Genomic DNA, 144179 nt, shown 5'->3' with positions numbered 1-144179 from the left:
GAGGTTTAATGAGAAATTCTCAGTCCTAGTTCTTTTGTGAACCAGCTTCAGTTTAGTGAAAGATTAAGTATCTGACATGCTGACTGGATGTGTTCAAAACTACAATAGAAACAGGATTTTTTTCCCCGTTCCCAAAGCAATGAGTGAAATAACGAATGCAGCAGGAGTTGACAGTGCCATTTTCAAAGCATGAAGCAAGTTTTCTTTAAGTTAAGGTTTCTTTCCCCTCTGTGAAGACTGGAAGAATTGGAAGAAAGAATTCACAAACAACTGGTGCTGGTATGGCCTAGTGTAATTATGTTATATGTAATCTGACTAAACTATAAATTTTGCATAAGGGGCTCTACTGTCTCTCACTGAAAGATAGCAAAAACGTTTATGCAAAGTCCATCATTTAGAAATAAAGTTTATAACTTATAAACAGGACACTGCTTTCAACTATATGTCATAGAAATTTTCCAGAAGAGCTGTATTAGGAATAATTTCAGAGGTGTAGTTGCGTTAGGCTTTGTAGCAAAAATAAGCAGGAGCTCTGTATCCCTTTGAAGATGAAAAGCTTTAGATATCAAGTCTCAATCTCCTTTTGATTTATTGATTGCTGTTTTTGTTTGGGTTGATTGATTGAACCAAGGAATAGGAAATATTTACCAAGTTCAGTTTCTTCATTGTCAACCTTAAAAATGCAGTATTTATACAATTTTAAGACAATATCTGCAACTTTAGGCAAAATTTTTCATTTTTGCAAAATCATGCAGGTTATTTTTAATAATCTGGACAATAGTTTAACTAAGGCCGTTTTCCCACTCACGTTTTACTGGCGCCACGACCATCCTGACGCCGGCGAATCTGCCTGGATTTCGCAACAGAAGCGCCGGCGCTCCCAGAAGCGCCGGCGCTTTCCGTTGCTAAGCCAGCGCAAACGTTTTCCTGCATCTTTGCGATTTCCGTTTGCGCTGGCTTAGCGACGGAAGTAGCCGGCGCTTCTGGGAGCGCCGGAGCTTCTGATGCGAAATCCAGGCAGATTCGCTGGCGTCAGGATGGTCGTGGCGCCAGTAAAACGTGAGTGGGAAAACGGCCTAAGTGAATTATTCTCTGATCCAAATAATGTATTTAGGAATTTATATATTAAATTTGTGTTTACTTTTGTGTATAGCATCATTAATGTTCACAATGCTTTATAGACCTGTTATACATGTTTAAGCTAAGACTATGATCGATTTTGCACTCACCCTATGCTGCTCTGACATTCCTCTTTTCAGTGCCGTGTCCGGGGCTTCAGTTTGTGCAGTTTTTTTCGCTGCAAAGAGAAACTTGTTTTCATCCCATTGTCTAGACCTATTATTATTTGTATGAAGGTGGGCTGAGGCAAGCCTGGAAAGCAGTTGGTTTTACTTTCCCCCTTCTTGCCCGTTTTCTGCCCAGAGGGGAAAAAAAAACTTTTAAAATTCAGAGTGATGGTTTTGCTCATTTCAAACCTCCAAAGAAAAAAATGAATTTCTTCACACTTGTCAAAGCTCATTGACTATCTGAGGTGGCTATCAATTCACACTACTTAAAAGTAGAGTGGAGAAAATGCTGATCCCAAAATGCATTTACTTAACGAAAGCTTTGCTTCTCAACATTTTTGCAATGGTTTCTGAGCACCACTGAAGTGCTTAAAAGAGCTATTAGCTAATCCCTCTGACTGTATGTTGCCCACTTTCACCTTAAGCTACTACTATGCTTAATTGGTACTACATTATGAGTCAGCAATGAAAAGCCAAGAATTGCATGCAGAAGTTTTGTAATCAGCAAGGGGAAACCTCTGGCTGTTCTTGTGGTGCTCATTCTCTGGCCTGCAGCCATTATCTGCATTTACAGTAGCATCTAGAAACCACAGCCAAAAAGAAGTGCCTTGTTGTGAGAAGATATTTTTTAAAGTTTTGTGGCTAAAGGAAAAAAAGTACAATTTGTTAAACAAACAAAGATTATGGAATGTGATTGAAAGAAAGAGACAAATCGTAGGGTTGCCCCGTGAGTGTTTATCGTACCACTGACACATTCAATTAAAGCTTTGTCATGAAGGAAGGGTCTTATGTATTCCTTCATGCTCTTTCAATGGGTTCTTCAAAATTATGGCAATGATATCCAGATTAATTACAAATGAACAGACGGATTGTAAATATGTTGATGAGTCCATAGAAAGTCATAGGAATCCAATGGAATAAAGAGTTTAGAAGACACCCACGTAAGCACTCTCCCCAGTTTCTTAGGGTGGGCAGTAAACAATGATTTTCCATTCATATTTTTATTGTTGGTGTCCAAGGCAGGGCAGATAGGGGATTTACAGAACAGAAGTGGTGGATAGGATATGAAGTGCTTAACTCACCACTTTCTTTTTGCAGTCTCTCCCCCTCTGCTTTCTCCAACTTGCACATGATTCATGCCATAAAACTATTGTGTTGGGGAAAAGACTGCAAAGAAAAATCAAGGGAAGGGGTAAGTCTTGGCTTCTGGCCTATTTTCCCCTTGCTGACTACCCCCTTTTCCACACTGACAGCAAACTTGGGGCCACAGAATTTGATGAGATTTGATGAGATTTCCCATCAAATACTTACTTCTTCCTTTTGACATCTCTTGGTACTAAATCACAATAGTAATCCTCAGGCAATCAACATATCTAATTCTCTACATGGCACCATTTGTGGATACCTAAATCTGAGTCTGGGGGCATAACCTGTCAGATAAAGCATCTTTCTACAAGCATGGGAATAGCCCCAGGTTTACAGACAAATCTAAAATATTTTAAAAGGGGAGTTAACACCCCAAATTATAGTAGTAGTGCATGTAGCTTTAAGAAATTAATGACCTCTGTGACAACCACAACAGAAGAAGATGATGAAGAAGAAGATATTGGATTTATATCCCGTCCTCCATTCCGAAGAGTCTCAGAGCGGCTCACAATCTCCTTTACCTTCCTCCCCCACAACAGACACCCTGTGAGGTGGGTGGGGCTGGAGAGGGCTCTCACAGCAGCTGCCCTTTCAAGGACAACCTCTGCCAGAGCTATGGCTGACCCAAGGCCATTCCAGCAGGTGCAAGTGGAGGAGTGGGGAATCAAACCCGGTTCTCCCAGATAAGAGTCCGCACACTTAACCACTACACCAAACTGGCTCTCCAATACTGGCTCAGTATTGTTAGCCTTGGTTTCCATAAGCAAAAAAGCAGAGGAAGGAGGCAAAACCTTTTAGGGGCCAGGCCTGGTGGCAGATGATTGGCCACTTGCATGATTGGCTTGTATGACTAACCCTGGATACTTGCTACTGTCAACAGCCCATGAAAGCCAGTGTGGTGTAGTGGTTAGAGTTTCAGGCTAGGATCTGGGACACTGTTAAAGTATTTTACTTCACCATTAAGAATTTAGCAAAGACTTAAGAGTGGCGCAGAGTATTAAAGCTGCAGTACTGCAGTCCTAAGCTCTGCTCATGACCTGAGTTCGATTCCCGGTGGAAGCTGGGTTTTCAGGTAGCCGGCTTGAGGTTGACTCAGCCTTCCATCCTTCCGAGGTTGGTAAAATGAGTATCCAGCTTGTTGGGGGAAAAGCGTAGATGACTGGGGAAGGCAATGGCAAACCACCCTGTAAAAAGTCTGCCATGAAAATGTTGTGAAAGCAACGTCACCCCAGAGATGGAAACGACTGGTGCTTGCATAGGGGACCTTTCCTTCCTTTCCTAAGATCTTTGTAATAACTTTGATTAGTGTTATCATTATTCCAATAAAGGTTTTTGGAATTGGAATTGGAACTTTGATTAGTGAGCCTGAAGAGTGATATGTTATCTTGTGAACTGATTTGCTAAATTTAAATGATGTTATATTCATCCCTAAGCCCCACCCCCAATGTAAATCTGTTCTTTGACCCACTGATCTCTAAGCAGCCATATCTCAGTCAAGGGTTGGTTCCATTCTTATCTTTCAGGGAAAGTGAAAAGGTTTGTTTTCCTTATGTTCCACTTAGGAATGTAGAATGTACTCTAAACAAAGGGAAGTATGAAATAGTTGAACTCTTTTCCAAATGCCAGACCTTGACCTTTTGGCTATTTTATCCTACAAAGGAAGAACTTTGAATCTTGTTCAGTATGCTAGCATGATCTGTGCTTGCTCACATCAAGAAGATCATTCATAATAAAACTGCCTGCTTTGTTAGCAATAAAGATTGAACTAAGAGAAAGAAAAAGATGATGATATTGAATTTATACCTCACCCTACACTTTGAATCTTAGAGTCTCAGAGCAGCTTACAATCTCCTTTACCTTCCTCCCCCACAACAGACACCTTGTGTGAGATAGGTGGGGATGAGAGAGCTCTCATAGAAGCTGCCCTTTTCAAGGACAGCTCTGCGAGAGTTATGGCTGACCCAAGGCCATTCTAGCAGCTGCAAGTGGAGGAGTGGTGAATCAAGCCCGGTTCTACCAGATCAGAGTCCGTGCACTTCACCACTGCACCAAATTGACTCTCAGTGTGTGTGTTGTACTCAAGTTTTGAAAACTTGACTAACAGACACTTAGGTTTGAATCCCCATTCTGCCATGGAAACTTGTTGGCTGATATAGGCTTGCCAGCCCCCTGGTGGGGGATCCCCCAATTTTACAGGATCCTCATTGCCTCCGTCCAGTTGGCCAGAAGGGGGAAGCTCTGCCCCAGCAGCCATGATGTGCCTTTCCATCTTGGCAGGTTTAGAAACTTGCAAACTGCATGTGTTTTGGAAGATGTGTGTGTGCCTTTAAGTCTCAATGAGACTAAAGCTGCAGGTGGAGAGCAGGCAGAGCCATGTGGGTCTTCCCAGTGAATGTGTGAAAAAGGAAGAGAGAGAGCCCAGTTCTTCTGTTTGTTTTGCATTCCTTTCAGAAGTCATTTGCATAGTAAAAGGGATAATAAGGAGTTAACTAGAATCTGATTATTTGTTGAAGATCGAATGTTTTAGCACCATTGTAATTTGTAAATTTTAACTTGTAATTTGTCTTAACTTGGATTTTATTTGCAATTTATGTAATCTGATGTATAATGTATTTTATGTTGTAAGCCGCCCTGAGCCTGCTTTGGCGGGGAGGGCGGGATAGAAATTAAAAGTTATTATTATTATTATTATTATTATTATGAAGAAAAACTTCATCCCTTGGACTCTGCTCAGTACTTTTGTTTTCCTGTGTTAGTTGGTAGAAATTGGTTGAAATACAGCAGACTGCTACATCCAGCAACTCCCATGAGTAAATTGCCCCAGTGATATCACAGAAGTGTGGGTTTGCAAACTGTTTATTTTGACTGCTTTGTGAGTGTGTGTGTGTTCACTTTCATTTTGCCCTTTGAAGGCAAAAAAGAGGAAGAAATAAAGACTGTATTCAGGGGACCTGCACTGCTGTGTTTTTATTATTTGTTTTGAATGGAAAAGTTTCCCAGCTCCACCCTAGGGTGACTTTGAACCAGTGACACACATTCTGAGACTAATCTATTTTACAGGGTTATTGTGAGGATAAAATGGAGGACAGACGAATACTGTAAGCTGCAGTGTGTCCCATCATGCAGAAGACTGGGGAGTAAATTAAATATTAAATATAGCTGAAGATGGGGGCACAGAGAAATGGTTGGGTGGGTGGAAAGGAAAAAAGGAAGTAAGGAATAGTGAGAATATGAGGGCTGCCAGGAGGAGACAAATAGTGTGTGGAGGAAGATTAAAAGGGAAATAAGGTGTTCCCCCCAATTTATTAAAGATTGCCCACTGTGCAACTTAGACCAGCCAAGTGACTGTCCTGGCACTGTACAACTGGACCAGACTTTTCCAATGGAGAAACAGCCAGGGTGAAGAAAGGAAGGAAAACTGAAGGCAGAGGAGGGCAGATAAAGGTAGATTTGCTGGTGGGTGGGAAGGAGAGAAGGAAGCAGGAAGAGGCTGTGGGTGCTTTAGAGAGGTAGAGGGGGAGGGGAAAACAGATTCATTGTGGATCTTCTGCTTTCAAGAACCTAAAAGGCAATGACTGGAAGATCCAAATAAGCCATTCCGTTTCATTGCTATTGCATAGAGAGATTCAGGTCTTCTTTGCATATCCCTGTTGATGAAACACTCTGGAACTGCTTTCCAGGAGCAGGCTTTTACAGTACACTAACCAGATTTATAGAAAGTAGTCAAGTCCCTGTGTTTGTGTAAGAGTGGACCTTGACTATTGATAGCCCAGAAGGGAAAACTACCCAAGTGGTAAACCAGTGCTGTGTTGAATTCTAGCTTGTGAAAGGAGAGTCTGTACACCCATTTGTAAGTAAAAAACTATTGCTGTCCTGGAAGGACAATCCTAGAACTGTTGCAAGATACCTTTCAAACAATAAAGTAGGAATGTGGTGGTAGAGAAAATAGGCTAAGATCTCTGCTGACCCTTTCATGTCAGGCCTTTGACAGACTCAAGATCAACATGGCTACCCACCTGAATCTATTCAAATGAGATGAATATTCCCACCTGCATACAAATGTATGACCACATCCCATTCTTGTACAACTATTTATGCATCAACCTATTTGCCTGTGCCTATAAGTGCCATGCAACAGTTGAATGTATAGAACTCTGCAACAGGAGTGGACCAGGCCAGATTCCACTTCCCCTGGGCCGTGCATGGTTTGGCCAGATCAGGTGTCACCTTTGGATAGTGTGTAGTTTGGCTGGGCAAGGCACCAGCCTTCTCACCATTGGACTGGCCAAGCCTTGCTGAGGGAAGTAGGCCATTGGCCCACTGGGAAAACTCCCAGTCACCATAGTGGCCAGTCTGATCCTGTTCTCCAGTATTTTCAAATTTCAGAAAATTCTTCCATGTCTTCCAGTGACATCTTACACAATTCTTCTCTCATTGCTGTGGTGTAAATGAAGTTTCCCTTGACTGGCTCAAAAGCATGAGTAACCTCCTTTGAGAGATCAGCTTCCAGTTAGCAGTCGATGGTGGCACATTTTATAGCTTGTGAGTGATGTCAAGGTTGGAGAACCTTGCTTATTGAGAAAGCAGGATTCTCTCTGTTGTGATCCAAGGAACAATAAGAAGCCATTTACCTATAGATACCACTGGATGTCACTGTTGCTTTGCATACCTCTTGCAAAAACTAACAAACATTCCAGGGATATAGAACAGCTTATTTTCCACTAAGTAATTCAAATCACAGATCATATTCTCATATTCATGTACTCTGTGGCAGTATGTGCCCCTGATTTCATTGTTTACAACTGGACTGTACAGTTTTAAATCCAACTGCCAACTTTTCCAGAAGTGAAATTAGAGTCCATCAAGGCTCTATATAATCCCTTATCTAATGCTTTGTTACCAGAAAAGCAGCTTATTCTATTGTGCATGTAAAGTGCTGTTAAATTGGCTTAGAAGATTGGATTTATAACCTGCCCTTCACTACCTGAAGGAGTCTCAGAGCAATTTCTAATCTCCTTTCTCTTCTCCACAACAGACACCTTGTGAGGTAGGTGGGGCTGAGAGAGCTCTCCCAGAACTGCTCTTGAGCAGAGCAGCCTTGAAAGAACTTGTGTCTGACCCAAAGTCACATCAGCAGGTGCACATAGAGAATCAGACCCGGTTCTCCCAGATTAGAGTCCAAGCACTTCACCAATACATCAAACTGGCTCTTGCAGCAACCCCAGCAAGGGGTTTTTAAGGTGAGAAGCTGAGGTGGCTTGCCACTGCCTTCTTCTGCAGAGCATTCCTTGGTGGTCTTCCAGGTACTGGCCCCACTGAACTTCTGATATCTTATGATATTGGGCTATACCATGCCCCCTTCCCTCTCTTCTGCTATTAGATGTGAACAAATAATTTGTGGAGACTGGCATTCACACATTGTGTGTCCGTGTTTCATGTGTTAATGGAACGCTGTGTGCATTTTGATACTGTAACTCCATTTACATAAATAAATAGCCAACACTTTATTTTTTTGTGTGGCTCAGTGGCCTATGAACAGGGTACAAGATGACAGTGTGTGTGACTAAGTAGAACTGTTTGGTTAAGCATTTGAGATTTAGATGAAGATAGAGACGTTTGTGGCTGTTCAGTTTCAGTTTGTCTAGCTTTTTTTTGGGTCAGCGTGCTGGTAACCTGAGAATATAGTATAGCGTGTGGGTAGTAATGAGAAAATGTACAACAGAATATTGCAAATAGCTGAGTATGACAAAGAACTCAATTGCAAAGGACTCAATTGATTGCAAATAACTATATCACAAAGAACAAAGAACCTGGGATCTTACATGGGAAGTATATGCTGTATCATAGTACCTGCAGGACCGCCTCCACTAGTATGTTCCCTGAAGAGCTTTGCGCTCAGAAAATCAGAATCTACTGGTGATCACTGGCCCAAAAGATGTCCGGCTGTCCTCAATTAGAGGTGGAACTCTCTACCTGGTGACATCTACATTCTGCAGGAACTAGTACAATTCTGCAGGGCATGTAAGACAGATATTTTCTGCCAGGCTATGACTGAGGACAGCAACAGCCTCCATCGTATTCAGCCCATGATCCACCCCCCACCCCCATGGAGAGAAAGATATGTATACTGAACACCATTGATGGTTTAGATTGTATTTTAATAGTTTTATTCTATTAATTGATGGACTACCATTATGTTAATGTATTGTGTGTTTTAATTTTGGTGTACATTGCCCTGAGCCCTTTGAGGGGGGGCAGGCAGTGGTTTATAAATCAAATGAATGAATGAATGAATAAATAAATAAATTGATCCTGGGTTTAACACTGATTCCATTCCCAGATTAGTTGAAGTGCTACATTCATCACTTTTTGATGAGGGATGATTCAGACAGTCGTTTTATGTGACTTCTATCCCTTTTATAGATGCGCATTAAAAAGATTGTCTGAATCATCCCTCAGTTAACCCTGTTATCCCAAAACATGGTGCCTCTCCACCATGGAGCTCCAAGAGATGTACACGCCTCCCTCATTTTGTCTTCTTGAAAATTCTATGAAGTATTGACATGACTAGCCCAAGGCCATCTAGTGAATGGGAGTTTGCACCCAAGACACCTTGTTCTTAGTCCAGCATGTGAATGACTATTTAAAATATTTCTATGCAAGCTTTCCACTCAATTCAAGATGAAAAACATCACACTGGCGTTCAAGAGTGGTATCACAGTAAGAAGCCTTGTCGGTATTTTCCATGATCAGGGCTTTTTTTGTAGAAAAGGCCCAGCAGGAACTCATTTGCACATTAGGCCACACCCCCTAATGCCAAGCCATCCGGAATTGCGTTCCTGTGCATTTCTGCTAAAAAAAAAGAGAGCCCTGTCCTTGATGAGATACTTCGTGCTTTTCCCCGCAATATATTTTGTGTTGTGATTGTCAATGTGATTATATATCTCAGCATCAAAAAAGTTATCTTCTATTGAGTAAGACCTTCTGTCCTTCTAGTTCAGTTCTGCCTACCAGTAACTCTCCATAATGTCAGCCAGAGACTTCCTCCCCTCTCTTGATCTGCTCTACTTTAACAGAGACTGTGGGGATAGAATCTGGTATCTTCCATGGGAAGTATATGCTGTACCACTAGGCTTGCCAGTCCCCAGGTTCCAGTGGGGGATCCCCTGGTTTTGCAGGCTCCTCCCCACCACCAGCTACCTGGCCTGTGATGGGAAGCCCTGCCCCCAACAGCCTCCCTGCATCTTTAACTCTGGGCATGGTTAGGAGATGCTTGCAACAATTTGTATTTCTAAATGTGTGTGTGCCTTTAAATCTCAGCAGCAGCGTAACTGAATGGGGCAGGGTGAGCCAGCAAAGCCACTGAGTGTGTGAAGCTTCAGAGAAAGCCAGCACAATCCCTCTGTTTGTTTTGTATTCACTTCAGAAGCCGTTTCTATAGCAAAATGGATAGTAGAGTTAGCTAAAACCTGATTATGGGATGGAGGAAAACTCCACCACTTAGGCTGAGTGCCATTCCTGTGTTAGTCTGAAGAAGCTGGTTGAAATATAGTATTGTTATATTCAGCAACTCCCATGGTGAGTAAATTGCCTCAGTGAGATCACAAAAGGGTGGGCTTTGCAAACTCTGTTCATTTTGGCTGCTTTGTGAGTATGTGTTCATTTCCTTTAAGAAAGCCATGCTTGGAAATGCTTCCAAAGCCTGACAAGGGGACTTGTGGGGGTATGATAAATTTCACTTTCATTTAGTGGAAGTGCAGCTGCCAAGGTAGGCAAAAAAAGAGGATGAGGAAATGAAGACTGTATTCAGGAGAACTGCACTGCTGTGTTTTTATTTCTATATTTAGGGAATGGGGAAGTCTCTTGGCTCTGCCCTCAAAGTCCCCAGATATTTCCTGAGTTAGACCTGGAATCTCTATATACCAGTCCTTCCCGGATGCTGGGATTTTTGTAGTAGTACCTATTTACAAGCTTTTGTAAAGAAAAAAAAAATCAACCAGCTGGTCATGTGGCTGTTTGAAAACAATGGAGTACTTACAACTATCTGGGCACATTTGCATGAGCAAAATCTTGTTGTTTCCTGGTCATGCTAGGAACCTTTCATGTTTAAAATTCTGACAGATTACGTGTTACATTTACTGTGTGGTAAATGGCTACACCACTTCAGGCTGTAAGTGGGGGCTCATATGACTGAATACTTCATGTTACAAAAAGCTCCCTGCACATTAACTCTTCCCCCCAACCACCCCCCCCCCCAACCTGGCATACGTGGAGAAATGTATGCTAAACAATTTCTCCCTGATTTATAGTTTTCTATTCTGTAGGAATTTTTGTATGCAATATATTTCAATCATATGATTTCCCCATACAATCTGAAGTGGCATGGCCCCAGACACAGGTTTCTTGTTTACTGGCTCAAAAAGAAGTAGAGCCAAATTCACAAGTGCTGCATAAAACCTTGCACTCTTTGGAGGAAAGATGGGGTAAAAGAAACCAGATGTCAGCTCATCCCTTGTATGAAAAACAGGAAGGTGGTTGCTCATACCACGTTTCTGAATCCGTTGATGTTCATGCAGAAAGGATTTATGATCCCACTTCAGTCTTCTTGTACTTTGTAATGGATCTTGGACTGACATTTTGGAAAAGCTTTTTCAGATCATATATGGGGATGTTGATTGATTCAGTTTTGATTCAGCACAAGAAGAGTCATAACTTGAGCTGATACTGGCAAGATTCCAAAGAGAGCAGTGTAGGCTTTAAGAAAACAGAACTTGCAGAGCTAGTCAGAAGAACATGATAATTGTTTTGCTTGATCAGGCCAAAGATCATCAAGTCAACAGTGAACCTAGTGCCTCCAAGGAAGTCACTACTAGGCCTTGAAAGTGACAGTTTTGCCCTTTTGTTTTCTAAACATCTAGTAAGATAGGTTTTTAAAAAGAAAGGAAATAGTAAAATAATAGAACCAAGATACATAATGAATAATAAAAATGACTCTGAGAGGTTACATTTCATGGAAGTTTGTAGACATAATGCCATTGAGAATTTATGTATGCAGCTATTTATTTCACTTGTACCATGCTTCCTTCACAGAGCCCAATTTGTCTAACCCTATGAGACTGGTGCCTTTGTTCACAGGTAAAGGGCTTCTGTGCCTACGGGGGAGCTGTAGGAGGTTGCTGAAAAAAATGAGAGATTTCTAAGCAGAAAGAGAGAACACTGATTTCTGAAGAAAAAAGGAAGGCTGCTTAGAGGACAGTGTAGGCTGCAAGAGGATTCAAAGACAATTGTAGCCTTTTGAGATATATAGCAACACCATCAGTCAACCTATAGAGAGAACTGTGAGAAATGTTTGGATGGGGAGGAGGAGAGAGAGAATGTCTCTTGTTTTAGCGCCTCCATTGTGGTTCCCACATTTGAGTCTGTATACATGTCTTTTCTATATTGATGTTCTTTGTTAAAGAAACCCTATTTTATTTTAAGTATACTTTGTGAAAGTTAAAAGTTTATTTCAATAGTGCAGGAGTCTTCAGTTTTCCAGACCAACCAGGACATGGGGCTGCAAGGATGTAACACAAAATGATGTGACAGGAAGAGGGGGCAGTGTCATGACCTTACCAGTCTCAAGGCTAAGGCTATGAGCAGTTGAGCAAGAGAGCCAGGGACAAGAAACATGAGCTGAGCATTAGATGTACTGCAGTGAGGAATTTCTCCTGGGAGAAATGCCCTCCACCACTGAGTGGTTCAGTGACTCTGCCCAGTTGTCCTTCTGTTCCTCTCACCATGTATGCAAAGAAAGGTCAGAATAGGGTTAATAACTACAGCTGGCATCCACTGGGAGGAAGTGGGGATGGGGCAGGTGCACTGGTATTGTGCTTCCACATGATGTCACTTCTACAAATCCTAGTGTCATAGAGTTTGGGGATGAATCCTAGATTGTCACCCCAACATACTTAAGTTACTTCTGTTTTGATGTAGTGGTTAAGTATGCGTGCTGTAATCTGGGAGAACTGGGTTTGATTCCCCATTCTTCCACATGCACCTGCCGAGTGACCTTGGGTCAGTCACAGTTCTTGAAGGAGTTGTTCTCTCAAGAGCAGTTTCCGAAAGAGCTTTCTCAGCCCCACCTACCTCACAGGGGAAGGGAAAGGAGATTGTAAACCACTCTGAGACTCTGAGTGAAGGGCAAGGTATAAATCCAGTCTCTCCTCCTCCTTCTTGTTTTGTTTTTTGCTAGAAGTGACATTGTGGTGTTCTGACACTGGCCTGCCCTCCATAATACCCCTCTCCTCAGCCTGTGAGGCACCACCAGGGAAAGGGAGTATTCTTCAAGGGGTACACTGTCTATGTGCACTAGTAACAGGTTGTTCCAAAAGAGAGAGAGAATGAGACAGAGAGAGAGACACACACACACACAGAAAGAGAGGCTCTAAAGGGGCTCATAAAAATGCAGGTGATCCTGACCCAATGGGTGAAAATAAATAGAAGCCAATCGGCTGGAGGCATTCTTATTTTCTTCCCTTCTCCCTCTGTTTCAGTAACCAGCCCAGATCCCATAATTTTGTTCCTCAGCTGGAGTTGGTAGCAAAAAGTAGAGTTAAACGTGATTGCTAAGCAGTTTTACAGCCTGGGAAATTCCTGGAGATTTGCTGGCAGTAATTGTGGAGAAGAGAGTTTCGGAGGGATTTCATCATCCTAGAATCTATGGTATGTAACCCATAGATCAGAGGTGTCAAACTCAATTGTTACGAGGGTTGAATCAGACATAAATGTTACTTTGTTGGGCCAGGCCAAGTGTACCATAAAATGTAATGTGAAGTGCTGGAGATATAAACTTTGTAAATGATGCAGGCAAACCCAATTAACAATATTATCTTTTCTTCAAAATGTGAACAAAAACAATTGCTTTTTATGAGTGAAAGCATTTGATAGTCCCAATAAATGTATTTAGTCATACATAGGACTAGGTTTTTTCCAAGGAATACCATAAAAGGGGAGTATCTTACATTTCCATACAAATTAGTTACTTTTTCTTGTGTATATAACACTTTTAGGAGATGAGTAATCTTCCTTGCAAGTAAATATGGCAGTTTTCAGTATCCCTCCCACCCATATGCCCAGCCTCAGCAGCCAAGCATGGCTATGAGTCATCTCTCACTTTTTATTTCCTTTCTCCCCCATTCCACCTCTGAGGATCATAAGGAAGCACACCAGATTTCCTCCTCCACTGCCTCATCTCCACCACCAACAACCTAGTGAGGTGGGCCAGGCTGAGTGACTGGCCCCAGGGGACCCAACGACAGGTTCCTGGTTCAGGAGAAAGTGGGGTCTGACTGACTCACCCAGATCCCCCCCCCCCCCCCCCAGGTTCTCATCCCTCCTGCATTTCCCACAGAAGCAGTGGGGCTGAGGAGAAGGCCTGATGGAGAGGCTGTCTCTGAAAACTCCAAGGAGTACTTTTTGTCTGATTGAAACCATGAGGAAACAGTTCACAAGTCCTATTTCTGCCCATGTGAGAGTTTGGAAATTCTGCACCCATCCTGGGTCTAGTGAGAACTTCCTTTCCCATACTCTCAGGTAGGTAGTAGCAGAGTTTGTAAGACTTTTTTCCCACAGGCTACCTAGGCTAGAATCACACTCAGAATTTGGGAGTCTGAAAGGACAGAATAGATCTTCCTTTTGAGAACAGGAAATGATATAATGATGATGACCCCCAGGGGATGGAAGAATGGCAATTTTTTTTAAACCCCTGGACATGAGGCAGAAGCTCTCTCGGCTCTTGTTCTCTCAGAAGGTCACAGGTCATTCTCCATCTTACTGGAAGACATGCCAGTCAGGACACCATCTTCAGCACACATTGCTGAACAAAGGGGAAAAGCACCAAACACTAAGAACCCAGTTATATAATTTCTAAATGCTTGCAACTCTGAGAATAGATAGCCTGTCCTAATTTAACATCAGTTAGGCTATGTACAGAGTTAGGGTTATTACCTTTTCTTTTTATCCTCAGTCTGATGTGATTTTGAAATGCTTTGTTCATTTGTCATTTATTTATTAAATTTCTTAACAATTTGTGCATTGGTAGACTTTTCTCTGTACCCACATTAAAATCAATTCAGTCATGCTCATCACAAGGAAGTACAAGGAGGGGGCAGCCAGTTGATGGCTACCTCCTCAAAGTGCTCAAGAGCCCGTTATTACCAGCAGTAGCCATTGAGAGCAAAGCTGGAGATACAAAATTGATGCATAGCCTTTAAGTGGCACCAAAGTGCTAAACTGATAGCCCCTTAGCAAGCAAAAAAGCCAGATAAGATGTCAGACACCAGCCAACTTTCTAGGAAATCTATGGCAATACCATCCCACTTCTAGAGCACTGGTTGCTGTGCTGATGTAATGTCTGGGTTTTTGCCCCGATATGATGTCAGCATGTACCCAAAGTCATTTTTGAACCTTTCCCTGAAGCTCCTGGGGGTGCCAGGATGCTGCCTGGCATCTCTATGGCCTCTTCGGATTCAGAAGAAGTAAGTATGATACCATCAGTTTATTTTCCTCTGTCTTGCACTATAGTTATGATCAGGGCTTTTTTTTGAGCAGGAACGCATAGGAACGCAGTTCCAGCTGGCTTGGTGTCAGGGTGTGTGGCCTAATATGCAAACAAGTTTCTGCTGGGCTTTTTCTACAAAAAAGCTCTAGTTATGATCATAGAAGTCTATTATGTATGCCCTGAACTACTTTGAAACTCAATGGAATGCAACATTTACCTGATGATATAGTGCATAAAATTTCCTATGTTGCATATGACAAAGAACGAGCCAGCAGTGAAAGTGTTTTATGGGTTAGTTAATGTAACACTAAAATACTAGGTAGATGATCACATATTTTGTTTTTAAAAGGAGTGTATTGTCTACACAGAATATAGAAAGAGGTCCTAAAAACTTTTTGAAAACTGTCCTAAGTAACAGGAGCATGTAGCCTCCCAAATCCACAGTGCAAGGTCACTAAAAGATAAGACTGGTCACTTTGTCCTTAGGAGAACCCTGGCTGGAGCTGTGCCTTGTATAAAAGTTGCTATTCAAGGTTGGCAGAGAAGCACAGAGTACAGTATCTTCTTATGCGAAAAGCCATAAGCTGTGAAACCAAAGCAGTTCAGGCCTCGATAACTCTGTGACATTCTTGATCCTTAAACAAACAAACAAACAAAACTAGAACATAATCCATGCTGCTGCTTTGTACTGAATCTGTCTTTTGGTCTATCTAGTTTAGGATTGTCTGCTCTGACTGGCAGTGGCTCTCCAGGAACTCAGGTAAAAGTTTTTCACATTAGCTACTACCTGAACTTTTAAAAGGAGAAGCCAGGGATTAGCTCTGGGACCTTCCACATGCCAAGCAAATGCTTTACCATTAAACCATGACTCCACCTCAGCAGGGCCAGATCTGGGGGGGGGGGGCGGCAGAGGGGTTTCCCCCCCCCGCGTTGCCAGAGGGGGGGCACCAAATTGGGCACCTCCCCCCCCCAGGAAGGGGGGAAAAAAGATCAGCTTCTTTTGGACCCCCACCCGGCCCGCTGGAATCCCTTCCCTTCCCTCACCAGCAGAGATACAGGAATGCAGTAATCGCTCCCTCTGGGCTGCTTTTCTTCTCTCCCCCCCACTCGCCACCCCAGCCCCTTCACATTGGCACCTGGTCCTACACACCTCTCCAACAGCATAACGGGTTGTGTGTTTTGGGGTGGGAGGGACAGAGGGAAGAATCTCGCGGGCTATCTCCTCCCCCCCTTCAGAAGTGCTTTCATCTCCCCCCCTCCAAAAAAACCAGCCTCTGCTCTGCATGAAAAAGCCCTTTGCCAGCAGTTTGACAATTGCAGTTCATTCCTGCCGCTCATCAAAGTAAAGCAGGTGAGAAAAAAATCCAGGTTGACCATTTGACCAAAACAGAGAATAAAAAGAAGAGTTGCTTTCTCTATTCCACCTCTGGGATTCTTCCCTAAACAAGACCCGCTCGCTCTCTCCAAGGTCCCCGTCCCCTGTCCCTCCACCCTTTCCAGACTTGGAACCAACAAGCCCAAAGGGAAGATCACGGACATGCTGGTAGGAGAGTCTCAAAGAAGTCAGTGATTGACTTGCATTGGAGTAAGTTTTTAGGGGAAAGGAAAAAGTCGGATCTACATGGATCCTCATGAATTCATATGATTTTTACATTGACATGAAATCAAAACGCTATTATTCCGTAGATCCTGTCTTAGAGTATAGGCAGGACCACAAAAATCATGCTTCCATGGATTCGTGGCCCCTCACCAGTGCAAAAACATGTTTCCAAAGCACAGATCCTCATGGATCCTCATGATTTTTTCTTTGGGCCACCCCAAGCTCACCATCCAATCACATATCATGTCCATGGGCAGAGTTTGCATCACAGAAATGATATATCCATGGCTTTGAGGCAGCACCATGAACCAAAAACATAATTTTGAATCACAGATTCTCATGGATCCTCATTATCTTTGCTTTTGATCCCCCCAAGCTCACTATCCAATCACATATCCCGTCCAAGGGCAGAGTGTGCACCACAGAAATCATGAATCCACGGCTTCATGGCAGCACCTTGGACCAAAAACTTGGTTTTGAATCACGGATCCTCATGGATCCTCATGATTTTTGCTTTGGCCCACCCCAAATTAACCATCCAATCACATATCGTGTCCATGGGCAGTGGCTGCACCACAGAAATGATATATCCACGACTTCGTGGCAGCACCATGGACCAAAACCTTACGGATCCTCATGATTTTTGCTTTGGATCCCCCCAAACTCATTATCCAGTCACATATAATCTCCATGGGCAGAGTTTGCTCCCCAGAAATTGTGGATCCACTATTTCTGTGGTGCAAACAATGCCCATGGACATGATATAAGAACTGATGGTGAGCTTAGGAGGATCCAAAGCAAAAATCATGAGGATCCGTGGTTTGGAAACATGTTTTTCCACTGTTGTGGCACTACAGATTCGTGCAGGCATGATTTTTATGATCCTGCCTATAGTCTAATACAGGATCTACAGAATAATAGTGGTTTCAATGTAAAAATCATATGAATTCATGAAGATCCGTGTAGATCTGACTTTTACCCAGACCCAGTTTTTAGAGTATCCAGTTGCAAACACTTTGCATTTTCGCTTTCTTGTCCCTTGCAATCCTTAGCTCTTCCCCCTTTCTCCCTCTTTGCCAAAATGCAAGCTGTAACCTCCTCGGTTGGGGCAGAGACTTGCCTTATGTTAGTCTGTACAGCACCCTATACAGGAACAAAAGTATGAATATTATTACCTGTTCTCCCTTTTCAAGGTGAGAAGCTCTCTAAATTTTATACTGGCTTGTAAGAAAGTCCCACTGAATTTAATGAGAGTAGAGGAGAGGGGAGCTAAAATTGCAGCTGAGAGTCCTGAACCTTTACTCAGAAATAAGTTCCACATAGCTCAGCATTTAGTATCAAGTATGTATGCTTGGGACTGTGGCCTTCTTTGCTGCAGATCCCAAGCAGTTTATGCACTTAAAGAAATGCAAACAGCTGTCAGATCCCTGGAAAGAAATGCATGCCATATTGAGAAGGGAAAACCAACCTGGGTTTTTCTCTTACTGTTCAGGTGAAGATCCTGTGAATTTAGGGGGAGATATTTGAGTTTCCTGCATTGTGCAGGGAGTTGAACTACTAGACTACCCGGGAGGTCCCTTCCAACTCTATGGTCGTTTTCGCACTTAGCGTTTGCTCCCCTTATTCCACGGCGCAATTATGTCCGGCTCATTTTCCTCGTTTTCGCACATGGACTCACTTGCGGAGTCGCTTTCCATGAAGCCCCGGCTCAAATCGTTTTCCCACTGGCATCGACTTGAGTTCGATGCCCTGTCAATCATTTTTTTTTTTAAGCGCAAGTCTGGTTGCGTAAGGACGTAATAACGTAACATCGAGCAGTCACAGCTGTTCCCTCCCCTTCTTTTCGTGGACAAACCGCATCACGTGTGCTGCTGCTGCTTATGGATTGGCTGCAGCTGTAGTATCCTCCACAGCCCTTTATGTATTAACAGAAGCATTCACAGTGGAGAATCCTAGCACTAGATTCCCCCCCCCCAAATTCTGAAGTTGCGAAATATCGCAATAATGAAGAGAGAGAGATCGAGGGGTTTGTGTGTGTGTGTGTGTGTGGCAGCTTCTTCCTTTCCCAGCCTCGCTCCCTCCCGGGTGGCGAAGCTGGGATTTCCTCCGCGCTCTTTCCCCTCCCCGGCTGGCGCTTGCAACGGGGACCTGATTCCTGCTGCCAGAGCTCCCCCCCCCGCCCCATTCTCTCCTTCCCCTTCTGTGGCGCGTGTGAAGAGCGAGCTCGCGTCTATTTTCTAACCGAGCGGAATGTAGCCAGGGAGAAGAATTCAGGACTCCAACTTCCCATTTTATACATGGCGATTTTGTGCAGGTCCAGAAATCCTGGTGGCACAGCTGAGGGAGGCATTGCCTTTTTAAAACACACACACATGAACGCTTTGGCCCACGCCGGCACTAGATTTCCCCCCCCCCCAACAATGTATAATGTAGTTGCGAGATAACGCAACAGCGAAATAACGCAACTAAAGTCAATAATAATAATAAAAAATTCTAACGAAACCAATTGAAGTGGCAATTGAGGCTATTCCAGGAGGGGTTTTTTTTCTATTTGTTAATTTCGAAATATCGCTATTACGCAAGAAAGATGAAGTTTAAAAAAAAAATGGCCCTGCGGGCACTTTTGGGAAGCGCCGCGAACGGCTGATGATTGGCCAAGGGGGTGGATGGGGTGGGAGGACGGAAAGGGAGAGGGTGATGCCCACAAAGCAGTCGATCCGGCGTGGATGGATTTCCCACAGCAAACTCCGCAGAGTGGATCCAGTGTGGATCCGGAGGTTTTCAAAAACTCTGGAAGGAGGTGGATCTAGATACTCCGGCGTGAAACCCCTGCAGCACCGGAGCAAGACGCAGCGCCGGAGCAACAGGTGCGAAAACCAGGAAAAGATCCGGAGGTAAATGGGGTGCTACGCCGGAGTAAACGCTAGTGCGAAAACGGCCTATGATTCTAAGTTCCTGTCCTTTCACCACTGCTGCATAACTCTAGAGAAGGGAATTCAAACTTTAAACCCCTTCTCTGGTGTGGTGCTGCAGAGGGGTGCACAAAGTTAGTTTTGGCTAGGGCTCAAAACGCTCTAGGGCCAGCCCTGCTGAGGTTTACCCTCCCCATACAAACACTCGATGGGGTGTTTAAATGGAGTGTGTGTGTGTCAGATTGCCCATGGGTCTCTTCATTTTTTGAGTGGGGGTGCCATTTTTTGCCCCCCCCCCCTCAAAAATATGTAGATCTGGCCATGTACCTCAGTCTATGCATTTGAAGCTTTAAAAAACATTTATCCCTTGTATTTTCCATTATTGCTTTTTCTTCCTTTTAAAAATATGGTTCAGTCCTGTGGACCTGTTCCTGCACTGTCCTGTGCTCCTTTTCTCTTGTGCAAGGAGATTCCTTGTACTGGAGGAAAATGCTGCCATTTGTCGAACAGATCAAAGAATCCAAACCATTCATTTTGATCCCAAAGAGGAGGCTAACTTCAGGGCCAGCCCTGCCACTAGGCAAAGGAGGTGACTGCCTACGGTGCCAGCCTTCAGGGTGTGCCAAATTGGGCCCACACACCCCACAACTCAGTGACATGATCAGTTTCGGGGAGGGGAACCAAAAGTTAGCTTTGCCTAAGGTGCCAGACAGTCTTGGGCCAGCCCTGGCAATGCCTATTTTACGGGAGTAGCCGTTCGTAGCAATCTTATCTAACACAACACTTTCCCTGAGGGGCCTGCTGCTACAAAAGGCAGAGACTGGATCCAAAATTGAATCAATCAGGTTGCATCATCCACTTTGGTAGGTTTGGTTATTTTAATGGTGAAAGCTCTGACTGTTTGACTCAAAGTAACCAGACTTGAGCAGTGAACTCTGAATAATAAGAAATCTGCATTTTCAAAGTTTCTGTTTCTGTGTGAGCTAGAAACTTGGTTTTACTTTTGTACTTGAAGATCTGGGAATCAAAAGGTATCTCATTGTGCAGTGCGCTGAGGCACAGAATATGCTTGGTCCTTTACTTGACAGTCTCCATATTCTGGCAACCAGCAGAGGCAGGGGGAGGGGCACGGGGGGTATCGGAGACAGAGTGACATCACTTCCAGGGAAAATATTGGAAGTGATATCTGTCTTCTCTAGGAATTGATGGAAATGCTATAGTGAAATCTTAGGGTTTTCAATGAGTCCTAAAATTTACCAATGTAACTTCCTAGTTCCCCCCAGCAGGGGACTGTCAACCTTACCACAGAATATAATAAATACCCTTTGTTTTAGAAAAATGCATCTGTCTGATGTCCTTTTTTTTTTTTTTTTGCTGATATTGGCTACAGCCCTACAATGGCTTTCCTCCTTCCTTGAAGATCGGGGACAAAGGGTGGCAATCGGAGGCGAGCTGTCCCAGAGACGCACACTGGATTGTGGAGTGCCTCAGGGAGCAGTTCTCTCACCGATGTTATTTAATATCTACATGCGCCCCCTTGCCCAGATTGCCAGGAGATATGGGCTTGGGTGCCACCAATATGCAGATGACACCCAGCTCTATCTACTAATGGACGGCCGGCCTGACTGCGCCCCAGAGAACTTAGACCGGGCTCTGCAGGCTATGGCAACTTGGTTAAGGCAGAGTGGGCTGAAACTGAATCCAGCGAAGACAGAAGTCCTTTGCCTAGATCGGGGTGCCCGGGGAGGAGAAATACCTCTCCCGGTCTTCGACGGGGCGCCGCTGAAAGCGGCGTGCCGGGTCAGAAGCCTGGGAGTTTTACTGGAGCCTTCACTATCAATGGAGGCCCAGATTGCAGCCACTGCCAAGTCAGCCTTTTTCCATCTGAGGTGGGCAAAGCAGCTGGCCCCCTTCCTAGGGCGCCAAGATCTGGCAACGGTGATTCATGCAATGGTCACCTTGAGACTAGACTACTGTAATGCCCTCTACATGGGGCTGCCTCTGTACCGAATCCGGAAGCTGCAGCTAGTGCAGAATGCGGCGGCTAGATTGCTGTTGGGGCTCCCAATGTGGGGTCACATACAGCCTGGGCTGCGCGAACTGCACTGGCTGCCAGTTATATACTGGATTCGTTACAAAGTGCTGGTTACTACTTTTAAAGCCCTATATGGCCGAGGACCTGCCTACCTTAGGGACCGTCTCTCCCCATATGAACCCCAGAGAGCACTGAGGTCAGCCAGGAAAAACCTGCTGAACATTCCCGGGCCGAAAGAGGTGAAGTTGCAAAGCACCCGCAACCGAGCTTTCTCTACTATGGCTCCACGCCTATGGAACCAACTTCCAGAGGAACAGTTCCGCAAGGCCTGCAAGACTACCCTCTTCCGATTGGCCTTCACTGATTAAGAGGGAAACTGTTAAAGAACTTGCCATTGTAAATGTAAACGTAATCATAGCACTAGTATATTTTATTAATTTTAGAATTTTATTAATTTTAGAATTTTAATCAGAATTTTAATTTTAATTAAACTGTCAATGTAGTTTTATTTAATATTGTATGACCAATGTATGAAATTATGCTGTTAGCCGCCCTGAGCCTGCTCCGGCGGGGAGGGCGGGATACAAATAAAAATTGTTGTTGTTGTTGGCTAAGCTTATCAGTGAGGCGTGTGGTCCTCTGTGCTCATCTTTATCAATTATACTAGACTGGGTGGGAAAAATCTTGATTTTAAAAATGTGATGAGGAATATATGTGGTTTTTTTTGTTAAACAAAAACACCAACTAGCTACAAGATACGTTTTCTAGTCTGGTGCAGCATTGTTGGTAATACTTGCACCCAGAAGGTACAATTCAAAATGTTATAGTGTTAATTATGGACCTTAGAATCCCAATAAAATGCTGAATCTTGCAGAATTAATTGTGCTTTGGAGCCCCCTGTTGGCAGTTTTTCTGCATGGTGTCTAAAAATAAAGGAAAACCTTAAAAACCACAGTGGAAGTTTGGGGGCTCTGAAGCTGTAAGATAGCTAGCTACACAATAGTCTCACAATTTGTAGTGTTAATTACTTCAACAGGATGAATTCCACTCATGTTCTTCTTTTGTGATTCACAGTCTGGATGTACTAAAAGCAAGAGCATCTACAGTGTTTTTAATACCGGAAAAGGAAAGTGCCTTGAAAGCTCTCCATCTACCCAGGTAACTGTCTTACAAGTGTCAGAAGCATGAGGGCAGTTGTTGCAAACATAGTGAAGAAGTGCACTCTGCCTCTGCTCAGAGGCACTTTTTATTCCAGAGTGATGTTTCAGGGCTTACATCAAAGCAGGTTCTGGGGTGCAGCCCATGCTCAACAATAAATCCTGGATTTCTCACACTGCAGGTATGCTTTTGGGGCTTATAATCCATGCTCAAGCTGTTTCACATGACTATATCTTGTGGCAGTGAATGCCACCAGTTGTTGATGCTTGTCTGAAGAGCTTCCTCTCTCTCTCCTGAATCTGCTGCTTCCAAGACTGAGGATTTTGGATCCCCATTTTCTCTGCACCATGCATAATTTAACAAACCTGTACAAAACAAGATGTGGGCTTCAGGGTGTTATTCTTTCCCGTCCTTAACACATTGAGGTTTATTGTTAAAATTAGAGACCCTATTTTAGAGAGAGATGAATGGCTCTCTTATGCTGCTGAGATTAGTTTGAATGTTATTTATTACCCACTGGGATGGAAAAAAAACCTCCTAATGAGTTTTTATATGCCGTGTTTTACATGACTAGCACCTTGTTGACTAATGGTTTCCAGGACTCATAAATGCATAGCATATTTTTTCAAAAAACAGAAATGCCATTATTTCCATGCTGTTTTGATGCCATTATAAAATTGTATGATATTTAAATGTCTAGGCATTTATACTGGAGTTATAGGAGTAAGATAGCTTTTGAGCATCTGGATGATCAAATAGGAGCATGGGGACATTAAGAAGTCATGAAGCATTACAGATATTTTAAAAAGAGTCTCTATAGAGCTGTGTAAATTACTAATAACAGTGTTAAAAGACAGCAGGAGGAAGGGGAGATGGCTACAAACTGTAGATTGCAGAGATCTAGTAGGTTTTTTTTTTAAAAAAAAATCAGACTAACCATGCTATATGTTCTCTGCAATGGTTCTGCAGTTTTCTAGTGTGACAAGCTATCTTGCCCGGGGCATTTGGGGGAAATGATGTCATTTGGGGAAAATGATGTCACAGGAAGTGATGTCACTTCCTGCTTCCGGCAGGTGGCGCGGGGAAATGATGTCACAGGAAGTGATGTCACTTCCTGTTTCCGGCGGTGGCATGACATCACCGGAAGTGACGTCACTTCCTGTTTCCGGCGGCGCGCGCACGAGGTGCACACGCACCCCGACATTCCCCCCCCCAAAGGTGTCCCTGGCTGGCCTTCAGACATTATGGCCACCCTACTTGCCCCTGTGTCGGGGTCCCTATATTTTAGGACATAGTCCCAAATATCCTTTCTACAAGGTACAGGGGAGTGGTATCCATATTTCCAGTGGAAGGACAATTTGAAACCCTGCTCAGCAACTGTGTTTCCTGGATACCCTGCTTCAAGCAGCAAATGAAGGCTGCGGACTAGTGCCGCCCTTTGGTTCAGTGGTAGAGCATTGGTTTGGCATGTAGAAGGTCCCAGCTTCACATTTCCAGTTAAAATGATCAGCTAGCAGTTGATGTGAAAGACCCTCATCTGAGACCCTTGGAGAACTACTGACACTGATAGACCAGTGGTCTATCTCAGCTTCATCTGTTCAGCTAAGTCGTCGTCGTCATCATCATCATTTTATTTGTATCCCGCCCTCCCTGCCGAAGCAGGCTAAGTCAACCTCTCAGCCACTTCTGCCACAAATGTGGCTCTCTTTACTCCTCTTTTGCCTCTGGTGGGCAACTGGATGGCTGACCTTTAACTTAGGATAAAAATTTGACTTCCAATGGCTGACCTTTAACTTAGGATAAAAATTTGCTTGGATAATATTAAGCAAAAAATGTTAGGCACTCTGTTCCTCTAAATGTTGCACTAGAGATATGGTGGGATGGGTAGGTGAATAATAAGGGATGTTGTGTTTGTGCAAGCAGTAGCTGTTTTTGCATTTGTACCAAGATGTGTGTCTCTTGTATACTAGCAGCCTGATTCTTCGTAGGATTAGATGCATCTAAGGCCATTACAACTAAGGGGCATAAGTGATGTCATGCCTGTGGGAATGCAAATAACTCTATCTGGGCCTTTTGTGGGAACCAGGTGCTCTGCACCAGATCTCTGCTGCATACTACATCTGAGCTCTCCCTCTGATGTGCATCTGAGCAGTGCAGGCTGGCCTCTGAATTCTGTGGGGATCTCCTGTGTGGCTGCAGTTTCCCCAGGGGGCACCATTTTCCTCCTTCATTTCAGTGTACCTTTAATGTGATTGGTCAACTCAGTTTGTGGTGTAGAGTTAAAGTGATAGACTAGGGCCTCTAACAGGTCCGAGTTTGAATCCCTCTTCTGCCATGGATGCTCACTGGGCCAGTCGCTCTTTCTGTCTACCTTACAAGGTAGTTGTTGTAAGGATCAAATAAAAAAGGGAGAATGTTGTAAGTAACTTGGGATCCCTGATGGCGAGAATAAAGTCTGTTGCAAACAAATGGCATTGCTTTCTCTAAGGCATTAGTGGCACTGGCGTCATTCCTTGCAACAGAATGCCTTCTTAGGTATACTTAGGGTTGCCAACCTCCAGGTGGTGGCTGGAGTTCCTCCACTAACACAACTGATCTCCAGGTGACAGAGATCTGCTCATCTGGAAAAAAATGGTTACTTTGAAAACTGAACTCTAGGGCATTATACCCCATTGAAGTCCCTCCCCTCCACAAGCTCCACCCTTCTCAGGTTCCACCTCCAAAATCTCCAACTCTGAGCTGGCAACCCTACATAGCTACAAAGATGGAGGCTTTGAAAAATAACTAGGGAGTTTAAACATCTGATGCTGGTAATTATGAATCTGAAGCAAACTTCAGCTTCATTCAGGAGAGAGATGTAAAAAATTGGCTGCTCCCATCTAAAAATGATCTATCTCACAGGAATTTCAAATATCACTTTTCTAGTCCAGGGTGCGGTCCATCCAGTGGCTGCTGTTTTGAGCCACAGTTTAGGGGGACAGCCAAAGAATGCTCCACTCCCCCATGTGCTTTGTGTCACCTGCTTTGGTGGTGCTGCACATTCCACTGCACACATTTGATGGTTGAACTTATTCTGTCCAAAGGTGGTGATCAGAGGTCAGCTGAGGTCAATGCATATCCCTGTTTGGTTCATGCTGCCAAATTGGTTTGCATCAGGCTTCCTTAAAACTAAGCATGCACAAAGACACTGCTGGTTTAAACCAACTGGTGACCATTAGCATCATTAAGGACTACTTAGCTTACCAAACAGTAGGATTTAGTGGATGACTAAATCCTTTATTTATTGTTGACAGATTTGTATGATTTGTGAGGGATCCAATTGTCTATTTAAACAATTGCCTGATGAGGAAAGCAGTTACCCAGCAAAGGGGAGGGTAGTAGAACTCCATCAGGCTGTGTGAGAATGTGCATGCATAAAAACATCACTGCATGGTTACTAAGAAATATGGTGAAACAAATTGTCTAACATCCACAAACAAGTTGAAGTGATAGTTAACAAACCAGATCTCTGCACACAACCAGTGGACATGATGCAAATTGAACTGGCAAATATTTGAGCATCAATGCCAGGACTCTTGGAAACTGGCATGAACAGAGGTATGCGTGTGTATGGGGTCTCTGTGAGCTGTGCATACGTACTACCATATTTGCAGGATACATTCACATAGTGACATAGTGCACTTGATCCACAGAAATCACCATAGTGAACACATGTCTTGGGAAGACATAGAGTTGATAAAGCAAAGATCATGAACAGAACTGCAGGGAACTGCAATACGATCTACATATGCTTCATTTTTACAATGCATGATTTTTGTTTCATGCAGCACATTAAGGGTCATTTTATGCAACAAATATATTTTCCACCCATTTTGTTGTGTGTGAGAAATGGCTGTGGTTCAGAAGGGAGAACACATGCTTTGCATGCAGAAGTTCCCTAGTGTAATCCCATCATCTTCCATTTAAAAAAAAATCTATTGGAAAGATCTTTTCTCTGCCACAAGACCATAGAATGCTGCTGTCACAGGAGACAATGAGTTAGAGGAGCTGGTGCTCTGACTTGGCAGAAAGCAGCTTTGCATGTTCACAGATTGTACATTCGACAGGGGCTGCAGCTGGTTCTGGTGCCCTTGCAACTGACTACCTGTTTAATACCTGTTTTCCACATTCACAGTATGCATTTCCAAGTGCACCTTTTAAAAATCTTGGATCTTTCCAAGATTTCCAAGTGCACCTTTTAAAAATCTCTGTTAAACAGTAACACTGGATTTTTTTTTTTTTTGCTCGGCTAGCTGTGGCAGCCTACCTGAAAAGATCTGCCTCTTTGTTTTCAACCAGTATCAACTGTGCCAAGAGTGGGCAGCCGAGTCCTTGAATTCTTCGTTCCAAAGGGAATGCTTTCATTAAAGTCTTGCATTGCAAATAAAACAAAACAATTCGCAGTATGTGTTTGCCAGCCTCAGGGATTCGAAAGACTTTTTAATGCATTGATCACCCTTCCTTCTGGGTGGAGGGGAAAAAAGGGTTTCTGTGTCGTGTTTCTGCACACACAGAAAACATTTTTGAAAAGAATGGTTGGCAAGGGAGGCTCCTGTCTAGCTGGGCACTTCCTGATTGTATTAGCATAGTCCATCCCACATGGAACAGACGCCCAGCACTACCTCATTTTGATGCTGGACCCAGGCCAAAAGAACGAGCACTTCAGTGAATATAAGGAGGAGAATGACTGCAAAGAGAATCATAAACTGTCCTAAGGTTGAGCCCACATTTCTGCCGAGGGCAGAAAAATATTATGCTGAACATGAGGAACCTTTAGACATTTGCATGGGTGAAAGCAAACATACTTAGTAAGCCTTTGACATTGAAACCAGAGAGAGAGAGAGAGAGAGAGAGAGAGAGAGAGAGAGAGCAAGTGCTCCCATTTCTTTTTCTAAAAAAAAATCTAAAACTGTAACCTAACAGAAGAATAATTGGAAACTGATACCAGCCTGGTGTATTTCTACAGAGGTGTTTCCCTTCTCTGCTTCTACAGAAGAAGAAACTTTTATCCAGGGAAGTGGGGGGGACAGCCTGGAATAAGCATGACAGGATCAAAGAGAAAAAAGAAAAATGCCATCTGGAGGAAGATCCATGCCCTTCGCTGTGAAGATTTCAAAGCATGGGGTCTGCGGAGGCTGCCTGTGTTGGAGTGGGCTCCCAAGTACAACTGGAAAACAGACCTGGTCCCTGATATGATTTCTGGGATGATGCTGGCTATCCAACAGGTGACACAAGGTACTGTCTTGATGATGCTTTTGCTTGCTTGCATTGCTTGAGTCTGGCTGCTTCCTTTCGTGCCTGGCATCCTCCCTTTGAATACAGAGGGAGGCAGTTGCCCCGACCTTGGGCGCACTCTGTGCAATTTAGGCTGCCACTCTATGTATGAAAGGTAACTTTTAATGAATGGAGCTGCTTTGACTGATCCACCAGCAGTTGCAATACTGTGAGAGAATAGCATGACTGTGCTAACTTCTGTTGCAGGGCTGCTAAAAGGACTCTTCAAAGTTACATATGCTACAAAAGCCAGTGTTGTGTAGTGATTAGGGGATTGGAGCAGGAGCTGGGAGACCTCGGTTCAAATCCTGATTTGGTCATGGAAGTTTACCAGGTGACATTGGGGCATTCACTGTGAGCTAGTCAGAGTCCTAAGCAATATTCCCTCTAAGCTGTGGAGTCTTGTGAGCAAAAATTCTACTTCATGAGCTACTGGCATTAAAGTTGTGAGCTGCTGCATAAATTAGTTTGCTCTGGGGCCATTTTTCCTGAGCTGAGACAAAAATGTGTGAGCCAGAGGCTAAAAAACTGCAAGCTAGCTCACACTAACTCAGCTTAGAGAGAACACTGGTCCTACCTCACAGGGCTGTTGTTAGGATAAAATGCAGGAGAGAAGAACAATGTGAGCTGCTTTGGGTTCCCCTTGAGGAGAAAAGCAGGGTATAAATCTCTAAAGAAGTGCGTGAATGCACAATGTCTGGTGCAAGGAAGAACAAATGCTAGTGTTCCCCCTTGGGCTAGCTGCCGCACAAAGTCTTGGGTGGCTCAGTGGGACTTCTTGCCAAATGCTGCCACCTGACACCAAAGTAGTGTCTTTCGGTTGGCGTGCTTGTCCCCTGAGATGACATATTCCAAAAAACGGTTGAAAAACTGTAGTACAAATCAAGAGGGATTCTGATCTGGTTTGGCTGCTGTAGGTAAGAAGAAATAATCTCCAGTATCTATCTGGATGCAGGTGAAAAGTACACAATCATGAAATTGTTTTGAGTTTTTTTGAGAAATGGCGGCTTTTGCAGCATTATTGTGGTTCATGTTGGGGAATCCCATGTAAAATGCCTTGTGCAAACTAGATTCTAGATAATTTGGAAGCACTCTTGTACAGATTCTCTTAGCAGCTAGCTCCAGTTCTCATTCATGCATCGGACATTATAAGCACTCATTTAATTGAATTATTCTGCAGCTGGAACCAACCGGTTTCTGTAAGTATTTGTGCTTTTGGAGTAATTAGGAACATCTGCATTGGCATGATTTGACTTTAAAGTCCTTAATACTGTAGTACTGTAAAGGATCTTGTTTTGCTGGTGCACTTGCATACAATAATTGCAATTAAAAGCCTGCTAATAATGACATTTTAGACTCCAGGGAAAACATCGAAACAGACAACGCCTGCTCATACTTCTCTCCAGCCCTTTTTACCTGAATCTCCACAAAAGAACTTTTAGTTTTTTTCTCTAGCTTAAAAAAAATCAGATGATGCTCTCTCTCTCTCTCTCTCTCTCAATTTTGCCTTGTCATCATCTATGACAAATGCCATAGCATGGCTGGATTTATAATGGACAGAGAAGAGGTAGTGGTCTCAGGTGGCAGATTTTGAGGAGAGGTGGACTCCTTTCTGCCTCACCCACTGCCCCTGTCTCCACAGAATTTCTTTCACAAGACTCTGGGAAGCTGTATTCAGAATAGGGTTGCCAGGTCCAATTCAAGAAATATCTGGGGACTTTGGGGTGAAGCCAGGAGACATTGGGGGTGGAGCCAGGAGCAAGGTTGTGGCAGACATAATTGAACTCCAAAGGGAGTTCTGGCCATCACATTTAAAGGGACCACACACCTTTTAAATGCCTTCCCTCCATTGGAAATGATGGATAGGGGCACCTTCTTTTGGGGCTCATAAAATTGGACTCACGGATCAATTCTCCAATATACCCTATGGGAATTGGTCTCCGTAGGGTACAATGGAGTGCTCAGCAGACATTTCCCTTCCCCCATGCTTTCTGATTACTCTGAAATGGGGGGGAGGGCCTTCAGACTTGGGGATCGCCTGCCCCCACCTGGGGATTGACAACCCTAATTCAGAATGCATGGCTGGCTGCATAGTGTTTAAAGACACAGGGCAACAAGAAACTCCGCTGGGTCAGGCCTCAGCATCTAACAGTGGCCAGGCAGGCAGATGCTTCTAGGAAGCATGCAAACCTGCAAAGAGGCCATGAAAGTCGTCTGTTGCATCTGACCAGGGCCATTCTGTTCAGCCATCCTAGCTAATACCGTAGCTAGACTTCCACAAATCTGTCTAAGCCATCCAAGCTAATGGTCATCTCATTGCATCTCCTTCAAATGAATCAACAAGTCCACAAGTTCTTCACTGTATAAAGGAACAAGTTTGAGTCCAGTGGCACCTTTAAGAGCAACAAAGTTTAATTGTGTGTATAAGCTTTCATGTGCATGCATACTTCTTCAGATACAAAGTATGTGCGTGCATACAAAAGCTTATACCTTGAATAAAACTTTGTTTCTCTTAAAGATGCCACTGGACTCAAACTTTCTTCTGTTGTTTCAAACCAACATGGTTACTCAACTGAATTTAACTTTATAAAGGAAAGCTTCTTCTCAGCTGTTTTGAACCTGTTACAACAATGGTAGCATTCTTTGGGTTAAAACCAGCATAGAAATATATATTCAGATGATCCTCCTGGGCCATTTTTGGTGATACTTTTGTGGGACAGGAGCTATCGCACTTTGGATCCTGCTCTACATTGCTCTCTAAGGTTCCAGGTGTTGCTGAAGTTTGAACTCCTCCCAGGTGCTCCAGGGCTCTCTATGGTCCTGGAAGGAGCCATGTTGCAGCATTTTCCAGATCATGAAGACAGGGACTTCAAAACCTCCATTAAAGAAAAGCCCACAATTCGCCAGGCAACTTGCTTTTTAAGGCTTTTTTTTTTTAAAAGAAGGAAACATTTTTTTGGTGTCTGGAAAATCCATCTGCTTTGTTGTTGCTTAAATTCATAGTGTCATTGTTTATTTTTCCCCTCAAATTAATTTGTTATCCAAAAAGATGTTGTCTGAATGTTTCTGTCATCTCCCATTTCCCCTCCGTTACCTTTGTGGAAGGTCCAGATGTCAAACCAGCAAGGGATGTTGTTCACAGCCAATGGAGCAAGTCAGATAAGCAGCTATTTCTCACATATTTGATTTTTTTCCTCCTAGTGTAGGGTTCAAATGCAAATAAGAGATTACTGAAAAGTTGAGAAAGTTGAGAAAGGGGAAGAAATTGACATAGCCTAAGTGTTAACTTCCATGGTATACATATATAGTAGGGAAGAAAACTTTAAATGGTTTGGGGGCCTGTGGCTCAGTGATAGATCATCTGCTTGAACATCTCAGATTTAATTCCTATGATTTACAGTTAAAGGATCAGGAAGGAAATGCAAAAAAAAACATTTACCTGGGACTCTGGATAAGCACTGCCAGGCAGTGTAAATATGAGTGACTTTGATAGACCAATGGCCTGATTCAGTAAAAGGTGGCTTTATGTGTTCATGCTTTTGATAGGACTGGTGCCTCACTTCTGTGACCTTTACCATTCAACCACCAGTGTGCCACCTTACCACATCTTTCCTGACAGAATCCCATCACCAACATAATTTCCTCTTCTGGACTGAATATCCATTAGCTCCCAACTTTCCGTCATCCCAGTTTTTGTTAGCACATGCCAGTGCTTGTTCTTCAAGCTTCCCTCCCATGCTGAAGTAGCTCTCCCCCTCGTACTAGCTTAAGCATGCCTGCTTTCAGCAGCTCATAATTTTGTTTTAGTTTCTTTTGGTATGTTGCTTGTTCATTTCAAGTCCTTTGCACTGGAGACATCACCATGTTGTGGGACACTCTAGCATTTCCCTGAAACTTTATGTAGCATTTCTGAGAAATGCCAGCATGTCTGGTGAAGTGATGATATCACTTCCAGTTATGCAGCCAGAAAGGACATTGTGGCATCAACAGATGCTGTCTCCCCCACCCATTTTCTCCCCCTGATCCATTGAGTGCTGATGAGGAATGGATTCTATGACATTGTACCCAGCTGAGGTCCCTCTCCTCTCCAAACCCTGCCCTCCCCAGGCTGCACCCCCCAAATCTCCAGGTATTTCCCAACCCATAGCTGGCAACCCTGAGCTGATCCTGTACAGAACAGCTTTAACTCAATACTCGATAATACTTAATACTTCCCACCATTAACATCTTTGTCCTAGCTGGACTGAGTTTAAATTTATTAGAAGAGACTCAAGATCAGATGTTCCCAGCATTTTAAAAACTCTAAACTGCCAGGGCCATCCATCTTATCTCAGAACAGCAAGGGCATGCAGTTGTGACGTGACAGGCAAAACAGTGCAGAAATGGAAGTAAATCTTTGTCTCTTCTAAGCAGACTGAGCCCAAATCAGGGCTGGGCAGAACTGCAATTTAACTCTTAAATGCACTGATAATATTTCTTAACCTTTCATCTTGTTAGGCTTACTGTTAAGAATCACAGCAATGCATGCATCAAGCCCCTGGACATAAATTATATCAAAAACACTGCAGGAAGAATAATTAGAAGAGTTATCACATTGCTTCTGTTTTAGTAAATGGATGATGCAATGGTGATGCATTTCTCCCCCCTCCTTATCTAGTAAACAGAGAACCCAGACTAGATAAGGTTACTGACCTTGTTTTGTTTCAAAATGCAGTTCCAAACACTGAAAATTAAGGCCAACATAAGGAGGAGAAGGAGCTTGTAAGCCCTTATGCTGTTTTCTTGCTAAAAATCACCCTGCCCCAGTCTGGTGTTCAGCTTTTGCCTTTTGTGACAAAAATACTGTGCATGTGGCATATTTTTGATGGGAAGAAGAAACAGATGAAATGGTACAAGGGAAAAAAAACTTTAATAATTATACAACCTCTACGTGTTTCGTGCACAGATTCGACAGGGGGAATTTTTCAGATTCGCTTTGGTATCATTCCCATGCATGCACTTGAACAGAAGGGAATTTCCCCCAGTATTCACTGTCCCTTACTAACCCTCAATGGAGTTACCATAATAAACCATTCATTCATTCATTCATTCATTCATTCATTCATTCATTCATTCAATAGAATGGTGGGATGGGAATGGAAGGTGGATAGTGTCACTTCTGGCTAGGAACCCAGAAGTGGCATTTCATGTTGCGCATCACTCCGTAAGAACATAAGAGAAGCCATGTTGGATCAAGCCAATGGCCCATCCAGTCCAACACTCTGTGTCACACAGTGGCCAATACACACACACGGTGGCTAATAGCCACTGATGGACCTCTGCTCCATATTTTTATCCAATTCCCTCTTGAAGCTGGCTATGCTTGTAGCCACCACAACCTCTTGTGGCAATGAATTCCTCATGTTAATCACCCTTTGGGTGAAGAAGTACTTCCTTTTATCTGTTTTAACCTGACTGCTCAGCAATTTCATCGAATGCCCTCGAGTTCTTGTATCATGAGAAAAGGAGAAAAGGACTTCTTTCTCTACTTTCTCCATCCCATGCATAATCTTGTAAACCTCTATTATGTCACCCTGCAGTCGACATTTCTCCAAGCTAAAGAGCCCCAAGCGTTTTAACCTTTCTTCGTAGGGAAAGTGTTGCAAAACCTTTAATCATTCTAGTTGCCCTTTTCTGCACTTTTCACAATGCTATCATATCCTTTTAGAGGTGCGGTGACCAGAATTGTACACAGTATTTCAAATGAGATCGCACCACCGATTTATACAGGGGCATTATAATACTAGCTGATTTGTTTTCAATTCCCTTCCTAATAATTCCCAGCATAGCGTTGGCCTTTTTTATTGCAATCGCACACTGTCTTGATATTTTAAGTGAGTTATCTACCATGACCCCAAGATCTCTCTCTTGGTCAGTCTCTGCTAGTTCACAACCCATCAACTTGTATTTGTAGCTGGGATTCTTGGCTCCAATGTGTATTACTTTGCACTTGACCACATTGAACCTCATCTTCCATGGTGACGCCCACTCACCCAGCCTCAACAGATACCTTTGGAGTGCCTCACAATCCTCTATGGTTCTCACCATCCTGAACAATTTAGTGTCATCTGCAAACTTGGCCACTTCACTGCTTACTCCCAACTCCAAATCATTAATGAACAAGTTAAAGAGCATGGGACCCAGTACTGAGCCCTGCGGCACCCCACTGCTTACCGTCCTCCACTGTGAAGACTGCCCATTTATACTTACTCTCTGCTTCCTGTTAATTAGTCAGTTTTTGATCCACAAGAGGACCTGTCCTTTTACTCCATGACTCTCAAGCTTACTAAGGAGCCTTTGATGAGGAACTTTATCAAAAGCTTTCAGGAAGTCATTCCTGGAACACTCCAGGAATGTTTCAAACCTTTATGGTTTTTACTATAGAGATGGGGGGAAATCGTAGAGTGTTGGATGATGTGGTGACATCACTTCCAGATTTCTAGCCAGAAGTGGCATTGTAGGATTGTGTTATGCCATTTTGTCAATCTCCATTCCTCAAATGTTTCTGATGTTGTTGGGGATGGAACTGACAATCCTAATTTCCCCCCATTCTAACTACGAAGGACATTTTTTCTCTACTCTTCTATCAAGTGTGGGAGATAGTGGCTTGGGGCAGGGAATTCTCCACCACTCCTGGGAACGCGACCTCAATCCATTTCCTGATGAACTGCACTTTTTAAAAGCTTAGAAGTACTGTACAAACAGCTGAAGGACTGTGAAGAGTGAATTCTTCACAGAAACAGAGAACCTTGAGTGTCAAGCTGCTTCAAGCACTCTGATTGGTTAGCAACAGCGGAGCAGAGATAGATTTAAGAGCTAAGGAGAGAGTCAGTCAGATTTCTGCTTGACTGAGTTGAGTCTGATTTCAGCCCTAGCTGAGAAAAGTTGAAAACTGACAGTTTAAAAATTCAGCCCTGACTCTCTGGGTAGAATTTAGCCCTGATTCTGGGTGATTTAACACAAACAGGAGAACAGGGGAAAGTTGTCAAGGGCAAGTGGGTAGTTAGACTGAGACTCCCAAAGAAAGGGGATAGAGAGGAGAATTTTTTTACCTAATCAAACAGTGAGTTAGCTCTGAAGAGTACAGAGATCTCTGGTCTGATGTGGTTAGAAACTGCCTTTGGAGACCTTAAGAGTCCATTAAAAACTCAAAATGAGTACTGGTGTTTCAAGAGAAGGGGTTTGGGTAATGGAAAGAGTATACCAGCCTTCTAGAATCCAAAAGAGTCTGTGAATACTCAAAGAAAGTATACTGAAGTGTTTGGGGAAAACACTGGAACAAAAGCCTCTCAATGTAAAGTTTTATATCACCTTGAAAAGCTTAAGAAACTCTCATTAATCTGGAATATAAGAACTAAAGTCTATGCATGTAACTGGTTTTGCCTCAGAAATGTTACCCCTTATTTCACCTGACCTTTCACTTCTATTTTAAATAAAATATTATGTTAATTTGGAATATAAAAACATCTTGATTGTTAGGCACCCTAAGTCCGCTTGCGGAGAGGGCGGGATAGAAATTGAACGTAATAAAATAATAAAATCAAATCTTGAGTGTTATTTAAGTTAAAGGTACTCCCAATCCTTGCTCAGGTTCCTGGGCTGAGTGAACTGCCGAAATATTATCCTGTGACAGGGTGGGACAGCCAGAGTTCTTCAGGAAAGAAGAAAACACATCACTAGGGTGGCTCAGTCAGTGCTTTTAAAAAATAGGGTAAGGGAGGAAAAATCATGCATCTGAGGGGAGGTAGAGGATGGAGGGGAGGGGATATCATAGGGGCACAGGAGGAAAAGGTTGAAAATGCCTTTGGCTTACTTTCATTTATTTATTTAGAGGGTTCCTATCATGCCTTTAGGCTAACCTTGCACTCAAAGTGGCTTGTAGGTAAACACTTGAAACAATAAAAATAAGTAATGTGCAAAAGAACTAGAATCCCAAAACCAACAATCACTAGAGTGTAAGGTACTCTTTAGACCTGTTTTACAAGTTAGAAATGCCATGTGGCCACCCTCTGAAACAGCCTATATGTGGTAGCTGAAACTGATTCAAGTGGAGTTCTCCTGAACTCCAGTTTGCAGATATCAGTTCCCTGATGGCAGTGGCAGCTTTGGAAGACAGATCTATGGTGTTGCTTCCAGGGCTTTTTTTCCTTTCTGGAAAAAGAGGTGCTGGAACTCTCCAGAGAGAAATGAAGGAAAAGCTCATGGGTGCCCCCTCATGAACTTTTAAACATTTTTAAATTTTGTTTCCCTGAAGAGGTTCTAGAACTCCATTCCAACACGTTCCCCCAGAAAAAAAGCCCTGGAAGTGACACCATAGACCTGTCACTTCTCTGCTGAGCTCCATCCACTCCCCCCCCCCCTAAAAAAACTGCTGCTTCTCCAAACTGTGCCCTAAATCTCCAGGAGTTTCCAAAGCCAGATTTGGCTGCCATAGACTTTTCAGACGCACAGCATCTCATTTGAATTGTCCTGCTACCTGTGCCAGGAAGCAACATGCACTTAATTAGTATTCCAGGGACTATAGACTTCTGACGTGTGAACTAAGCAAATGTAGTTGCTTAGCATGGATAGCAGCCCAGTTTAAATGAGATGGTGTACAAAGTCCCACAGGTGAGTGCATTTGTCATGCCAGCATTACATTTAACATAGTCCTCACATAACAGCTGCAATGTCTGGTACATTGGCTTTCCATATGGCTTGCTTCCATTACTCAGTGTTTCTGGATTACTATCAGTCACAGCTGGGGGAGCCTACATAGGTGTGGAACCTTCCCATGCTAGGCAGGCAATCCACTTGGTGTGCTTCTCTATAACTGAAAGGAAGACTGGTTAACAAATTAAAGACGCTTTTAATATACTTTCTGGCATCTAATTGTTTCAATTAAAATTTAATACTTTGGAAGATATTTATAAAGGCTTTTGGGGATAATTTCAAGACAGAATTTCTGTTATTCATCACCATGAAATAAATAAAAGATGCTACTCATTTTCGGAAGAGAGGCTACCTTTCATATGTTCTTTTTAACAAGTAAGCAACATAGGACATTTACAATTAAAGGCTTGCCAGAGGCAACATAAACAAGTTCAAGAACCATCAGTAATATGGAAGACCCAGGTTTTTTTTTTTTTAAATGCATTGAAATTCATATCATTCTATGCAGTCTTCTTTGGTTGCTTATGATAATAAGTGCAATAATATAATAAAAAGAGAGAAATGCCATAACAGTTTCACCTTATAGAGCAAATGTTGGCTAGTTTGGAATACTAACTGGAAGACTGTAATTTTTTTAATTGCCTTCATTATGTTTGGCTAAGGGAAAAATGAGATAATAAATTTCTATTACCTCTCAAAAGATCTGTGCCTTGAGGCATTTCTTATTGCTGGCTCCACTGATTAATTTGCTATTAAAGTGTTAATTAATTAATTCTATAGCAATAGGGTTGCCAACTTCGGGTTGGGAAATTCGTAGAGATTTGAGGTGGAGCCTTGGGAAGGCAGGGTTTAGGGATGGGAGGGGCCTCAGCAAAATACAATGCCCCATCTTCCAGAGGAGTCATTTTCTTCAGGAGAATTGATCTCTGTAGTCTAGAGATCAGCTGTAATTTTGGGAGACCTCTACGGTCCTCCTTGAGGTTGGCAGTCCTATATGTCAATTGATTAAAGTTCATAGCTGTGCTACTAATACATTTGTGATTCCCCATAGAGTTATTGGGCCACATGTTTTGAAGACACAGAGATTTTATTATGATCAGTGCTTTTCAAGTTTTCCTCTACTTATATCACAGTCATTTTCTCCAAGAGCATGACCACACATGCCAGGTAGAGAAGTTGGTTCTTAATCTTTAAGGTCCCATGAGGCTTATGATTTTTAATAATATAACTTTCACTAACTCCTTGTTTTTCCAAAGCCATAAAAAATGCCCCTTGAACTTCAATTGTGCCGAAAAGAAAGAACAAAAGGCATCAGTGCTTTTAAAACAAATGTAGGAAAGGATTCCAGCCTTGGGCTGTGGGATGAAGCCCATCTATTACCTAAGGTAGCTCTAAATCTTGTACTTGGCATCGGATTTTTGTCAAAAGCCAAGGAACTTAAGACTTCATGAGTTGGCATAAAAGCCTAGAATTTGGCAGTCTTTCTCATGCTGCTGGTGCACATACTTCAAACTCATACGTAGAAACTGGAGAAATGAATTGTGTCTCCATGAGAGTTGCATCCAGCAGCTTCTGATACTCCAGAAGGCTGAGCAAATCATTTTAAGCGTCGAAGAAAAACGTTCTCTATAAATGCTAACATTCTAATGAAATACGCTGTCTGTCTGATCTCATGAGGCATCATCCTGAGAAAAATGGGTTTGTTTACATTCCTCTGCAATCAGTTGGGTTCACATGCTTCAATATATGTTTAAGTATTGTGGATTCAGTTGGATTTATGTGTTAAATGTGTACACTGCTCTTCTTCCAGAGATTTCAGTGGCATTTATTAGGCGCTCCCAAATCCCAGTCCTGGGATTACCAGGGGTTTCGATTCCACACCTGCCTAAACCTAGGCCTATGTAATTTATTTGTAGGTGTAAATTTGCCAGTTTAGGATTGGAGGGTGGGTGGAGACAGGGAAGAGCAGTATTGCATGGCATTGCCATTTCTGGGCAAAACTCAGAAGTGTTGTCACCAGATCTCTGTTACCAATGAGACCGGGAGGATTCCTAGAATATTTCATGATGCGGTGAGAAACGACATTGTGACATAGTGCAATGCCATTCCCCACCCCCTCCAATGACCACTGGCAGGTGGGCAGGGAACACTGGTGGGGGATTCACTGCAAATGGCAACCCCTAGTAGGTACAAATCTTTTGACCTCATTTCCACACCATGGCTTGGATTCGTCCCAGTGGGCAAGGTGTTGACACCTGATCCACTTCCTCCTTTGTACTCCATGGTGTCATAGCCAGTGTCCATTAGGCCAGTGGGCCACAGGCATACCCTTTAAAGGTCCACATGTCAATCAGCTGGTTGGCCACTCTGTGTGGTACTGCTCCCCTTTATTTAAGACCAAGGGAAAGTACATCTTCCAAGTAGGGCCCCAGTACACTACAGCTATGGTGCCTGGGGAGGGTATGATTTAAGGAGGGGAGCAGGCAGGCCCGTAGTGCCCTGTGGGGCCCAGATGGTCCATGTGGATTTTATGGGCCCCCTCCCCAAGCCTTGGCTCCTCCTCCCCCAGGACCCCTACTCCTGATCACCTCAACACATGAAATAGGTAGTCCTTCCCTGAAGCACTCTGAGCAGAGTTGGGTGGGCAGGGGGGAAGATTCCGAAAGTTGGATGGGTAAGTGGGTAGTCAGCTCCACCTCCTGCTCCCAGCAGCCCTTAATCTGGCCATGAAGAGCTGGGGCTCCATGTGCTGCCTTTTTTCTATCACAATGAGCCTGAATGGTAAGTTCTTGGGTGGGTGGGAGGAGAGGCCCCTAGATTGCACAGGCTGCAAGGTAGGGTTGCCAATCCCCAGGTGGGGGCAGGGGATCCCCCGGTTTGGAGGCCCTCCCCCCGCTTCAGGGTCGTCAGAAAGCGGGGGGGGGGATGTCTTCTGGGAACTCTATTATTCCCTATGGAGATTTATTCCCATAGAAAATCATGGAGAATTGATCTGTGGGTATCTGGGGCTCTGGGGGGCTGTTTTTTGGGGTAGAGAAACCAAATTTTCAGGATAGCATCTAGTGCCTCTCTCCAAAATACCCCCCAAGTTTCAAAACGATTGGACTAGGGTGTCGAATTCTATGAGCCCCAAAAGAAGGTGCCCCTATCCTTCATTATTTCCTATGGAAGGAAGGAATTTAAAAGGTGTGCCGTCCCTTTAAATGTGATGGCCAGAACTCCCTTTGGAGTTCAATTATGCTTGTCACAGCCTTGATCTTGGCTCCACCCCTAATGTCTCCTGGCTCCACCCCCAAAGTCCCCAGATATTTCTTGAATTGGACTTGGCAACCCTACTGCAAGGCCAGCTAGAGTCCTTTTGGGGTGAGGAGGGAGGGTGGCCAGGACATGTCTCCCCCAGCCAGCGTGTACAAGCCACATGCATTCCCTGCTGCTCCTGGATGGGGAAGGGCACAGGAAAGCAGGGAAATGAGGAGAGAGCACAGAGATACAAATCAGCCTTCTTTTGAATTTCGGAACTGGAAGTTGATCACTGCAGGCTGAGCTCCAGGAAAGGTAGAAGGGGAATTGGAGCTTACATACAATTTAAATCACACTGGAGGGGGGAGGGAGAGGGGTGGCCTTCACCCTCTCCAGCTTTTTGCTCTCACCCCCATGGCTCCCTCTGCCTGTGACTATTATTTGCATATTAGGTCACACCCCCTGGCATCACTATTGTTTCACACAGGGGGTTTTTTTGGTAGAAAAAGCCCATCAGGAACTTATTTGCATGTTAGGCCACACCCCTTGACACCAAGCCAGCCGGAACCGTATTCCTGTGCATTCCTGCTCAAAAAAAGTCCTGGAGAGGAGAGACCTTAGCAGCGTAGAAAGCCGTAGAGTCCACCCTGCAAAGCAGCCATTTTCTCCAGGGAAATTGATTTCTATCATCTGGAGATCAGTTGTAATAGTGGAGGCTGGCAATTCAAAAAACCTTCCCCGCTTCCTCCCTCTCTCCTTGGGTTGCCAGGTTCTCTTTGCTACTCAGCAGGGAGTGGGAGGGAACTCTCTGGGAGTGCAAGGGGTGGAGTGACATCACCATGCAGGACTCCCTGGTTGGCAACTGCTAAGTCACACTGGCTGTCATGGGGAGGTTTGTTCAACATTCCTGGGCCTGAAGTAGGCAGGGGAGTCAGCCAATGGGAGGCCATAGATGCTGACTGAGCCATGATGGACCAATGGTTTATGGAGTGCATGGAATGTACCCCTAAGCCAATGGGAGAGCTCCATTTGGCCACCACCATTAGGGAATATATATATATATATATATATATATATATATATATATATATATATATATATATATATATATATATATATATATATGATAAGACCCGAGGCAATGTCAACAAAGTTTTGGGAAGACCAACAGAATTTCTCAGGGGATTCTGCATATCTTTAGAATCATAGAGCTGGAAGGGGACATACAACCTATCTAGTCCAACTGCCTGCCTTAAGCATCCCTGACAAGTGTTTGTCCAGCTGCTGCTCACCACCTCCCTCGGTAGTTGCTTCCACTGTTGATTGACTCTTACTGTAAAGATGTTTTTCCTAATACCTAGCCAGTACCTTCCCGCCCTTAATATAAACCCATTATTGAGAGTCCTTTCCTCTGCTGTTAACAGGAATAGCTCCCTGCCCTCCTCTAAGTGATAGCCCTTCAGATACTCAAAGACAGCAATCATGTGTCCCCTCAACCTCCTCTTCTCCAGACTGAACATTCTCAAGTCTGTCAGCTTTTCCTCATAGGAGTTGGTCTCCGTGCCTCTGATCATTCTTTCTCTGCACCTACTCCATTCTGTCTGTATCCAGAACTGAGCATTCTGAGTGATCCAGAAATGAGGCCTCCAGAACAGCACACAATACTGCAGATGTGGCCAGACCAATGCTGTGTACAGTGGGAGTGTGACTTCTTGTGATTTTAATGTTATGCCTCTGTTGATACACCCCAAGATCGCATTAGCCTTTTTTATTGCTTCATCACACTAGCTGCTCATATTTAACTTACAGTCCACCCATACCCCCAAGATCTTGTTCACACATACTACTACCCAGAAGTGTATCCCCCATCCAGTATGTGTGGTCCTCATTTTTGTTACCCAGATGTAGAACTCGGCACTTATCCTTGTTAAATTGCATCTTGTTCACTTCTGACCACTTTCCCAGTGTGTTTGGATCTTGTTGAATTCTATATCTTCTTAAATTAAATCTCAAAATAAATCTGGTATTTCACTGTAAAGCCCTGAACTGCTTTCTTACAATTTACCTGAGGGACTGACCCTGCCTGTATCTGAGATGAGGCACTGCCCTGGGACCCACATTAGGGAGAAGGATCTGATAGGGACCTCCTGAGAGCCACCCCTACTTTTTGGAACTTCCTTCTGTAGGAACTACGTTGGCTTCCTCAGTATAGGCCTTCTGATGATATTTGAAGATTCTTCTAAAATTTTGAAGGGTCTTTTCAAATTAGATTCCTAGCCAGCTTTAAACATTTTAAATTTATTTTAAAGTTTTATTGGTTTAATATTTTAAACATTGTAATATCTGTGATTATATTTGTGCTTTATTGTAATTGTGAACTGCCTTAAGTAGTTTTGATGGAAACGTGATAAATATTTTAAAGTGAAATTGGGAGGTGGAATTAGAATGTTTTTCCTTAGACCCCAGATTTCTTTTCAAGAGAATCTAAATAAGTTCTGATTAGACTTCTGCAAAGGTTTTTACTCATCCCATATCATGAAATAACTAATATTTTCAATGGTTTTGCTAACTTTTCCATTGTTACAACCTGTTAGGTTTCTTGTCACTCCAGTTATGACAGTTGGACTCACTCTAATGAGTCACAGAAAAAAAATAGGCAATCTATGTTAGACATATGTACAGTGAAGAAGAGGTTACTGAAGACACTTTTAAACTGGGCAAGCAGTAAACTGTGCTTCACCTTCCAAGTGTCACTGCGGTAGCCTCAATAGCTAAATTATTGCAATGTTACTGAGGTAGGAAAAAAAAGATTCTAGCCACTATCTGAAAGTAGGTGCAAACTGAAATGAATTCTTCAAAAGCAAGATTTATGTGCTTTGAGAAGATATAACTTAGGTGAACATAGCTGATCTTTCTTATCTTCGTGTAGTGATGCTTCAGTTTGCCAGTTCTGGTGGTTGCATGTAGGCTAAAGACCAATATTTTGTGTCTTCAGGGAGAACTGGTTGTTCTAGGAAAGATGACTGGAGCCTTGAAAAATTCTCTGTGCTGGTATGTCCTTTGTCAGAATCACTCCACAGCATGACTAATAGATAATCACGATGCAGAGACATGAACTGAGAACTAACATCTTTTCTATATACCTTTAAAAAATAAAATACTGATATTTCAGTCACACTTTTGCATCTCACAGGTATGCAATTTTGTGGCCTGGATTTAATGGAACCTCAAAACCTAATCCTAGATAAAAAGTTTGAAAAGGCTAACAGTGCAATCCTAAACAGAGTCATGCCCTTCTAACACTATTGAAGTCAATGAGGTTAGAAGGGTGTTAACTGTGGATTGGGCTGTAAAGTGACTGATCTGTAACCCCTGGATGATGGTTATAATTTTGCATTGACTCAATTTTACTTCTCAGCAAATGTAGATGGGTTGAGAGTTGGCTCTAGTGTGTCCTGAACGAGAACAGAGGGGTTGTCTTTTTGTTTACATTCCAAGTTCGTTTCTCCCTGGCCTTTTGCACGTGCTGTTCACCTGCAGTGCTGGTGCCAGAGGTCACCTCCTTGGCAGGTTTGTTCTACCATGTGATGTGGTGTTGTACACAGGAATAGCTGGCAGTAGTGTTGCTAAGGGGACTATGGCACACACCATTTCAATGATCGTGACATAAAATATGCCATCAGGAAGCGCTCAATTTGTGCTAATGGTTGGTTGGCTCACTTGTTTTTTTATATCATTGCCTATTTTGACTTCCTTCCACAGGTGCCTGTTTTCCTTATTACATAATGGAGCACTAAAGAGTCAACTAATTCATTCAGACTCCAGTGGAAAGATTAGCATGAAATGACCTCCTTCCTTCCTTCCTTCCTTCCTTCCTTCCTTCCTTCCTTCCTTCCTTCCTTCCTTCCTTCCTTCCTTCCTTCCTTCCTTCCTTCCTTCCTTCCTTCCCCATTTACGACTGACAAAGATCAGCTCCCCTGGAAAAAATGGCTGCTTTTAAGGGTGGGCTCTATGGCACTATACCATGCTGATGCCCCTCCCCTCCCCTAACCCTGCCCTCTCCTCAATCCAACTCCAAAGTCTCCAGGTGTTTTCCAACACAGACCCAAATAGAGTAGTCCCTTTTTTCCCAGCATGTAGTCCTTTCAGTTATCCCCATTAGGATCTTGATCATAAACAAATGCCAGACTGTGATTCATTTCAAGGCAGAATTTGTTTTCAGATGGCTTTGATGACTCTGGAGCTCATTAAGGCTCCTTGATCCCGCTTGGCTAGGATGGAGATGTCCTTGAGCACTCTGAAAATACCACTTGAAGCCTGTGGCTGGCTACACCTTATAGAGGCTCACATGGGAAGCAGCCAGTTCTGCCTGTTCAGAAACCTGTTCAGAACCTTTCACACCTTTCCATCCTCTCACCAGGAAAGGATGGGAAGGGGTGAAAGCATTTGAAGTGTAGACTCACACACTTCTCCTTTCCTTGCTGTATTGGGAAGATTAGAGAGGCCTGTTCTATCTTAAGTCACAGCAATGATGCCTGTCAATAGCTCCAGCTTCCAGCAATCACCTACAGCCCTTTCCTATGACAAGGAGGTACCTACCAAGAGCAACCTTCCAGAACCCTAAAATCACCTTCCATTCCCAAGGGAGCTGGAAAAATGGGATCTGATTGCAGCTGAATATGAAAGCATTTAAGTGCCTTAAACTTATAATCAGGACTTTTTTGTAGAAAAAGCCTAGCAGGAATTCAGTGTGTGGTAGCTGTCAGGATTTGGGAGACCTGCATTCAAATCCCCATTCTGTTACATTCCATTTATTTTCTTCCCACCTCACATTTGCCCACTCATGGCAGGTAGGGTTGCCAAGTCTAATTCAAGAAATATCTGGGGACTTTGGGGGTGGAGCCAGGAGACATTAGGGGTGGAGCCAAGATCAAGGCTGTGACAAGCATAATTGAACTCCAAAGGGAGTTCTGGCCATCACATTTAAAGGGACGGCACACCTTTTCAATGCCTTCCTTCCATAGGAAATAATGAAGGATAGGGGCACCTTCTTTTGGGGCTCATAGAATTGGACACCCTGGTCCAATCATTTTGAAACTTGGGGGGGTATTTTGGGGAGAGGCACTAGATGCTATCCTGAAAATTTGGTGCCTCTACCCCAAAAAACAGCCCCCACAGAGCCCCAGATACCCACAGATCAATTCTCCATGATTTTCTATGGGAATAAATCTCCATAGGGAAAAACAGACAGACATTTCCCTCCCCTCCTCCCGCTTTCTGACGACCCTGAAGCGGGGGGAGGGCCTCCAAACCGGGGGATCCCCTGCCCCCGCCTGGGGATTGGCAACCCTAATGGCAGGCAAACTCCTGCCCTGCTATCAATTGTCTGTGCATGATCATTTGAGCAGTGGGATAAAGATAAAGAAAGGATGACATCACTGTGCCTGTGATGCTCTAGAAATTTCCCCTAATCTCTGTGGTATTTACAATAGAGATTGGGGAAATTTCTAGGCTGCCACAGTGGCTGTGATGTCACTCTTGGATGATTCCCCTAAAGATGATGTTACAATTTCTGTGTTTTCCCCTCTCCAGGATTGCCCCCCTCAAAGACTCCTGGGATTGGCAGCAGGAGGGTTGGCAATCTGATTGTGAGGATAAAATGGGGAGGGGGAGTATTGAGTATTCCTTGATGAGTATATCTTGCAAGTGGGGTTAAAGAAATTTTGAACTAGAAGGACCAATGATCTGATGAAATGGAAGTCAGTATTATACAATTCACTATTCTATATTGTACATAATTCTGTACATTGTTTCATAATTCCCACTTATCTGTTCCGCAGGGCTTGCCTTTGCTATACTGTCTTCAGTGCATCCTGTATTTGGCCTATATGGATCTCTTTTCCCTGCTATTATTTATGCTGTATTTGGAATGGGACGTCATGTTGCCACAGGTGAGTGCTTTTCAAATCCATACAGCCCAGTTCTGAAAGTTGGTCTACTCAGTGCCTGCCTTGATGTTTTATTTTGTTCTGTTCTGTTGTATAGCTATAACAAAATGGAAATAAAAAACAGGGCTATTGTCCTGTAAAAGGGCGGAGCATGCTTAAAATGTTTGGCACCCACATGAAAGGGCCCCAAGCTGTTCCATCTCTATTCAGTTGCAAAAGCTTCATGCAGATTCTCTTGATGTCAATGGAGGCTGTAACAGCAGCCCTTGGCAGACTGTGTCCTCAGTGGCAATAGAAGCAGTACAGGCAGGTGTGACCTGACCTGGATAGCCCAGACTAGCCCAGTCTCTTCAGATCTTGAATACAAGACTACCAAGGAATACCAGGGTCACGATGCAGAGGCAAACAATGACTAACCATCTCTGAATGGCTCTTGCCTCAAAACCCCCATGGCAGAGCTTTTTTGCAGTATGAACTCCTTTGCATATTAGGCCACTCATCCCTGATGTAGCCAATCCTCCAAGAACTTACAGGGCTTTTAGTACAGGGCCTATTGTAAGCTCCAGGAGGATTGGCTACATCAGTGAGGCCTAAAATGCAAAGGAGTTCCTGCTACAAAAAAAGCCCTGTCCCATGGGATCACAATAAGTCAGCTGTGACTTGACAGTTGTGACATTTTATTCCATGGGGCTTACTCCTAGAGAAGTGTTCATAGGATTGAAGCTCAGGATCACCCTTCTGAAAAGAGATACTCACGTCTCAGAAACACTTAAAGAACCATTAGTGTTTGTTGTTTCTGGGTGATTTCACACACACTAAATAACACACTTTCAATCCACTTTCAATGCCGTTTCAATACATTTTCAATGCACTTTGCACCCAACAGAACAGTTGCTGCTCAGTGAAAAGGGCCTTGTCCCATCTCTCTCTTGGCTTCTGATATGGGGCAGGGCAGGGGGTGGGAATAATAGGTAACCATTGACCCAGCAGGCTGATGGAGGAGGTTTGGATTACTGCAGAGCAAACTACTGTTAAAAGAATGGCTAAAGGGGGCCAGTTTGGGAGGGCCAATTCTGGCCTGGGATATTCCTGGAGCTTTGGGGGCTGACTGGAAAGGGTGGAGTTTGGGGAAAGGAGGGAGCTCAGCAGGGATGTGATGCCAAACAGCCTGCCCTTTGAGGCTGCCATTTCCTCTCGTTAGTTGTGAGATCAACTGCAATTCTGGAAGCACTCCAGCAACTCTAGGCCAACTGAAGGCTTAGCAACCTTGTGTGCAATTTGAGATGTTTGCTCCAGGTCCTTGCATTATGCACTTGTCTTATGCAGCCTGAGAGCTGCATGTCAGCATCATCTTGGGGATTTCGGGGGATTTTCTGGTTGCATCTCATGTTGCATTGCTCATGCCCCCAAGAATAGTGTTGCTGACCCCCCCCCCCCAATGATTCAGATAATTTGTGCTGTCATGAAGGCCTTGTCTGGAAGCTCACAGCTGTGAACTTAATTCATAGGCATATATAGGCCTGATTCAAATCAGGGTTGTGGTGTTCAAGAAGGGACTTCAGGCGTCCTGCTCCCAGAGCATTTTTCCAACCTGAGATAGTCCAGCGGATCTGCAATTTACCCAGTGGGGAAGCTTACATGAACAGATGGCTTCAGGTAAGTTTCCTTAGTGAGTCAAAAAGCAGCTCTCTGGGCCAGTCTCAGGTTGGAAAAATGGTGCTGGGCAAAGGCTGATCAGTCCCTTCTTCTGGAAGTGTTCCTCTGCATAGGACTGCACTGAAAGAAGTGTTATTAACCTCCAGGTGGGACCCGGAGACCTTCCACTATTACAACTGATCTCCAAACAATAGAGATCAGTTCCCCTGGAAAAAATAGCTGCTTTGGAGGTGGACTCTATGGCATTGTACCTTGCTGAAGACCGCCCCCCTCCTCAAACCGTGACCTCCCTAGGCTCCACCTCCAAAATCTCTAGGTATTTCCTAACCCAGATCTGACAACCCTAACTGAAAGTATACTAATCTTTTCTGACATGATTAGTTTGGGGTTGCTTTCTTTGGAAGCTTTGTCTTTTCGTAGTGGAGATCTACATCACTGTAATGATGATGTTATTTGTCCTTGAGGTCATAACTGTAAGCGGGCCTCAGATTCAGTGGGAGCTCACAGGAGCAGAGCTCCTGAACCTTTCTGAGAGTTCCACCTCCTCCTTCTGAGAGTTCCACCTGCCTTTTCCATTAAATTGTATGTGTAGCTGCATAACAGTCCCTGGATGAGCTCCACCACCTATTTTTCTACAAAATGAGCAGTGACTGTAAGCCACCTAGAGCTAAAGAGAAAAAGTGGGCTACAACAATCAATCAGTCAATCCTCCCCTCAGGTCTCTTCTGATGTCAGAAACAAACCACAATCTGGATGACTTCTTAAACTATATAGACTTCAGTACCGCTCAGTGTGTGAGGGGAGGAAAAAATTGAGCCTGAGGATCTGAGACATGCTAGTTTGGTGACATCTGTGGTTGGTTGGTTTGACATCTGAATACAGGCTTTGACTTTCCCTCTTCTGGCATTTAAATTGTACAGTTTCCAAGACGGACCTGTCATTCTCATTAAAACCCACTCTGAAGTTCCAGGTGTATAGATGGCACTGTAGTAAGAAATAAATAAACATTTAATTGGTCATGACCTAGTAAGCTAGTTAGGGTTCCCAACCTCCAGGGGGGTTTTTAATTCTTCCAAAATTACAAGTGATCTCCAGACTACAGAAATCAGTTCCTCTGGAGGGAATGGCAGTTCTGGAGGAAACATCCCTGCTAAACTCCTCCCCCCCCAAGCTCTGCCCTCCTCAGGCATTGTCCCCACATCTCCAGGAATTTACCAAGCCAGAACTGGCAACTGCAAAACTTGTTCATAGCACTGTTGGCCATTGCTGTTACACTTACCAGAAAACAACAGACTCCCTGGACATCGCTGTGATAAAATTAGCCTAAATAATTTGCACGCTGCCATGAACATTCCAATAATGTTTGTTATGAACCAAAGAAAGGTCCTTTCAAGATAATAATTTGAGACATTGGCCACCCAAGACTGAGAAGCAGGTTTCTCACAGAGAAGACCATCTGGTCCCAGTTGCAGAAAACAATAGAGTTGGTTATGGGGTCATGGCCTCCCTTGTGTTAATGTGACTTGGAAAGGATGGAGGACGGGATTGAGAAGTGGGAGCCTTTCAAGCACAGGGAGAGGAGTTGCTCCTTGGAAGTCCAGAGTTGTGTGGTGCCACACACAAAGCTAACCCCACAGGGTTTGAAAAGCCCAAGTCTCTGCACATTCCCTTTGGTTGTTGTTATGCTTTCTTAGGAGCAATCATTGTCTTCTGAGTAATTGCGTGGTTTTTTGAAAATTGGCCAGTGTGCCAAAATGTGCATTCAGTGCTACGTTTAACAGCTCTGAAGGAGCCATGTGGTCTGCTGGGAAAACAATGTTCAGTCCAAAGTACATAGAATTTGCATCAGAATGTATGCAAAGCATATTGTCCGAGGCCCTTGCGAGGCACTGGCAAACTGGAGTTGAATTCTGTGGCAAGGTCCTTGGCAGCTAGGATGGCTCTGAGTCAGCAAAGTAGACGTTATGTCGTTATTTCATTTAAAGGGTAATAATTGCCCAGCTGGGACAAGCTGGACAATTGGTTTCCACTCAGGCCATCTGGCACTTAGGATAAATAGTTGATGCAGTTTAATTTTAGGGCAGGAATATCTGAGCCGTACAACTTGACATAGGTTCGACCATTCACTAAATTGAAAGTGTAGTCTTAAAAAAAATCTTTGGCTGGTCGAGGTATTGAAAAGTGTATTTTGTGTGTGTCTGTAAGGCAACTTTGGGGAAAGGGGGTTTAACTTGGGTCTGGAACAGGGAGAAGATGGGGGGTTTTTATGTGCTTCTCTCTATGCTGTTTACTCACTTCTAATTCTGCCTTCCCAAAGTGACTGTTTACCAGCTACAGAAACATCAGTAGGTGCTTTCACACATGCTAAATAATGCAATTTCAATCCACTTCAGTGACCATTTGCAAGTGGATTTTGTTATTTCAAACAGCAAAATCCAGCAGCAAAGTACACTGAAAGTGGATTGAAAGTGCATTATTTATTGTATGTGGAAGCACCCATAGTGTTGGGGATCTGTGGTCCAATATCCTGTTATGTGAATAAGCTTATTAGCCTTATATGGCAGTCTGTGTGAATGAGGGCAGTAGGGAAGAGGGATTAGCTCTGTTCTCTACATCATCACTCCACCTGAAGCCACCACTCAGTCTGCGTTTCAGGCTTAGTGAGGAAAAAAGACAGGCACCCTCTTTTGTTTTCTGTTTTTCCCACAAGCGAGAGGGGTCTCCTCTTCCTTTTCTTCTAAGGAGCTCAGAGTGATGTTCATGGTCCTTTGTTCCTATTTTGCCTTCTCTACAATCCTATTAAGTAGTTTTATTTACCCATTCTGGGGTTAATTTTAACCCAGGTAGTGTTAAAAAACAAGGGTACTGGATCACAGATCGCCAATGTAATGAACAGCTTGGCCCTGATACTACTGAGCTTCTCAATCTGCGGGTAGTTAAAGACCGCCACAACCACGTTTAACTTTAAAAGGGGTAAATACACTGAGATGAGGAGGCATGTGAGGAGGAAACTGAAAGGAAAGGTAAATACAGTCAAAACCCTTGGGGAAGCCTGGAGACTATTTAAAACTATAATCCCAGAAGCTCAGATAAAATACATACCACAAGTTAGGAAAGGCACAAACAGGTATAAGAAAAGGCCTGCATGGTTAACAAACAAAGTAATGGAAGCTGTAAAAGGTAAGAAGGACTCTTTTAAGCGGTGGAAAACCAGTCCAAGTGAGATTAGTAAATGGGAACACAGGCTGTGGCAAATCAAATGCAAGACTGTGATCAGGCAGGCAAAAAGGGACTATGAGGAGCATATTGCAAAAAACAAAGACCAACAGCAAAAATTTCTTCAAATATATTAGAAGTAGGAAACCAGCCAGGGAGGCAGTGGGGCCCTTGGATGACCATGGGGTAAAAGGATTACTGAAGGAGGATAGGGAAATGGCTGAGAAGCTGAATGAATTTTTTTGCCTCCGTGTTCACTGTGGAAGATGAGAAGTTTTTGCCTGCCCCAGAACCACTAATTTTGGAAGGGGTGTTGAAAGACCTGAGTCAGATTGAGGTGACAAAAGAGGAGGTTTTACAACTGATAGACAAATTAAAAACTAATAAGTCACCGGGTCCGGATGACATACATCCGAGAGTTCTGAAAGAACTCAATGTTGAACTTGTGGATCTTCTAACAAAAATCTGTAATTTTTCATTGAAATCTGCCTCCGTTCCTGAGGACTGGAAGGTAGCAAATGTCACCCCCATCTTTAAAAAAGGTTCCAGAGGAGATCCGGGAAATTACAGGCCAGTCAGTCTGACTTCAATACTGGGAAAGTTGGTAGAAAGCATTATCAAGGACTGAATGAGTAGGCACATTGATGAACACGGGTTATTGAGGAAGACTCAGCATGGGTTCTGTAAGGGAAGATCTTGCCTCACTAACCTGTTGCATTTCTTTGAGGGGGTGAACAAACATGTGGACAAAGGAGACCCGATAGATGTTGTTTACCTTGACTTCCAGAAAGCTTTTGATAAAGTTCCTCATCAAAGGCTCCTTAGAAAGCTTGAGAGTCATGGAGTAAAAGGACAGGTCCTCTTGTGGATCAAAAACTGGCTGAGTAATAGGAAGCAGAGAGTGAGTATAAATGGGCAGTCTTTGCAGTGGAGGACGGTAAGCAGTGGGGTGCCGCAGGGCTCGGTACTGGGTCCCATGCTCTTTAGCTTGTTCATAAATGATTTAGAGTTGGGAGTGAGCAGTGAAGTAGCCAAGTTTGTGGATGACACTAAATTGTTCAGAGTGGTGAGAACCAGAGAGGATTGTGAGGAACTCCAAAGGGATCTGTTGAGGCTGGGTGATTGGGCGTCAACGTGGCAGATGCAGTTCAATGTGGCCAAGTGCAAAGTAATGCACATTGGGGCCAAGAATCCCAGCTACAAATACAAGTTGATGGGGTGTGAACTGGCAGAGACTGACCAAGAGAGAGATCTTGGGGTCGTGGTAGATAACTCACTGAAAATGTCAAGACAGTGTGCGTTTGCAATAAAAAAGGCCAACGCCATGCTGGGAATTATTAGGAAGGGAATTGAAAACAAATCAGCCAGTATCATAATGCCCCTGTATAAATCGATGGTGCGGTCTCATTTGGAGTACTGTGTGCAGTTCTGGTCGCCGCACCTCAAAAAGGATATTATAGCATTGGAGAAAGTCCAGAAAAGGGCAACTAGAATGATTAAAGGGCTGGAACACTTTCCTTATGAAGAAAGGTTGAAACGCTTGGGACTCTTTAGCTTGGAGAAACGTTGACTGCGGGGTGACATGATAGAGGTTTACAAGATAATGCATGGGATGGAGAAAGTAGAGAAAGAAGTACTTTTCTCCTTTTTTCACAATACAAGAACTCGTGGGCATTCAATGAAATTGCTGAGCAGACAGGTTAAAATGGATAAAAGGAAGTACTTCTTCACCCAAAGGGTGATTAACATGTGGAATTCACTGCCACAGGAGGTGGTGGCGGCCACAAGCATAGCCACCTTCAAGAGGGGTTTAGATAAAAATATGGAGCAGAGGTCCATCAGTGGCTATTAGCCACAGTGTGTTTGTGTGTATGTGTGTATGTGTGTATATATATATATATATATATATATATATATATATATATATATATATATATAATTTTTTTGCCACTGTGTGACACAGAGTGTTGGACTGGATGGGCCATTGGCCTGATCTAACATGGCTTCTCTTATGTTTTTATGTTCTTACTACTGGTTTAAGCTTTAAGTCCCAAAATTAGAGAGCAAGTTCATTTTGGTAACAAGCCCTCAAAGTGAGTGGGAGTCCCAACTATGCAATATCTTATTGAAGAAAATGAAAATAAATGTGGTGAGTACAAAAGAAGCAGCCGTTCTTTAAAGTGAGTGAGTTGGGTGATCCCAAGGGGTTAAAACTGAGCTAGAGAGTTGGACTCAATGGTCTTTCCTTCTAGTAGTGGAGAATTCATTTTGTGAGCTCAAGGGAAATTTTGGATCCAACTCCAATGTATTTTGAGCTAGAAATAAAGCTGTAGATTAGGTGAGATCTTTTGTGTTCGATGGAAGTAACTTACTGTAATATTTCAAAAAAATATTTCCATCAAGCATCTGAGATTGGATGTATATGCCATTGTTTGTGCATGTGCACACACACACACACTGTGCATGCACACACACACACATTTTACAGGACATATAAAATGGAGCTCTTCTGCCATGCCTTTAGTTGAGGCAGCGGGCATCTCTTTTCTTCAGGCCTCCCCTCCAGTGACCTCAGACCCGAATGATCATCTGGGTCCCAACTGGTTGCATCCGTTGAGACACTGATTAGCTGTTGTGGACAGTTTAAAATGTATTTTAATATGTAAACATTAGTTTAATGTTGTACTCTATGATGGAACCTGCCTTGAGCCTGCTTGTGGGGAGAGTAGGATACAAATCAAATCAAAATAAATAAAAACACTTTCCTGTGAGTAAGCCTCTTTGAATAGACCTGCTCAGAATTGCTCACATGTAAAATAGGGCATTGTTACAGCCTTTGATTTAATATTTGCATAAGGCATAAGTGGGGCTTTGAATATGGAAATAAAAATTGCATGTCAAGAGACAATGTTGAAACATGGTGTGTGCAAAAGATGAACACAGGAAGGTGGGTAGCTGGACTGCCTGACCGCAGAGCTGACACATGGACATAGCCATCGATTTCAATCACACTTCCTTCCTCCTAAGTAAGTGGGCCACAATATAAAAACAAACAGGGACTGCAGACAGTGGGAATTAAAATAGCTCTCTTCTTTTACAGGGACCTTTGCTTTAACCTCTTTGATATCTGCAAATGCTGTTGAGCGTCTTGTGCCTCCAATGAACAGCAGTTTTACAACAAGCAATCACTCCATAGTCTTGGGTCTATCTGATTTTGAAATGCAGAGAATTGGAGTCGCAGCAGCAGTTTCATTATTGGGAGGCCTCATTCAAGTAGGTATTCCTGAACAACCAATATGTAAAGGTAGATGCACAGTGCTTTGGACTTCAGAACACACCTTGGACTTCCTCTTTTGTCCCAGTTTCCAGGAGAAGCAGTACTGGTTTGTGCAGGAGCTGTGGTATGGCATTCTCCCACATGACCAAATACTCTTGACGTAGCCCAAGCAGTATGAGAAGGGACTGTGTGACAGCATCTTTAATACCATAAAGGCAAGGTTGGAAGAGGTCTTTAGGTATCAAGTCCTACATTAAGTTTAAAATAAAAACATGGTGCATTTCATTATGTGCTCTTGTCTTTGCCAAACCTCCTTAATCTCAACTGGTCAATATCTGAACCCTACTAAATGTACCACAAAGGTGACCTTGTTTCTACCCAGTTTTTGATTCAGCCTCTGGAAAACCAGGTTTTCATTACTTGATTTCACAGATTCTGTCTTCCTTCAGAGTGGCTACACATACAAATTGGGAGTTGATTCAAATACTGCCCTAATCAGATGAAGGCTACCCCCCTTCCCAACAATCCTGCTATACATCCAGGCATGCCAGGTAGCCAAGTTAGGGTTGCCAGCTCTGGATTGGGAAATACCTGGAGATTTTGGGAGTGTAGTTTGAGAAGGGCAGAGTATGGGAAGGGGAGAGATTTCAATGGGGTATAATGCCATAGAGTTCACCTTCCAAAGTGAGCATTTTTTCTCCTGATGGAGTGATCTCTGTTGTCCGGAGATCAGTTGTAATCCTAGAACTTCTTCAGCTGCCACCAGCTAAGTCCAACTCCATTGTTAGTGCCCTGGAAAATCTTATAGCCATCTTCATGGAGATCTACCACAAAGAAGGAATTTTGGGATAATCACTGTGTTCCAGTTGTGGTCCTCTTGTTGACACCTTCTGGTTGTTCCCCAAGTTAAGGTTGCCCATTTGGCATCTACCAAATCCTAGTCCTTTTCAGTAGTGGCTCCCACCTTGTGGAATGGGTTTCTTGAGAAGGTGACGGCGATGTGTGTGTGTTCTTTGGAAATTTTAGGAGTTAGTTGCTGTCAGGTTATTTTATTTGCCAGGGCTTTAAATGGTTATGTGAGCTGAAGGTATTTTCTTGAGGGGGATGATTATGAGGTTTTATTTATTTCTAGTATATCAATATTTTAATAAATAATACTTAAATATAAATTAAAATAAAATGGTGACTGATATCTGAATGACGTAGCATTTGAATTAATACAGGATGAACATTTTGCAAAACTTCTTCTTTCCTATTCATCTCCTGTTCATCTTGATGAGAAATTCCATCCTGGCTGCTTCCATGGCCTAAAGAGAACATTCATACTTTACATTGCATCCATGCACACCTGCATCCTCATCATTAAGAAAGCTGCTGATAGGCTCAGTGCAAAATTTTCACTGGCACTTCCTGTCCCTGCTTCACCATATCAGCCCCAATTTTTGTTTCACTTGCAGGTGGGCAAGTTTAACACAGAAAACTGATTATGTTCCTCCTCTGATCTAAATTTGCCAGGTACAAACAGATCTTTAATTTCTCAGCTTGAATTGATGAGAATAACTCCAGAATTTCTCTTCTATTCATTGACTTGGATCCTGCCAACCATTAATGGAATTATCAACATTCTTTTCTTTTCTGTTGCTCTTTTTGAGACTTATAAAGATTATTACTGGAAATGTGGGACTCATGTGGACAGACTGCCATGTGGATTGGGCAGAGGACAGGGGAGCAAAATTTGCTCTTTCTCCTTTTTCCACAAACCAGTTCTACTTAGAAAAGAGAGGCAGTTTCATCTGCTTTCTCTTCCTCATTGCAGCCCACTGATTTGTGTGGCTGATGCTGTTAGCACATGTGGGTGCTTTTTAACAGTAATAATGATGTTTCTGGGGTCAAAAGTGACTACTGAGTGGAAGGGAACATGAGATGTTCACTAGACCAAAGCTAATACTTTTTGCTACATATTTCTGCAGACAGAATTTAATTTTCTCTTTCTCAGTGTTTTGACCACACCAATGTGAAACACTGAATTTCTCTCAGAGGTACAGCTAGCATTGCTTTCCCAACAATCAGTATGCAGAGACATGTTGGAAAATGAAATTATAAAGATGCTAAAGATTGTTGAAGTTTACACTGGCTGTTGCCAAATTGTGTATGCCACCACTCAGAAATATAAAAGCCAGGTACTCATGTTACCACCAATGTTCCCTCTAAGCTGTGGAGTCTTGTGATCAGAAATTCTACTTTGTGAGCTACTAGCACTAAAGTTATGACCTAGTAGCATTAAAGTTGTGAGCTACTGCATAAATTAGTTTGCTTGGGGGCCATTTTTCGTGAGCCAAGACAAAAATGTGTGAGCCAGAGGCTAAAAAACTGTGAGCTAGCTCACACTAACTCAGCTTAGAGGGAACACTGGTTACCACAGTGCTCCACATTTCCCCTTTTCCCTCAGAGTCCTTCATTTCCTTTTCAGAATACTAAAAAAACTGCTTCCACCTGTATATTTCTGTGTGTGCTCTTATGTCATCTGAAGCAGCTCTGCTATGGAAACCTTCATTGTTGTGAGTGTGTCTGGCAGGGACTTCTGTGAAAATCTTCTTGGCAACCACCACAGATTGTGGAATCCTCCTCCAGGAGCTTTCTCATAAGCCACCCCCCCCCCCCCCAGCTTTCCAGCAGCCTATAAAAATATAGCTGTTTTTGAAGGCCTAAAACAAGATTTTATTTCATCTCTGAGTTTTATTTTGCTTTAACCTCTGTGTTGAATAAATTTGTATAATTTAACGGATTATATTGCTTTAAATGTGTTTTAACTTCCTAGGCTTTTTTTTCAATACAGAGAATAGTTGAATATAAATTACTTAACAAATGAATAAAACTAACCAAAGGTATCCAAAGGAAGAAATGCAGTAGAATCTCTTTTATGTCCAAGGTCCCTTTATTCTAGTTCTTGTCCTTATTGTGTGCCATTGCAGGATATTTCTGTCACAGTATCACAACTATAGGGCAAGACCAGATGCATGCATTTCAGAAACTGAGGGCCAAACTAGATGCTACAGTTTTTGAAGTGCCTTTTCCTGACCTGAAACAACTTTGAGGTAGGGGGGCAGGGAGAGTATTTCCTCTTTTTGACTGTTCCATACACGCAGAATGACCAAAATGAGGGAAATAATTCCCCTTGACTCTGTTTCTGGTCAGGAAAAGGCATGGAGAGGAAGACAGGAGGCCCTTCTTCCCCTCTCCTCATACTGCAGTTCTCAGCTCAATTGGTCTCTCCTTTATTTTTAGACAGACGGTTCCTGCAGCTACCATATGGCTGCTGGGACAGAGTGTTAAGTCCATGTTAAAAACACAACATCTTGTTTGGCCCAGAGTGGTCTGTTTCAGAGCTTCCGTGCCCCACAGTGCAGACCCATATGGTGATTCAGTTCGTGGCTGTCCTGGCTGATCCACATCTTGGCAAGGACCAGTCCAGTTAAGTACGGACACTGTAGTCTGATTTGTGTAGCATGCCGCATTCATTATATTGGTTTCTCAGTACATCCCTAATGAATTCAAGCCATGGAAATAAGAATACATCTAAAGCCTGTAAACTTTGATAACAGAGTGGTTGAGTGGAAGAACTAGCTTTATGGTTAAAATTGCCACACTGTAAGATAATGCTAACAGTGACATGCAATGTGAAGTTGTGTTCTGTACTAATTACATGTGTCCCATCAGAGTCATCTGATAAAGTGAGCACTTACAAAAAATTATGAGGGAATACATTCCAGTCTTTAAGGTACTGCTGGACTCCTGTGTTATGTGCTTCTATATTATTTGCTCTTAAAGATAAAAGAAAAGGACCTGTAGTTTCAGCTCCTCTTTTTGTACCCAAATTGGCTTTGTTTCTGATTGGAAGCAGTCATAGTTCCAGCCAGGTAGCCTAAGAGTGTTTTCATAGTGTGGCATTAACCTGACTCAAATCTATTTCTACCCCATTTGTAAGTGCAGTGAGATTGTTTCTTTTCAGGCAGCAAATAAAGCTGCATGCAAAACACACATGGAAAGGTTTACATATTTCTGATGATACCACTTCCCCGCCCCCTCCCGTGGTGGCTGCCTTAATATTTTTTTTTTCAAAAAACGCTTTTTGTATTATATCAACATACTGTTATTTAAGTGATGAACTGATTGGTCAGTTTCCTTCTCTTGCTACATTGCCTTGCTAGCCAGGCTTTTTTCATGTTGATGCTCTCCAGTTTGGAGTACTGGCAGCTTGGGGGAAAGGGGAGCTGTCCCAAGTCCTGAGGGAGGAATTGGTGGAAATTGGCACCACCTTATATATGACTACAGGCACTCCCCCCCTTGTGTTCAAATGGGATCTTGGTCATTTGAATTATTCTCCCTCCCCCATTTTAATAGTCTTATGAAAAACAGAAATAATCAACCAAGAAGGCCCACATAATTTATCTGTCCCCTTCCAAACTAACAGAGGAAAAGGAAATGGGCAGCAAGCTGCTAGAACAAGCAAGATTTACTTATCATATCATACCATACCATACCAAACCTTTAATGGCATAATAGATTGAAATAAAAATACACAGAATATAAAAATTTAAACATTGGAGATAAAATCAAAATGAAACCGAGCTTACAGATGCATTCAAACATGGTCAGAATTAAATTTAAGGATGTCAGCCAGAAATTTTGCCACAGCCTCACTAACCACCCCCTCAGTATCACTCAATAAATAAGAACAGGGTGGCAGAATAGACAAATCTGGGGAAAAAGAAAGCTTGCCAAATAAATCTTTACGGAGGTTATGGTAAAAAGAACAAAGCAATATATGCTGGATTGAGTCAGGAGTATTCGCTCCACAGGAGCAAAGTCTGTCAGCTAAAGGGACTTGCTGATATCTCCCTTGTAAAACTTTGGAGGGAAATGCATTTAGTCTAGCCAACATAAATGCCCTGCGATGACTTGGAATGGTTAAGTCTGATAGATAATTGGGCATTTTGCCACAGAAAGCATAGAGACCTAAGGAAGCTGGAGAGCAAATATAAGGGTCTGTTGGCCGTAGATTTACTTATTAATTTATATCTTAAAACAGTTTTATCTCTTGGTTCAAGGCAGCTTACAATAATAATTAAAGCATCCCCAACTAAAGCCAAATCCCACCCCCTCATACAAAAAAAAGGAAAAGTCCAACTTAAGGAGTTGTATTCAGAAATATTAGTATTATCTTGGAAGACATCAAAACTTTGAAAGTCTTAAGATAATTAATCACTTTTTTTTTGGGGGGGGGCACATGTTTGCCCATTAGACCAGTCTCAGGGCTTCAACAGTATCAGTTCCATATGTATATATGGATCGGTTCCTAATACATTGCCTCCCAGCCTATCCTGGCAGCCTTTACTGTAAGCCAGTCTCTCAGATTTACCCTTAAAAAAACCAGGACAAAATTTAAGTCCAGTGGCAACTTCAAGACCAACAAAGTTTTATTGAAGGTATAATCTTCCATGCATCTACACTTCTTCAAATACAATTAAATGGAAATTCCCAGTCCATACATATAGGTAGAGGTTGACCAGTAAATTAGCATACAGCATATTTAATAGAAAAGATTCAAGGACCAAACAAGAATAATGAGTTTGAATCTGTTAAATATATTCATTATGCTGTTTACTGATTTACTGCTCACCCTTTCCTCATATGTATTGACTTCAGGGCTCAAGAAGAATGTTTAAAAGTTCATGGAGGCACCCGTGTGTTTCTCCTTCATTTCCCTCTTGAGAGTTCTGGCACCTCTTTTTCCAGTAAAAAAGCTCTGGTGGATTGGTAGTTTCCATTTCATTGTATCTGAAGACATATGCATGCACATGAAAGCTTATACCTTGAATAAAAAAATTGTTGGTGTTAAAGGTGCTACTGGACTAAAAAGTTTGTTCTAATGCTCCAGACCAATATGGCCAATATGGCTGCCAGACCAATATGGCTGTCCACCTGAATTTACCTTTAAACAACCATAGCTGTTGAGGCATGTCCAGATGAGCACCCCAAGGAATTTCTGGAGGAAAGGTCAAAATTTGAGTTGGAGTGCCCCTTGTTCCACCAGCTGCTGAGCCTGTGTACAAATACACTGAAAATCTGACATTTATGATATGGAAATGACTACTATAAAGAAATTTTATAAAATGTTATATAGTCTTCCGAATTTGGGGCAAAAGTATACCTTTCTTTGATAGGCAACTAAAAATAGCCTTTTGAAAAAGTCTAATTTTCTGCACTGAGTTTTGTTAACAGTCATATTTGAAAGGCCATGTTATTAGTTACTGATAGACACTATCAGAAAGAAAACAACTTTTGTTCTCATTCAGTATGGAAACAGAAGCTAATCAGTGTATTCTGTTGTAATCACTATTTGTCAAATGAAGAGGCAAGAAACGCTTTTGAACTAATGCATAATAGTTGCAGCCTGAATTGTGGGAAACCTTATTTCTGTTCTCTTCTGGGTTTTATTCAGTTATATATTTCTGCAGAGCCATGATTTCACCCTCTGTGCTGTTGTCTTTATTCCCCCCCCGCCCCCGCGCTTTTTCTACCATCTCAATTTATAATGTCCCATGACATTAAACCATGGCAAATCAAATGAAGGTTACAGTCAGACTCTGACCTTTCCCATCTAGCTATCCAACACCTACTATGTGCATGATTTGTACCTAAAATTGTCATAAGCAGTTGGTGCAGTCCATGCTTCATCCCATAATTGTCTCAGACAGAGCTTTTTTTGTAGAAAAAGCCCAGCAATAACTCATTTACATATTATGCCACACACCCCTGAGGCCAAGCCAGCCAGAACTGTATTCCTGTGAGTTCCTGCTCAGAAAAAGCCCTGGTCTCAGTGAATATTCAAGCTGTCAGAATGAAATACAGAACAGTGCTTTATTAGGTACTAACCACCTTGTATATTTCTTATGCTAGTTTTCACCAATATGATGTAATGCCTTTAACTCTGGCTGCTATTATGACACTCCTTTCCCACTGTTGGTAAACATATTCTTCCTTTTATTTTTTATTTTTAAATTGCAGTTCTGGGCAACATATACTCCCGTAGCCCCTGACAATCACCTGCCGTTTCAGAGTTGTCTTTAAGTCCAGCCCAATATAGAGTGCATTAAAAGTCATCCAACTCTGAGGTTACATAATCATGGGTCAGTGAGGACAGATTGTCCAGGAAAGATGAGAGCTGGCAAATCAGATGCAGCTGATAGAAGGAACCAACCTGCTTTGCAAACAGCAAGACTGTCCCTAGGCTTTTAATCTGCTCTGAAAAAGCCATCTCAACTTCCATCTAGGAGTGGATCCAAACATCTAGGCAGCAACATAACAAGATAAATCCACAGGGAAAAGCACTGGAGAGGCAGGTAACAATGCCAGACTGGATACCCATAGCCAGAGAAACTGATGTGGTTTGAAGTCATTTTGAAGTGGAATTTGGGGGAAGATTCTGGCTCCAGATACAGGGCAAACTATTCTCTCTATAGTTGGGAGGCAGGAATTGACCCCAGTGAGCTAACAGATGGGGTCTATGATTGGCCCAAGGTGAGGAGGATGTATGTCTGGGGTTCTGGGAATGTTTCCAAATAAGGAAAGAGAGGAGAATATCTGGGCAGAGAGGAGGTATTTTGGAAGCAGTTGAGTTCCATGACCTCTCATCACACTGGACTAAAGAGGTCCTCTTAGTGAGGAATGCTGATGTAGACATAGTTATTTTCTGCAGCTGAGAGAAAATGCAGTACATTTTGCAGAGCTTGATCTTAGCTATAATTGGCATTCAGGACTTGGACTAAATATGGATGAGATTTTAAGGGACAGATGACAATAACACAATGTGAAAAGGAGCATTAATATGTATCTTTTAATATTATGAGCTGAAAAAAATACTCCCTGGAAAAGACCATGCCTTCCCACTGATAGGGCTCTAAGAAATTAAGAACTGTCAAAGAAGTTCACCCACTGCTACCTGAGTGCTGAGCCCTTGGAAAAATAATTAATTTGTTGAGCAGAAAATGGAATTATATACCACCACCCTTAAAACTTGTGGAAAAGTATAACACCTATTACTTTTTCAAACTGGTTTACATGATTGATTTTCTGAGTCAACTGTATCTTTTAAAACCTCTGTTTGTTTATTACTATTAGCAAGAGAGTTTCATAATATAAACTGTTGCAGATCTCTACTGTCAACATACTAGTCCCAGTTTGTCTCCATCCAGACAACAGCAGTGTCCAAGAGGTGGTCCCTGTCTCTTGGCCTTCTCAACAAAGTGTCAGTTCGACAGCCTGTCTGGTGCTATTTAAATATTTATATTGTTGATCAGGCTTGTAAAAAGAGAGTGACGCCCTAATCCATGGCATATTTTCAGATAATTAGCCCTACCCTGTCTTTCTCAAGATGACACTTGGCCAAAGACTCATCTAAACTAGCCACTTCTATTTCACACTGCTGATGTTGGAAGGACATCATGGATTTCCCATGTCCATTTGTCCTTGGCCACATTCCTTTTTATTTCACAATCATTCCATTTCAGTGGTAGAAACATGATGTGTATGATGGGTCAAGTAGTGCAACTTTTCTAAATGCAATTGAGAGAAAAAAATAGTGACCATAATCTAACATATTTAAACACACTGATTTTAAAAATCTTCAGCACCTATTTTGTTGGACTATGGCTGATAACTCCACTGAGGTTAGTAATGAAATTAGTCATCCCCCCACTTCTCAGACTGGGATATGTACAGGGCTGACCTTGCCACTAGGCAAACTAGGTGATGGCCTAGGGCACTGGCACCAAATTGGGTACCCCCCATGAGACTCAGTGATGTTATCAGTGCAGCGGGGGGGGGGGGGGGCACCAGAAGTTAACCTTGCCTAGGGTGCCAGACAGTCTAGAGCCAGCCCTGGATATATATTGCTCATAGCATCCCAATTCCATCACTATGCTAATGGTTATAATATGCTATCTAATTTGCCACCCGAAAAGGCAAGGGATCTATCTGTAAGTTAGACCAAAGTTGAATTCATGTCTTCTTTTTCCGGCATTCCATATTAGATGGAATTTATTAATTTCATTATGTCCTACATCCTCAACCCAAAAGCCTGGCAGAAAATCTCTCCCTTCCAGGCCCTGCACAATTGCATAAGGTCATGCAAGGCTCTGATAGAGTTCAACGGAGAGTTCCACCAGGTTGGGGTTAGAAATGAGAAAGCTCTGGCCCTGGTTAAGGTCAGCCATATGTTTTTAGGGCCAAGGAACACCAGTAGACTGCTGTCCAAGGAGTGTAACACTCTCCTGGGGACATAACAAAGGAGATGTTCCCATGGATATATTGGACCCTGACCACTCAAGGTCTTGTAGGTCAATACCAAAACCTTGAACTTGACTCAGTGTTCCACCAGAAGCCAGTGCAGCTGGCACAGCACAGGTTGTATATGTGCCGTATGTGCCATTCCTGTCAGGACTCGTGCCACTGCATTCTGGGCCAGTTGGAGCTTCCGGGTCAGTCTCAAGGCTCAAGTCATTATGATGTGCCATTTTTAAAGATACTGCAACAGTATACATTTCAATGTTGGGTACACTGCAAACAACCCAGTTTATATGATTGATGTCTATATGAGGTTCTGGCCAGCCCTGCATGTTCATGGAGGCTACTGTGTAGACATGTGGGGCTGCTGGCCATATGAACCAGCCCATGTTCATCTGATCTATTCTGAATACTATTTTAATAGTATTCTGAAATCAATTAATACATCTGCATCTAGTTATAGACTTTTCTTTGTCAAATATTAAATATTTGTAGTCAGCTTTGAATCTCCCAAATTCAGTATAAAACGAATTATCTGGTAAGCCACAACATCTTGTTGAGACCACTCAAGATTGGGAACAGTGACAGCAGAGTTAGGACATCATCACAAAAGTTGGATATACATTGGAATTATGATAAATGATGTGGAAAGGCTGAAACAAACAAACAAAAAAACCAAATTAAGACATTGAGCTGTTCCAAGTAAAGGTGCTGAAAACCTCACAATGAACAGGTTCAGGAGGCAAACAGGCTGTGCTCGACAGCTGTAATAATTCATGAGCCAAGTCTTGGATCTGTTTGCCTCACCACTGTCTGCTGCTAAACAGCTTTATGGCTGTGCACTAGCTGTACAGTTTCAGTTCTGTGTCCTTCTGCCTTGCAAGCTACTTTTGCATCTGCAGAGCAGGTGAATCAGTTCTCTTCAAGAGTTGTGGGTTAGGGTTAGGTCAAGGTCATGGTTGAATCAGTTAATTAAATGATGCTGGGGGGGGGGGAGGTACTGTGACTTCCATAAGCCTGTGCAAAAATACACATGTGCACAATAATCTTAACAATAACATGAGCTCAAATGAACATCAGACAATAATAATTTTTAATGAACACAGTGTTTACTTAAAACCACTCACTGATTAATGTGCTGTCTTTTTAGCATAATTGGTTGCCAAGCATTGACAATGGTTTTCTGGTGGTAGAGGAGCTATGATTCTCATTGGTCTGTGTGATAATGTGCATATGTGAAATACTGCCAATTGTATTGCATTGTGCTGTGCTGAAAGCTAACCCATTTTAGGATGGGAATTAGGCTGAGAATCAGTGACCACTGAAACCCCATGAGGTTTTGCATGCTTCTTTGAAGCACTACAAGTACCTGCAGTTTAAACTGGTGTGCTGAGTCAACAGTGGGATCATTGATAATAGCACAACCAACCACTTTCCATTCTCTTCAAAAAAAGATTGGAAGTTTCATATCTTAAAAGACAAGAAAGAAAAACTGCATCCACTGCCTCAGCCAATGGAGAGAGAGATAAATGCACATAACCTTTTGCAAGGTTACTAGAAATAGCAGAAAATGAATACCTGTGGACTCTTTCATCTGCTATACATTGATGCCTAGAACATTCTGATCAACATCCATATTTTACTGAAACAGTGACCATCTTATAATGAAAAATGGTGTAGCCTGTGCTACAACCACCTCTCAGTAAAGGATGCTGAAAACAGTTTCTTTCCAGCACAGGGTTTCTAGAAAAATAAATGTAGACAGCCCAGCAAGAAGTCTTGGTAAACAGTGCTTAATGATTTGAATGATTCATTTCCCCCCTCATTTAAGTACATGAACAAGGTGCTCATTAATCAGGTGCAAAGCTCCCTTGGAACTCATGTGTAACAAAAATAGCAATGTAGCATTAGATATAAAGATAACTCTGTTTAGGATTGCACTGTAAATTGGCCTCCAAACAGTGAGAATAGAAACTTTCCTGATTTTTTTTTTTTTTGCAGCATAGCTCCAATTTACAGTTTATTGTGTTTACCTGTTAGAGCAGCTGAGACTATAACACAATATAAGCTGAATTCTGAGAAGTCACGTCACTAAATATGCAAAAACCATATAACAGTGATCACGTGTTGAAAGTTTATTCATGGTATGCAATGCACAATTTAAAAAAACTTCAATGTGTGGTTAGCTCGCACAACCATCTTGTCTCATGTTGTTACAATCTTAGCATCAATCACTGCATTCTAATGTAACCTCTGCTCTGTATCTCTGATTTTTCAGGTTGCAATGTTTGTGCTACACTTGGGCAGTGCCACCTTCTTGCTCACAGAGCCAGTGATAAGCGCAATGACAACAGGAGCGGCCACACATGTCGTGACTTCACAAGTGAAATACCTTCTGGGAATGAAAATGCCCTATATTTCAGGACCCCTGGGATTCTTTTATGTGAGTCGATAAGTGGAGTCTGGCCATGTAGCCTTTGCTCCCATCTGCATTTTAGCTAATCTTGAGGTGTCAGCCTTGGGCCACCATGAGCTCTTGATGGGGTTTGCATCTAAATTTCTCTCACTCTACAGATGTGCCACACAATTGGTTTATCCCAATTGTTCTTTAGCAAAACCAGGTGAGATATACGAGTGTCAGGTGCTGAGGTACATGGAGAATCAGGCCACAAGTAATCCTACCAGATCACTTTAGTGAAGAGGGTAATATTAACAATATGAACGCTCAAAATAAATAGAACTGTGTATGGCATGAAGTGCAGCTGGAGGACCTTGACCCTTATTTTCCAAACCATTCCAGAGAATTATCAGTAAAACTTATTCCTCCCCACCCCTGCAGGATTGCTCTGAGGATTCAGCAATGACATGGACATTAAAAAAAGCTCTTGTGCTTTCCTTTCTTGATAAGGCTTGTGGCCTCCCTCCCTTCCTCCTCTAGCAACTCCTCCTCCTCTTTATGACATCCTATGCATATCTGTCTGTCTATCTGTCTACAACTTGCTCTTACATGGGATTCCCAAAACAGCCCCCTTGTGCTTATTTTCAGGATCAATGCCCAGGGGTGTCGAATCAGGCCCTTGGAGGGCTGTTATCAGGCCCCTGAGCAACTGGCTGTCATCTGCTTCCTTCTCCCTCTCTCTTGCTTCCTTCTACATAACAGCTTGCTTTGCAGGGCTCGCTCAATGGCACAGGAGCTACAGAGCAAAGTCTATATTTTCTCCATTGGCTGAGGCTTGGGGAGGAAGTGGGGAGGGAGAGCTTGCTTTGCCAGGCTCTTTCAATTGCACAGCAGACCTACTGAGCCAAGCGTCTCTTTCTTCTATTGGCTGAGGCTCATTTCCCTCCTGGTCCCCTGGGGAAGGAAGGAAAGAAGAAGAGGAATTGCAGATTTATACCCCGTCCTTCTCTCTGAATCAGAGACTCAGACCAGTTTACAATCTGCTATATCTTCTCCCTCCACAACAGACACCCTGTGAGGTGGGTGGGGCTGCGAGGGCTCTCACAGCAGCTGTCCTTTAAAGGACAACTCCTGTGATAGCTATGACTAACCCAATGCCATTTCAGCAGCTGCAAGTGGAAGAATGGGGAATCAAACCTGGTTCTCCCAGATAAGAGTCCACACACTTAACCACTATACCAAACTGGCTCTCAGAGCTTCCTTTGTTCAGTTCCCTGGATCCCATCGGAGAGATACAAAGAAAGCACCTTTAAGACCAACGAGTGCCAATGGTTAAGCATGTTTTATTTTAAGGGTTTTTTTAAAAAAAAATTCTAATTGTGTTTATATCTCTGCTAACTAATCTTAAATAGCTGCACATACAACCCAGCCTGACATGACTCAGCCCAACAAGATCTCATTTATGTCAGATCCGGCCCTCATAACAAATGAGTTATGTACAATGTACAATTTTATGCTATGCAAAGCAGTACCAATTCTTCATATCAATAGTACAAATTCATATCGTTCCAAACATATACCAATATACCAAACAAATCATAATAGCCAGATTTCCAAGATTCTGAATAGGCAATGTCTCTTTAAATCCACACGCTGTAATGCTCCTCCAAAAAACCGACCAACTTCAATGTGGACAGACCAGTGTCCACAATAATGACGGACCGATATTCTGGAGTACTTTGAAGAGATCTCACAGAGAACCGGATAGAGAGAAAAAGAACTTGTCCTTTCCAGAACTTCAAGATGGTTTTGATAGCCTTTGTCTGCTTGATCCCTCATTTTCACAATAATTTCTGACAGAGCCACAGAATACAACTCTTATGCACAGATCAACATACAGTCTCTGTTGAAGTCTCTGTGTGTCATAAAATGTAATGGCAGGTAGCAAAGACATAAACTTTATAAAGGACACATAAACTCAAAGATTTTTTTTAAAAAAAATGCTCAATAAAACATGCTTAAAAGATTAGCACTCTTGCAATATTTTATTTAACAGTCTCTGATAACTGAAGGAAGCATTTGTGATAGAACCACTATTTGGGGGGCAAGCCAAGGCTGGAATGGTTGACTGCAAGCTGAATCCTGGTTTCACAAACCAGCCATAGTTAAAGTAAACCTGGGTTTCATATTATGTCTGAACCAAGCACTTTTATGCTTTGCAGGATCTCCAGAATCCAGCAGAATACAACCTGCAAGCTGCTCCATTAGTCAACAGTATTCTAAGTTTTTGTTTCTTTTTAGTATGTTGTTAAAAAGATGCAAAAGGCAACACCATTTTTTTAAACCCCTGGATTTATTATGTAGGATTAGAGTTGACATTTTTGTTTAAAGTGGTTATTTTATTTTTATTAGAAGAGACAGCTCCCTCTTAAAGGGACTGGTAGAAATTAGACAAAATCACATGTGCATGTCAGCACATATGGGCTTCTTTGGAGGGGGGCCAGTGTCACTATCCTGAACACAGTGCAATAAATTTGGTAATTGGAGTTGCCATGGTTTTTAGCTTTTATATAAAAAATAGAGTTAAATAATTATGTGCAGCTCAGCATGCAGAACTGCATAGCAAAAGGCAAATTTGGAAACAGTTTCATTGTTTGGTTTGGTTTTCTTTGGGTTTTTTTTTAACAATTCTACCTTTTAATCTTAGCATATTGCTTAATTCTTCCTTTTTTGTATTCTTTTTCACAGCTGCCACTTATTTAAACCTCTCCCTCTCTCTTTTTGGCACAAAAAGGGCTGCGTAGTGGGGACCAAGATTGTTAATAGAGTGGAATAGGAAAGTCATAAGGAAAACAAGCCAATGAAACATTTTTTAAAAAATTGAATGAGATCATAATTTAGTATGAGCAAATATGACATATATGCCGAGAACAACTCTACTTTGAAGGTGCAGATCCCACGAGATACATAAGGGAGCTTTGATATGAACCACAGTTTACACCAACCAATAATTCAGTTCAACCACACATGTTGTTGTATTTAAGACTCTCCTTATATCTGATGCGGCTGCCACCTCTTTTGCAGTTAGTGTCACAGAAGCTGAGGTCTGTGCGAAAGCATAACCATTTGGTTCCTCATATCACACAAGTAATGCCTCTTCCCGGGGCCAATTCCAAGTTTTATGGACCCTTAGTGACAGAGTATATAAACAAGCTGCCTTTTAGGGTTGTCAGGTCTGTGTTGAAAAATACCTGGAGACTTTGGGGGTGGATCCAGGAGAGAACAGGGTTTGGGGAGGGGAGAGGGGGTCTCAGCATGGTACAATGCCATACAGTCACTTCAAAGCAGCCATTTTCTCTGGGGGAGCTGATCTCTGCCAGCTGAAGATCAGTTGTAAAAGCAGGAGATCTCCAGGCCCCACCTGGAGGCTGGCAACCCTACTGCCTTTTCCTCATGGTACAGCCGCTTTTTCTTTTCACTACACCTCCTTCCATTTGGTTCCTCCATTTTGGCCCTATCTTTTTTCTTCAATCACTCTTTTTTTCCATTTTAATTTCCTTCCTCTGGTAAAGAGAAATCATACAACACATTAATTTCTTGGTTACATGAAAACAGCACAGAAAGTCATCACTATCTGGATGCAGCCATACTGCAAGTGTGTGGCTTTCAGTGGAAAAGTGGTTTTATACATTACTACACTGTACAGTTAATGTCGAAAAAAGAGCTAATTTTCCCCCTAAGGCAGGTGGGTCCCACAGTTTGTCGAGCATAGAAACAATCCAAGACACTTAGAAAAAATAGCCTTTTGTTCCCTCATTTTGATTCGTAATGTAGATTCATAAGACTTTATAATTGAGAAATAATTTCCATCACTCTAGCTGGCTATGATTTTTCATTGTGAAAGACTTGCACCGTACTAAGAACATAAGAGAAGCCATGTTGGATCAGGCCAATGGCCCATCCAGTCCAACACTCTGTGTCACACAGTGGCCAATATATATATAGCCGCCACCACCTCCTGTAGCAGTGAATTTCACATGTTAATCACCCTTTGGGTGAAGAAGTACTTCCTTTTATCCATTTTAACCTGACTGCTCAGCAATTTCATTGATTGCCCACGAGTTCTTGTATTGTGAGAACGGGAGAAAAGTACTTCTCTCTCTACTTTCTCCATGCCATGCATAATCTTGTAAACCTCTATCATGTCACCCTGCAGTCGACGTTTCTCCAAGCTAAAGAGCCCCAAGCGTTTTAACCTTTCTTCATAGGGAAAGTGTTCCAAACCTTTAATCATTCTAGTTGCCCTTTTCTGCACTTTTTCCAATGCTATAATATCCTTTTTGAGGTGCGGTGACCAGAATTGCACACAGTATTCCAAATGAGACCACACCACCGATTTATACAGGGGCATTATGATACTGGCTGATTTGTTTTCAATTCCCTTCCTAATAATTCCCAGCATGGCGTTGGCCTTCTTTATTGCAATCACACACTGTCTTGATATTTTCAGTGACTTATCTACCACGACCACAAGAGCTCTCTCTTGGTAAGTCTCTGCTAGTTCACAACCCATCAACTTGTATTTGTAGCTGAGATTCTTGGCCCCAATGTGCCTTACTTTGCACTTGGCCACATTGAACCTCATCTGCCACGTTGATGCTCACTCACCCAGCCTCAACAGATCCCTTTGGAGTGCCTCAAAATCCTCTCTGGTTCTCACCGTCCTGAACAATTTAGTGTCATCTGCAAACTGGGAGTACTGCTTACTCCCAACTCCAGATCATTAATGAACAAGTTATAGAGCATGGAACCCAGTACTTAGCCTTGTGGCACCCAACTGTTTACTGTCCTCCACTGCGAAGACTGCCCATTTATACTCAAGTCAAGGTAAACAACATCTGTTGGGTCCCCTTTGTCCACATGTTTGTTCACCCCCTCAAAGAACTGTAACAGGTTAGTGACTCATTCGTTGTGATATTACTGCTCCCAGCTGTACCTCTTATACCCTGAGTTGTAGACTAGCCTCAGACCCTGCCCCCCCTACAGAGAAAGCATGGATCTTTGCCCTGCTGGCACGAAAACTCCTCAGTTGTATTCCATTCCCCACAGCTGGTGCACATTATTAAGAGCTCCTGCAGCTTCAACCAACCAAAACAGCACACTGAATCTTGTAAAGGTGGGGCAGACAGGGTTGGCCCTAGACTGTCTGGCACCCTAGGCAAGGCTAACTTCTGGCACCCCCCTCCTCACTGATAACTTCACTGAGGCACATGAGGGCAACCACCCTAGTCTGTCTAGTGGCTGGGTCTGCTGTACAGACAGAAATGCCAAGAGGGGGATCTGCAGTGGGAAAGGGGAATCAGTGGAAATTGCCCATTTAGTCTGGATCCAACCCATAAAGTCACACAAATTATCTAAAATTAACAAGTCGATATTGAAATCAAAGACCAAATCTTCCAGCATAAGTCCATTACACTCATTACTTCAGGTTTTTTTCCCATTTCTAGAAAAGACAACATATAAAGAAGAAATGGTATGTGGAAATCCATTGACATATTTGTGCCTGCACTAAAGGAACTGGTTATTTTAATTTTATTTGATAAGGGATTGTTGGCCTATACCTAGGGATGTCAGCTCAGGGCACTTGGAGATTTTGGGGATGGAGCCTCAAGAGGGCAGGGCCTGGGGGGAGGGACTTCAGTTGGGTGTAATCAGGGGCAGCCCAATGCCCCATGGTGCCCTAGGCAGACTCACTGCCTGGCAGCCCGCCAAGTTCCCCTGTGCCTCCCCTGCGGCTCTGTGCCTCCCCCCTCCCCGCTGTGCCTCCCCCCTCCCCTTGGACCCTTCCCCACCCCAAGTCAATTTCAAAAATTCTAAAGCCCCCCTCCCTGGCTGATCACTCAATCGTGGGTAAAACTGTGCTGTGGGGCTGCGACATGTTTACAGTCTGTCAGGAGCAGTGTCCTGAAAGTGTGACCCTGCTGCCGCTGACTCCTCTCCCATCCAGGAAGTGGGAAGGGGAGGAGTCAGCGGCAGTGGGGTTGCGCTTTCAGTACACTGGTCCTGACAGACTGTAAGTGCCTTCCAGCCCCACGGCGTGGTTTTACCTGCAATTGAGTGATCGGCCGGGGAGGAGGGGGCTTTAGATAGCTGGAATGCGGTGCTAGAGCCAGTGGGGAAATTGACATGGGGTGGGGAAGGGTTCAAAGGGAGGGGGAAAAGGAGGAGCAGCGGGGAGGGGGAGGTGTGGTGGGGAGGGGGGAGGCACGGGGGCCTCGAGCCATGGAGGGGAGGCAATGGGAATGGAGAGGTGGGCAGTGATGGTGGCCGGTGGTGGTAGCGGCTGGTAGGTGGGGGAGGCAGCAAACTAGGTGCTTGCCTGGGGCACCGGGAGGGGGAGTCCGGAGCCCAATTTGATGCCCCCACCCTCCCAGCGCTCTAGGCAACTGCCTAGTTTGCCTAGTGGGCGAGCCGGCCCTGGGTGTAATGCTATAGAGTCCACTTCCCAAAGTGGCCATTTCCTCCAGGTGAAATGTTCTCTGTCATCTGCGGGAGATCAGTTGTAATAGCTGGAGATTTCTAGCCACCACCTGGAGGATGGCAAATCCTTCCCTTCAGAGGAGTAGCACTTATGTATGGAGCAACCCTCCTATGGTGTAGGTCCTGTTTTCTGAGAACATATGATTGCTGTGCACAGTGTTTTTGTACAGAGAGGGAGACCCATGTGCACCTCTCTTCCCCTTGTCCAGACCTTCTTGGAATATGCATTCCTTGACTTAAGCTGAGGGGTAGGACCAGAGGGAAAATCTCACTCCTCCCATCACCTGTAATGACCTGCTGTGTTGAGAATGCCCAGGTGCACACACCAAGTATGGCCAGGCAGAAAACAGGACTCTGTTGTCCCCCCATGGGGATTCCTCCATGTGCCCATATGTGAAAGGATCATGCCATATGTATTGTTCAAATTGGCTAGCTCTTGCTGTACTTGGCTTCTTTTGCACTCTTGAAAAATGCAGCAAGTGAAGAATTAAAAATAAATCTTACAACTCCCAATCCTGGTTTTCAGGACAAGGGGTGGCAAGGTGCCACCTGAGAGCTGGAATGCTGTGTTGCAAGTTTTCTGAAAATAAGGAGAAGAAAGTCAGAAAAAAGTCAATGTCCTCATTTGGACAGAGGACTCTGAATTTTTATGAACAAGTCCCTTAACTAAAACATTCAGGTTTTAGATTTAAATTGTTTTTGCAAGGCAACTTTATTCTCAAACTGTGTTGCATTTGGCGACCAAATGTTGGAGAAAAGCACTTTTAAGAAATGTTAATAGGGACCTTTTGCCTGTAAAAGGAGATTGATGTTAGAGATGGCTCCAGATTTGTGACTAATTAGTTTGCTTTTAACAGCTGCACCCGTTGAGGGACCTAACCTTAATGGTCTGACTTTATGCTTGCAATTGCAAGTTATACATTGACTTGCTGATGCATCAAGAAGTCTGTTCTTTGACTAGTATACTACACTGTGAGTATATACAGCAGCAAATCCAATATTCATGGGGTTCAAATGTGCTTCTGGACCCTCAGTACAAGTACTTGGTCTGAATAACATTCTTCTTTGTGTTAAAGAACATTCTGTCAGAGCAATCCTATTTTGCTCCTGGACCATTATGATGAAAACATAGGAAGAGCCTTGCTATATCAGATTAATGATCCATCTAGTCCAGCATTATATTTCATATATGTCCAACCAGTTGTCCTGGATGGCCAATAAACAGGCATAGAAAGGCCAAGACCAGCCCAACAGGTCCTGCCAGACCAAACTCATTTCCTTTTTTGAGCAAGTGACAAGTTTATTGGATTGAGGTAATGCTGTTGATGATGTTTACCTGGATTTCAGTAAACTTTAACAGGGTTCTCCATGATAGGTAAACTAGAGGACTGTGGACTGGACTCTACAATGGTTAGATGGACAGGGAACTGGTTGGAGAACTGCACTCAAAGAATTGTTGTCAACGGAATTTAACCTGAATGTAAGGAGCAGGGCTTTTTTTAGTAGAAAAAGCCCAGCAGGAACTCATTTGCATATTAAGCCACATTTACTGACATCACCATTGTTTCACACAGTGCTTTTTTGTAGAAAAAGCCCAGCAGGAACTCATTTGCATATTAGGCCCACCTCCTGATGGCAAGCCAGCCGGAACTGTGTTCCTGTGCATTCCTGCTCAAAAAAAGTCCTGGCAAGGTGGTTCCAGAGGGGGGACCACAGGGTTTGGTTCTGGGTTCAGTACTTTTCAGTGTTTTTATGAATCTGGATGAGGGTGGGAAGGGGCTACTCATTACATTTGCAGAGGACACCAAATTTGCAGTGAACCAGAAGATATAGAATTCAACAAGATATGAACACAGTGGGAAAGTGAGTGGATGTGAACAATTTAATAAAGATAAGTACTAAGTTCTGTATCTGGGTAACAAAAATGAGGAACACACATACCACATTCTGGGTAACAGTGTGTATGAACAAGATCTTGGGGTATGGGTGGACTGTATGAGCAGTCAGTGTGATGCAGCAACAAAAAAAAGGCTAATACAATCTTGGGGTGTATCAACAGAGGCATAACATCCAGATCTTAAGATGCCATAGTCCTGCTGTACACTGCATTAGTCAGGCTGCACCTGGAGCACTGTGTACAGTTCTGGAGGCCTCACTTCAAGAAGGATGTGGGCAGAATGAGATGAGAGCGATGAGGATGATCAGTGGCCTGGAGAGCAAGCGCTATGAGGAAAGGCTGAAGGACTTGGGAATGTTCAGTCTGGAGAAGAGGAGGTTAGGAGGGGGGACATGATTGCTCTCTTGAAGTATATTAAGGGCTTTCACTTAGAGGAGGGTAGAGAGCCATTCCTGTTGGTAGCAGAGGATAGGACTCACAATAATGGGTTTAAATTAAGGGTGGGAATTAGGAAAAACTTTTTTACAGTAAGAATTGTTCAACACCTAGGGAGGTAGTGAGCTCCCCCTCACTGGCAGTCTTTAAGCAGCAGCTGAACAAACACTTGTCAGGGATGCTAGACTGATCCTGCTCTGAGCAGGGGATTGGACTAGATGGCTTGTATGGCCCCTTCCAACTCTGTGATTCTAAGATTCTATAATGTTACTTTTTGGGCTGGCACTAGTATTCAGAGGTTTACTCCCTCTGGCTGTAGAGATTCCTTTTAGTTACCATGGCTGGTTGGTATCTATTGATGTACCTAGCCTCCATGAATCTCTTGAATCCCCTTTTAAAGCTATCTATAAAGTAGCCAATTGGGTAGCAAAAATGCATCCTCATTGATAGAGTCTTGTGTGTTTGTACATACATCTGTGTTCAGTGAAACCCCATGTGTACTGTGGAGTTACAGGATCAGATTTGTGTCGTTCAGAAGATCTTTAGCACAGTGTTCCTTGAATGGGAGTTTTGTTTCAGAAGTGCGCCAACACACAAGCAGCACATTTGCATGATTTCCCAGTGTTTTCCTTATCTTGAACATGGAAATTGGCCTAGAGTATCTGTAGAACCCATGATAAAGACCATGGCTACAACGATAATATCCTGGTAACCTTGATCACTATATTTTAACATTTTCTATGCAGATCTGTAGCTAGGCATTTTATGGGGAAAGCACATAGAGTTACATTGAAGGAAGGCATTGTAAGTGAACTCCAAACAACAAAACCCTAGATAGAGATCCAGTATTCATTTTAATTGAAATGGATTGTAAGTGCCAGGTGACCAATCTCTCATCTAGATCCTAGGCTGTGGGCTTCAGTCTCATAAAATATTCTATTCCAAGTAGAGAGGCTGTATCGAAATCAACAGGTTTTGCATTTCATGAACAAATCCCCCTCTCTTCAGTGTCAGTAATAATTCAGCCAGCTACATAGTAGATAATTTAGCAAGCAACTGGAAGAATGACAATAATGTGGAAGTGGAAACACATTCTGAAATTTCTGAATTTTGGTTTTCTATACTGACAAGAAAGAGGAAGGAAGGCAGAAACAAAGATTAATGTGGTGCTGGAATAAAAATAATGTGAACTCTTAAAAAGTAACAGGATTGTCTAACTGTCAACAGCCAACAGAGAGAGGGTAGAGAAATCTGAGGGTATATATAGTATTCTGGTCTCATAGAGGAGAATGAGAACTCCTACTATTGGCAGCCAGCAGTTCCTGTTAAGGTTTGGAGAATTCTGTCCTCCTTGTTGCTTTTTAGTCTGGTAAACATCTTAATTGAGCAGTCTGTCTGGAAATGTATTCAATAACAATCACTGTGATTAGTAGCTACTGTATTTTATAATTCATAAAAAACAAATAGTCCTTACATATCATGTAGATAACAAAAAAAATCTCACAACTAATAATATGATCCTGTATCACAAAAAAAAGAAAAGAAAGAAAAGTTCCATACTTGTGATATTGCAGAACAATTCCTTTTGTAAGTGATGAACATCTAGATGTAAGCCCATTTCATAGTTGGAAATGTATCCATTTGTGAACTGCCACAAACAACGTCAAAGTTTGCGGAAAGTTTGTGCTGGATGTCCTGCCACACACATAGCTTCACAAAGTATAAACTGGGAAAAATTCATGGCCAACTTTAGTTTGTGAGCTGGTTTGTGCCCATCTCTATTCACCTCTGCCTCTATGCACTACTGTGAAATGGTGCTATATGTCCAGAACAGTAGTAAACAATTCATGGTGAGCACATAATAACTGCCCCCCCACTCAAGTTTCCAGGGGAAATTTAGTGGATATATTTTCTCAAAACTGAATAATACTTGGACCAGTTTTGCCTTGTTGCATTAGAGAAAACAAAATGCTGAAATGATCTACAAAGAATGGTAGGTTTGCTGTTGTTCAAAAGTTCTTTGCAGTGTTCTGTACTCACAGAATTATTAGGGTGAAAGAATATTAGAATGTAGTAAATGCTGTCTTCGGAACTGAATTTTTCTCTTTAGACATTTGCATATGACAAATATCATATTTTTGATACATAAAACAATGTTAAATGCTTGATGGGGTAATCCTATGTAGAATTATTCCAATCTAAGCCATTTTGAGGATAAAGATGACTAGCTAAAGCACACAACTCTTACAATGTGTTAGCACTGCACAGTAAATTTCAATTAGCGATTTAAAGTCCAAGCAATCTATCCTGAGTACCTAGAACAAAACATTTATTTATTCTTTTACACAAAATTTCTCAGACTGTGGCCTGGGGCTTCTACATACACATGAACAGATGCACATATATGCATATACACATACATGCGCACACAGAGCATGTCAAGTTACAGTAGCATTAACCAGGACGTGAGGAAAAAGCATTTCACAGGAACAATATCAGCACAAGAGGGTGCCTCTAGCCAGTGAAATGTACTGGGATTTGGGAGACATAGGCTTGGGTCTCCATTCTGCTATGGAAGCTTGCTTGGTGCCCTTGGACCAGTCACCTCTCAGCCTAATCTACTTCACAGGATTGTTGTGAGGATAAAATGGAGGAAAGGGGCAGAACTTAAGCCACTTTGGGTCCCCATTGGTGAGAAAGATGGAGTATAAAATGACGCAGACCAATAAAGAAATTCCATCTGTTTTGCTATGTGAAAAATGCTAGCAAACAGTAACAAAATGGGTGATGATAACTCACAAAAATTATTGTCTGTAAGTGCCCTAATTATGCTTCATTACTCTGTGACTCTTAGTAAAGCCTTAAAAACACAATTGCTCCAATTGGACTGGCAAATGTGGTCTATCTTCAACAGAAGACAGATGTTTGAAATAAACTTGCAATTCCTTGAGTATGTCATCTTTAAACAGTTGATGGTGGGATTTAGTTCAGCTCTTCCTTTTTTGCTTACTGATTGTTCTTTGGATTTGCATTTTGGTAGCTTCCTAGCTGTGGATGACTTTGCTGACATGCTGGCAAAGCAGTCCAAGTTTCTGTCTTTTATCCTAGTCAATCACAGCTCCTGGTGGGGCCTTGAGCCAAAGCCACATGCTCACTTCAACACAAAGTTCCGGGCAACCATGATTTTCTCACTGCCAAATCCCAAGCCATCTAGTATAACATCTTCATTGTTTGATTATATAAGGACAGCATGTGGGTAGAGGTTGCGGTTTCATTGCCCACCCTTCCAAGTGTATGAATCATCCACCATTTTTTCCCCCAACCAAGCATGAAAAAGATAACTTAAAACCCAGAGCTGTTATCCCTGTTTTTTTGACAGATGTGTGCAATAACTGTCTGCTGCTCAAATCCAGAATTCTCTGGATTCCTGAGTCTTGCCCAGTTCTACCCCCTACACAAATGGATATTTCCTGGATGCATGGAATGTTCTCTAGGCTCTGGAAGAAATACATAAAGGATCTAGAATGCTCACCTTATAGGACTGAACTCTGATGTATTGACATGGATTGATGAAATCATTGACTTGCACTAAACCTTAATTTGTGGGGTTTGTGGGGGAAGCACCAATTCAGAATTAATCTAAATAGCATGGGTTATTTCTGGGTAAAGGGTGGATATCAAATAAAATAATCCTGTTTGTGGACTAGAACTGTGAGACAAATGTTATCTCTACTCATGTCCATAGTAATTTAATACAAAAGTTCTCGAATAATATATTTGATTGAGTTATTGGTATCATCTGAAAGAGGGGTTATTTCTTACAAGTAACCCCCAAAGATAACACTTCAAAAATATCCAGTGAATTTTAAGCAGTGAGAAATGACCAGCATGATTAGAATCTGGTCTCCCTGGGGTTTGTGGCTGAGGCTGTCAGTTGCTTTCCTTTTGGCCCTGTGCCATGGTAGTCTCCGTACTGAGGAAGGCCTCTGATGTCTGGCTGCTTGGTTGCAAACTGGGTGATGTAATGGATTGCTATGGATTGACTGATGTCACTGATGGGCGCAGGTTTTGTCAGCATGCAATGTCATAATCACTGGGTGGTGGACTACCTGTGGACTACCCAGGAATGCTGTGGGGGTATGAAATAATCATGTCATATCTGAATGTAACATTCTGTGTGTGGCTAGTTCAGAATGTTAGTTTCCATTCTGATGGAACGGCAATGTCTCTTCTCATTTCCTTCCTAGCATTTTTGTTCTTCCTAGATACAGAATGAAGTAATTTTAATCTTCTGTCTGTTCAGTTATCTGATTTTGCTGGTATGCTTTGACTGTTATCTCATAAAGAAGTTACAAATAGCACAGTATGAAGTTCATGCAATCCCTTGTATGGACCAGTTCCCAATGTCTTACGGCGCAACCATTGAAAGCAGAGTTCCCCCATTCTTAGATTACTGGTTAACTCTGTTTAGGACTGCACAGTTTAACTACAGCTTGCTCTGCAGACATGATTCGATTATCATGTTTATTTCTGTAGGCCAAGCTGCTGTTAAAGGCATGAGAACAACCTAGGCCACCTTTTCTAGTTAGTTGACATCTCTACAGCATACACATACCAGCACTTTCACATACCCTGAATAATGCAATTTCAGTCCACTTTGAATGCATTTTACAGATGGTTTGCAAGTGGATTTTGCCATTTCACACAGCAAAACTCAATTGTAATGTGCACTGGAAGTGAATTGGAAGTACACTATTTGGTGTGTGTGAAAGCACTTGTCTAACTGCCTTTTCAGCAGTTGGTTTATGACAGTTTTACAGCAGTTTGTGATAGTGTGAATCTGCACCTCTTGTGATCTTATTCACATCTGGAGGCAAGAAACCTCTGAACACAAGTGCTGGTAAGCAACATCAGGGGAAGGCTCTGGAGTCTATAGCCTGTTTGCTGGCCTTCTAGGGTAAATGTTTGGCTACTGAGTGAAATGGGATGCTGGACTAGATGGGCCACTTGTCTGATCCAATGGGGCTCTTCTTATTCAATCACTTTGCTATAACGGGCTTTTTTGTAGAAAAAGTCCAGCAGGAAATTATTTGCATATTAGGCCACACCTCCAAACATCACCAATGCTTCACACATAGCTTTTTTGTATAAAAAGCCCAACAGGAACTCATCTGCATATTAGGCCACACCCCCTGGTGCCAAGCCAGCCTGAACTGCATTCCTTTGTGTTCCTGTTCAAAAAAAGGCCTGGAAACTATTTAAAGGAGTCAGAACGGGGCACCAAAATAAGCTGAAAAATTATTTATTTCTGTGCTTTGAGTTTTGCTGTGGATTCCAGAGATAGCTTCATAAGTAAATAGTATCTCACTGAGCACAGAAGTGTCTTGTTTGCTATGCTGCTGTACCACAATACTATATCTTTGGATGCTATTCATAAATAATGTCCAGACATATGTATTTTATATTCAGGAATTGCTTCCCAAGTAGACTTGGGATAAAACATTTCTTGTTTATGGCTGATATTCTGTCTTTTAAAAAATTAATCATTATAGATTTATGCCTACATCTTTGAAAACATCAAATCCATTCAGTTGGAAGCCTTGCTGCTGTCTGTGCTGAGCATTGTGCTGCTTGTTCTTGTTAAAGAGTTGAATGAAAAATTTAAAGGAAAAATTAAAGTGGTTCTTCCCATTGATTTAATTTTGGTAAGTATAAAATTAAATATTGATTTGCATTGGTTAATCTGCTGGAGCAGAGGGTGCCTGATTCCATTGCATGCATACATTTCTCCCTCCCACAGGAAAAGTGGGTGAGTCAGTGCAAGAGAAAGAATGCTCTTGAAACTATTACCAATGATCCCAACTCCTTCCAGAATGTTAACTTGTTGCTGTTACCTGATTCACAGATAATTGCTACCTCTGTTGCTTGCTACTATGCTGATATGGAGTTCAACTATGGCCTAGAAGTTGTAGGACATATTCCAGAAGGGTAATGTGTTCTTTATATGCTTGTATGTATATTTATTTTTTAAAATTTAGTTTATAGTCCACCTTTCTCACTCTCAAGGCAGAGTAAACATGACACATTAAACGATGCAGGGATTATTCGATATGAGCACACTTACAGGAAGAGACAGTAGTAAAGTCTGTAGTGTCTATCCCTTTACCAAAGCATCTTTCTGAACAATTTCACTGCAGTACAGCTCTATATGTATCTTCAGTATAGTTCACTTTTTTTGTATTTGAATATTGCCCTCAATCTAGTCATTAGAATGCTAAAAAATGTTTTCTAGAATTAAATAAAATGATTCACACTGAATTAACACAGATAAGGAGAACTGCTCAGAAAGAACCCCCTCTCCCCACAAACACAGCTGAGATGATTGAAAAAGCCATTTCCTTGACCTATAATTTACAAGACTTTGATAGTCCCAGGGACCCTGGGCCAGGGTTGATTGTTAATTGTATTTAAAATATCTATTAGTTAGTATAGCAGAGTTGCACAGTCAAGAAAAGGTGTGATCACACACAGCAAACACTTCAGGCAATCACAAGTTCTCTCAACTGTTCTCTCAAGAGCAGCTTCTTGAAAGAGCCCTCTCAGCCCCACCTACCTGATGGGGTGTCTGTTGTGAGGACGGGAAGGGAAAGGAGATTGTAAGCAACTCTGAGACTCCCAAGTGAAGGGTGGGGTATAAATCCAATCTTTTCTTCTCTTCTTTCCACACTGTCTGCACTCGCTGTGCTTTTCTGCATCTAGAGATTGCACCCCTTCCTGGCTCATTTCATTACTCTCTATGGGTTACATAAACTTTCCCCCTAAAAACAATGTGCACAAAGATGCCTTATTAAATTCTGCATATGGGATAAGTGGCACATGTTCAGCATCCTTCTGTTTTAATATTAGAGTATTGTTTCTTGATGATTCACTGTGGGTGAATCAGTTCTGAAGACAGTCCAGCAGTTCAGCTACCTGGGGTGCATCATCTCCTCAGATGCCAAGATCGACAAGGAAATTGACAACAGGCTGGCAAAGGCAAATCGTGCATTTGGCCGACTGCACAAAAGAGTGTGGAGCAACAAGCATCTGAAAAAAGGCACAAAGATCAATGTTTACAAAGCAGTTGTGATGACAACCCTCATCTACAGCTCCGAATCGTGGGTTTTATACCGTCATCACCTGCGACTCCTTGAGCGCTTTCATCAGCGCTGCCTTCGCACCATCCTCAACATCCACTGGAGTGACTTTGTGACCAACAGTGAAGTCCTCAAGAGGGCGGAGGTTACAAGCATCGAAGCACTGCTGTTGAAGACGCAGCTGTGCTGGGCAGGGCATATTTCTAGGATGGAAAACCACCGCCTTCCCAAGATTGCTCTGTATGGCGAACTTTCCACCGGCCATCGAAATAGAGGGGCACCAAAGAAGAGGTACAAGGACTCCTTGAAGAAATCCCTTGGCACCTGTCGCATCAACCATCACCAGTGGTCTGACCTAGCCTCAGATCGCAAAGCATGGAGGCACACCATCCACCAGGCTGTCTCTTCCTTTGAGAACGCACGCATAGCTGGTCTTGAGGACAAAAGGAGATTGAGGAAGAATCGCACTGCTACAGCACCAACCCCAAACCAGACTTTTCCCTGCAGCCACTGTGGCCGGATCTGCCTGTCCCGCTTTTGGTCTTGTCAGCCACCAGCGAGCCTGCAGCAGACGTGGACTACTGCACCCTTCTTAAATCTTCGTTCGCGAAGTCAAGCCGAGAGAGAGAGAGAGAGAGAGAGAGAGAGAGAGAGATTGTTTCTTGAATGTAGGAGCGTTGGTCTTCAATATGAATGGTTTTAGTCATGATTGAAGCTCGTTGAAGCCTCGTGTGAAACAGGGCAATTAGCGCATCCCTGTTGCGTCCTACTGTCTTGCTGCATTTCACCTTTATATTGGCTAACAGAGAAGAGTTGGAGCATTGGACTCTGTTTTCACGGCATTACACACTACTTCCCAATTCCAATTTCTAGGAAAAAACTGTCAGACATTAATATTGAACTTATTGTTTTGGGAGTAGTTTTTCTTTTGCACTTTGTGTCACATTGTATTTTCCATGAACAATTGTATATAAATAATCCAATTTCTAAGGATTTGAGGTTGAATTAACGTGAATGCCCACATGGCTTTTTCCTCCTGTTCTATCTTTTCATGTTACTCTGTTTGGTTGCTGTAGCCTCCAGGTGGGACCTGGAGATCCCCTGGAATCACAGCTCATCTTGAGGCACTACAAAGATAAGTTCCTCTGGAGAAAATGGATGCTTTGGAGAGTAGATTCTATGGCATTGTATCCCACTGAGGTCTCTTTCCTCATTAGGCTCCACCCCCAAATCTCCAAGAGTTTGCCAACCTGGAGCTGTTAACCCTCCCCTACCCCCTCCCTCCAGTGGCCAGGGAGAACCTGGTAACCCTATTTCTAATTCTAATGAAAACTGTTCACCATCACATAGGCTTGTATTGTACTTACTTTTACAGTATTCCACCACCAAGGCCTCCACCTATGAATATACTCCCTGAAGTAGTCACAGAAGCATTTGGAGTGGCTTTAGTTGGCTATGTAGCATCATTAGCCCTGGCACAGGGCTCTGCTAAGAAGTTCAACTACTCTGTGGATGACAACCAGGTAAAAATTCACATCCTCAAGTAGTGGCGGGGGGGGGGGGCAGGGAAATAACCCTTGCTAAGAAAGAAGCCCTAAAAGGACCACTTCTGCCCCAGTGAGCCTGCCCTAAAAGTTGAATTCTCCATTGGAGGTTGTATGTGACTCTATTTTCAAATGGGAGAAAGGTTGCCACAAAAGGCAGGGCCTCTTCGGTGGTGGTACGTCTGTTATGGAATTACCTCCCTGTTGCTTTTGAATGATGACTACTTATAGAAGTTTTCCTCACTAGGTAAAGGTTTTTTTTTTTATTCTCACAAGCATTTGGCAGTTGTTTGTGGTGATGCCCGAGTTTGAATTTTGTTGTGGTACAAATATGACTAGAAACGAGGTAGTTTTTATCTATCACTGAGAAAGTAAAAGAGCCATGTGATCACTTTGAACTACTTTGATTCTGCATGGGTGCCTGTAAACTTGTAAAAAAAAAATTAAAAACACAAATGGATGCAGGCATTGAGGGAAGAACTTGTGTTACACCTCATTAATGATGTGATCATTACTATGCAGCAGATTTCAGTGATGTGTGGACAATGGATAATACTGGTGGGAGAAACATAGAATTTGCCCATTGACCAACACTTCAGCTTGAGTGCTGGAAAATAAAAGTGATATTTGCAACAGAAGCACTTCCCTGAGGGATGTTGTCCAGATTTCCTGAAACAAATGTTTAACAATTGCACATTGTATAAAAGAACAATAGTCTGGAAAGATGCTAAATGTTGGTTATGGTTCAAAACAGAGGTGCAGTTTGTTCCCATTTTGTTGCCATGGACAAATCTGTTTGATCTGCTGATGTTTCCAAGTTAGCAATCGGAATGGGCATGTATGGAGGGAAGATTGTTGTCCTGTTATTATTTTTAGAGAGGCTACTTCGTTTTTATTGTCAGAATTTCTGCAGCAAAGTGCTTTGCTGATTAGGTATGCTAATGTGCCAGAAGAAAGACGAGTATCTTTTTTCTAAAACACTTTTCAGGAATTCTTGGCTCATGGTCTCAGCAACGTGATTCCCTCATTTTTCTTTTGCATACCGAGTGCGGCAGCCATGGGGCGGACAGCTCTTTTGTATAGCACTGGAGCAAAAACACAGGTAAGGTAGTCATATTGTCATAGGGCTGGGTGGTAGTAGGAATACTGAACTCTGGACAAGGAATTATTCATAGCTAGTCTAAGGAACCTCATTGATTCAGGTATGTTGGTGGCGACACTGATGGAAGAAAACTGAAAGGAACTGAACTGTGACACTCCCTGTTAATTTCCATGAAGTATGCTTTAGGATCACACTGAATCCACATTTAGTTAAATTCCTCTTTGGAAATGAAGGTTGAGCAGCATGAATGTTATTCCTGAAACTATTAATTAATGCAGAGGAACTGTGGAGGATACAACATTAATAAAAGAGATAATAAGAACGAACTTTATTTTTGTAAAAAATGAAGTTCAGTATACACAATAAACCTAATCACTTAATCCTAAACCTATCACTTAATATCATTCTTTCCTTACCACCTCACTTTACAAAAACCCTACCTACTTAACTAGCTCTGTCTAAAGAGATCTAACACAAACTTCCTCTCCAATTTCTCTCTCTCCAATATATGTATCTCCACCCCATCACTTCCTTTCATCCAATCAGGATACTTCACTTTCATCTCTCTCTCTCTCTCTCTCTCTCTCTCTCTTTCATTGGTTCTTTCTCATTCAGTTACTCAAAGTCATTCTACTTCTCACACATACGCAAACACACTTCCCCCATCTCAGCAAAAATGCTTACCTATTAAACTACCTATCAAAACCTATGTAACAATTACAATCTTTATATTATTATCTACCAATCTTACATCACATTCCTTAAATTGATATCTACTAATTCAATATGTACAGAATTGGAAACCGTTGGGAAACATAATCAAGATCTGCCTTGAACTCAAACTAGTGGCCCCTCTAGCTAGATTTGCCTATCCTAAACAGGAGCAGCGGTCAGGGGGTTCTGACCAAAGGCCTTCCCCTGTCCTGCTACTGGAGATGCTTTTACTAGATATGCTATGATGGAACTGGAGGTCTTTATCTTAGACATGTAAAACAGGTTATACCCTGGAGTTACAACTTTTCTGAAGCTTGTATCAGAGGGTAGCCAAGTTAGTTTATAGTAGAACAGCTAGATTTGAGTCCAGTAAGATCTTAGAGACCAACAATATTTTGGGGGGCATAAGTGTGTGAGAATCATCAGATACAAGTTGGCATGGAACTGATGAAAGGAGTTTTGACTCTCAAAAGCCTATAACACCCCCCCACCCCCCCAAAAAAGTTGGTCTCTAAGGTGCTACTAGACTCAAATTACTTTTGCTGAAGCTGATGAAAAAATATTATAAATAACATAACTTTAAGGGTAACAACCTCCAAAATGTTGTTTCTGTCCAACAAAAGTCAGACCAATGACTTCTGGATAGTGAGAATCCACTTCCAGTTCTATTAATCATGCTGCCTATAGATGTGGTCAGAATGAAAATCTTCTACATTTTCACTTATTCTTGCCATCTTGGGGGCCCTTTCACATGCTGTTGAAGTGCTATAGGAACTGCACCTTTAATGTGATCCCATGAATTCATGTTTGGGTGCCTGATATTATCAGAAGCATATCCATGACACAAATTATGTGGGTTTTCTCCATGTGGTCAACATCACCCTCTGTTCCAGATGAGTCCCTCCTTCTTAGTCTGCACACACATTTGATTCACTCTCAGCAAGGCCTGTATTTGTCACCCCTTCCCCATTATTGGGGGACAGGTAACATGGAGAGAAGAACTAATATTTGTGTTTCATATGTGTTCCAGTATCTCATTTGCTGATCTCTCTGGGGTGGTCCATGGCTCACTAGTACAGCACCTGTGTCCTTCCTGCCTCCCACCAGCAATAGCCTGACCCCTGCTACCACTTGAAAAAACCCATTGTTGAGGTGATGGTGCCATTCCTGTCCCCACCCTACCCAGTCTCCTTCCAGGTGTCAAGCACCTGCTAACATCCCTAACTCTCAGGTTTGTTCTTTGAAACTTATAATTAAAATGATTAGGTAGCAGGTGATATGAAAAAACTTCTTCCTGACACCCAAGAGAGCCACAAACAATCTGACTAGCCAGTACTGACCTTGGTTGTCCAACGGTCTATTCAATGTAAGGCAGATTCATACATTCTGAATAGATTTGGAGGTATCATGGGGGAGGTGACAAGAACATTATCTGCCCTTACTTGTATTCTCACAGGCCAGAAGCTACTCTCTGGATGTGCACTTAATATGGCTTATGAGTTGTATCCAGTCTCTGTCCCACCTCATCTTCTACACTTTTAATGCCTCATTTTCCAATGATGGCAGATAGGGTTATGGTGTCATATGTCTGTGTTCCCATGGTGCAATGGGATGTGGCATTACAATGTTAATTTATTAGTACCAGAGTCAGTAATTGAAATCCAAATTTGTAGCCAACTCTTTAACCTTTGTGCACTTTATAACTCCTTCAAAAACACTTTCTTTCAAATAGCAGTTTGATATATATATCCTTTTAGAACACTCACAATAATTTGCATAAAAGTAGCATTTAAAATATGTTATATATATATATATAACATATTTTAAATGCTACTTTTATGCAAATTATTGTGAGTGTTCTAAAATGATTACTTTCTTCTCTGCTTCTGTGTTAAAGGGCCCTGAGGGGTGTTTGATTTGGAATTTGTTTTTGTAATATCACAACCCTGAGCTGTCTTAGCGTTGACTCTTGGTCAAAGCCTGGGCTGTTAGATATAGCCTGGGGTAGCTTGGAAAGGATTAAGGGTTAGGCAGCAATATTAAACTCCATTTCTATCGGAGCTCAAGCATAATTTGCAGGGCCTGGAAAACCTTCCTAAATGCTCCTCTTGCCTGAAGCATAATGCTCCCTTCCCTCAACTCTCAAAAGCTTATAGCCTGGAAATCTTGTTGGTTTCTAAGGTGCTTTAGGACTTGAGTCTTGCTCTTCTCTGCTGCCTGGATCCGCTCACGGAGTAGATGACATATAAATTTAAAGTAAATAAAATAAATAAATCCCTGCGTCTCAGAGAAGTGCACCTATTGCCACCCAACAGTGTTGGTGCCCTAGCTGTGTTTAATGTTTAAGACTCTCTGATGAGTCTCGGCTAATCAGCTGATTGCTAAAACTGCCCTTGTCCCATATCCCACTGTTCTTGCTTGTCGTCCAAGCTGACATCTCTGTTTTCTTCAGTACAAACTTCAGTCTTGTTTACACTTGATTTCCAACCACAGAAATTTATTCAATTAAAAGGAACATGTCCTTGGGAGGAATAATTCCAAAGTATATAATGTGCTAAGGGATGAGAGTCAATAATAATTCAGCCAGTTGAGAAGTATTGTTTTGTGTGTTTGGAGCAAAAACTGTCTTCATTCTCAATTGCATTTCATGCTCACTGTTTTGATTCCCAGATCCTATCTGATGTAGATTTCTCACTACAATAATGTTTGCCAAGGATTCGAACACAAAGAATGCAGTTTTGGGCACTGTGATCCAATCAGTGCTCTCACTTCTAAGTATCGCTGAACTTGCTGCATTGTCTGATTTGCATAAGTGGAGGCCTTGCATTTAGTAATTATGTAGACACTAATCACTAAGAAGATCTAATACTTGGTAGCTTTTAAAAAACAAGTAAATTCCATATATTTAAGACAGGGTCTGCTCAGCTTGACTTGATCCTCAACTGTTTTCATTTCCCAGTCGACTGCAGCATATGTAAAAGTTCTGTTGGTACAAAAACAAAAAACAACCCCCCCCCCAAAAAAAATCTGGATTTAAACTCAGAAACAAACAAACAACAACAACAGAAACTCACACACTCATAAAAATCCTGTCTCAATAAAGAGGAAGAACAGAAATCCATGTTATACAAGATATACGGCTGCTTTGGAGAAGTTGCAGTGTTCCCTCTAAGCTGAGTTAGCGGGGACTACTCACAGATTTTTAGCGTCCAGCTCACACATTTTTGTCTTAGCTCAGGAAGAATGACCCCAGAGGACACACCAGATGCAGTAGCTCACAACCTTTCATGCCAGTAGCTCACAATTTCAATATCAGTAGCTCACAAAGCAGAATTTTTGCTCATAAGACTCTGCAGCTTAGAGGGAACATTGCTAATGAGTAGTAAAAGAAAGTGAATGACATGGGTTGTTTTCGCACTCACCTTAATCAGCAGCGACGACCCTCTTCACCGCGCAGGATCTGCGCGGATTTCGCACTAATTGCCGCGGAGCACCCAGAAGAGCCAGAAAGTCCTGGCGCTTTTGCGGCGCAAACGGAAACCGCCAAAAACCAGTTTCCGTTAGTGCGAAATCCGCGCAGATCCTGCACGGTGAAGAGGGTCGTCGCTGCTGATTAAGGTGAGTGCGAAAACGACCCTAATGTCATTTTATTCTTGAGTTTTCCCATCTCCTTTCTCTTCACTTCAGTGACTGGTGGGGAACTGGGTAGATGTAGTGTCATATCACACACACTTTTTTAACTGCATGAGAGAAGTAGGAGATACAAGTCTATTGCTGTTGCTGATAGCAACCAGGCGTCTCCTACTGCATATAAATCTTCTATTAGTTGCCCAAATCAACCAACCAACCAACCAACCAAACACTTATTTATTTATATATATATATATATATATATATATATATATATATATATTATACGACTATCTGTACGATCTTCCATGAAAATATACATAAAAAGAAAATACATGTCACTGAATCAACACTGTCTTGGAAAACTCTGGTAGCTGCACAGCATCTTGCAACTCTGTTCAAAAGGTTTCAGATTCAGGGCCTGCCTGCAAAGGTCATTTTTGAAGGGACAATGAAGCAGCACATGTAGTGCAAGGGCATAAGTGCTCCTATAATGCCCCACCACAGAATTTCCCTTCAAATAAAGCAGATGAAAAAAACATTAGGACAGGCCAGAATGAAAGCTATCCTGTGTATGGGAGTCAACATTAAGTGCCCAAAGACAACATAAAGGCTCAGCAAAAGTGGTCCCCATTGTCTCTAGGCAGAGCAGAAAAAACAGGCTCTGAGGTTTCTGAAATGCAGTGTGAACTCCTCACAATGATTGCAGTCCTGAACATAGTTACTTGGAAGTACGCTTCACTATTCAGTGTTATTTCCTGAGTAAGCATTGTTAAGATTGGGCTTAGATGGGTCTAACCCCATGTTGCATGAAAATGCATGAAACAGAAGACTAACCAATAGCTTTCCTTGGGAAAAAGTAATTTTGGAAGGGGATATGGAGCAGAGAAATGGGAGTTGGAATATGTTTCCCACCTGACTCTTGTTCATTTCATCCTTTATCAGATTGATGAGAAAAACAGCTACTGGACTTTTGCTTTTGTGCATTGTATGTGACTTGTTGTGCCTTCCCCATTTTCACTTCAGTGAGACCTTGAGATCTTGGTAACTTCCTTGGGATTGCACCCCTTGTGTAAACGCAAGTACAGGGCTAGAGAGCATTGTCATTTAAGCAAATATTACTCTGTTCATTCGCTGCTCTTCAGTGGTTTCTGCCTCCCTATCTGAGATAAAAAATTAAACCTTTTTATATTGGCATTTGATCCATGGATTTGCTCTTTTGGTGGGCTGGCTTAACCCACCACAGGTCAAATATTAAATTATCCTCAGATGCTTCCAATCCACAGATGATGTGAGAGCCAAAATCCCTTTGCCTGGCTCCTTGAATTTTTATGTGTCTGCCGTGTTTTGTTATGCTCAGCAACTTTGACAAACCAAGGGCTTTCATCTCACTTTAGACAGGCTTTAGAATCTCAATAACATGCTTATTTATGCCTTTCCTTTCTGATTGTTTTTTAGGTGGCTTGTCTAATATCTTGCATATTGGTGGTTGTGGTCATCTATGCAATAGGACCCATTCTATACTGGCTCCCTATGGTACAGTTCTTTTCCAAAATTATGATTATTTGCATTGCGTATTTCTTTAAGCAAACTGTTTGGTTTTTTTGGGGGAAAAATAATGACCCACCTTTCATTAGGAATCCATGATTATTAATGGGAGCAATGCTCTTATGAAAGGGAGAGAGAGCACACCATTTTCATGTGCCAGGAACAAATACAAAAGAAATATTTTCTTTCTATTTTGCTTGGATCTGAACTGAGTTGCCTGTTTTATATGGAACTTATTTCAGAAGTTTAGAACCATTGTACCTAGTATATAATTTTGCAAACAGGCATAAGATTGCAGTCAAGGCTCCTAGCATCAGCAAAAGGGTACAACTTATTCCTTCTTCCAGGGTACCCTTGGAAATGTTGGATTCGCTGGATGTTGGTACTGCCAGGAATCTGAATAACGTAGCAGACTGCTCAAAGGCTATCTAATGAAGCTGTGCTGGGGCTCTCTCTCCCTGTGCGCTGTCAGACTGACAGAGTTACACATAGTCTTTTTGTCAATTTCAAAGTAATAAGAAAACTTTATTAAAGGAACTACATTCTAGGTAATGTAGGTAACAAATTGAAATAAATTACCTGTTGTAGCTAACTGGATTTTGCTGGATGCTGAATGCATGTTCAGCCTCCATGGTGTAAGATGGAGAGAAAAGTCCATCTAATTTGTGTGTGGGTGAGAGGAAGAGGAGGGAGGGTGAGCAGAAGGAAGGAAGGAAGGCAATTTCCCCGTAGTTATCAGTCTTGGGATACCCTCCAGAAGAGTAAACAGGAAGGAAGGCCCACAGTAGTCCTGTCTATCTAACTGACTCTTTTGTAACCTCCCTCTGGAGGCTGAGGCAAAAAAGACAGTTCCAAGTCCTTCTCTTCCAACAGGAAAGAGCCCTTGTATGGAGCAAGGTTGCTGTAAGGGGATTTGGGGGGAAGGAAAAGGAAAGCAGGTAGAATCAAGAGCGTTCAGGTGAGACATGGAATACATTTTGTACTTGACAACCATGACCTACACTGCCAAAACCCAAAGGCCACAAGAATGATCTTGCCTTTAACATAATTGCTGTTTTCTTATGTAGCGCAGGCTGTAATTTCCCTGTTGTCTGCTTATCCTACAGCTGCAAGAGCCCCATGTTTTCAAATGTATGTTTTAGGGAATATTGATTAAATGCTTGTAAGAAACAAGTAGTGATTGATTAGAAAGGCTGGATGTAGGGAAGACCATAGTTCAATGGCAGAGCACATAGTTGCAAGTATAATTTTGAGGGAAGAATCCCAGTGTCTCTGCTTGAAATATCTCTGATAGCAGATATGTGCTGGAGACCCAAGAGAGCAGCTGTCAATCAGAGAAGATAGAGCAATGACCTGCTTATAAGTAATTTTCATAAATTCATAGACCATTCAGTGAAATGCAAAGCACTGGTTTCCAGGTATTGGTTGTCCATGAAAAGACCCATTTAAGTCCCCCCCCCAAAACAAAACAAAACAACCCTTCCTTCATTCACACCTTAGTGCTGAAGGTCTGAACTGTTCATGGGAAGGTACCATTGATATGTACCTTTAGACAATGTAAACATATGGGATTGATCCTGCTGAATTATCAATACAGGCTAGATAATGTAAGGTGCTAGGTCCATGGAAACCTCATGGTACTGTTTCACAGAATTAACCAAGAGCATGAGACCAAATGGTGCATTCACACTACACTAAATAATGCATTTTGCAACTGGATTTTTACTAAGTAAGAATAGCAAAAAAATCCAATTGCAAAACACATTATTTAGTGTAGTGTGAAAACACCTGAAGATTTATTTTTGGTGGATAACATCTGTACTGTACAATTTGGGTCAAGGAATGACATTTGAAAGATTTGACATAGGGGAGGGGGCATACTAGGAGCAGTGGTTTGGATTAAGCCAGTTTTTTCACTCAGCCTTACCAAATTCCCCAGGTTTTGGGGTAGTCAAAGGGGAGAGGTGCTGATCCCTTTTTACCAGCAGAAAAGCTGGTTGGATCCAACCCTTTATAGTGTTCTTCATTAATTTTCCCTGTGAATGTATTTGAAATCTCAAAGGCTGATTAAATTTGTTCTTGTTGCTATCATGTAGTTGCATTGTGGGTTGTGTTTAGGGTTATGCCATAGGCTGTGATAAGCCTGTGCCAGTCGTCTGTACTTAGCATTATTGATTTTTGCGGTCATTGATAGCTGTGGTGGTGAAGTACATGCAGGATGACTTTGCTAATTTTTAAAAAGATGGTTCGTCTGATGTTTCTGGAGAAAATAGCTCAGTTCACCTTGTAACAAATGTTTCTTTTCATTGCAGTGCGTTCTAGCAAGCATCATTGTGGTGGGGCTGAAGGGGATGCTGGTACAGTTCCGTGACCTAAAGAAATATTGGAATGTGGATAAGATAGATTGGGTAAGTAAAACATAACCGAAGATGATTTTTCTGAAATAAGCTTTTAATGCATGGGATAATTTCTTCCAAGCACTGCCTTCCTTTTGGGGTAACTAAAGAAAAAGGGATTTTTCGCCCAGCATATCATGTTCTGGGTTAAATGAGGAACACTTTATTTCTCTCTCAAAAGAAACTTACCTGGAAGCAGTTTGGGTTGGCATTCTAATACCACTGTTCCATGGCAGCTGAAGTTTCTCCAGAATTCAAGAGGTTAGGAATAGTACACATTTTCTCAAGAAGGCAAACGTGGTTAAATCTGAATGAATGTGAACTGTCTTTGGACTTCAAGGGATTCTCAAAGCCATCTCAACAACACAATAGAAATAAATGATTTTCTAGCTCAATTTGTTGGAATGAAAAAGAGGATAGGAGCTCTTTTACAAAACATTTCAGAACAATCTGTTGTGATTCCATTTGGTAATCAAGGAGCACAATAAAGGGTTTGTCTTAGATAAATAAAACCATGGTTATTAACTTCATCAGTCTGGCAGGCAGAAGTGTCTGGACATTCATTATTAGCTTTTTTATATAAGTTAATGCCATTGTTCTCTTCTGTCAGAGGAAGGCTTCTTGGCCTGCAGAAGCACTCTCTTGCCAGTATAACCTTTGCATGTGGTGGTTCTGTGAAGTTTAATGAGGAACAGAACTTGCAAGACAACTTAATAGAAAACAAAATTTGTTTCATTCAAAACCCTCTGCCATACAAAAGAATAAAACAATGATTTATGTATTTAAACAAATAGGTATAACCAGGCCTCAGGTTCAGTGGGAGCTCACAGGAGCACAGCTCCTGAACCTTTCTGAGAGTTCCACTTCCTCCTTCTGAGAGTTTCACCTCCTTGTCCATTGAATAGTAGGTGCAGCTGCATAACAATCCCTGGATGAGCTCTACCACCTATTTTTCGACAAAATGACCTCTGGGTATAACAGGGAATAGAACCTTGCAACAGATATCTCCCAGACTTCAGTTAAACAATTGGCCCTTGCTTGCAAAAACTATGTTGAGTCAAGTCCATCTTCTTCAATCTACCAAAGTACTGGGTTCTCTCAATGCTCTTACAAAAAACATTCAGTGGCAGCAAAATGGACAATACAGAATTTAGGCTACAATTTGTACCTTGAAAGGCCTAGCCTTGAAATAATAAATATAATTACAACAATAATGGCAGTTATGCTACTTATATATATATAATTTTCAAATTACCTTATATATCATGATAAGAGCCCAGAAATTCTTATCCATCCCCCTAGCAAAACAGATTTTGCCCTCTCAGCTATTTTCCATTCATGTAACCCTGACCCTGCTTAGCTAACAGTGAAATCCTAAAAAAACCCTTTCCTGAGTAGAACTGAGTAGGATTCTGAGGAGACTTGCTTATCATTTCACTCCCTGGGAAGTTCCAGTAACATAGCAGATCAGCAAGATCCAAGTCAAATGCTGCATTGTCAGCTGACTACAAATATTTCTTCTGACACATCTGAGCCTTATTTTGGCAAGAGTGTATACAGAACCTGTGTAACAGATAAGTTTGTTTCCTTAGTGATATGGGGATGATGATGATGGCACTAAGGCTAACAAATAGACGTTATCTCTACCTCTGCCATCTTTAAATGGTTCAAAGGTTAAAGCCTCTATTCCTTCAAAACATGGAATCAAAAATAAGAAACTGAGATGCCCTTCCAAGAAATGGTTTGATCAAAATTGTCGAGATGCCAAAAGATTTTGTATTTCTGCACTCCATGCCTATAAAATTGCCTCTGATGCAGAAAGTCCAGCCCTCTTTCAATCCTGTTTGAATGCAAAGACATCCTACAAAGCAACTGTGGCTAAAAAAAGGAAAGCAGATAAATTGAAAACATGGGAAATACTGATTCAGGTGGCCAAAGACAAAAATTCCAAACTATTTTGGAAATTGACTTCTAAACATTCCTTTATGGAATCTTCTCCATTAGACTCTGTTATTACGGCCAATGTTTAGGAATCCTATTTCCAAAAGATGTATGAAAAATGTCCCCAGGAGATTGATCAACAAACAACATTGGATTTGCCAGATTGGCCTCCAGTTTCTGTTAAAGAAGTCACAGCTCTTATAAAACAATTAAAGAAAGGAAAAGCCTCTGGTATTGATAATATTCCATCTGATTGTCTAATGAATAACATTGAATGGTGGGCTCCACCTTTAGCCACACTTTTCACCTATATTGATTCAACAGGATGTATTCCAGAGGACTGGAGACAGGCAATCACCATACCATTCTGCAAGAAAGGGAGGAGAGATGATCCAACCAATTATAGACCTATCAGTTTACTTAGCATTATAGGCAAACTATATGCTAGCCATCTACTGGACAATCTAAAATGCTGGATTGAACAAGAAGATATCCTTGTTTTGGAACAGGCGGGTTTTAGGGAGGGAGGAACTACACTGGGACATTGTATATTGATGCAACATCTAATAGAGAAATTCGCATCCAGTAAGCCTCATTGTATGCCACCTTTCTTGATTTAAGGTCAGCTTTTGACCTTATATCCAGGGGCTTGTTGTGGGAAAATCTGAAAGCTATGAATATAGAGCAGAGGCTATTATATCTTATATGCACCCTTTATTCCAGCACATCCCTTAGAGTTAGATATGACAGATCTGGACAACTTTCTAATGTGGTAGCCACAGCTAGAGGAGTAAAACAAGGATGTATTCTAGCACCAGTGTTGCTTAATTTATATATTAATAATCTGATTAGCAGCATAAGTTCTGTCGACACTCACCCCCCTATTTTAGCAAACAGGAAAATACCAGCTTTGCTATTTGCCAATTATGCGGTTCTTTTATCCAGAACCCCAGTGGATCTGAAAAGAGCACTCAAGGCATTCAGCTCCTACTGTGAAGAGACCCTACTAGAGATTAATTATAATAAAACTAAAATTCTATCATTCGGCAAAAGTAGGAAAAAAAGGTCTTGGTATATCAATGGCCATAGGCTAGAACAAGTATCCTATTTTAAATATTTAGGGGTGATGATTCATTCCTTTGGGAGTAGAACTGCCCATCATTATTATGCCACATCAATTGGCCAGAAAACTGCACAGGGCATTTTTAAATTTGCTCATAACAAAGGAGGCATGTATATACCAGCAGCTTTACAGTTATTTTTGGCAAAAACATTGCTCCAATTAATGTATGGGACAATACTTGGACCATCCTCTTCCCATTTTGCTCCTCTAGAAAAAGTCCATTCAAGATTCTTAAGAGCTTTATTCCAGGTTCCAAGATGTGTGTCCAATGCCACTCTACGTGTTGAGTCAGGGTTGGTTAAAGTGGAAGCTAGGGTAAGTCTAGCCTCTATTAACTTTTGGTTAAAATTAGTACACAACCCAAAGGGTTTGACAGCTTTAGTCCTGCAAGATAATTTTCAATCCTCTTGGGAGAGGGCCATCTACTCTAAACTACAGAATATGGGCTTCTCTTTAGAATTTGTTTTACAAAGGGGTTATGATCAAGCAAGATCAATGATCAAACAAAGATTGCTTGATATAGAGCGCCAAAGGGATAGCAATAATACCCCAAATTTCCTATCTCCTGAGAAGCTAAAATATGTGGTTGCCCCAGCACCCTACCTCTCCATTTTGGAGGTACCTTGTCAACGGAGGGCTTTCACCTTGGCAAGATGGCGACCATCCCATCTGCAGTTGTAGATGGGAGATTTACAAAAACTCTCATGAAGGATAGAACCTGTCCGTGTGGCACTGATGAGGTAGAATCTATAGAACATGTACTTTTTTGTTGTCATTTAAAAAAAAGTTACCAAAGCACTGTTTCTATTTCTTCAGTCTCTTTGCTGAAGCTTGTAATTGCCCATGAGTTTAAAATGCCCCAACTGCTTTTCTGTATGTCAGAGCTGTTTCTTGACATACTGATTAACAAAATATCTGAATGAAGGCCATAGTAAACTTCTGGAAGGGTGACCAGAAGGCTAAGAGATGATTGCTTTGGCCAGACCTAACCAGATATTTTTGCCTTGATTATAACTGAAATGAAGATGACACAGTGCCAAAGGAGGTGCCTTTAAACACTCAGCACCTTGCTTGAAGTAAATATTGATCCTTTCCTTTCAATACATTCAATATTGGCTGTTCTAATAACAATCTCAGTGGAAGAACCATCAAATGTGCATATATACCAAAAACTTGAGCAACAAGTAGAGAGAAATGGTTAAATATTGTTCTTTGTTATGGGCCAAATAGCACATGGAAGCAAAAATGCCACATTGTTTCCCTGTAAAAATTTTCTGTTGACACAGGAGTGTGTGGACCACCCCATATGTATGAAAGTCACCAGTTACCTGTAGCAGATACTAGTTCTGACAATTGTTAAAGCCCTTTGGAGAACCATGTTACAAACAGTGCTGCTGACTCAACAGCTGGCTGGTAGCTACTACAGCTTTGGACATTTCTGAACATGTGAGGGTTTATTCATAAATTTCAAGGTCTGGGTTCTGAACACTGGCTTGGGGACTTTCAATAGAAGAAGGGACTTCCATCCACAGATCACAGCTTTCTCTTCATCTCACTGAAGCCCCAAATGTCAGGGGACCCTTCAGAGAGAGCTTTAGGTGGAGTTGAAGGTCTGACATAGGAGGGAGGAATCAGTAAAAATTATGCCCCCCCTTTCCCATAGAGATTGTCTAAGTTATCCAAGCCATAGTGTTCTCTCGGGAGCTGAGAAAACCTCTGAAGCATGGCATCTATTTCTGCGAAAAGGTCTGCTTTGTATGGGTTATAAAAATCCATGGGTGTCATCTCAAATAGTGGCTTTGTTTTTTGCTGCACAAGATTTTAAAAAGGGATTGTCCTTCCCCTCTCTTCTGTTCTTGCCTTATCCTTGAAATTTGACTCCATTCTTTTCAAAAGGATGTGCTGAGCAAGCTGTTTGCCCAGGCTGCATGCTTCAGTGCTCTTGCAGAGATGAGATTGTAGGTTCAATTTGACTAATTCATTCTGAAGCACATTTTTACTATGATTTATGTAGGAGCTCCTCTGTTCTGAAATAATCAAATCACTTCAGCCAGGTACCAATTAGTCATTTCAGGATAATTTCCATTATTCTGGGTTCAGTACAACCAGTGTGCTAGAGATGGACCCTTGGTCTTCTGATAAAGCAGCTCATTAGGTTTGAGTCCTTCAGGATCTGTTTTGTTCCTGCACAGAAATATATATATATATATTTCCTTGTTTGGATTTAATTTTTGATTCATTGTTCTCAACTTAGTTTGAATTTGGCTTTAGGAAATAGCAAACTGTAGCACAACCCTATGCTTAGAAATAATAAGCGAGAGCTTGAAATTCAGGAATATGAAAAAAGAAGCAACTGAAAGTTTCTGCAGAAATTAAAATAGAACCCATTTTAATTTCAGATTTGTAAAAGGAAATCTTTTATTTTCTTGTTATGCATTTTTTATTTTGATGCTTTAACATTCTGGAGCAAACCACTTGGAGTCTCAGAGATGTCAAAAGGGTGTTGGTCTTCAGCAGTTCCAACCAGCATTGCTTGTGGGTTGTTTGTCTTTTGTGGAGCCAGAATGCCTGCACATAAAACATGTTGTTTTAAAATACAGAGCTTTCCCCTTCTAGAATGATCTTTGTATATGTGCATACTAGACTTTAGGCCAGGGTTCTGGCAATTTTTTTTTGACTTGAAGACTACATCTACATATAAACCTTTAATGGTGGTCCTTAAGTACTCAAGAGCCGATAAATCTGTGTTCATTCATCAGTAATTTCCCATTTGACTGTGTCAATAATGAAAACATATTCAAACTATTCTAGCTTCAGATTGAGCAACTCTCCTCTCCCCCAGGATTCTCTTCCATCATCATCAGTGTAATCTGAGGTGACGTTTCATCATGTTTTCACAGCAGACTTTTTACAGGGTGGTTTCCCATTGCCTTCCCCAGTAATCTACACTTTCCCCCAGCAAGCTGGGTACTCATTTTACTGACCTCGGAAGGATGGAAGGCTGAGTCAACCTTGAGCCAGCTACCTGAACCCAGCTTCTGCTAGGATTGAACTCAAGTCGTGAGCAGAGAGCTCAGACTTCAGTATTGCAGCTTTGCCACTCTGCGCCACAGGGCTATACCTTTCTAAATCAACAATCTCAGACGGGTATAACTCTACACAGTATTGCACTGTTAGTTTTGCCTCACTTTAGGAATTTTTAAAATTCAATGGAAGGGGGATTCTGAAATTTTAGATCATGTAACTACATTTCAGGAAGTATAAAGGCTGTCACTGACTGTGACCTTCTCTCAGGGCGTTTTCGCACTGACCTTAATCGGCAGCGACGTCCCTCTTCACCGCGCAGGATCTGCGCGGATTTCGCACCAATTGCTGCGGAGCACCCGGAAGAGCCGCAAAGTCCCGCAGCTTTTGCGGCGCAAATGGAAACCGGTTTTTGGCGGTTTCCATTTGCGCCGCAAAAGCCACGGGACTTTGCGGCTCTTCCGGGTGCTCCACAGCAATTGGTGCGAAATCCGCGCAGATCCTGCGCGGTGAAGAGGGATGTCGCTGCCAATTAAGGTCAGTGCGAAAACGCCCTCAGTCTTTCAGCATATTATGGAAAAGCAGCACAACTCAAGGTCTGGAGTAAAAGCTTGCAGTGGTCATCTAGGCCAGTTTTAGCTTGATTATTTAGTGCCCTGTTATATCTTTGCTGGTGGGGTAGGAGATAATGTGTATGCTTTACTCCTGACCATTCTGATTGAATCTGAGTTTTTGTGTTGGAATCCACCCTGAGCCCGTTCATGGAAAAAGGTAGAATATAAGTCCACAATAAAATAAAATAAAATAAAAACATGCATGTGTTAAAAATGGTAATGCTGATGATATGGATCATAGGATCATGAATAGAGATTTTTTAAAAACTAATTGTGTGGGGGGTGGTTCTTTTGTTTCCGACAGAGCATCTGGGTTAGCACTTACGTGTTTACAATCTGCTTTGCTGCCAATGTCGGATTGTTATACGGTGTCATCTGCACTATCCTGATTGTGGTTTTCCGGTTTCCAAGGTGAGGCATTTGAAACTAGCTTTGGCAGCAAATGATTTTATACTTAGGTGATTTGCTGTATTGTTTTTGGGCTTTTATTATTTTTTTAAAGAGAGCTATGTGAGAGAGAAGGCCAAGAGGGTGAGTTGCTGCAGCTCCTTAGCAGAAGAAGAAGCAGTGGCCAAGGAAGTGAGGTGTCCTTGGGCAGCCAAATATCTTCAGCCAGCTCCACCCATGCAGTTTGCACAGTATAGTTCCCAACTCCAGGAGGGGTCTTGGGAATCTTCCAGAATTACAACTGATTTCCAGACTACAAAGATCAGTTTCCCTGGAGAAAATGGCTGTGTTGGACAATGGACTCTATGGAGTTATACCACACTGATACTCTTGCTCTCCTCAGGCCGCTCCCTAAAATTTTCAGGAATTCCCCCACTGTGAGTTGGCAACCACCCTGTTGATGTGTGTGGAGTACATTTTAGGGGAAGTACTTACCTTTTCAAGTGCATTCTGTGCACTTGTTTGCATGCAGCAGCGCCAGATCAGGAGCTGTAATGTGAGCCTCTTTTACACTTCAATTCAAGGGTAAATGTTTTATAGTTAACAATGAGTTAATAATGAGAACTTCCCCAGGTGGGGGGACATTCTATTTCCAATGTACACATAAACCCATACTAAAGAAGCTTCACCTCCTGTCATTGGATAAGCATTCTGGAACATAGGGGTAGTGTGGATGCATTGTTATTGTATTTGCTATTATTGTATCTGCTGTTCTATTAGCCGCTTTCATGTGTCTATTCTAGAGCAACAACACTAAGTTTGAAACAGATGAAAGAAGCGGAATGCAGGTTCAAGCCAGAAGCAGATTCTGTAAGCTTAATATTTCTGTGTTCCGTGATATAAAAAAACCCTTAATTTCAGCTTGAGGAGATGTCCTGTTCATCTCTCCATCTTCTTTTGTCCTTTGTGTATACATGAGAATTGTGGGGGGTGGGGGCATGGCTCAGTGCTGGAGCATCTCCCTGCATGCAGAAAGTCCTGGGTTCAATTTCCTGGCATCTCCAGTCAAAAGGATCAGGTAATGTGAAAGACTTCTGCATTAAAGTAGACAATGCTGACCTTGACATATCAATGGTGTATGTTGGTTTCAAGTGTCCAGTTGTGCCCTCCAGAGCATTTATATAAGCTAACACTATGAAATGCATAAGAGAGGGTCTGACAACTCTCATCTTACCCAGTGGGAGTCCCATTTATTTGCCAGTGCTGGGCACAAAGATGAAATCCCTTAGGCATTCAGAGCCATTTCATGCAGTATGATGTAGTTGGGATGGAAATATTTGGGAGCATCCAGAGCCCCAATCAAAGCTTGCTGTGGCCTGCATAGCAACAAATGAATCCTTCCTCCCACATGACTCTGTGAAATGAGCTGGCTCAGTCTCTGAAATGAGACCGGGTGCCACAGGATTATGGTGATTTTGTGGAGAGTGCTATGTTTGGTTGTTTAAAAAAGCATTATCGTTTTTGTTTTGTTTTTTATCCCAAAGGAGTCTTCACAATTGGTAAAAATAGTGTCAGTGAACAACCCACTAGTCTTTCTGAATGCTAAGAAATTCCATGCTGACTTATTAGAAATAATCTGGAAGGAGAGCGCAGGGACCCAACAGTTACCTGAAGATACAAACAAGGTACAGCATATTTAATGATAGGGTGATCATTATTTGCCTGTGTTGTTGTAGAATTTCATAACACTGCATCATGGGATAAAGAGGAAATAGTATTTCCAAGTTTACGGTAGAGTGATTTTGTTATCTTGTTGGGAAGAGGCTTAGGGGTGGAGAACACATACTCTGTAAATTAAATCTTAAATCTGATCTCTGTTGTTATCTCTTTAGGAAATGCTTCTGTAAGACTCTTGAGATGTAGGATTTAAGACCTCCTACAGGAAATAAGGATTGACAGTATGTTAGAAGAGGCCATCTAGTCTAGCCTCTGTTGCTCAATGCAGAAAATCTAAACCTAGAGCTAGACAATTATGATTCCAGAGACTGTGCTATCGCCTTTGTGGATGAATACTATTTTGGGCCTGTTATTACTTTTCTGTGTGTGCCTACTTGCTTTCTATTTGCTCAACCTGTTGCATTTCCAGATAAATTGATCCTACAGAAACTTCATACATTTTCATCTTTCTCTTCCCTTCAAGGAAACTGATTCTGTAAATTGCTATGAAACTTCTGTTTCCCTTCTGCTTAGCAACATTATGTGATCTGGCAAAACCTTCAAGAACACAAAATCCACTGATGTAGTGGCAGCATCTTTCTACTGATTTTGGTTAGAGTTGGTTAAGGAATCAAGAGTTTGACTTGATGGGATGGCTGATCATCCATCACTCCACACAAAGTCCTTGATTATATGATTTTTCAGCCCTTTTGGAGATCAGCCTTTGAGACTATGGAATTGGTCCAGATTAACAACCTTGGTCCACAGACTTAAGAAAACAGATACCAATTTTGAGCCAGGAGTCTGGATGCCAGTGATCAGAACCAGGACACAAAATGAGCCTGCAAACAAATCCAAGTAGCTCTGATACTGTACGCTCACAGAGAGTTGACAGAAGCAGAAAAAATACACAACTGATCAGGATTCTTGATGGCCAGTAGGGGTGATCAGTGCAGAGACAAAGATGATCATGAGACAAGCTGACCAGTGGCCTTTAATGTCCTAGATAATTTGACTGTCTGATAGGTTGTTGCACTTTTATATCATGCTGTTCTACTGTGGTAGGAGTGTTCAAGGGAGTACCAAAAGAAGAAACTGGGGCAAAAGTGAACTCATTTCTGTTCCAGTAGCAATGTTCACCCTCACTTTATTCTGTTTCTTTGACCAGACAATATTTTTTTGTTTCTGGGAGTTTAACAATTTTTTGATCAGGATGAAAAATAACTCTTCCCCTTTTATCTCTGTCATAAGTAGTTGTTTTAAAAACCATATGATTATTGATGCTTTTCTTTTTAAAATTTTAACAATGAATAGTCAAAAATGAGGTACTAATTTAAGTGCTGCAGCTAAAACATTTCTTGATGTTAAAAAAGAAAAGAAATAATCCCAGAGTGAATATGATATAACTTCTAAAGAAGATCTTATTATTCACCTATATTTCCTACCCACAGGATGACTGAGGCATTACCCTGGCTTGAAAGACACACCCAGGTTTCCCTCCTGAGAAAACGAACCACTGTTTTAGAGGAAACAGTTGCATTGAGCTGGATGTATTGGAACCTGGTCCTCCAGTTATTATTTGCTGTAAAAAATATGCCCAATGATGAGAAGCCAGGGTAGTGCAGTGGTTAGAGAGTAGGATCTGGATGCCCCATGGTTCAAATCTCAATTCAGCCAAGAAGTTCATAGGGTGACCTTGGAGCAGGCACTTTCTGTCAGCATATGCAACATTACAGGAATGATGTAAGGATAAAATGAGGAGAGGGGGCAGTTTGATCACCCTGAAGCATTTGGGAGAAGGGCAAGATGAACAGATGGATGGATAGATAGGGAGATTGTAGATTAGGGCATAGGTTGTAATTAGGTAACACCCATTATTTTGCTTTTGTTTCAGTGTGAACAGAACACATTGCTCAATCCATTACCCAATGGAAATTGTCATGGTGAGTGTACTGCTTAAGATACCAATACACGTTTTATTTTGTTTTTTTCTATTCATATATATTAAAAACATATTTGTTAACAATAAAATATAGATGGTATCATGAAATCTTGTTCAAAAAACCAACCCCCCCCCCCCACTTTTAACTACATAATCTGGGAGAGGGGGAGTTCTCTCTATCCACTTTCTCTACCACATGAATTATTCTTAAAAAATCTTCTAAAAAGACATCAGATCCCCTCTCTATTATCTTTTTCAAAATTGAAAAGTCTCAGATTCTTTAGCCCTTCCATACAGGAAATGTGCTTCCCCCCTTCATCTTCTTGGTTACCCTATAGGTTGCATCCCACCTATCCCCTAGCTCTGCAATATCTTTTTGTGGATATGGCAATCAGAACTGCACACAGTATTCCAAATGAGGTTGCACCACAATGCTATACATAACCATTGCCCCATTGGCCATTTCCTCCCCGCAATGACTTTCCTGATCATTCCCAGCATGAAGTTTGCTGCCACATGCTGAGTCTACAGTTTCATTGCATCCAGATTGACTTTCAGTGTATGCAGATGTGAGCAGGGCTGGCTACAAGTTTGAGAGGATTCAGGTAAGATTCCTTCCTGTGTCCCAACTGCATCAGACATGCCTCTTGGTTAAAGAGCCAGCATGGCTAACCTGAGCTAACCTGAGCACAAAAGAGCCAGCATGGCTAACCTGAGCACAAAAGCTGTGCCAGAGTGTAGTGGCAGTCTCCTGTCCCTAGTGGGAAGGACAGAGCTGGGAATCATACATATGCAGATTAACTCTAGGACACAATTCTTTATCCTTGTTATTTAAGCCTTTATACAAACACCACATTGCCTGAAGTTTATATATTTAAAATAATTTTCTTTCTTTCTTTTTTTTTTCTTTTTTAGCAAGCTAGGAAAAAAAGGTTAAATGACCAAATTAAAATACAAAACAGAGAACTTCAGAATTTTTACATATATTGGATTTGTGTTCTTAACTAACTTTGCAAACATGTAGAAGCAGGCAGAAGCAGTCTGGATTCCTTGTAAAACCAGGGCTGCCTAGAGCTACCATCTGGGCACCCCCCCTCCCATTATGATCCTGATCCAAACCCAATATGATAACCAAGGAAACCAATTGCTTGGCTTGCTGTTACCATTAATCTATAATAATAAAAGAACTTGCCTGTTAGTCCACATTTGTTTATTTCTTCATTTACTTTTATATCCCACTTTTCTCCCCAATGGGAACCCAAAGCAGCTTCCATCATTCTCCTCTCCTCCATTTCGTCCTCACCACAATCCTGTGAGGTAGGTTAGGCTGAGAGTGTGCGATGGGCCCAAGGTTGCCTGGCTAGCTGCTGTGGTAGAATGAGGATTTGAACCTGGATTTCCCAGATGCTAGTCTGGCACTTTAACCATTACACCACACTTGCAGGCATAAGTCATCAGAGTTAGGAGACTCAAAACTGGCCACTAGCTTCAGGATGATTGTGGTCAAAATTGAAAGGCACAGGATCCTGACCCAGGTGAGACAAGCCACTGCCACACTGTGCTAACTCAGAAAATAATGTTTCACTCTGTGAAAACAACTAACCCCAGTATGATTACAGAAATGAAAGGAACTGGAACACCCTGAACCAGGTCATCTTCATGACAGACAACATGTAATAAGGGAGCTTTTAAGTAACTTGTCATGTATCTCTAATACTCAGATCCCCAACCCAGCATGGAAGGTTGCTGGCCTATCTTGCAAGGCTGTTGTGAGAATAAAATGGAGAACAATGCAGCTTTGAGTCTCCATTGACAAGACAGGATAGGAGAACAATGCAGTTTGGGTCTCATTGGAGAGAAAGACTGGCTACAGTATTTATTATAAATATATTTTTTAATTTTTTTAAAAAAATTATCGTAAAGCAAAGTAGCCTTCACAAAGAGCTATTAGATCTTCCACCAGCACAATAATGATTAACAATCCAGTGCCTGGACTGGGAGCTGCCTTCTGTCCCACATGTATAATCACTAAAACAGGTTAATGTTCCATTACCATGCATGTAAGGTGTAAAGGAGGAGTGGGAAAGCATCCTTTTGCTACTTTGTTAGATCATGAGGAAATATTAACTCTCCCCCCACCTCTGTTCATAATATTAACAAAGGTTCCTACTGTACTACCAAGTACATTCTGTTGTCAAGAAGAATAGGGATGAGAAGGTCTTGAAATGAAGAAGTGAAAATAAAAGGGGGGGAGGGGAGACACGGAAAAATTAAGTGGAGGCAGATAGAAATTAATGAGAAAAGTATGGAAAAGAGAGGGAGAAATTAAGGGTAAAAGAGGGAAAGGATGTTTTGTTTTATTTTTTTTAAAAAAAATCTTGCTGCAACACCCCAACTGCTGCTTTGCAAGATCTGGCTGAGCTGGGTGCAAAGAAAGGAGGAGAGAAAGGCTAAACTACAAAATGACCTTGGTTAGCAGGCTTCAGGCCAACAGTTAGTGTAAAAAAGATAAAGGTAATCCCCTGTGCAAACACCAGTGGTTTCTGACTCTGGGGTGACGTCACATCACGACGTATTCGTGGCAGACTTTTTTACACGGTGGTTTGCCATTGCCTTCCCCAGTCATCTACACTTTCCCCCCAGCAAGCTGGGTACTCATTTTACTGACCTAGAAAGGATGGAAGGCTGAGTCAACCTTGAGCCAGCTACCTGAACCCAATTTCCACCGGGATCGAGCTCAGGTTGTGAGCAGAGAGCTCGGACTGCAGTACTGCAGCTTTACCACTCTGCACCATGGGGTTCCTATAAATTAGTGTAGCAGCCATCAAATGGGGTTGCATGTCTTGCTCCATTGCTGGATTACTTGATGGGTTTAGCTTGATCTGTTATGCAAGTCTGCTTCCATCTTGGAGAAAGGGCCTACTGGCCGCAGCCAGAACTACATTAAAAATAAACAGAAAGATGTTTGGGTGGATGCAGCGTGACACTAGCTTCAAAGGCCCTCCAGCTGACTTAGGGTCCCAGAATCCACCCCCCCCCTCAGTTCCCCTCTGTTGGCAGCCCTGTGTAAAGCTGTTAGCAAAGGTATGGAAACAGGTTGCAGAAGAGATACTGTATGAAGCAAGGGCACAACTAGCATGGGTTGCTTCAAGAGATGCAACTGGAACACAGGCTGTTTCAGGGGAAGGAAAATGCTTTAAAGGGATGGACTCTTGATGCGAGCCTAGATGCACCTAGGTAAGCAGGGCAACTGCTATAGTATGCTCAGAACAACTGGTAGGCAAAAAGAAGACATTGACTCCCATACTCAAAGATAGGGTTTGCAAACAGTTGTTTACTCTAAATGACTGAAAACCCCATTAAATATTGTGAGGCTGTGTAAGAAACCTTAGAGGCATTGAAATGTCAACTATTATTTTTATATTTTTTGTTTCATTAAATCAATAACTAGATGGAAGAATAAATATGAGGGGGAACTATTCAGAGCTTTTGATGTCCTCTTCTATAATTGTTGATATTTTATTATCTCTATGTGGCAAAGATTTTCCTTTTCTCTTGGATTTTTTTTTTTTTGTATTGGCTGTCAAGAGGATTGTGCTAAAACCTAGCCTTCCTTTTAAGTCTATTCTTAGTCACCACTGGATTGGAAGTTACTTTCTGTGATATTTTTCTTTTCTTTTTTTGTCCCCTTATTTATGGTTATGTGTTAAGTAAGCCAATAAATCTCTGGAGCCACAATCTCAAAAGGTGGTGGATTTTTGACTACATCTTGAGAAGGATTAATGCCGATAAAAAGCCACATAGGAATGGCTCCAAAGTCTTTTGGAGAATTTCAAATCTCTTTATAGTCTTTGTCAAAAGTATTTAGTTTGAACCATTCTATTTTTCATTTCCACACTTTTATTCAGTACTTTATAGTTTCTAATAGCTAAAATGTATGTCCTTCAGTCTGACCTTTAGTTCTAAAAAATGGCTCTGGGCCAATGACTCATTTTACCTGTACCTTTCCCCCAGGGTTTGTCAGAAACAGCCAATACACTCATCTGGAATTCCACAAGTAGGATTGCCAGCTCCAGGTTGGGAAATGCCTGGAGATTTGAGGGATGGAGTCTGAGGATAGTGGGGTTTGGGGAGGAAAGAGATTTCAGTGTGGGCATAATGCCATAGAGTCCACCTTCCAAAGTGGCCATTTTCTCCAGGTGAACTATTCCTTGTCATCTGGAGATCAGTTGTAATAGCAGGAGATCTTCAATCTCCACCTGGAGGTTGGCAACCCTATGACCATGAATGAGGTCTTCTTAGTGCAGTAGAGAGCCAATTCTACAACCAAACTACTTTCTTCAAGTTCAACAATTGGCATTCTCCTTAAAGATACTTAGAAAATGTAAAAATCAAAAGATGGTATTTTTAAATAACACAGAAAACCCATTACTTTACAATTCCGTCTGTTCACTGAAGAATATTAGTGTTCTAGATTCATTACTAAATAACAAACAATTACATTTACTATTGAAACTTTTCTGTGAAAGTGCATTTTTGGACTACTTCAGTAGGAATGCCAAGGATGGTGGACCCTCTGCATATTGCAGAGGATTAGAGTTCATGTGTTATGCACTAGGCCTCAACATCAATTACCGTCTGCTTCATGTTAGCTAAGAATGTAGCCTAAAACATATTTGACATTCTTCTTTGGGTGCGCTTTTCAAGATAACACCAGTAATAATGAGCAATGATTGTGCTGAAAATAGAAAGGGGTGTGTTCGTGTTTTAGAACCAGAAAGGGCTGCCAGGTCCCTTGCTATAGTGGGGAGACCTCCAAGCAGCACCCCCAGACCACATCACCATTTGGAAGATTGGCAGGGAAGAAATAAGCTGGAAACTGGCATCAGCAAGATTCTCTAGGATTCAGTGGAAACTCTATGGCAAAACCATGAATTATACATCATCACTTCAGTTGTGTGATGTCACTTTTGGGTGCTCCCAGAAGTTGTTACCAAGATATAAAATGAGGCTTGGGGCGGGGGAGATAAAGGTTTTTTTCAAGGTTTCCCCACCCCACCCCACCCCAGTAGATGTTTGCCAAGTCTATTTGTAAATCCATTGAGGAAATCCTTGTACTTTGGTGGTGGACAAATGATCTTTCAAATTCTCTCAGTGACAAATCCAAATAAGTTTCCAAGATGCCTCAAGATTTTACTGAACATAGTTTGAAAAGAAAGGAGTCTGGGTGATGGGAGATGGAGGATGCTGTTGGATGGCTGTGTGATGTCACTTTCAGGAAAAACTCTGAAGTGATGTCTCACCTGTCTAGAAATTTCTAGGAATGCTAAAAGTGTAGAGTTCCCAGCAATTCCTAGAGTAGACTGATGCAACTTCTGGATTTCTCCTGGAAGCGATGTCATGCTGTTGTCTGACAGTGATTTTTTTTTTTAGATTGGGTTTCTCCTGCCAGCTGTTGGAGCAGTGGTGGGAAATAAGAGCAAGGGATGGAGGATTTCTTGCCCTTGGCAGAAAACAAGCAGCCCTAGAAATATAGCAGGGCTTGAAGAAAAGATTTTTTTTGTTGTTGCTGATAACCCAAAACAAGTTTGGTCATATCAAAATATGGAAACTATCTGAAGATCTCAGAAACATGTCTTGCTTTACCGAGAACAACCTTTTTTTACCAATCATATAGGTGAGCCTTCAGAGCAGCAGCTTCCCAGTGAAAGGCACAGCCTAATATTAGACTGTGGCGGCCTGACTTTCTTTGACTACACTGGCCTCTCTGTACTCACTCAGGTATTTATGATCTCTTCATGTGTTTTTGTCCACTTAGATGTGATACTTGAGCGATTCTACTCACACAGTATGTTCCAAAGAGCATCTATTGGCATAGCCCATTATTTATTTCATCAGTTTTATTAAGCCATTATTAGGGATAGATGAATGTTTCGTTGGGAACTGTTACTCTTGTTTAGTATGTTAATCTACAACACATCCCCACTTCAAAATACACAAAATGGGCATAAAATCTTTGAAGGTTCCATAACGTTTTCTTATAAATAGAGAATGTGCATGTTTGTCATGTGATGTCTGCAGCATAAAGTGATAATCTGTATGTGTGAAGTAGCCACCAGAGGTCAAGCACCATCAAAAGAATTTTCCTATTGTTTCGTGTTGCTTCAAACTTGGTATTTTTATCTGAGATATCTGAGGGTCATCATCACCTGCTTTCATCTGATGCAGACGTATGTGGTAATATGGTCTTAGCCTGTCCATAGCATACATCCAGTTTCCTTCCTTCAAAGCCCCACATTCAGTTTCTAGCCCTCTCTTCTACTTCTTCCTCTGTTTAAGGACCAGTGTTAGAGTCTTAGAATGAGACCCAAGTTCAAATCTTCACACAACCATGAAGCTTACTGCAGGGGTCCCCAACCACCAGTCCATGGACTGGTCCCAGTCCATGGATTGCTAGCAACAGGGCTGCGGAGTGACACCACACCACCTCTTTCATCCACCCAGGTCCCGGGGTGACAGAAAGGGCAGAGCTGCTGTGAACTTAGCCTACCCCTCATTTATCGCCCCCCACTGATCAGCTGATTGGTGGGGGTCTTTAAATGGGAATGGGAGGTAGATTGGTCTTCTGCCACCTGGCCATTTAGCAGGAAGGTGGCAGAAATAGCCCCAGTCTTCCCCCCATTTAAAGACTCCCATGGAGGGCAGGGATGAGACATGGGTGGGGGGAAAACAGCCTGTGGTGGCAAAACCCCCAATACCATCCCCCCCACCATCTTGAGCTACCTCGCAGGGTTGTTGTAAGGATAAAATGGAGAAGGGAAAATGGGTGGAACATCCTTGGAAGAAGGCCAGGATAAAAAGCCATGATAGAATAGAGAGGGTTTTTGCCCTCCTGACCAAGTATGGTTAGCTGCTCTCTTCCCTTAGCTTTTCCAAACTCCCTTTTCCAAAAGTATGGTCCATTCAAATGTATTAGCAGTCCTCCTGTGATACCACTTGATGCTTAAACCTAATAAGTCAAACATTCACATATTATTAGCACTGTAAGAAGATGCGTGAGTTGGTCAGAAGATATTTAAAGAAGCAGATTTGCTGAAGAGCACAGGACACACATTTAGATAAATATTCATGCCACCTGCTTCCTTCAAGTCAGAAACTCTATTTTTTTGCACTGCTTTTATGCAGACACTTGTTGAGTATAATGTGAATGATTTACCAGGCAAGATCTGAAAGAGGCAGGACTTTTCCTAAAGCAGAGTTTGGCAGCTTCTCTGAGAGGCTTTAGTATTTCCTGACAGGTCCAAAAAGAGGATGGTCAGTCTCCTCATGCACCATCTTTGTGATTTTCAAGTTAACTCCCACCCTGGAGAGAAATGAAAGAGTTTTAGATGCATCATGCTATAGCCATGAAAAAAGTTTAACCATAAGCCTGTGGAATTGAAAATGCAAGAGGGTTGTTTACTATTTTTTTTTAAAAAAAGTTTCTCCCTTAGCTGGTATTTATCAGAGAAAAGCCATGCACTCCCTGATGGAGATGTTCATAGTGGAGTAGAGAGACTTCATATGCTGAAATCTAGTGGTTAGCATGCTCCATGCAAGAATTTTGGAAGCCTTGACCTCAGATTGTCATCCACCGTTTAGGAAATTCATATTGTACATTAGCAATAAACAATGTATGTACATTTCAAGCCAATACCACTGACTGTACTGTGGCCAATGTATGGTTAATATTTGCTCTATACAACACTTTTAGCAAAACCTGATTTTAATCCTTGCATGCAAACAAACATTAGCCCGTTAGTATTAGCCCATTTTTTCCCAATAGAGGTGGCAGCCTCTCATATGGTATTTGTGCCTTGTTTTGGTATTGATCAGATAGACTGCAGAAGAAAAATCAAAGTTACATCCTATCTCATGTGTATTATCAGATCGAAGTGAGCACATAACAGTTTAGCACAGTCCAACACTTTCAATGTGGCATTATTAGTCTCAGGATGCTACAAGACTATAATAGGTTTAGGGAGTGGGATGTTTATATTATGGAACAGCTCTCTCTAGTGGTCATATTCAGTATAGCATGGATATAAATATTTTTTTTTTTAAAAAAAATTCTTATGGGTTTTAGCCTTTGAATGTGTATTAATTGCAAGTAGAAACTGCCGCTTTCCTAATGCAGTGAAAGGAGGGGTAATGTGCCTTGCTAATTTCCATATGTATATTCATGTGTAGTACATCTGAGAGGATTAATTTAAAAGCCACCAGATATTAAAACCCAATTATGGGGAGTAGTGGATGGGAGAGGCAATGTTTTCATTTCAATTTGATACTATGCCCTCTTTGATAAGATGTTTAATATTTACACTCTTTTAGATCTGCATGGATTCTAAAAAAAGAAATATTGATGTTTTACTAGCAAACTGCAAAGGCAAGTATTGGTTTGCTGCATATATAAATTTAACAACTGGTGCTTTTTGGTGTGCTGGAAAAAAGTCTAAACATTCACATGTCATGCCTTGTTACAGCTTCGTTGATAAAGGCAATGAAGCTCAGTGGAAAACTGGAATCTGAAAGCCCTGTCTTCTTTGAGTCCCTTTCTTCAGCTGTTGGTGCTGTTCAACTACGCAGGGTGAGTTTAACCATATAAAGAGAGAAGAACCGCCATTATTTTCTTCTGGGGTCATAATGGCCAGCCAAATGCCTCTGGGAAATTCAAAGATGTGCCATGGCTAACCTTTGCTCATTCTCAGCATCCAGTAGTCAAGAGCTGTACAGTGTGATATTTCTGCCTCTTGTGGTTTGTCGCCACTGATAGTATTCTTTTTTTTAAAAAAAACCCTCTGACAGAAGTGTCCTTCAAAACTGCAGCATAGAGGTGCATGACTGTATTATAGGCTCTGTGATAAAGTACTTCCTTTTTGTTTCTCTTACCTGGTAATTTCTTTGGATGTCCTGAGAACTTCCATATTGAGGGAGGTGTCACTCTTTTCCGATTTGCACTGGCCAGGAGACTCTAAACCTATATCAGGCCTCCTCCAGCCCCCCAGTGATTGTCCTTTTCCTAAGTCAAACAGGTCCACAGGACCCTGGCATATGCAGAATCCATGTGACTATACATGCGGTATCTGGAAACAAAGGCACCCTGCACATCTGGACTTATGGGTAGCTGGAGTCAGTGGTGGCCAGTGAGGGTCACCTGCTGCAGCCGTGGTTCTCTCTGCCATCCCCTCTGCTTCCTGCTGCACTCACTGGAGGCTCCATACAGCTGCAACTGTTCTTAAATCAAATGCTCAGAGGCAGCATATGGAGTTTGGCTTTCCATTGTTTTATGCATGACTACAGAGTTGGCCAGAACCCAAGACAGAATCCCCTCCAAGACAGATTAAAGTCAAAATAGTCAATGGGCTGTTGTTTTCTGTTCCTTTCTCCCTGCTATTTCCATGAACAGCCACATTTGGTAATTCAATTAGAAAAGGCTTCCTCCTTCTTTCCCACCCAAATTGCTCTAGGCTGATTGACTGAACTAAGGAAAGCTGGGGGTATTAGTTGCAGAGAGGAGGAAATACAGTCATTTAGCTGTTTGAAACACATGCACTGTTTGATTAGTTCTTTACAGACTTGGGTCTTTTTGAACAACCAGGGTGTTGTTGTTGTTGTTTTTGGCCTTAACTTTTATAGTCACCACATGGTTTCAAGAGTCCCACATGTTATGAATCTGCCTGCCTTCTGACTTCAGGCAGTGAAAGGCTCATAGCTTAGTCCAAAGTGAGGTGGCCATGGAATCTTTGGGCCATCTCAGACAGCCTGTTTCCATGGACTTCTTTTCATGTGGATTTGGCAGAAATAATTACTCTTAGAGACAAATGAGTTTCATAAATCTTCATTTAGCAGCACAGGAAAAAATCCACATAAGATCATCAGGAGACCTGCTGGACCTGTGTTACAGCATCCTGATTCAACTCAATGGCTGACCAGTTGCATTAGAGGGCCAACCAGCAGGGTTCAGAGGCCTGATTTTGCCTCCTAGCACTGGTATTCCGAGGCCTCCTGCTTTTGAATAGAAAGGTTCTTTTGTGGCCAGTTGCCTTTGATGGACCTCTCCTCCATGAACCTATCAAATTCCCTTTCAAAGCCATCTATCCCAGGAGACATCACTATGGGTGCTTTCACACACACTAAATAATGCACTTTTAATCTACTTTCAATGCACTTTGCAACTTAATTTTACTGTGTGAAATGGTAAGATCCACTTGCAAATGGTTGCTGAAGTAGATTGAAACTGCATTATTTAGCATGTGTGAAAGTGCCCTGCCTCTATTAGCAGTGAATTCCACAATTTAGTCATTGACTAAAGTACTTCTTTTTGTCCAGGTTGTAGCAGTCTCTTTCCATTCTAGACACATAGCACAGCAGTGAACAGTAACCCATCAAGTCTACATCTCTGCCCCCCATAAATTATTTCATGCAAGATTGCAATATACTATTAGCAGAATCTCAGTCATAAAAGGAGCCAGTAGATCTATGTTAGAACATGATCCCAGGTTCAGTCCTGGCACTTCCGGATAAAAGACCTCAGGTAGCAAAGTCTTGGACAGATGTCCTTCTAATAACATGGAGAGATGTTGGCAGAATCAGAGTAGACTGCATTGGGCTAGATTCTGATGCTGTGAACTCTATACTAGCTTCATATGTTCATAATCCTGAATGACTAGGCCTGTTGTTTGTAGAGACAAGATATGTTTTCCAGGTTAAGCGGATTATTGCTGGCCCATATGTTAATGTAGATACTCTGTAAATTATATTTTTTTAAATATATATATGAAGTGTCTTTGTCTTTCAAATTTAGAATGTATGCAAGCTTAATGACTACAGTGAGGTCTGATGCTAGCCAGATGTGTAGATCGAGCTGCTCACCTCCAGAAGGAACAACAACACAGTGTTCCCTGGATCTTTAAGCACAAGATTGGTTGGTGATGCCAGGTATTCATCAAACTCAGTGCCAACAGAGTTTATTGGTGCGTAGTTCCTGAAGGTTTCCCTCAGAATTACCACAAGTGACTTTTTTCATAACCTGAATTGTTCTTCAGCGGCTATATATTTTGTATGCATTTATATATATTTTTTGAAAATAGAAACAATTAAGGATGTTACTTCATTACCTTGATGTATATTCTTTTAGCTCTGTTCTGTTGTAACTTAGTGTGAAAGAATGGAGAAGTACAGAATTTTGTTCTACAGCTGATGGTATCTGATCCCAACTGATGGTATCTGATCCCAACTGATGGTATCTGAACATACAAACATTGGTGTAAGATCAGTTTTTCTCAAACACCTATAAGTGCACAGTGGCAAAATCATGCTGTGCTCTACAATCATAGAGTGCTGATACTATCACTCTCAAAGTCATGGCATTCACTGATTGTTTCAGTTATCCACTTGTCTTATGCATATTTTCTTATGATTTTATAGTGTTTTATTTTTGTTGTTGTTTCCAATAACCATCACCATGTGCTACAATCTCAGTTGTAGAAGCAGTTTTAGCATTTGATGCTAAGATTCTCTAGTTGGACCTTTGCTCACAGACATTTGTTAACTGAGATAGCTCCATTGACTTCCGCAGAATTTTTTTTTACTTACAGTGAGTTCAAATGTTTAATATCTTATTTTGTAGCAGATCTTAAAAGGAAGGCCATGGATTTATAGTAAACTCTGCTATGAAACAATATATTTGCATGAGGGAGGATTCAGTTTCTGTATGTGTGCACAGCTGCAGATATGAGATATGTTGCATGCAAAGAGCAAGGTTTACATAGATGTATGCATAGGAGTTTGATATGGATTTAGAAAGTAGGACCTAGTTTCACCAAGTATGTTCCAGGTTTCTTTATATCATTGCCAAATGATAAAGAGTTGTACAGAGATACTGGGTTGTTCTCATCCAGACCATCACTTGTTAAGCATGAAGAAATAAAGTAATGAATGTAAAATACACACAGCTACATTTCTCCTAGATACTGCCATATTTCAACTAACTGTTATGCATAGTCCAGACAAGAGATGGTCTGGTGAAATCAAGGACATTAATGATTGTATTGCAACTGCCGTACCTTGCTTTGATTACTCCAGTTATTGAATATGGGAAGAAATTTACGTGTCCAGCATACTGAAATGCATTGAAACATCAATATTGACTGCACTGTATTGATGGGGACACACTCAACACAGTCTGTTGAGGTGTAGAGATGTGCAAAACCTGTTACTCTATTTTAATGGCTATTTCTGTCTTCCACTTATCCAGAAAAAAAAATGTTCATTTTTTAAAATTAAACTGACTGAAATCATTGAGACACATCACATTCATATCATCATGTGCAATTTCATATCATGCCACTAATTCAAAAACACAGAGTAGTAGACATAACTGTTGTACATCATTGTCCATCATGATGTACAAGCCAGTTTATTACTGGCTTAATTTATTACTGGCTTAATTGTCCATCATGTTCTGCATTCATTTTTTTTTTATAAATTAATGCAAGTCTGAATGAGCCCATTTCACACACCAATTAATGTGAAACAGCAAATGGATGCAACAGCAAACACGGGACTGGGAGTTGGTATCATGGCGTCTCTGTCAATAAAAAAACAAATATGTTTTCTGCAAATTTTGCTGTGATCTAGAAATATAGACCGAGTGCATCCACAAGAAGTTTATTCTTATTCTGGGCAGAACTCTCAAATGATCAATCCATTAAAAATTGTAATTGTAAGTGAAGCCTGTGTTAAAAGCAGGCATATCAGAATCTTTTGTATAGTATAAAGGCACCCTGAGTCCAGAACCGTATAGTCCTGCCATTTCTGCTGTTAGCACTTATTGTGGTTATGATTTGTTTATTTACAATGAATGCAGGAAATTCTCCTCTTCCTGGAGAGCTCCAAGCGATCACACTTGTATAATTGTCTCATGTTATGTTGGATTATACTGGCTGTTTACAGTGGTGTCTGCAGAACATTGGGTTCATGTTGTAAATTGTCTGGACTTAGAAACAATAGGTTTGAACAGGTCAGTTAAACCAAAGATCATTATTTTATGTTTTGTTTTGTTTGAACAGAGAGGAAAACTCTTGAATCTCGATGTGTTACAACCTTCTTTTTTCATTCCCTGAGTTAGGAAAGAGGGAAGGAAAGACTCTGCAGCCAAATAGTCTAAGGGAAGACTAAGTATGAAGCTGTTTTCCCTGGAACAAGCAGGCAGCTATGTGCAGCAGCTAAAGTTCTGTACTGACCTATTGTGCCATTATAATCTTAGAAGAGTATACCTGTTCAAGATTTAAGTGTAACTGATTCTGACTGGCAAGTGTTCCATGTGTGTCAGGATACATGTGCAAAACCCCTTAACTGCATGTGATAAAATGGCTGTCATAGAAAGAAACCAATATATGACAAATGCTTCGTGTCAGAATGACAATGGACATCGTATTTTTTTTTAAAAAAAACCAGTCATATGACTCCTCTTGAAGCCAACTACTGTTTATTGGATAACTGTCTTCAAACTATTAATAGTAGGAATGCCAACTCTGTTTTGGGAAATACCTGGAAATTTGTGGGGGAGGAGACTGAGAAGAGTGGGGTTTGAGGAAGGGAGGGATCTCAGCTGGGGGTATAATGTCATAAAAAAGGTAAAGGTAGTCCCCTGTGCAAGCACCAGTCATTTCTGACTCTGGGGTGACGTTGCTTTCACAATGTTTTCATGGCAGACTTTTTTACAGGGTGGTTTGCCATTGCCATTTTCTTCAAGGGAACTGTTCTTGTCTGTCTGGAGATGAATTGTAATAGGGAAATCTTCAAGTGCCACCTGGAGACTGGCAAGCCTAATTGATAATAGCAATCACAACTTAATATAGGCCTCTTTTACTGGATATGAACAGATTTCCTTGATTCTGTTTTTGTCTTGTTTCTGAATTTCTCTTGGCACTGTAAAGAAAACAGGAGTCCACTGACATGTTGATGTTGAACAAGATTTTATTTCAGCACAAGCATTTGTGGACTGGAACCCATGAAAGCTGATGCAAGAATAAAGTATTTTTTATTTTTTCAGATGCCACTTTGTTTTTTGGTTTTGTTCTTTTGCTACAGCATAGCTACCCTTGGAATTACTTTCAGCATTTTGTTCTACTTCTTATGCACAGTTTCATTTAGAGAGTTAGCAAAAATTGTGCAACTGGAGTTTGTGTAGTTAGCTTTTAGATTTTTTTGACCATCTGTGCCTTTGGGGGAGCACTTGTCCTACAGACATGTGGACATTCTCAGCGTTCTGCAAGATATTGCACTCTTGATACAATCGTACATTCCATTGCATTGAATTTCTTTGTGTTGGTGTTTTCTTGATGCACACCAATGCATTTGGGAAAATAGATACAGATCAAGATTTTCCTTCTGCGGTGTTTTATCAATGTGTACCAATAATAGAAGGCTCAAAAAGATGCTAATGAATTTAAGGAATTGAAAAATTAAACAAATAGCACATGTGATGTTCAGTATAACATCCAGAAATTTAAAAAAATGGAGCAACAAGGAATTCCTAGTAACAAGACCTGATAATTTGAAGCTGTCCTGATTTGTGTAAACTGTGTCAGCTGACAGGGAACTTGTGTGAACTGGAGCATCTTGCATTTCTGGGTTGATTTGCTAAAATTAAGGGTTGACCTCCTTAGTTGCCAAGAGTTGGATCCAGCCAGCATTTTCATTCCATCTCACTCTTTACTAGAGAAGCCATCCCACATGGTTTTTATCCATACAGGTTCCATGATCCCCAGCATAGCTTTTTTGGTGGTCAAACGGAATCCACTACTCCCTTTTTCATCAGCAGAGAAATTGGCTGAAGCCAACCCCCCAAATCTCTAAAGTTGTACAATTTACTACAAAGCAAGAATATATATAAAATAAAACTCAAGTACAGTGTTAAAGAACAAAGATGGTGATGATCATAAAAGATGTATTAAAATATGTAATAAGGGAGATCTGCTAAGATCATTGCTATGCAAATTAAATGTCGCTAATGTTTATCACATGCTTTTCCTTTTAAAGGTTATTTCCCCTCAAATCTGTATATTAAGTGTAAAAAAGTCTAGCTTTAGCTACCTTATTATAATTTATTGGACACTGGGACAGAGTTGGATGGTATAAATCTAGAATGTAGGATACCTTCCTTGTTTCATGAAAACCTTAATGTGCCAAAAAAGCATTTGTGCATATTGTTTGACATTTACTGGCTTGCAAAATATACTAATGAGTTGTTTTGAAAAGAATGCTCTCCCAAAGAGAGGATACATCCCTCTGTTATCCAAAAAATGTCCTTATAAAGAGGAGTCATTCTAGAGTGGCTGTTAAATGGTGCTTTCATCCCTCAAATGGATTTTAGCAAGGATTAGACAATCAGCTCATTTCTGTATGTTTAACAATGCATTTCATTTGTTCTCTTCCTGTTTGTTATTAGCATATGCAGTAATAATAAATTTATTCAGAAATAAATTGAAATGTGAGGTAATTTTCACACTGAAGGGAGAATGGGTTTTCTTTTTGATGGTATTGTATTTTTTTTCTTTTACATTTTGTGCTAAATGATTCCGACTTGAGTCAACTTGAGTATATAAAATTTTAGTGATAAGATACAAAGGTGCGGAAATGCCTTCAGACTATATCTTGCATAAACATTTATTCTTATTTAAGAAAAAAAAGAACACAAAATCCCAGCATGGTTTTAAATAATTGGCTTCTCTTGGTCAGTAAGGTCTGATAAAAGCCAAAAGGTGAATCCAGCATGCAGGATCTAAATTACATGTTCCCTGAAGGGGAAGAAAATGAATACAATTGCTCTACGTTACATGAACAATTGAGTGAACATAGCACGGTTGCACATAAGTCACATGTGGAAAACAGCTCCGTATGGCCTGGGTGGTGCAGTCTGCTCAAAACACTGAAACATTAACTTCCTTTATTTATCACTTTATAAAGCAGCTTTGAATATTTAAATCTCACATAACTGAACTGTAATAACACCTCTTTCTCCCCAACAGTGAAAATGTATAAAATATATAGCAGTAAGAACCAGTTTCCAAATTAAAAAAGAAACCTTGATAAATGTAACTCCAAAGTTAATTAGACAATCACTGTATAACCTTAGCAAAACTAAAGGTGTCTTTAGCCATAACTTGGGGGCAGTATACATTTTGCATGAATGTACAAGTTTCATCTCCAGTTATAAGCACCTCAAGTCACAGAGACTGGACGACTCCTGACAAAAGGCTTTGAGAGATTCTGCTAATCAAACTTGGAGACAGAATGATATTATTAGGTTTGCTGATGTAACAAAGGGGGTTCTCTTGGAAAAAAAAACAAAGTTAGAAAAGGACCAGTCTATGGTTTTGCCTTGGTTTGAATACCTCCAATTACAATATTTGTGGTGCACTCACAAATTTATTTCTCCTGTACACACATCAATATCTGATTTTGAAAAGATATTATATTTTGATGTGACCACCATTAAAGGGTTAATTAAGAGAATTTATAACATGCTGGCAAGCCCAAAAATTCCTTTCCTACATAATTACCAAAATGCTTGGCATAAGGATTTAGGTGTTTCTTTATCTGAAGTTTAATGGAGCTGTATTTGGAATACTGCAGCCAGTTTGGTGCAGTGGTTAAGTGTGCGGACTCTTATCTGGGAGAACCGGGTTTGATTCCCCACTCCTCCACTTGCACCTGCTAGCATGGCCTTGGGTCAGCCATAGCCCTGGCAGAGGTTGTCCTTGAAAGGACAGCTGCTGTGAGAGCCCTCTCCAGCCCCACCCACCTCACAGGGTGTCTGTTGTGGGGGAGGAAGGTAAAGGAGATTGTGAGCCGCTCTGAGACTCTTCGGAGTGGAGGGCAGGATATAAATCCAACATCATCATCTGCAGTGTATTTATTTTTATTTTTTTATTCGATTTATGTGTACACATCACCTGCTTTTAATATTAGGGTTCAAACATATAAGGTGATTTCTAGATGGTACCTAACTCCTGCTCAACTTTCACATTCAATTCCTGATATGTCCCCTCACTGCTGGGAATGTTGTGGTTCTAAAGCTACCTTTTACCATGCTTGGTGGTCTTGCCCAGTGATTGGCACCTTCTGGAAACAGGCGGTTAAGGAAATTTTCAAAATTACAGGGGTTATGATCCCACTCTTTCTGAGTTTGATTCTTTTGAATCTTTGGGAATCTGGATTTGCTTTGAAACTGGATAAAGAGTTTATAATGACTTTACTCACTGCAGCTAAAGCAGTTATTGCTTGTAAATGGGAAAATGAGCAATCCCCTCATCCAGTGATGACAAACCTTTTAGAGACCAAGTGCCCAAACTGCAACCCAAAACCCACTTATTTATCGCAAAGTGCCAACATGGCAATTTAACCTGAATACTGAGATTTTAGTTTAGAAAAAGAGGAAGCAAAGAGAGTAGGAAAGGCTAAAACTGGTGGCGGGGAGAGTGGGAGAGACGAAAACGGGTGGCGTGAAGAGTGGGAGAGACGAAAACGGGTGGTGGGGAGAGCAGGAGAGGTGAAAATGGGTGGTGGGGAGAGCGGGAGAGGTGAAAAAGGGTGGCAGGGGAGCAGGGGAAGCAAAAACGGGTGGTGTGGATAGCCAGAGAGGCAAAAAGGGATGGGGGGGGAGCAGGGGAAGTGAAAACGGGTGGGCAGGGAGAGCGAGAGAGGCGAAAATGGGTGGCAGGGAAAGTGAGAGAGGTGAAAACAGGTGGCAGGGAGAGCGAGAGAGGTGAAAATGGGTGGCAGGGAAAGTGAGAGAGGTGAAAATGGGTGGCGGGGGAGCAGGGGAAGCGAAAATGGGCGGTGTGGATAGCGGGAGAGGCAAATATGTTGTTTCATATTTTGGAATTTTATGTTTTTCTGTAAGCTGTTTGAGTTTATAATAAAGAATATATATATATATATATATATATATATATATATATATATATATATATATATATATATATATATATATATATATATATATATATATATATATATATATATATATATATATATATATATAAAGAGAGAGAATTAAGACACCTCGTGAACTGGGATAAAATGCTTAATCCCATCCCAGAGTATACAATTTATTGGAGCTAAACTGGATTCCCTAGTGGGAAAAGATTTTCTACCTCCTGAAAGGGTACAGGCTATCTTTGCCTTGGTGAGATAGTTCAGATCTTACTCATTCTAATCAGCTTGGAAAATTCTGCACCTTTTGGGATATATGACTTCTACCCTATGTAATCTAGCCTTTTGGGATATATGACTTCTACCCTATGTAATCTAGCCTATGGCTAGATTACAGATGTGACCCCTGCAGCTCTGGTTTCTATCTTGTTATAGAGCTGGGGTTCATGCCTTATGTCACAGATTTTTTATTCCCAGACCTGACATACATTCTGTATTGTGATGTGTTCTATAGTTAATTAATCCTGAGGAATTTCCTTTTGAGTAGGGGTGTGTGGGCTGGATCAGGCCTTCGGAGAGCTCCTATCAGGCCCATGAGCAACTCACTGTTGTCTGCTTCCTTCTTCTCTTGCTTCCTTCTGCATCACAGCTTGCTTTGCCAGGGTTGCTCAGTCAAGCTACAGAGCAAACCCTCTATTTTCTCCACTGGCTGACCAGTACATGGAGCAATTTATGTACAAAAGCTTGCAATACCCAGCCATTTCATATTTTCCTCTGGGTCTGAGGCTCAAATCACTGACCATGAGATTTCTGTAATGAATGTTAGTAAATTTAAAGTAGGCTTGCAACTTACAGATACACACCTGAACAACATCTGAACTGCATAGTCAAGATTGCTACAGCACAGACACTGTCTCCAGATTTTGATGTAGTAATTCAGAGTAAGAAGTGTCAATTATCAGAGACTGTTAAATCAACAAAATATTGCAAAAGTGCTAATTTTTAAGCATGTTTTAAGTTTTTAAAAAATCTTTGTGTTCGTATCCTTTATAAAGTTTATGTCTTTGCTACCTCGCATTATATTTATGACACACATGACCCAGCCCAACTAGGTCTCATTTATGTCGGATTCAGTCCCCAAAACAAATGAGTTTGACGCCCCTGCTTAGAGTTTTTGAATATGAAGTTGTCTTCACTATGGACACTTTGCTCTGGGTTGGGGAACCCACTGTGAGGAATTATACTTGGTTAGAAGATGAGAAGCTGCTACACATTAATATTTTAGAATTGCAAGCAGTTCATTATGCCCTTAGTTGTTTCTCAGATATCCTTCAAAACTGATCTGTTCTTGTCTAGTGGGGCAGCACAGTTACAATGTTTTATTTAAAGAAGCAAAGGGTCCAGGGTCCAGAGATCTATGCATGGGACACAGCAGTGAAGCTCACTGCTTCCATCCACGCCATCCACATCCCTGGGTGTTTAAACACATGAGCCAACAGATAGAGTAGGATTGGCACACTCTCCCATGAGTGGTCCACTTATCTGGAACAATTTTTTACCCTCTGGGAAGTTCTGGACATTAGTCTTTTTCTGATGAGAGAAAACATGAAGACCGTAAGGTTCTGTTTCCAAGCAGGAGTAGGAATTGGTTCCCTAGCTGATGTGTTTCAGTTTCCTTGGAGAAAATTGCTAGTTTAGTGGGTTTGAAAATTCCTGGAGATTTGTTAGCAGAGCCTGGGTAGGGAAGAGTACAAGGAGAGTGACTTCAGCATATAATGTCATACAACCCACCCTCCAGAACTGCCATTTTTTTTTTTGGGGGGGGGACAATCTCTAAAGTCAGCTGTAATTCTGGGTGATCTTCAGATCCCACCTGGAGGTTGGCCACCCTGTTTCATCACCCCATCCCTTAATGCTAGTAAACAAAACCTACCTTGCCCATTTATCTACTGACAGGGCAAATCTCCCTGTACTGAGCTGGAGTAAGCTCTGTATGGCCGCTTGACCTGAGTTCTTATGAGCTGCATGAATTGGCACACAGCTTCTACCCTTCTCAAGGTCAGTTACAGTGCGATCCTATATGGGGTTACCCCCTCTGAAACCTAGTGCCTTCAGTTCACTTACAGGGGTATAACCCTGCTTGGGATTGTGCTGTAAGTCTCTCTGGCTATTTATGTAAATGTAAGAGAGCAGCTGGCGTTTGCAATGCAGATAGAACATTCTGACCCATGTAGGTTTTATATTTGCATTAAGAATTAACTAAACCAAAAAGCTCTCACAGCCTTCCAGCCACGCAGCTACCTCACACCTTTTCTCATGGGACCATCCACAGCTCCCTTGTGCTAGGGGCTTCTGCAGTACCCTGGGAGATGCATTGGTTGCAGAGGCAGGTGAAGCCATTTATCCTGAATTGCATGGCTTCTGTAGGTTTAAGGCAGTCCCTTAACATTACTTTAACATAGATTTTTATGTGCAAATTAGCAGCTAAATTCATTATGAAAACCCATTTACCAAAGGGCTGACACCAGACAAAGCCCGAGGCAGCTATGGAACTCTGGGACACAACATCTGTTCCATAAAATTTAACTCAGCCATTTGAAGCATTTGTCTGTTTGTTGCTGTGTTATAGTTTCTCAAAACAGCCACTTTTCTCCTCAGGACATACAAGTTCTGACACAGACCTACCAAGGCCAAATGTCTCTTTCAGCTCTCTGAGGCATTACTAGGCGGACCAAGACACACTTTGACATTTAAAGGAAAGACCACTGCCCGTTTGGTTTTTGACATAATATTTTGTTTCTTCTCCCCAGCCCCCCCCCCAGTGCTGAGATTGTGCTGATTTCCATGTAGGTCTTCTGTGTGCATTATGAGCCTCGATGTTTTATGTATGCCAGTTAGCAGTTTAGCTGATGTGTGAATGGCCTCAGTTACTAATTGGGATGCTTCCCATGGCATTTCAGCAACCGAGTCAGAAAGAAGCATCTGCTGCTATTGCCCATGATCGATCAGCCACATCGCAAGGATCCATAGGCTGAAATTTCCATTAGTTTAAAGCTTCAAATTATACCGTCTGCCCCAATAAAAATAGGAAGAACTTGTATCTATTCTGCATATCTTGAGGCCCCTTTTCTGCCATTCCTTCCAGGGCTCTTCCAGTTGGTGTTCTCAAGATAATCATTCTTTATGGAACTTTAATGTTTATCACTTTGCTGCAAAGAGCAGCCGGCTGAAAGCTGAAAAAGAAAATAATAAAGCAGCTATTACTTCAGTGCAGGGCCGAGAACATTGGTTTTGCATGGAAGAACCCAGCTCCAAATCGCCAATCAGCATGAAATTCTATTTTGGGACATCAGCTACACTATTTACTGACACACCGGAATGGTGTCAGCAAACTCTGAGGTGGGGTAGCTGCTGGGGCACGGCTTTTTATGAGGCACACTGCTGTAGACCTCCCAGATGTTCACTTTCCCTGCCCCCTGCCCATTTGCTAGCAAGCTCTCCACCCCCTATACTTCCCAGCATCACCAGTGTGTGCAGGTGGTGTACAGTGGCAGCACTCCTGACAGCCACAGCAGTAACTTCACCAGCTGCATGCACCAGCCAGTGCTGTCTGGGAAAGCACATGAGCGTGGTACAGGTGATTGTCAGTGCAGATGGTGGGAGACCTCATGAGCAGGGGAAGGATTCACAATCAGGTGGAGACACATACTGAAAGCAGGTTTGCCAGTCGCCTGGTCTGAAACAAAGCAAAAACTGAAAGAAACTCTATATAAAAACGTAGTGATGGTATTATTTAAAGACAAAAACTTAGTGACTAAATTACAAATACTCTTAATTAGCTCTTAAGAGTTATGGCTAATTGTGAAGGCTTATCTCTTAAGAGTTCCTTGGTCTGGGCAGGGGATCCCAGGGATTGTTATTCAGCTGCACCTACAATTCAATGGACAAGGTAGGTGGGGAGGAAGAGGGGGAACCCTCAGAAAGGTTCAGGAGCTGCACTCCTGTGAGCTCCTGCTGAATCTGAGGACTGACCATAAGACAATCAAAGGTATGCTAGGTATTACAGCGGGGGAGGAAGAGCTAAAGGCATGTCTGTATCTGGAGTACTTGGCTCTCATCATGATTATGGTTATGGTTCCTAAGAGACCTGTGGGCTGAGCAGAAGAAGGCTGCTGCAGCACCAGGGCCAGTTACTACCATATTTAAAGCAATTCATTTAAAAGATTTACATCTTGTCTTCCTCTAAAGTGAATTAAAGGTTTGTTTAGAACAATGTAAAGCATTGAGCATGATAACCCATCACACGCAACCCCAACCCCACTAAACAGTTTCATTATGTATTTCATTCATTTATTTAAGTTACCTTTGATGCCTCCTTCCCACCCAACTTAGGGTCCCCAAGGCAGCAAACAATCAAAACATTAAAACAGTTAAAACACATACGCAGGAAGGGGTGTCAGTGAGGGAATGCCAATCAAAATAGAAGTCTTCACCAATTGGTGGAAACTAATGATAGAAGGGTATAGACAAGTCTCCCAGTGAAGAGAATGCCATACGTTTGGTGCCAAGAAGGCTCTTTTTTGGGTTCCTACCCGTGTAGCCTCAGATGGCGAGACAACCGAAGAAGGGGTCCTGAAGATGACTGCAGTAGTTACACTGGTCATTATATTAACAGTGATATTTCAGCACAACTAAATAAGTGACAAATGTGCAGCACAGCAGCTTTATTTTTGCAAAACTAGTTCCAAGAAGCCAAAAAGCAGGGACAAAATCCAGATTTAATAACCCAGAGTCAGCAAAAAGCCCTGAGGAGAAAATACTGCCTAACAGGCTTTGCTAAACAGTGGCATATGCGCCTTAGGCTCTTCTTCAGGCAGACGGGCTTAGATGTGACATCACATGACAGCTCTAAAAAAGTCTCAGAGCCAATCTCAGATGTTAAAAGTGTGTGTGTATTCTTGAGATACTCTTAGTACATGCAGCATTTGAACATCAGCTTTGTTTGTTGTTGGCAGAAGTGACAGCTCAGACACAAAACCATGGCCTTAGATGGGTATGTTGCAGATGGCAATATGCTTTCAAATGCTATATTTTCCTTAAGTAGTAGCAGCAGCATGAGTCAGAGCCTGTTGGAATGGGTGTTAGGATTACCAACCCCCAGGTGGGGCCTGGAGATATCCTACTTTTACAACTGATCTCCTGGTGGCAGAGATCAATTCCCCTGGAGAAAATGGCTGTTTTGAGGGGCGGTCTCTATGACATTGTATCATGCTGAGGTCCCTCCATTCCCCAAACCCTGTCCACCATATCCAGGTATTTTCCAACACAGTATCCACTAGACTATGTTATATATTTTATTTTTATTTTTATTTGATTTGATTTATATCCCGCCTTACCCCACCGAGGCGGGCTCAGGGCAGCTCACAGCACAAAAGTTCTAACAAAATTCAGAATTAAAATACAATAATTTACATAATTAAAACAACTAATATATCAATACATCAGTCAATGTCAGTGTGCTATCTTATAGACTTCCTTCAGAGTATTTCAATGCCGGTCAGTTATAAGCCAACCGAAAGAGGACTGTCTTACAGGCCCTGCGGAACTGTCCAATGTCCCACAGGGCCCTGACCTCTTCCGGTAACTGGTTCCACCAGCAAAGGGCTGTGATTGAGAAGGCCCTGTCCCTAGTTGACTTCAACCAGGCCTCCTTTGGCCCGGGGATTACAAGCAGATTTCGAGAGCCAGATCGCAGCACTCTCTGGAAGGTATATGGGAAAAGACGGTCCCTAAGGTAGGCAGGTCCTAAGCCATATAGGGCTTTAAAGGTAATAACCAGCACCTTGTACCAGACTCGGTATATTATTGGCAGCCAGTGCAGTCCCCGAAGGCCTGGCTGAATGTGCTCCCATCTAGGAAGCCCTAATAACAACCGAGTGGTGGCATTCTGCACTAGCTGCAACTTCCGGGTTCAGCACAGGGGCAGCCCCATGTAGAGGGCATTACAGTAATCCAACCTTGAGGTGGCCGTTGCATGGATCACTGTTGCCAGATCGTCCTGCTCCAGGAAAGGAGCCAACTGCCTCGCCCGCCTAAGATGAAAAAATGCGGACTTAGCAGTGGCTGCTACCTGGGCCTCCATGGTTAAGGCAGGCTCAAGTAGTACCCCAAGCTCCTGACCCTGTGCACCATTGTCAGTGGCACACCGTCAAGAGCTGGTAGGTGAATTTCCCTTCCCAGACCACGGCGACCCAAGCAAAGAAGAAGATATTGGATTTATATCCCGCCCTCCACTCCGAAGAGTCTCAGAGCGGCTCACAATCTCTTTTACCTTCCTCCCCCACAACAGACACCCTGTGAGGTGGGTGGGGCTGGAGAGGGCTCTCACAGCAGCTGCCCTTTCAAGGACAACCTCTGCCAGAGCTATGGCTGACCCAAGGCCATTCCAGCAGGTGCAAGTGGAGGAGTGGGGAATCAAACCCGGTTCTCCCAGATAAGAGTCCACACACTTAACCACTACACCAAACTGGCTCTCCAAAGGACCTCTGTCTTCGCTGGATTTAGTTTCAACCTACTCAGCCTTAGCCATCTAGCCATGGCTTGTAATGCCAGGTCCAGGTTTTCTGGGACACAGTCAGGCCATCCGTCCATGAATAGATAGAGCTGGGTGTCATCAGCATACTGGTGGCAACCCAGCCCATACCTCTGGGCAATCTGGGCAAGGGGGCGCATGTAGATGTTAAATAACATTGGGGAAAGAACTGCCCCCTGAGGCACTCCACAATCAAGCGAGTGCCTCTGGGACATCTCACCCCCAATCGCCACCCTTTGTCCCCGACCATCAAGGAACGAGGAGAGCCATTGTAGGGCCAACCCCTGAATCCCTGCGTCGGCGAGACAGCAAGTCAGCAGCTGATGGTCGACCGTATCGAATGCTGCCGATAGGTCTAACAACACCAGCACTGCCGAGCCACCTCGATCCAAATGCCGCTGGAGATCATCCATCAGAGCGACCAGCACTGTCTCCGTCCCGTGACCCGGATGAAAGCCGGACTGATGGGGGTCGAGAACAGAAGCATCCTCCAGAAAACTCTGCAACTGCAATGCCACTGCCCTCTCAATTAGTTTACCCCAAAAGGGTAAATTCGAGACCGGCCGATAGTGTGCCAATTCGGCCGGATCTAACGTTGGTTTTTTCAGTAGAGGATTACCACAGCCTCTTTCAGAGGTGCTGGAAAATGCCCTTCCATCAGGGATCTATTTATGATATCCCGTACAGGATATCTAAGCTCCCTCTGGCAAGCTTTAATAAGCCAGGAGGGGCAGGGGTCCAGATTACCTGGACAGATATTGTGGAGACAGATCAGAAAGGAAGAAATATTATGATGGAGCCTATACAGGTAAGATATGACCAGGGTGAGATAGCTTGTGATGTAGAGATCAGAAAGGCTTTGCTAAACATGGGTTGTGGAATGATTTAAATCTCTCAATGAAAACCAAGCTCACTGAAATAACTAATATTACTTCAATCACACTTCCTGCTCAACTAGAGACCTCCCTTCCATTCCTTATTTGGAAATATTTCCCAGACTTTGGATCTCTCTCCTTTTCAGCTTCGGCCAATCCTGTGGCCCACCTGTTAGTCAGTTTGTCCTCTTCACTTCTTAAAGCTATATGCAGTAAACTATTATTGCTGCATGCCTATGATTGCTTGAGTGTGTTTATCATTCCCCTCAAAGTATTTCTAGTTTCAAGATGTTCTAGGTCTCAGTAGCTCTTCCAGTCTTGTGCTATAAGCTTCGTCATGATCTCTTGGTTGCTGTCTGGATTGGTTTTTGTCCAGATTTGGATGTACAGATAGCAGTAAAACCTAAACCAGCAGCTCCTAAGGATTAAAGGCAGCAGGACAGTATTTTTCCTTACAGTCAGGATATCATAGCATGAATTTGGGCAGAATTAGAAAGTGGACTTTGTTCACATAAGAACGTGTCTAGGATGTCCTCTGAATAAATATGGTAGTACAGTGAAAGTGCTAAACAGACCTCTCAAGGGAGGGTGTTCCTAAGTGACACCATTGCTGCCTCAGCCAAGAAGCATCCAGGAAGATGTGTGAATTATCTCTGCCCATTAGAAGGACTGATCAGTAATAGCATGAAAACTATCTTTTAGGGAAGCCCATCCACCATAGCTGGTATTTTAATTAAGGAGCCTACTAAGCTTCAGAGGAACTTCACGGTTGTTTGGAACAAAATTAAAAAAACAAGAAACACTGGCTCGTTGACTTATTCTTCCCAACCAATGTTTCTGTCCATTTCCCTTTTGGCAACAGTTGGCTGTCCATCTGTGTCCAACCCTTTCAGCCCCCCGTGTTTTCCGTGAAGCTGAAGTTAATGTGTGTGTTTTTGTCCTATTTTGACATCTCCCCCCTTTGGTTCAACTGTATTATGAGTGATGTCAGTAAATTCTCAGGGACTGGTTAGCTAGTTTGTATTCTCTCTGCTGGCTGATTGACTTTACAGAGTAGAAAGCACAATAGATCATAGATAAACAGTGGCCATTGTTATGGTTTCTTAGCTGGCAAAACAAAGGCATTTCAATTGTCATTTGTCCTCCTACCAGGTACATTGATTTCAGATCTTCATCAGCCTGCAAGAATGATTTCAGCATCCACATTTGAGCCTCTTTTACAGTTGTTATGTTTAACATAAATCTAGAGAGTGCTTTGTTCAGCAAAGAACAATGAACCAAAGGAGGTGGGGTGGTTCTCATATTTTGGACAGATTATCAGAAGTAAACAGAACTAGACATTTGCAGCAAACAGTCAATATCATCTATTCTGCAGGCAGATGGTACATTAAATAGGGAGAAAAGATGGACATTGGACAAGCTTTTAAAAATGTATGCTTCCTCTCAAAATCTGAGAGACCTTGGGAGTATATTCATTCACATCTATCACAAGCAGTAGATATTTCTGATTTTTTTGCAAAATCCTTCAGTGTGTCAGGATAGCAGTTTTAAAGTTTATTTTTTTCTTTGTGTGTGTATGTATGGTATGATGATGCAAAATGGTTATGAACCAGTGTAGCTACACTGGTATCTTCTACACTGAAATTCTATACTGGGCCTATGAAGGCCCAGGTCACCACAACTGCCAGGTCTGCTTTCTTCCATCTGAGACAGATCAGACAGATGGTCCTGTATCTCGCTCCCTGTGATTTGGCTGCAGTGACGCAACACAATGGTCACTTCTAGGCTGGATTATTGTAACTCTCTCTATGTGGAGCTGCCCTTGACTACTCCAGAAACTGCAGTTGTTACAGAACACAGCAGCATGGGTGTTGACTTCAGCATTTATGTGAACACACATCTGTCCTGTGCTGCATGAGATGCCTTGGTTGCCTATTGAATACCCAATCCAATTAAAGGTGCTGGTACTTACCTTTAAAGCTCTATATGACCAGAGGCCAGCATATTTTCAGGACTGCTTCTCCCCATATGAGCCCTGCAGGACCTTACAATCTGTTAACTAACATCTGGTGGTCCTCAGCTCCAGTGACATCCAACTCACCTTGACTAGGGCCAGGATTTTTTGGGTGGAATGAGCTTTCATTAGAGATCAGGGCCCTGCGGGACCTACTACAGTTTCACAGGGCTTGTAAAATGGAGCTCTCCTGCCAGACCTTTTGTTGAGGTAGAGGGTGTCTCCTTTCCTTCAGGCCTCCCCTCCAGTGACCTAAGACCTGAATGGCCATCTGGGTCCCAACTGGTTGTATCTCTTGAGGCACTGTTCTGAACATTTTAGATGTATTTTAATTTGTAAACATGATTTTAATTTTGTACTCTATGATGGAACCTGACCTGAACCTGATTGCAAGAAGAGCGGGATATAAATCCAATAAAATAAAATAAATACTTATACAGCTTATATGTGTCAGGCATTACACATATTTAGATTCAAATAGGGGGCATATAGGGATTTGCTAATGCATGTAGCTGTATAGTACAGCAGGTCAGTGGAAATGAAAAACATGCCTAATTCTATTTCAATTTTAGCTGGTTTAAGGAAATATAATTGTGTTCATTTAGAGTGCAATCCAAAACAGAGTTACACTTGGTTTAGGATTGCGCTATTAGTATTTAAATGGATGAGAGAATGGATCAGACAGGCTTGTGAGGATGATAAGGGTGATAAGAACATAAGAACCTAAGAGTAGCCTGGCTGGATCAGACCAATGGTCCATCTAGTCCAGCAACTTTTGCACAGCACCAAACCAACTGCTTTGGAGGGCCAATGCATAGGGCCTAGAAGTCAAGGTCTTTCTCAAATGTTGCTTCCTAGCACTGGTATTCAGACATTGCTGCCTCTAAATATACAGGTTTCTTTTAGTCACCATGACCAGCAGCTATTGATTGACCTGGCCTCCTGTCTATTCCCCCTTTGATCCATGTTTATGGTGTCTGTGAATTCCCCAATTTACAGCACAATCCTAAAGACACGTTCCTGGGAGTAAGCCCTATTGAATAGACCATAGCAGGGCTTTTTTGTAGCAGGAATTCCTTTGCATATTAGGCTGCACCCCCCTGATGTAGCCAATCTTCCAAGAGCTTACGGTAGGCTCTGTAAGAAGAGCCCTGTAAACTCTTGGAGGATTTTCTACATCAGGTGTGTGTGGCCTAATATACAAAGGAGTTCCTGCTACAAAAAAAACCCTGGACCGTAGTAGAAATCAGAATTGACCTGCTTAGGATTGCTCTCTTAATTACTAGTTGAGGAAATAAATATTTTCTTTTATCTTTCCTGAAGCTATTGCCCATCTTCACAGAGTGCCCTTGAGGGCTCGTAATGCTTCTGTTTACATGTCCTTATAAATACATTCCATAGTAGCACAGAGGAACAACCAAACATTCAGTGAAGGTGAAGAAAATAGTTCTCTGTTTCACAAAATGGAGGACTATTCATAATAATAAGTAACTATGGGATAATAACAGGGATTTCTCACCCTGTGATAAGGATTCCCTGCCCAAAAGGGGAATGAATATTAGGAGAAAAAAGTGACTAAGTGCCTGGTTTTCAGAGTACCATGCCGTCTCCAATCTCATGAACATTAGTATAATGTTCAGACTGGTAAGTTAATCAAACCATACCATTCTACATTTGTTATTTGAAATAAAAACCAGCACACAAAGTGTTATTTAAGCCAAATAATAGAAAATTTGGGGGCTGGAATGAAGGGGAAGGGAAGAATTTGAAGAAACATCCCAAGGCATAACATACAAAACCATTTTGGCTAATCAAAGAAGCATTGTGAATTTGGCTGACAGTTCCTTTAGTAAAAGACCTTCATTGTTATCCAGCTCCTACACTGAGTGTACAACTATGTGCTGCGCTCATCAGTTCCAAACTATCTTCTCTTAGCATTGAAAGACAGGAACCATTTTTGCCAATGCAGATCTGAGGTTGCCAACAACCTGGAGGGGGAAAATGACATGTCTTTAACAAAGGACTTAATATATGAAAATGGGCTGCTGAAGATTTTCATGGCACAGAAGTAAATAACATCCCATTCAGCCCATGTTGAGTCCAAGCCCCCTTCCCTCCTTCCAGGTTATTGGTAACTCTGTGCAGAACCCAAAATTGGATATATGTCTTTTTGTCTGTATTCCTGTCGGCCTGTCTATAATCCAATCAATTTCCATAACCTGGAAAACAGCCATATCAAATAAGTGATCTATCATTGTTCACAAATTTTTGAACTGACATGTTACCAAAATGAAAGCAGAACTGCTTTTGTTGTTCTGCTGAAACTGAACAATATTTTCTTAGCACCGACTTGTGGAACCGGTCAATCATTTACTTCAAATTAACCAGAGTTTGTTAACCAGGTAGGCACTTGTTCATTTTAATTCCTGAGCAAAGCCAAGAATAACCCTTTGATTCAAAGAGTTTCTGGAGGCTAATAATGTTCAACCAATACACTTCTCTTTCTCTCTCTTTTCTGTTTATCTGCAAATCTGGAAGTTATCCTGAAGATTTCACAAAGGAGCTGAATCAAAGCAAGGGTCATCAGTGCCATCTAGTATTTTTGAGATCTTATCTAGTTGCTTCTACTAACCAAGGCATTTTTTTGTAAAACATATATGAGATACATAATCCATCCTAGGAGTACAATAAGAACACCAATCAGACAGCCCAAATTCCATTTTCAATGTACCTCTTATACATTTTCAGTGACTTTTGCAAAATTAAAGTTAAAATAAAAGGAGGTCTCTTTGTGGCAGGTTTGGAAAGAAATGGAGCAGTGAGTCATCGGGTTCAGTTAATATACAACAGACATGCCAAAACCACACGGGGAAGCAGAAGACAGTTGCCAGGGCCAAACGTACAGCTGGCATTAGCAAGTCCTAAATCCACTGCCTGCAAGTTATACTAAAAAGAAGCATGTAAACAGGAAGTAAATATGACTTCTTGTTGCATTTGGTACCTATTGACTCAGCATCTGTGACCAATAAAAGAGAATAAACACAACCACATAAATGCAGATTGTCTAACCATCGAAAGCAAAACAATTCCCACCATCAGGATCCAATATCTATTCATATCCCCCTGGACCATGTTGCTTGCAGCCAAGGAAATGCCTGGCTAATATAAATGTGTCCTATACAGAATGATTGTGAAGGAGGGTAAAGGAAGGTTCTGAGGGATCCAAAAGATCACCTTTGGAAGCTGGTAGACTTTTCCTATTTGGCTCCCCTGCTTTCAGCTCCACTGCCAGATCTGCACAGAAGGACTGAGCACTTATTTAGTCTTTACTGTCCAACTAAAGTTCATTCTCACCCCTTTCCTTGCTTCTTTGAAGGCATATGGAGTGTAGACCGCCCCCCACACCCAACTCCCATCTGGCTTTCTTTGTCCTGCCTTGAAGCATCAATTATATCTATAGTTCTGTCTTTATCACCTCTCTGTATTTAAAATATCTGTACGAATACAGCAGTTCATAAATCCCAAATATTATGCAACCCACTCCTTCCACCAAGCTGTATCTTGACAAGAGTCTCCTCTGGCAATAGCACAGCACCTATAGCGGTTCTTAACTTTTCAATGCATGAGCTACTGCATTTTAAACACAGAATGCTAAAGTCTGCCATTGGATATATATGAATGCAACTCCCATTGAAATCAATTAGAGCTGTTTCAGATGTCAGGTAGAACTCCATGTCCAAGGGCAGGTCGGGTTTTTAATTCAAAGCTTCTCCATTACCCTAGGCTCCCCAAAGGCCCGAATGATTCATCACAATCCCATCCAGCTCTACTTTATGCTCAGCCTTTGCTCTTTCCAGATCTAATATGGATTGCTAGCCAGAAAGCAGAGGATTGTGGGAGTAGCCCTTTGTTATTTTCTTTTGAAGTTCTTATCTGTTTCATGTTGATTATTATTGTATGAAATGATTCTTTTCAAAATATTAGTCAGACACACATAAGAAAAATACTACCCTGAACTTTGTTCTGTATGCTGATAGACTATGAAAATCATAACAGAGAACTACAAATTTATTGTCCTAGACTACAGCATAATATTCATGTTAGCATTCTCTAGGTGGAGTTTGGCACATTTGAAATGAAAGTCATGCAATGTGTGAAAAACACCATGTGATTTTTTCTTTAGTACATCAGTATGTTTGTCACACCAAAGACATCATGACCTAATGGGTGAATCCACATTTCAGAGTTTTTACAGGACATGGGGAGTTGTAAACTCAACATTTTATTTGCTGGGTTTCAGAGTATTGACCTAGCCAGTCTCTATGCTAGCAAAATATCACCATGCTGATTTCACAGTGTTAGCCACGCTTTCATGGGTTTATACCAGCTCTGTTTTCACGGGCAGGAGGTGGGCAGGAGTCGTTTGGTAGAAAAACAGGAGTTTTTCTCCTTAGCATAACTCATTAGCATATCCCCCCCCCCAGCAAAAAGCAACCTGATGCAAGAAAAGAGCCCGGGGCGAGCAAGGACTGCTTGCCAGGGGTTCTCCTGGGATGCCCCCCCACCAAAGTCAAAAAGCCAGAAAGTCACCCACTGCCCAGAATCACATAATAAAAGGAGAAAGGGTGGTGTGGTCTTCTCCAGGGGTTAATGAGGGCTGCTGGGGGCATGGCAAAGTCCCTGGTGGCTGGCTGGCTGCTCTTCTAATCCAGGGATTGTTATGCAGCTGCACCTACTATTCAATGGACAAGGTAGGTGGGGAGGAAGAGGGGGAACTCTCAGAAAGGTTCAGGAACTGCGCTCCTGTGAGCTCATTCTGAATCTGAGGCCTGGAGGTGGGTTTAAACAAAAACATCCTATAAGGAAACTGCATTTCATTGTGAAAATTGCCACATGTGATACCTGGACTACATAGTCCACTGAAAAAGAATTCAGTGATGTGATAAATGATAAATTTGACAGGTTGATGCCCAAATTTGTACAAAGGACATAAACCCTTCAAAAGCGATTGCCTATCATGGAAGTGGATGATGTAACTGACCAGATGGTAGCACTATCACTTCATGAGTTTCTGGTGACATGTTATACATATGTCAAGAGGGATAACAATGGGGAGTGTACCAATAGGAAATTAAATACTGTGGAAGAGAAAAATGGGAGCTTGTTGATTCACCTAGGTAGTTCAAATAAATGTTAGGATTTTTATTTTAGTATTATTATTATTAGTAGTAATAGTAGTAGTATTAATTAAATGTATATATTGTCCTCTCTCAAAGGGTTCAAGGCAGTGTACAACATAATCAACATACAAGGTTAAAATTAGCTATATCCCACTTTTTCTGCCCCGTGGGATCCAAATCAGCTTGCAATACAGTAAAATAAACAAGAGAAGGATAGGAGAGAGAGGCATCTGAGTATGAAGTAGAACAGATTGTTTTTATACTCCACCCTTCACTCAGAGAGGCTTACAATCTCCTTTCCCTTCCCCTCCCCACAACAGACACCCTGTAAGGTAGGTGGGGCTGAGAGAGCTCTCTTGAGAACTGCTCTTGAGAGAACAGCTCTGAAAGAACTTGTGACTGATCCAAGGTCACACCAGCAGCTGCATGTGGATGAGTGGGGAATCTGCCCTAGTTCTCTCATATTAAAGTCTGCGTTCTAAACCGCTGCACCAAACTGGCTCTCTTATCTGTCGTTACTGTTCTTCCTGCCTTTTTTTTTTTGCCACGAATGCTAAAGATTGATCTGTCACCTTAGCCCAACATGCAAACTTCGTGAAAAGGAGTAAGATCTGGACCTCTGGAAATGAGATGAATACATAACCCCCAGCAAAACATTAGGCTAACTGCTACACCATGTGTCCAGTTCATAGCATGCTATGCAACTGTAACACATCTGACAGAAAGTCACACTGTGATGTTGTGAGCTAAACTGTGGTATATGGTGGAGCAGTCAGGCTCATTTGCCATGGATTCAGCATTCACTGGGTCTGACCCAAGCTGATCACATGGAATTTTGTCTATACTTAGGATGGTGGTGGAAAGTACTGTCAAATCATAGCTCACTCATGGTGACCCCATAAGGTTTTCAAGGCAAGAGATGCTTCATAGATGGTTTGCCACTGCCTTCCTCTACGGTATCACCTTGGTATTCCTTGGAGGGCTCCCATCCAAATACTAACCAGGGCCAACCCTGCTTAGCTTCCAAGATCATACTTAGGATGGGCTCTTCTTAATACTACTACATCAGCAGTCCATTTGCTCAGCATCTGACTACCAGGTCAGAGTCTCCTGTCAGAATTTTCCGTCATACAAAGGATACATGCTATCTTTAACTTACAATGCTTGGCAGGGTTTGCCAAATCTTCCATAAAGCATTTTCTTCCTCTGGATCTTGTACCTGGCCATACAGTAATCTAACATGAAGCAATAATGGAAAAAGGTAAGGATTTTCCTTGCCTTTAGAAAAAAAAGGAAACCCCATCTCTAGGAGATTCTGTACTAGGGTTCCCAAATCCCCCGCTAGGCCTGGAGACCCCCGATTTGGAGCCTCTTCCCCCCGCTGGCCATAAAAGGGAAAGCGGGGGGAGGGGAGGGGGAGATCGGCAAACAGATCACTGAACGCTTGAAGTCCACTACAGACTACATTTTCCAAAATGCTTAGCGAGCAGAGGAATACTTGGCGTAGGGCGGTGGAGTGAGCTCAAGTCGTTGCCCGCTATTGGCGGTTGTCTTTGTGCGGAAGAGGCTGCCTGCGTTCCAGAGAGGGGGTGAGTGGCTGCTGACCCTGGAAGGCTTCTAGGATAGGGGCACCGGGGAAAGTGGGGTGCTTCGGATGCAGATTCCTAGCTGCGTGTGTCTGTTGGAGACAGCTGCTGAGAGCCCTTTTTCCTTCTGTAGGGTCTGATTGTGCTGGGAATGCATGCTCAGCTGTACTTCTGCTGGTTTGTCTCTTCACAAGTTATAGATATGAATAGGGTTGCCAATCCCCAGGTGGGGGCAGGGGATCCCCTGGTTTGGAGGCCCTCCCCCCACTTCAGGATCATCAGAAAGCGGGGGGAGGGGAGGGAAATATCTGCTGGGAACTTTATTATTCCCTATGGAGAGCTATTCCCATAGGAAATAATGGAGAATGGATCCACAAGTATCTGGGGCTTTGCGGGTGCTGTTTTTTGAGGTAGAGGCCCCAAATTTGCAGCGCAGCATCTGGTGCCTCTCCTTAAAATACCCTCCAAGTTTCAAAAAGATTGGACCAGGGGGTCCAATTCTATATGCCCCAAAAGAAGGTGCCCCTATCCTTCATTATTTCCTATGGAAGGAAGGCATTTAAAAGGTGTTCAGTCCCTTGAAACGTGATGGCCAGAACTCCCTTTGGAGTTCAATTGTGCTTGTCACAACTTGCTCCTGGCCCCACCCCCAATGTCTCCTGGCTCCACCCCCAAAGTCCCCAGATATTTCTTGAATTGGACTTGGCAACCCTATTCTGTACAGTTCTTCTGAACTTCACCCAGTGTTTCTCTATGTATGCCCCCTGATTTGTATAGTACTGCCTGCTTCCTGCCCTGCTGGGAAAGATCATAATGAGGCTGTACATGGCACCTGCTTCTGAGACTGGCAATTTTGTCACACTCAATGGAAGAACAGCCTCTTCATTTCATGGCACTCAAGAGAAGGAGTGTGGCAAGACTTTGTATGTAAACATACTAGTGAAGGGTTTGCAGAATCTTTCGGGATCAAGTGCCGTGTTCTACTGGAGAAAGTTTTCTACTGGAGAAAACTTTCTCCAGTAGAACACGGCACTTGATCCCGAAAGATTCTACAAACCCTAATGATGTTACCAGCCGTGAAAACCTGAAATCTTTGATACTAGTGAAGGTTTGGGAGGTATAGTTTTACGAAACATACTTTTGTCCAGGGTTGTAGTTCCCTTTCTTGTATGTTGTTAAAACTCCCAGTGCATCTTCCAAACACCCCTTGACAAATTCTACCCTTAATTTGAATAAGATAGTCATTAAAGGCATTCATTTGAGTTGACCATTAACATATTTAATTGTGAGCTGTATTCATGGGCAACTTACAAACAGTAATTTGTTAAAAAACAAATGTGCTCTTTCCCTCTCCCCTTTTTAATTGTGAAATGCCATTGGTTCATAACTACTTGCTGCTATTAGCACTGACAGTAAACAGTCACAGTGCACAGAATGAAGCTGTAGTATATTCACACTCTTCAGAAAGGTGTAAGAAGCATTTATTGGGTGGCGATTGTTCCTCATTACAATGCATAGCAAGGACTACTTTTTGGATCAGGGAGATGATGTCTGTTTTACTGAATGTTATAGTATTTTGCAATACGAATTCTCCAAATCTCAATCTGAAATCTGGAATTTCAGCAGCATCATCATTAATTCATAGCTTTTTAGGAAGATGAGTTTTGTCAAAATGGCAGTTTTCGAGCAAGCCCTGATTGTAACAGAAGACTCATGCAGTTTTAGGAATTATTCACTGGTGCTTGTGTGTATATTTCATTACTCATTGTATATATGTAATCGTATATTTAATTAGGATGCACTGTCAATGGTAGATGTGCATGAAAGACTTTGCAATGCTGAAACTTTTTATTCCTCAAAACATTCCTCCAAAGTAGGAACTTCTGGGAACTTCCAGTGAGGATTCATGGAGGGCTGACATCTTTGTAATTGCAGAAAAACACCACAGCCGAGAACAGCTAGAAGAAGTAATACTGGGTGAGGTAATCTCTCTGGATCAAAGAGAAATCATAAAATGATGATGATGATGATGATATTGGATTTATACCCCACCCTCCACTCCAAATCTCAGAGTGGCTCACAATCTCCTTTATCTCCCTTCTCCACAACAGACACTCTATGGGGTAGGTGAGGCTGAGAGGGTTCTCACAGCAGCTGCCCTTTCAAGGACAACCTCTGCCAGAGCTATGGCTTACCCAAGGTCATTCCAGCAGGTGCAAGTGGAGGAGTGGGGAATCAAACCCGGTTCGCCCAGATAAGAGTCCTCACACTTAACCACTACACCAAACTGGCTCTCATTTGTCCTCTGGATGGCAGCTTCTCTTGGGTTAACTGTAGAAATGGAGGTGTTTACAGCTAGCCCCAGAGTCTGATTAGCCAGGAGGTTGGGATTACATCTATGCTCACAGCTGCAAGGATATTAAGCCTTGCCAATCCTCATTTCATTATGTCTAATGGAAGTTAAGTTTGTCATTTCTCTATGACAAAGAAAAAGTCTTCTTACAGTAAGATAATCCTTTTTTAAAAGGCTACAAAAATAAAAAGGGACTCTAAGGACTTGATGGTTTAAGAACTTGATGCAAAAAGCCCAATAAAGGGAAGATACAATGAAGTTTTAAAAACAGAAAAGGCTGCCAGCCTGATTCAATTCACTGTCCAATGCCCTGTGGAAATTAACTCAGTCCCAAAGGGCCTGTAAGACAGAGATGGCCTACAAGGCTTTTAGTCAAGGACAGCAATGGTATTACATTGTGTTTGGCTTCCATCATTTCTCCACCTTTCCAAGTTTAAAGGCCATCTGAAATAGTTGATTGAATTATTGTTGTTTTAAATTTTAATCTGTTTGTATAACTGTATTTATTGAAATGTTACGATGTATTTATTAAATATTGTAAACCTTTCAGATGGTCCAATCTGGGGGAGGGCAGTCTTGGAATCAAATAAATAAATAACTTTTTAAAAGAGAGTTGAAAGAAATGCAAATAAAGACTTCAGAAGAAGCTACACAAGAGCCACAACAGCTACAACAGGAATTGGAAAAAAGAAGATACTGAATTAGATTATACAGGCATTGACTCTTCTAAACATGGATTACAAATGTCTAACACGGAATATAAATGGAGCAAATGCTCCTCAAGAGAGAAAAATATTTCATTATTTGAAAAAGTTAAAAAATGCATTATTTGCCTACAAGAAACCCATATTAGAAAGAAAGGATAAAAATATTTGGTCCATAAAATTTTGGGTGAAGAATTTATTTTAGTAAGTATTAAAAATAAAAATGGAGTTGTGTTGTATATTAAATCTCAACTAAAACCAGAACTGGTATTGACGGATAATCACAGCAGATTTCTGGGAGTAGAAGTTAATTTATATGGGTTTAAGATTATAACGTTGGGAAATCATGCTCCAAATGAGGATTAACAGGACATTTTATAAACAATTTATGGACATGCTAATAGAGCTTTCTTATGAAAATTGTTTGATTGGGGATTGAAATGCGGTGATTTTGCCACAAATGGATAGACTTTCTGCAAAAATTTTTAAAAATATGCAAGGTAAACTGCCAAAAATCTTTTTTTTTTTTTGATGGACAATTTGGGTTTGGTTGATATATGGAGAAAGAAAAATAGTAGTTCAAGAGAGTACATTTATTTTTCAGAAAGACATAGATCTTTTTCAAGAAGTGACATGATTTGGATTTCTAGAGACTTAACTACTAAGGTGTCTAAAGTAGAAATTCTACCAAAGACTACCAAAGATCACAATTCAGTAAGGTTGGTTTATAAAAGAAAATCTAATACCTTTAGATGAAGATTAAATGAAGCACTATTACAAAAAGAGGTAATTGAAGACTATAAGAAAAAAAATTAAAATAATTTTTTGAAATCAATTTAAATAAAGGCACTGATTTGAGGATGGTTTGGGATTCAAATGAAGCCTTAATATGACAAGATGACAACTTTATTAGTCTCCCCTCCAAAACTATTACCCTGCTGTTGCATAAGTTTTCAAATATTTCTTTTCAGAAAATGGCATGTTAGGCACATTGAAGATTTAACCAGTTTTTAATTTATTTGAACAAACTGGCAGGGAAGGAAATTAGAGCAAACTGACAGGGAGAACTACCACTCTCTTCTTCAACCAACTCTCCAACTCCTTCCCCAACTGCCTGTCACCCCCTTCTCAACAGCTAGCTGTGGTTCTCCAATCAGAACAAGTTCCATGAGCTGCCAATCAGGTCAGCTAACTCACTCTTATCCAAGCAGCACTGCTTATAAGCAGTCTCCTTCTGTCCATCACAGGTTCGTTAGAGGACATTTGATAAAACATAATTCTGAATTTAAGAAAAAGAGACAGGAGAAAATACAGAAAATTTTGGATGAGATTGAAAGAAAAGAGGATGAATTAAAAAAATTCCCAACAAACAAGAGTTTTACAACAACAGTTATCTATGCTAACAATAAAAGAAATGGAAATGGAAAAAAAATTGAACTATGTAAAACAAAGAACTTTTGAATTTGCAGATAAACCAGGAAAATGGTTGGCATATAAAGTGAGAAAAAAACAGAAAAGAAAATGATATTGAAACTACAAGAAGGCGATATGGTATTAACGGATAATGTGGCTATTCAAAAACACTTTATGATCAATATTCTAATTTATATAAATGTCAAGATATGGCATAAAAAAAAAAAGATGAATACCTCAGAAAACAAAACTGACCTAAAATTAGAGAAGAACAAAGACAAATTATGAATGAACCTATAACAATAAGAGAAGTTGTGGTAGCTATAAAAAAATTAAGCCAAAAAAGGTTCTCGGACCAGATGGACTACCAGGTTTGTATTATAAGTGCTTTGAGGATGAAATTTTACAACCTTAAAGAATACAATGAACTATATCTTACAGGGAGGAAAGATGCCACAGACAAGGAAATATAACACTATACTATACCTAGAGATGGACAATATAACACTAATATAACAATATAACACTAATACCTAAAGGCCAATATAACATTAATACCTAAAGATGGACAAGACCTAACTTTAACAAGAAATTATAGATCAATATCATTATTGAATAATAATTTTCAGTTATTTACAATGATTTTAGCTGAATAATTGAAGATAATTCTACAAAACTTTATTCATTAAGATCAATGTGGGTTTTTACCTAAAAGGCAGTTGAAGGATGTTAGAACTGTGCAAGACATTTTTGAATACTTGGAAAAAACATAATGAAAAACAAGCCACATCAGTTTTTTTAGATGCAGAGAAAGTGTTTCATAACCTGAACTGGATTTTTCTGTTTGGGGGTTTAGAAGATATTAATTTGGGGAAGAATTTTATAAAATGGGTGAAATTGATCTATACTTTACAGACAACAGAAATAATTGTTAACAGAAAATTAACTAAACCATGTGAGATTCAAGACAAGGTTAATAAAAAAAGAGAGTTTTTTTTCCTTTGTAATTACAAAGTAAGTGATAAATTTGTAATTTTATTTGTATTCGTTCTGGGGGAAATTGAAAACCCCCTTTTTATATCCCTTAATGTTCCCTTTATTCTTATTTCTCTTTATTCCCTAATTCTGTTATCTTTTTCTGTCTTTATTTATTTTGTAGTTTCTATATCAGTTCTTGCTAAAAAGTTTTTTTAAATGTTATAAAAATTCTCAATAAAAATTATCATTATCAAAGTGTTGTCTGAATTATGGTTTCCAATTTCATCTTTGATTTACCTTTTGGAAGCTTTACTTTAGAAAAGTTAGTAATAAGTTAATCAATAATAACATTCATGTGATATGGCAGGAGATACGAACAAATGGAGCAGGGAGGAGGATTTCTGCCCCACATGCTGTGCATTGCATTGAAAATTCAGATCTTCATATTAATTCACATAGCATGGGGGTGAGGCCAGCAGGTGTGACCATTTCCAAGTATCCATTTATTCATATCTGTATCTAATGCAAACAGAAATGAGAAGTATCTCATAAGAAATATCTCTCAGTTTTACTGGAAAATCTTGAGGTTCCTCAGATATTTTGCCCGTTTCCTTAGTTTACTTCAAATTACACTTTGGAACAAATTTTGTGGCAATTCTTATTTATGAGACTGGCTAGAAATCGGATGGTTGGAGTCAAAGAGTCACTTGCCAGAGCAGAAGACATTTTTTCCACCACAGTTTTCCAATTTATCCTAATGCTACCAGCTGCAAATCACCATGGTGCATCTGGTACCATTCTGGAGGGCCTTCTGAACCTTAGGGGCTGTCTTTTGGGTGAATGGAAAAGAAGAAGTGGAAAGGAGTAAGTAGGAAAGACACACTGCATGTATGGAACTCTGCACACAGTTTTTGGGAGCTCAATCCATGGCATCTTTGGCCACTTTCTGTCTGATAGGTCTAACATGGGGGAAATCAACCCCTGGCACACTAGACCATTTTGCTTGAGAGCTAGGGCCACATCTCCACTCAAGCAACTAAGGTACTGGTTC

At 41.8% G+C, this 144179-nt stretch overlaps 1 protein-coding gene across 1 annotated transcript; it reads left to right on the top strand.

The window, feature by feature from the left end:
* Positions 1 to 27377: 27377 nt before the first annotated feature.
* SLC26A7 (solute carrier family 26 member 7) lies at positions 27378 to 114598 on the top strand. The gene is made up of 18 exons (XM_060243517.1): positions 27378 to 27952; positions 45763 to 45873; positions 53843 to 54015; positions 65643 to 65807; positions 80187 to 80339; positions 80540 to 80622; positions 83146 to 83293; positions 84303 to 84416; positions 90219 to 90296; positions 92621 to 92716; positions 99711 to 99817; positions 100597 to 100663; positions 101338 to 101478; positions 103404 to 103452; positions 109129 to 109232; positions 111822 to 111876; positions 111974 to 112077; positions 114295 to 114598. The coding sequence occupies exons 1-18, from the start codon at positions 27760 to 27762 to the stop codon at positions 114328 to 114330; spliced, it is 1977 nt and encodes a 658-aa protein (XP_060099500.1). The 5' UTR covers positions 27378 to 27759; the 3' UTR covers positions 114331 to 114598.
* The last annotated feature ends 29581 nt before the right edge of the window (positions 114599 to 144179 follow it).

Source organism: Heteronotia binoei, chromosome 7, assembly GCF_032191835.1.
Source record: "Heteronotia binoei isolate CCM8104 ecotype False Entrance Well chromosome 7, APGP_CSIRO_Hbin_v1, whole genome shotgun sequence".
NCBI classification, from domain to species: domain Eukaryota; kingdom Metazoa; phylum Chordata; class Lepidosauria; order Squamata; family Gekkonidae; genus Heteronotia; species Heteronotia binoei.
Note: the sequence above shows the minus strand (reverse complement) of the source record. Positions and strands in the feature narration are given on the sequence as shown.

What these genes read in the sequence shown, in the direction of transcription:
- SLC26A7 (XM_060243517.1), top strand. Translation starts at nt 27,760, where the DNA reads ATGACAGGATCAAAGAGAAAAAAGAAAAATGCCATCTGGAGGAAGATC. An exon ending in TATCCAACAGGTGACACAAG is followed by an intron (nt 27,953 to 45,762) that starts GTACTGTCTTGA and finishes TCTGTTCCGCAG; the next exon opens with GGCTTGCCTTTGCTATACTG. An exon ending in GGGACGTCATGTTGCCACAG is followed by an intron (nt 45,874 to 53,842) that starts GTGAGTGCTTTT and finishes CTTCTTTTACAG; the next exon opens with GGACCTTTGCTTTAACCTCT.